This window comes from Ranitomeya variabilis, chromosome 1 (genome assembly GCF_051348905.1).
Source record: "Ranitomeya variabilis isolate aRanVar5 chromosome 1, aRanVar5.hap1, whole genome shotgun sequence".
In the NCBI taxonomy this organism is placed as follows: Eukaryota; Metazoa; Chordata; class Amphibia; order Anura; family Dendrobatidae; genus Ranitomeya; species Ranitomeya variabilis.
The window spans coordinates 1118449475-1118557159 of NC_135232.1; the positions used below are offsets into that span (position 1 = coordinate 1118449475).

Sequence of the window (107685 nt, forward strand, 5' to 3'; positions counted from 1 at the left end):
ACTGGTGCCATGTTACCAGCCATTTTAAATACAGTTTCATTAATATCTACAAGCGAGGGAAAAATCTTATTATTTCACAGACTAAGATATAGCAGTACAAAAAATATATAAGAAAATATATTTTCACCTTGACAATCCCCCCTAAACACTAAGTTTTTTTCCCTTAAAGAAAGATCCTTCGAGACTGTCCATGTGATGGGAAAAGGGGAGGTGGATTTCTTCATCCAGACACCTCAGAAACTCTCCCCTAGCGAGAGGCCTCCAGGCAGCTGAACCCTTCACTAACCTCACATGGAGTTCTCCCACTGTCCCTAAACTAGATCTCTTAGCATCATCTGAGAATGGGGGTTTCTGTCTACTCTCTTGAGGGGGACATACTTAGGGATCTCCCCTGGATCAGTACCATCGTACTCTGGTGGGTCTACTTCTTGATTGAGGAAGGTGCCAGTCGAGATTGCTTTCACTAACTACCTAGGCCTGCCCAGGTGTACTTATACATCTATCATATTGTCATTATTTGTTTGTAAAATGAGAAAGGTTGGTTCTCAGGGTCAGCCAATTGTTTTTGCATAGCTAGCTAGTCAGAGGGCCTCCAGGGATAATACTCCTGTATCTGTCTTACCCTACCTGATGTGGTTGGTTCCCTGGTGGTGGGAGCGACATGACATACTGGTCTACAGCTCCTTCCCAAAAGGATTACTGTCAGCCTACTCCTAAAAGTTAATGTCCCCACTATCCACCAACCACAATCCTGTGTCAGCTTCTTATATCACTGCATGTGATCTTGTCTGGACAGGATTCAGTGTAATTCTCTTAGGTCGGGTTGCAGCACGGGTCATACAAGTGTTAGGGCCGAAATCCTCAACTATACCCTGGAAGGCATCACAGCTATAATTGACAAATCTTTGTTCACTGTAATATATATATTTGATCCATTCAACATTTTTATTAATCTGCACCTGTGGGATTATAGAAGCAATGCCGGCATAAATCTGGTTCTGGGCTTTAAACTGGTCAGGCACCCCCCTTGGCACTCCAATGGCATCAATATATACTAGTGGATCTTCTTCACAACTCATGTGGAGCTGATCGAGACTTCTCCTCTTTCTGGTAGGTTCATCAGGTATCTTTGGTGTACATATATTGTGTATGTTTAATTAGCAAATCAGTATCTAGAGAACTGTTCTCTTTGCAGAAACTTGTCTTGAAGATCCCTACTGGTATACCTGTGGTGTCGTGGGAATTATAGCAGGTGTAATTGTCAGCTAATACGGTTACTTCTCCTGGGACCTTTAGTCTAGGTTCCTTATGAATTAGTGGGACATAATCTGGGCAATCAGTGGACTTCAAACCTTTCAACAAATTCATGACACAGGCAGTGGTGTTGTCATCAGGGAAAAGCAATGCATGTGTGTATAGGTGTGTATTCGCAGCAGCACAAGCAATACATCCTACAGAGATATTCTGGACTCTTACATTATATCTCACCCATTCTAACCATAGGTTTTTCCTTGGGGCTGTTTGTGTTTCTATGGAGAAAACCTCTTGCCAACTGAGACCTGGAATGGGGATCACTTCATTGACTACATTTTGCAAACGCTCACCTGGGCCTAAATTCCCATGGTATCCACTACTAAATACATAATTATAATGCCTTCCCAGTACAAATGTCTGCAGGTCAGCAGATTGGGGGCTTTCAAGATTTAGGAGGAGGGGGTGACAGCTTCTACCCCATTTACAGCCCCTAAGTGGTTGCAGAAGGGCTGTTAGATGCATTCTCTCACGAAGACTCCTACCCATCCCATCCTTGGGAACATGGCTTCACTAGGTTTATATCCCCAATCATCTCCCGTATTCCAGGCAGCATCTGCCCAATAATAACAGTTATTGTTGTCATTTCTGGTAACACATATATAAAACTGGATGATTCCCTCTACCACCCGTCCAGTCTCAAGGCACTTGACTACATCACAGAAATCAAATCGCCAGATATTCACCGGGGCTGTCAGGTTTACCCAGAGAATAGTGGGGCCAGAATTCTTATTTACATTAAGGGCCGAGAAGGTAGGGGCAAAGATGGCCCTCAGTTCCAGGATCAAAAACAACAGCAACATTTCCCTTCAGTCACTACTGTGACTAAACACTGGTTCGGTCTCTTTTACAGTGTGAGGCGTGGATCCAGGTGCTCTTTCCTTCAAATTTTACTGCAGTGGGGGTAACCAGGATCACCGTGTGGAGTCCTTCAAATCTTGTCTGGAGACAATCTCTGCACACAAACTTTTTCACATACACCAGGTCTCCTGGCACAAAGGGATGGTGTCCAGGAACCTTGTCTGGGTCTGGAAGAGAACTGAAGACAGTTAAATGCACTTTGGCAAAGTGTCCATGGTAGGCCTGCACATAGCTAGTCAAGTCCTGGTACTTGAGCTGCAACTGTTGTGGAAAGAAACATTCAAGATTGGGGCTCCTGCCAAACAGAATCTCATACGGTGACAGTCCTGTCTTCCTGTTTGGGGTATATCTTACTGGAAACAAAGCTAGAGGAAGGCATTCTGTCCGTGGTTTACCAGTCTCTGTCATTGCCTTCTGGATTTTAAGCTTAAAAATTCCATTTAGTCTCTCCACTCTTCCACTACTCTGCGGATGGAGTATGCAATGCTTGACTTACCCCCAGTGCTGCCATTACCTCTGACATGATCTCTCCAGTAAAATGGGAACCCTGATCGCTTTCAATGACTTCAGGAATTCCATACCTGCATATGATCTCAGCCATCAGTTTCTTCGCCGTTGTCTTAGCCGTAGCTTTGGCAACTGGGTAGGCTTCTGGCCAACCTGAAAATAAATCAATGCAGACCAACACATACTCATACGTCCCTACCCTGGGTAACTGAATATAATCAATCTGCAGTCTCTGGCATTGGTTAAAGGGCCGGGGAGTGTGCTTGGATGGGGTTTTCACTGTCCTACTCTGATTATGTGTGGCACATATCATGCAGCTCTGTACCTGCCTTTCTGCGCAGGTGGAAAACTCGGGGGCAATCCATTGTTTCTGTAGGGTGTCACACATGGCCGTCTTCGAGTGGTGCACATTCCCGTGCAGAACCTGTGCCATCATTGGGTACAGTACCTGTGGTAGGCAGACCTTTTCACCCCTCCCCCATAGCCCAGTGACGGTATCAGAGCAAGCCCCTATCCTTTGCCACCTATTTTTCTCCTCCTTACTTGCCTGTTCTTGTAACCGGGCTAAGATGTCTTTCAACACAAGTGGAGATGGTGGGGTGTCTAGGTGATGTACTTGAGAGGCTACAGGAGTGCTTGCTGCTTTCTTCGCAGCCTGGTCTGCCAGTGCGTTACCCTTTTGTCCGTCCATCAGTGCCTTTGGTATGTGCCTTTACCTTTATGATGCCTGCTTGGGTGGGAAACTGTAGTGCATTCATAAGTTGCTGGACTGCCTCAGCATGTTTAAAGGGGTGGCCATTTGCTGTCAGGGAAGCCCTGGCTCTCCAGATAGGCCCATAACCGTGTGCAATGCCAAAAGCATACCTGGAATCAGTGTAGATATTTACAGTCTTACCTTCTGCTAGTTTGCTCTGCTTCTTGTGCAGACATATGAGCTGGCATTGACTCTGCCTTGATTACCTCATGTTCTGAGACCACAGCATATCTGGTACAGTAGCGTCCTTGGTCATCTTGGTGACAGGATCCATCTACAAAAAGCTCAAAATCAGCATTAGAATGGGCACACTAGAGACTAGCCGTTTCCTGAGACATCAATTCTAGACATCATATGGTTTGGAAACCTAATCTTGTTCCTCTGGATCCATTCTAGAAAGAAAAAGAGTGTCCTTTTTCATGTCACCTACTCCTCCCCCCTTTGGATCCATAGGAACTAGGAGAAGAGTAGCGGGGTTTAGGACAGTGCACCTTTTCAAAGTCACATTAGTAGGCATGAGAATAGCACACTGAAGTCGCAGCTGTCTGGTCATGGACATGTGGCTAGATTATACTTGGTTAGGGATACTATATACATCGTGTGGGGTATGGACCATCAGTGGGTAATTTGATTGAGTCCATGAGGGTTTTAACAGCTTCAGCATTCTTCACTGGAGTCCCGGCGGTGGTAATAAACCCTCGATTGGCCCATAGGGCTCCTAAATCATGAGCAATACCAAATGCATACTGTGAGTCCGTGTATATATTAGCCCGCCTGTCTTTGGCCAGAACACATGCAGTAGGCAGAGCCTGAAGTTCTGCTTCTTATGCTGACAGTGAGGGAGGGAGTGCAGCTCCGTGCACTACAGTATCTTCCGTAGTAACAGCGTATCTGGTGTGGAATCTGCCAAATCATCAGCATATCTTGAACCGTCTTTCAGGGCATTGTAGAAAGGTTGCATTATACGGGATGCGTCCGGTATCCACTGACAACAATAAGTACATAGTCCAAGAAAACGCTGGAGTTCAGTCTCATCTTTTGGTAAAGGAAGGGAGCTGACGGCTATTTTTCTTTCTTTTGTGAGGTGTCTGGCACCCTGAAGGAGACAGTGACCCAAAAATATCACTTGACCAAGGCAGAACCGAAATTTCGAGGCCGAAACCCGACAGTTCAGATCTGCCAGATACTTGAGAAAACTAACAGTGGCAACAATGGTTTCCTGCTCTGTCCGTTCACACAACAAAAGATCATCCACATACTGAAGCAGCGTGACATAGGGGTGTTCTAACTGCCAGGGTAAAAGACACTCTCCCATATTTTTTGCAAACTGATTGGGACTTCTTTTTTTGGGCCCCCTGTGGCATAACTGTCCGCGTCAATTGTCATCCCTGATAAGTGAATGCAAACAGAAACTGGCAATCTGGGTGTAATGGAATGCTGAAGAAGACATTGGCAAGGTCAATAACTGTGAACCAAGCAGCATCCTGAGATATCTGGGACAAAAGAGTATGTGGATTAGGCACCGGAGTTTCTGGAACAGTAACTGCATTAAATGCCTGTAGATCTTGTACCAGCCGGTACACAGGGGGTTGGCCGGGTGGGGTCTTTTTCTTAACGGGAAACAAGGGCGTGTTACATGGGGAAACACAGGGTACCAGGACACCATTATCGAGTAACGTTTGTATTTGCCCCTTGAGGCACTGCTCCTGATCATGTTTCAAAGGGTACTGATGGACTTTGGGAAAAGGGGCACCAGGTTTGAGAAACACTTTTACTGGTTCTACAGGCATTATTGGGGGAGAATCTGGGTCTATCAGGACCATCATAACTGTGGGAAGGGCATGTAGGATACAGATCTCATTATATTCATCTGCATAGGGGTTATATAACGTAAGGACCATCTGACCATCATCTTGGAATTGTATTCTGGAGCGGAACTGTGATAATAAATCTGCCCCCAGTATATATTGGTGCTTTGGGATTGAGGGGCACAGAGCTTACAGTCGGAAAAAGAGGCTTGATTTCCTGGGGAGGGACCTTATCATCAAGCAGGGAGACCCCCTGTTCCAGATCATCATTTTTAATTGTTTGTCTTTCTGACACATTATTCATCAGAATTCACTTCCTCTGTTGATCCTCAATTTGCTATATATCAACCACTCAACTTGCTTTTACCAATCACTTACAAATTTCCTTCTAAAACTAGACACTAGATTTCACTTTCAAATTCCAGATTATAATATTTCTTTATACTTAAAAACAATGTTGTCGCTTTAAACAAGACACAGATCTACCAGAGAAAATACAGAGAACACCGTTACAGTATGTGCTCTCTCCATTCCAAGGACACAGAGATAAGAGAGATCACAGCATTCCTCTACACAGAGAAAAGAGACAAGCAATAGCGCAGCTACGTGACCCCTCCCATCGGATATTCCAAAGACAAACACAGACACAAAATATAGCAGTTCTTAGACTTAATTAATTTCTACGAAACCTTCATCACACAATTCACATACCAGAACACCTTAGAAAAACCTATAATTGAGAATATTTTCCCCATTTTTGGGCTAACAATATCAGATTCATAATACAACTTCAAAGACTTCTTTTCCTTCCACAAAAACGGATTCTCCTTTAGAGCTAAATATCCTTCTTAGTTGTGCATAATACCGACGGCCTTACGGTTTTATTCCACTGGGTCTCTCTCTGTCCCCCGCTGGGACAACCCAAAAACGCGGTACTCAGTGAAAGGAGGAGGGCGTCTTAGACTTAACCCTCCGGACACCCCTGGAAATACATAAATATATGATTCCTGAGTTACGCATCCTACCCAATCTTCGATCACCTCACCGCGCCTGATTCTAACAGTGATCAGGAATTCAGGATATTTTGACTATAAAGAGAATTACATCACTGGTCAATCCGGGGTGTCCGTCCCTTATGAGGTACGGTTCGAGCACTGGGCTTCCAACGGAACTACACCTCTATATGATTCCACCCAAAAATCATCCCACCTCCGGGGACAAACCTCAGATCCTCTTTGCAGCAACAAACACAGGAAAACCACACCAAACGGTCAGTCTGGACAGTATAACTGCCAACTTACCGTGGTTGTTGTGGGGGATGATCAGTCCCAATTTTCCAGTGCCTGTGTCCGGTCCGAGGGTCCTTTGTCTTGTTGTCCTCCGGGCGGCAGAGGCGTTCCTGCTTGGAGCCCCACGTTGGGCGCCAACTGTTGAGGGAGGATTTAAATTGATCCTTCACGGTTAACCCAGTGATTTCCAAATTAATATACAAGGTGTTGCCGGCAACTGAAAATGACCAGACGGAGACGTGTGTCTCTGTATGGGGGATCGAGCTGATCTCTGGCCCCCGTTTATTTTGTATATGAGTTTTCATTGTCACAGAAATTATACTTCAACCAATCAGCATAAGAACACGCTCACAGTTCTTAACCTATAAGAATGCAGGAAAAAATTAACCCATGAGGATACAGAAAAAATGGAAACTACAGATATAGTCATGTCTTTTTGGCATAGTATATGTTTTTCTAACAGATGCCTCAGTCTTGTATAGTGATACACCCCCGAATCTATTATCTGGCTCGAGACAGAAAACTCAAGGTCTTTATACCAATTATGAAACATAGCCTAGTTGCATACCAGGCTTGTGAACAAAAAGATAAAGTTACTTCATGGCAGCTGTAACCTTTTACCTAATTAAATAACAGAATTTATCTTTAAGCAACAAGAAAATGGAGTCAAAAACACAAAATGGAGAATCTAGCACAAAATGGAGAACCTTTCATAATTTGTTCCTTCACAGGGGCATAGGATGAGGAATGCATCCAGGAGAAAGTAGAGGGACCCGCAGCTTCCTTTGCTTTGAACCAGATTTGTCCCTGTGAAGGTCGCGGTCAGGTGCGTGCGAATCACCGTGAGGTGTTCAGACCACTGGTGGCAGAAAACAAATGTGGAGGTCGCTCCAGGACCTGGACCAGGGACTGTGAGACTTCAGTCAGATTTGAGACCGACTGTAATATGGCAACAGCACACTCCGGAGGGAGGGGAGTGCTCTCATCCCGGGCGTTAGAGGGTTTCTCTGAATGCCACTCTTCTTTTACAGATGGCACAGGCGTCAGGATTATAGGGACAGGAATGGGCCTCCCTGAGATTGGACATAAGTGATAGACTAAGGCTACAGCTGGGGAGAGCTAAGCCCTTGTAAAGAGAGAAATTAACCAGTCTGGGCTGGTCCTACCTGATAACAGAGACGGCGCTGTCACTGCTCAGGCTGCAGTGTACCCCAGATCAAGTGCAGGTTAGTGATGGACGCCTGTTGTGCCCTTTGGAACCGGAAGACGGTGTGACACCACGATTCTTCATACGCTTTTGAATCTTCACACACTTTGCAGGCAGTGATACACTATGTCCCCCCTGCGGGGGGGGGGGGGGCATGTCTCGGGAGAGAGGGATAGAGAAAACACACTCTCTTATTAGGCCAGGAGACGGGGCCTCAGCGTACGGCGTGCCCTAATTAGCCGAGAGTCCAGCTTATTGGCCAGGGACCGGTAAGCGGGCATGGCTACACAGAGTCCGAGAGAAGGCCCAAAGCCGGGGCCTAAATTAACAGAGGACACGAAATTATACGAAGCCTCGGCACCCACAATGACAGGCCAGAAAATGGTATTAACTAAGGTCCTAGTCCAGCATGAAAATTGGCCACGTCTTACGGAATCAGGGAGTAGGGGCCCTTCTTATTGGCTGTGCCTCCGTAGGACTGCATCGGGCAGTGAGAGGAGGCCCCTTGATAGGCTGTGGCTGTGGCCAGGAGAGGAGGGAGTAAACAAAGCACAAGCATGAAGGAAAGATGGCCGCTGTCGTTCAGTGACGCCATATTCTGAGCGGCGTTCTGTCACGGGTAAACAGGCAGGCGGGTAGCTGCCGGGGACAGAGAAAGGGCCATACCTGTAAAAAGTGAGTCCTGAATCCCTCTTCACTGACGAGGATCACATCAGGAGCCCTCAGGGTGGGTGAGGGTCACTGGAAACCGGGATCCTCCTTCCCGCACCGTCTCCGGACAGTACAGAAGATGGCATCAACCCCTTACAAGAAGGGGGGAGGCCACCGCTGGTGACCAGAGTCTTCCTCTCAGCCCTCTCCGAGGAGAGGGGTGAGGAGGGGAAAAGGCAAGGACTGGCCCCCAATAATCACCCTGAAACACCAGTAAAGGTGACAGGGGATAAAGTCCTGCCTGCGGGTCCGAGAGTGGGCGATGTGGGTGACACCACACTGCTCTCTCGGTCGCATAAGTGTGGGAAAACAGGGTGAGACATCACACCCTGTTACACTGAAGCTGAAGAACCTGAAAGACAGAGGAAAAAGATTAATTAAACACAACAGGTGACCTGAAAAGGAAAAGACAGATCTGGGATCAGATCCAGGTCTGCCTCCTACAGACACTGGTCTCTTTTACACTTCTGTCTTTCAGCTCCTGTCACAATCCGTCGATAGACTTGTCTTAGCGATGGATTGTGACGGATGGCCATCCGTTTCATCCGTCGTGCACTGGATCCGGCGTAAAAAAATGGTCCATCGGGCAGAGAAAACGTTCAGAGGAATGTTTTTTCTGCACGTCGGAAAATTGCTCAGCGACGCATCCTGCGCTGCCAGTCACTGGCTACAATAGTAGCCTATGGGCGCAGGATGCGTCGCTGCCTGTGAAAAGCAGGAATCCGGTGACGGGTCCCGTCTTTTCAAACTGAGCATCCTGTCAGGGAAATTCTCTCTCGCTCGCACTCTTTCTCTTTTTACTATTGATGCTGCCTATACAGCATCAATAGTAACAAGATATAATGTTAAAAATAATAAAAAAACCCCAATATTCTCACCTACCGGCGTTCCCGCGCAACGTCACCGATGCTCCCGGCAGCTAGCGTTAGTTCCTAGTAATACATTGCGAAATCTCGTGAGAAGTCGCGGTCTCACGAGACCGCCACTTCTCGCGAGATTTCGCAATGTATTACTAGGAACGCTATCTGCCGGGAGCATCGCTGCGCAGGAACGCCGGTAGGTGACAATACTGCGATTTCTTATTTTTTTAAACCTGCTTTGTGTTGTGTATACACAACAGGTGCACATAGCCTCGACGGGTCCGTCAGAAAGACTGGCCCAGTGCACACGTTTTCCACAATCTGCACAGGATCCATCATTTCAACGTCTTGATGGATCCTGTGCAGATTTGGAAGGCGGAAGTGTGAAAGAAGCCTAAGGTTAAATTGAGGTACTTTGGGCCTGTCGGTGGGTGTATACTGCGGAGGAGGAGTTAACGTTTCCTTATTTGCATAGTGTCAGCCTCCTAGCGACAGCAGAATACACCCATGGTTACCTGTGTCCCCCAATGAAGAGATAAAGAAAAAGGCACCACACTGTAGCAACACAACTTGCAAACATGAAAAATGAATTGCTTTACTGCACTAGAAATATGAAAAATTGAGAAATTAGAGCATAAATTGGCCAATTCATACGTGTCTGGTTTTGGCGCTATAGAGTGCTGCCTTATTTATTTGATTGTATATGAGTTGGCGACTCTAGGTTAGCACCTGTTCACACCTAGTCTGTTTGGATGCGAAGGTCAGTTTTTTTAAAATTTTTATTCATTAGTAGTGATGAGCGAGTATACTCGTTGCTTGGGTTTTCCCGAGCACGCTCGGGTGGTCTTCGAGTATTTGTTAGTGTTCGGAGATGTAGTTTTCATTGCCGCAGCTGAATGATTTACAGCTATTAGCCAGCCTGAGTACATGTGGGGGTTGCCTGGTTCTAGGGAATTCCCCCACATGTATTCAAACAGGCTAGTAGCTGTAAATCATTCAGCTGCGGCAATGAAAACTAAATCTCCGAGCAGTTACAAGTACTCGGAGACCACCCGAGCGTGCTCGGGAAGACGCGAGCAACGAGTATACTCGCTCATCACTATTCATTAGCCTTCTGACTGAGCACTCTGCCTCTTAGCTACAGGCATTTTTAATCAAGGCAGGACCCTACCCCTCCACAGAGATATAGATTTTAGTCTAAGAGGATTCACAGGTTCCCATATGAAGACTTTTTTCTAAGCGAGGATTGGCATTGTTGGGTCCTGGTAAACAAGAAATGCCTTAACGTGGCTGCCAGGTACACAAAAATTGGCCAATTTATGTGCTAAACTTTCTCAATTTTTCATATTTCTAGTGCTGATAAGAGACCACAATAGCCAAAGTTAGTCTATGTGCACAAGACATCTTTAAGACTCCAATGCACCCGTTCAGGTTTTCCCAGGTGTAGCAGCTTCAGGAAAAAGCCGGCAGTCGTTGTCGTGAAGCGGCTTTGCTGGTGGCTTGTTATTTCTGCAACAGCTTTGCCACCGGCATCCTTTTCTCTACTATGGAAACTATAAATAGCAAGTGGGCTATAAGCGGAAGCCGCCCAGAAAGTGAGCTGGTTACTTCTTTTAAACGCTTTGCGGCTTCCGATCCCTGAGGCAGTTAAACACAAAAGACTAAAGAACAAAGCAAAAGACTGAAATGTGAATGAATTGAAGGGAAAGTATCATCAGAAAAAAATATGCGGAACAGCAAGGAGCTGATGAATACTCCGGTGAGACCCTGAACCAAGACTAAGTCTGGAGAATTGCAATGTTCCTTGGGGTTCTTTGTTTTAGGAGTTTTCTAAAAGACATGGGGATCTAAATAGAAGAACCCAGGGCAGTGACAGCATAAGTCTAGGATCACAACAGCATATTTTCTCTCATACAAGAGAATCAGTCCGATTATGCTAATTACACGCTGATCAGAGTTTATCCAATAATTTCCACGGACTCATCGACTTGCATGGCCGAGTGCTATCCGATAATTGGATCCAACTCGCGAATGCTGTGATTTACATTACATTACTGATCCTGAGTTACATCCTGTATTATACCCCAGAGCTGCACTCACTATTCTGCTGGTGCAGTCACTGTGTACATACATTACTGATCCTCAGTTACATCCTGTATTATACTCCAGAGCTGCACTCACTATTCTGCTGGTGCAGTCACTGTGTACATACATTACTGATCCTGAGTTACATCCTGTATTATACCCCAGAGCTGCACTCACTATTCTGCTGGTGCAGTCACTGTGTACATACATCACATTACTGATCCTGAGTTACAGCCTGTATTATACCCCAGAGCTGCACTCACTATTCTGCTGGTGCAGACACTGTGTACATACATTACTGATCCTGAGTTACATCCTGTATTATACCCCAGAGCTGCACTCACTATTCTGCTGGTGCAGTCACTGTGTGCATACATTACATTACTGATCCTGAGTTACATCCTGTATTATACTCCAGAGCTGCACTCACTATTCTGCTGGTGCAGTCACTGTGTACATACATTACATTACTGATTCTGAGTTACATCCTGTATTATACCCCAGAGCTGCACTCACTATTCTGCTGGTGCAGTCACTGTGTACATACATTACTGATCCTGAGTTACATCCTGTATTATACCCGAGAGCTGCACTCACTATTCTGCTGGTGCAGTCACTGTGTACATAAATTACATTACTGATCCTGAGTTACATCCTGTATTATACCTCAGAGCTGCACTCACTATTCTGCTGGTGCAGTCACTGTGAACATACATTACATTACTGATTCTGGAGTATAATACAGGATGTAACTCAGAGATGCACTCACTATTCTGCTGGTTTTGTCACTGTGTACATACATAACTGATCCTGAGTTACATCCTGTATTATACGCCAGAGCTGCACTCACTATTCTGCTGGTGCAGTCACTGTGTACATACATCACATTACCGATCCTGAGTTACATCCTGTATTATACCCCAGAGCTGCACTCACTATTCTGCTGGTGCAGTCACTGTGTACATACATTGCATTACTGATCCTGAGTTACATCCTGTATTATACCCCAGAGCTGCACTCACTATACTGCTGGTGCAGTCACTGTGTACATACATTACTGATCCTGAGTTACATCCTGTATTATACCCCAGAGCTGCACTCACTATTCTGCTGGTGCAGTCACTGTGTACATATATTACATTACTGATCCTGAGTTACATCCTGTATTATACTCCAGAGCTGCACTCGCTATTCTGCTGGTGCAGTCACTGTGTACATACATTACATTACTGATCCTGAGTTACATCCTGTATTATACTCCAGAGCTGCACTCACTATTCTGCTGGTGCAGTCACTGTGTACATATATTACATTACTGATCCTGAGTTACATCCTGTATTATACTCCAGAGCTGCACTCGCTATTCTGCTGGTGCAGTCACTGTGTACATACATTGCATTACTGATCCTGAGTTACATCCTGCATTATACCCCAGAGCTGCACTCACTATTCTGCTGGTGCAGTCACTGTGTACATACATTACATTACTGATCCTGAGTTACATCGTGTATTATACCCTAGAGCTGCACTCACTATACTGCTGGTGCAGTCACTGTGTACATACATTACATTACTGATCCTGAGCTACATCCTGTATTATACCCCAGAGCTGCACTCACTATTCTGCTGGTGCAGTCACTGTGTACATACATTACATTACTGATCCTGAGTTACATCGTGTATTATACCCTAGAGCTGCACTCACTATTCTGCTGGTGCAGTCACTGTGTACATACATTACATTACTGATCCTGAGTTACATCCTGTATTATACTCCAGAGCTGCACTCACTATTCTGCTGGCGCAGTCACTGTGTACATACATTACATTACTGATCCTGAGTTACAACCTGTATTATACCCCAGAGCTGCACTCACTATTCTGCTGGTGCAGTCACTGTGTACATACATCACATTACTGATCCTGAGTTACATCCTGTATTATACTCCAGAGCTGCACTCACTATTCTGCTGGTGCAGTCACTGTGTACATACATTACATTACTGATCCTGAGTTACATCCTGTATTATACTCCAGAGCTGCACTCACTATTCTGCTGGTGCAGTCACTGTGTACATACATTACATTACTGATTCTGAGTTACATCCTGTATTATACCTCAGAGCTGCACTCACTATTCTGCTGGTGCAGTCACTGTGTACATACATTACATTACTGATCCTGAGTTACATCCTGTATTATACTCCAGAGCTGCACTCACTATTCTGCTGGCGCAGTCACTGTGTACATACATTACATTACTGATCCTGAGTTACATCCTGTATTATACCCCAGAGCTGCACTCACTATTCTGCTGGTGCAGTCACTGTGTACATACATCACATTACTGATCCTGAGTTACATCCTGTATTATACTCCAGAGCTGCACTCACTATTCTGCTGGCGCAGTCACTGTGTACATACATTACATTACTGATCCTGAGTTACATCCTGTATTATACCCCAGAGCTGCACTCACTATTCTGCTGGTGCAGTCACTGTGTACATACATCACATTACTGATCCTGAGTTACATCCTGTATTATACTCCAGAGCTGCACTCACTATTCTGCTGGTGCAGTCACTGTGTACATACATTACATTACTGATCCTGAGTTACATCCTGTATTATACCCCAGAGCTGCACTCACTATTCTGCTGGTGCAGTCACTGTGTACATACATTACATTACTGATCCTGAGTTACATCCTGTATTATACCCCAGAGCTGCACTCACTATTCTGCTGGTGCAGTCACTGTGTACATACATTACATTACTGATTCTGAGTTACATCCTGTATTATACCTCAGAGCTGCACTCACTATTCTGCTGGTGCAGTCACTGTGTACATACATTACATTACTGATCCTGAGTTACACCCTGTATTATACTCCAGAGCTGCACTCACTATTCTGCTGGTACAGTCACTTTGTATATATGACAGTAGTTATTGTGGGATACATCCTGTATTGTACGCTTTTATCACCACCTTTTACATAGGAGTGGGTGATTCTGGGGACAAACACTGCAGCACAATTAGCACAATATACTTTATTACAAAGTTATACTCCATTTTACATTTGTAAACATTTACACAGGATGGCGCTTCTCAATTCCAACCTCAACTAAACAGTCTTAATGAGGATGACGCCAGGCAGCTGCTGTAAAGGCCCGGGTTAATGATTGAATCCAGCTGCTGGAGATCCGCCTGGGACCACAGGACGGCTGCGCACACCTAGCCCACCGCTGTATGAGGCGCGGTCTGCTACATCAACCATCTGGCACCGCTTAGTCCTCAAGGTTTATTTCATCGGCTGTTTAAGGTCAAACAATCCGGTGCCTCCTTTTACGACTTTCCCGGTCACCAGACAGGCGGACGGTGACTGGAGATCGTCCTTCGCACCTGGTAAAAGACAACAATCCTTGTATTAGAGGCAGCGACTATATAAAGAGACCATTTCATGTGCGGGGGTCTTACACAGGACTGCCAAATTTACAAGCCCCACCTTCCTCTCTGCACTCAGTTAATGTCAATTCTGCTTTGAAACAAAGACTGAGGAATATAGGACAGACTGGTTGCTAGGGACTTGTTTGGTTGTTAGGCAACACATCCATAGTGACCAGATACAAATGTGACTTGCACTATCATGAGAAGTGGCCCACCATCCTTAGTTTGACTTTCAAGGCCAAAACGGTATGGAACTGAGGGTAACAAGGAGGGGTTTGTAGATTTGGCTGTCCTTTGTAAGACCACCACTCACCATGACATTGCAAGGGACACATTTGCAACTGGTTGCTATGGATGCATTACCTAACAACCACAGTCAGACCTGTTCTGGTTGCTATGGATGTATTCCCTAACAACCACAGTCAGACCTGTTCTGGTTACTATGGATGCATTCCCTAACAACCACAGTCCGACCTGTCCTGGTTGCTATGGAAGTATTACCGAACAACCACAGTCAAACAAGTCCCTAGCAACGAGTCTGTCACAAATTACTCAGTCTTTGTTTCAAGGTAGAATTGGCGTTAAACTGAGGAATTTCATAGAGACTAGTTGCTAGGGACATGTCTAGCTGTGGTTGTTAGGCAATACATCCATAGCAACCAGAAACACGTGAATCTCGTAATACCATAAGCGGTTTTACACAGGACTGCCAAATGCATAAGTCCGTCCTCATTGCCCTCAGTTAAATGCCAATTTGGTCTCAAAACAAAGGCTGAGGACAGCAAGGCTTGTACATCTGGCAGTCCTGTGTAAAACCACCACTCATCATGACATTACAAGAGTCAGGTTTGCATCTGGTTGCTATGGATGCGTTGCCTAACAACCAAACAAGTCCCTACCAACCGGTCTGTTAAGTTCCTCAGTCTTAAACTCATGTCCAACTGTGGTTCTTAGGAAGTTCATCCATAGCAACCAGATATAAAAATGACCGCTTTTGCTGAAATGGCGCCATATTACTTGACATCCCGGGAGGAATTATTAATCAGATTTTTCGCCTCTCTATATAGCCCCCTACGGGGAGGTCTGCCGCTCGGGACCCTCTAGGGAACATCATCTCCCGCTTGTGCAGTGTTGAGTCCATGAAGATGCCGGCTTGAGGTAAAACGTGTAGCCGAATGTGGCTGCCGCCATTACAATCCACTTTCGACCTGTGGTATTGGCCGCCATATTTAAGCCCCTTTTACAGAACATCTCCAGCTGCGAACACAGGGATTCACAGCAGCTGGAGGGCAGCCGCTTGCTGACCAGACCCCGTAACATGTGATGACTCAGGGATATGGGGGGAGGCATTAGGAACGTCATTCAAGGATGAGAGGAAATGGCCGCTTTCCCAAGGAAATACCATCAGGACATCACATTTTTACTCACAGGCGTCTGTGACAGAAGCGACTGGTGGATAAGAAGGGTAAAAAAAACCCAAGCAACCTGGCCAGAAACAGAATGCAGTCAGTCCATGCCGTCTGCCTTTACTAACAAGTGACAGCAGCTGGTGGAGACCCGTAAGGTCACAGAGCGGGGTCACGGAGTGCTGAGGAGCAGAAAAGTCCATAACTGTCCAGATCTCCTCTGGTATAACATCACCACAAATAACACCTTATCCAAGCACGTTCGCTCATCTAGTTAGCAAGAAGGAAAACCCCTTTAAGGGCTTCTCGTAAAACCAGATCTCTACTTCAGTAAAATCTGCATCTGCCCTCCTCCTAGATGATCTGCATCCTTCCCGTGAGAAGTCTTCCCGCGGTGTGACGGCTACGTGGTATTGTCCTACATTCCTGTAAGGCGGAATATCAGAGGACACCATCCATCATTTCAAGTCTCCCCGTCACACCCACGGACCATAAACATTAAATAAATCTGCAAATATGCCACTCGACTACTACAATCCGGTGACTGAGGAAGCTCATCATATTCCACGGAGTTCATTTTATTAGGTGGTAACTTTCCGCTACTTCTCGGAGTCATCATTGGATGGTGGGTCTTGTAGTCCATATCACAAGGACATAATTGGCTCATAAATGAACAGAAGTGATAATAACCAGCACTAAGGATGGAAAATGGGGGTTATCCCCTATAACGTCCGCTTTGTGCCTCTCCTGGAGAACTTACCACTCACGGTAGCATCCTTCAAGAACTTGTAACTGGTTTCAAAGGTCATTTGCTGGAAAGGGGAAGAGCTGGACAGCATCCCGAAACGGTTGAGGGGCCGATAAGTTCCCTCAAAGCACATGTAGTCGGCTACCAGGGAGAGGTGTCGAGGGTCAACTTCAATACCTGTAGAAACCAAGGCGATAGGTATGTAACACAAGAGTGCTGGAGAAGCAGCCCATGGATTTACATACAATTCCTAAGCACCATTTTCTATACAATACTATGAGTATCCATGGTAACAGACTACAAACAAGACTCGTGTAGTCAGATTCTGATTCTTTCCTTTTTTTTTCCTTCTTTTAACTAAAGTTGCAAATTTATGTTTCTAGGAAGAGGACAGATGGAATGTGACAGACTACAAGGGTCTGTTTGTAGTCTGTTACCAGGGAAATACTTAGGTCTGCATCAGAGCTGCACACACAAAACGGTAAGAGTGAAAAATGCCATGGGTACAATTTCATGGTTAATGGGGGCTTAAATTTTCATGAAATTAGGCACAGGGAGATGCTGTCGTACATGATCGGGACATCCAACACCCAACCGATCTCCTCCAATACCTAATATTTGGTGGTACTTACCATACACAGCAAATACATCCTTAATTTCCTTCTGCACCGCCCTCACTGCAGCCTCTATGCCGTACGTGTTGGCCATCGCATGGATATCATTCGTATATAGGCGTCTCAGATTCAGGATCTGTGAAGAGGGGAGCAGTCAGTAGATGGATAATTTTTGGACATGGGATGCTCAGAAAATAAACAGGTCATAGAAGAGTAAGGCTATGTGCACACGGTCAGGATTTTTTGCGTTTTTTTCGTGCTTTTTCGCGCTAAAAACGCATAAAATATGCATACATATGCATCCTATCATTTAGAATGCATTCCGCAATTTTTGTGCACATGATGCTTTTTTTTTTTCTGCGAAAAAAAAGCATCGCGGTAAAAAAAAAAAGCAGCATGTTCATTAATTTTGCGGATTTTTCACGTTTTTCCCGCTATTTAATGCATTGGGAAAAAACGTGAAAAAAAAAAACCGCACAAAAAACGCGTAAAAACCCGCAAAAAAAGCATGCGGATTTCTGGCAGAAATGTCTGGTTTTTGTCAGGAAATTTCTGCAAGAAATCCTGACGTGTGCACATAGCCTGAGTTACAGACAAGTGGTAGAAGGGTTATTTCAATAAGCCTTATTGGGGCATGCGGATGTCATAGATGGGCCAGAGACCCTCCTCTATTAATCCTCCAAAATGGCTCACTGCCCTGGCTATACAGTACCATGATCGTTGGAAGAACTACTCCTTGAATGGATGGGTCAGCACACAGATCCGTCTGTCATCTCAAAGCAGATATATTCAGAAGGGAGGGGTTGTCCTAATGGGAAGACTCCTTAAAAGTGGGTCTGGCTCATAAAAAACCCAACTTGAGCCTCAATAGCCTCAGCGGGTATATGGAGCATTGAGTTGGGGCCAAATTTCTGGAGGCCGATCTGGACGTGTGAAAGCGGCCTCAGTTAGACTGGAAACATCTCCGCCATGCGGCAGAGGACGCCGTCTCGGACGTGTAACTTACATCTGAATATTTAAACATCTCCTGGAGGTTGATGCCCTCCGTGTTCAGCATCTGCTCCTTCTCCCCACTTTGGTTTGTGCTTTCGTTCAGGAGACAGCGAGTTATTCCTTTGGTCTCGTGGATGACAATATTTCTCGCCAGGGATGAGATGAGAGAGGAGACATCGAAGTGAATCTTCATGAGCGGCAGCTTCAATGTGATCTGCAGAGAAGTTGGCATGTTAGAGCACAATGTACAGAGGGAACGACGGTAACGCAGCGTAGCGGGTGACACTCAGGGCAGGAACTAATGTGAGGACTAAACTGGAGAACAAGAAAGCAGCGCCCTCCCGCCAGGAAGAGGGAGAACGGAAAGGTAGGGCACTCCCGCCAGGTGGGGGAGAGCGAGAAAGCAGCGCCCTCCCGGCAGGTAGGGGGAGAAAGGGAAGGCAGCACTCTCCCGCTAGGTAGAGGGAGAACGGGAAGTCAGCGCCCTCCCGCCAGGTAGGGGGAGAACGGGAAGGCAGCGCCCTCCCGCCAGGTAGGGGGAGAACGGGAAGGCAGCGCCCTCCCGCCAGGTAGAGGGAGGAGAAAGCAGCGCCCTCCCGCCAGGTAGGGGGGAGAAAGGGAAGGCAGCGCCCTCCCACAAGGTAGGGGGAGAATGGGAAGACAGCGTCCTCCCACCAGGAAGGGGGAGAACGGGAAGGCAGCACCCTCCAGCCAGGTAGGGGAAAAAAAAAAGGAAAGGCAGCACCCTCCCGCCAGGTAGAAAGTGAAAGCAGAGCCCTCCCGCCAGGAAGAGGGAGAATGGGAAGGCAGCGTCCTCCCACCAGGTAGGGGCAGAATGCGAAGGCAGCGTCCTCCCGCCAGGTAGGGGCAGAATGGGAAGGCAACGTCCTCCTGCCAGGTAGGGGGAGAATGGGAAGGCAGCGCCCTCCCGCCAGGTAGGCGGGGGGGGGGGGGGGGGGGACGGGAAGGCAGCGCCCTCCCGCCAGGTAGAGGGAGAAAGCAGCGCCCTCCCGCCAGGTAGGGGGGTGAACGGGAAGGCAGCGCCCTCTCGCCAGGTAGAGGGAGAAAGGGAAGGCAGCACCTTCCCGCCAGGTAGAGAGAGAAAGCAGCGGCCTCCCGCCAGGTAGAGGGTGAAAGCACAGCCCTCCCGCCAGGTAGGGGGAGAATGGGAAGGAAGCGTCCTCCCGCTAGGTAGGGGCAGAATGCGAAGGCAGCGTCCTCCCACCAGGAAGGGGGAGAACGGGAAGGCAGCGCCCTCCAGCCAGGTGGGGGGAGAACAGGAAGGCAGCGCCCTCCAGCCAGGTGGGAGGAGAACAGGAAGGCAGCGCCCTCCCGCCAGGTAGGGGGAGAACGGGAAGGCAGCGCCCTCCAGCCAGGTGGGAGGAGAACAGGAAGGCAGCTCCCTCCCGCCAGGTAGGGGGAGAACGGGAAGGCAGCGCCCTCCCGCCAGGTAGGGGGAGAACGGGAAGGCAGAACCCTACCTCCAGGTAGGGGGAGAACGGGAAGGCAGCATCCTCCCACTAGGTAGGGGGAGAACAGGAAGGCAGCGCCCTCCCGCCAGGTAGGGGGAGAACGGGAAGGCAGCGCCCTCCCGCCAGGTAGGGGGAGAACGGGAAGGCAGAACCCTACCTCCAGGTAGGGGGAGAACGGGAAGGCAGCATCCTCCCACTAGGTAGGGGGAGAACAGGAAGGCAGCGCCCTCCCGCCAGGTAGGAGCAGAACGGGAAGGCAGCCTCTATAAGAGCCGGATTGACCCTTAATATGTGTCCTTGTACCACATTTACTCTACATTTCTGCTAGGGACCACCTAACCACTTGTGCTTAGATATAGAGCCAATGGTAATCTTGGTTTGCAGTCGCATTAGTAGAGGACGACGGTTCCTGTTGCAGCGAGCTGCCTCCCAAGCACAGACTGGTCTGATGCGATTTATGTGAGCAATGGACCCCGTGGGTGACGGATGCGACACTGAAGCCAGTCAGGAATATACTGGTTTACTGTCACTTACTGCAAACAAGAACAGTCGATAGCTCCTACACCTGAGGACACACAGAAAATGCTCAGTGCACCTTCCTATTTAGTGGATTTGTATTTGTCTAAGCCTACCGCACCACCCCACCCAACCCGCATTCAGCCCCGGTAAAGCCGAAGCTGTCAATCAAGGCAGACGAGAGCAGAGATAAATGCAATACAAGTAGATGAGAAGGTGCGCTGGACTGCGCCGTCCTCCTGTGCATGGCTTGAACTGTCAATTTCGTGCTGACAAATGGTGGGCAACGAATGCTCACCTGACCATCCACAGTCTTAACATGGCCTGCAGACCTGTCCACTAGTGATGAGCGAGCATGCTCGGGTACTAAGAGAGTGATTTCGGCGTGCTCTAATAATATGGTCGAGTCCAGGCGGCTGCATGTCTTGGTGCTGTTCAACAGCTGCAACACTTGCAGGGATTGTCTAACAAATAAGCAACCCCTGCAAGTGTTGCTGCTGTCAAACAGCCTCAAGCCATGCAGCCGCGAAGACTCGAACTTATTATTAGAGCACGCCGAAATCACTCTCTTAGTACCCGAGCATGCTCAGATAACACCTTATCCCAGCACGCTCGCTCATCACTACTGTCCACATGTCATCCCCCAGTACATCACCGGTGTTCGTGTAGGAATGCCCTTACCACGGGAGACACAAAGCTGAAGGACATTTCTTGTTACAGTATCAGATGTAGGATTCCGCTTCTCGTCTTACCACCATACGCACTAAGGCTTTAATTACACATCAGCTTTGTGGGAAAAAAAAAAAAATAAATAAAAAATAAAAAAGAGTAAAACAACCCGGAGTACGGTGAATTGCAGAACTAGACACACCCTGCTGATCTCAGCAGGTTCCTATTCTGCAGCCGGGGTGGGCTACAACATATCACCATTACTGTCTTGTAAAAAAAACGCACGGTGACATCCATTACACGCTCTCTGCCATTTCTACCTCCCATCGATGTTAAGAGAGAGCAGCGGCCGTGCTCAGGGCTCAGGCAACTATTTTGGGTTCAAGAAAAAAAGATTGGTCTTCCAGATAAATGGGGGTCCGAGAGATGTCCATGACCTACAAACATGTTACAGATGTTACTCTGTACCATAGATGTTACTTTGTACCAGAAGTTCCATTTTCTGCCTTTTTGGAACATCCATAGGAAATCTTTCTAGATAAACGGGTCCATGAAATTCCTAGAGAGATGGGGCACTTGCCTAAAGTTCTGTGAAGATGGAGGTACAGGTAAAATGTTTAGATGGTGAGGATTCAAGTACTTAATCCTCCGGTAATGGATTACTAAACCAAAACGGTTGGGTTTGGTTCTGCTCAGCAGATCCTCGTAGACATGATTTTAGAGGTGCACGGACTTACAGAGATCATAAGAGTCCATGCACCTCTCTGCTCGCATCTCAGAGGAGCAAAGTGCTAAGTTGACCCACTGATCAAAACTTCTGACATGTCACTACGACGTCTCAAAAGTTTTCTGACACTAGAGGAACCCCAGCGGCCGCACACACATTATCCCAAGAGCCCGGACACATCTTACCTGACACCATAAGCTTCTTTCCGAGTCATAAGAGTAGTCTTCTACGTTGGCATCGAGGCTCAGGACGCCATTTACCCGGTTCTCCTCCAGCACTTCCTCGGCTAGGTTTTCATCGTTACGTTTCATACTGGCGGAGCTTGAAGGTGGAGGAGGACTGGGATCGTCCTCAATTGCGGGCAGTGAGTTGCCATCATCATCCTCCTCTTCGCCATCTTTCTTTTCCGGAACGTTTTCCTCATCCTGATCATCTTCATTCTCACCAACCTCCTCTTCTCCACTTTCATAATCAACCTAACCAGAGAGATTACAATAAATGTCTCATAAACCACCATGGCTGACGTTACGGACCACTTAACCTGCGCCATTCGGAAGTGTATATTTACCTCCTCTTCTTGCTTTTTTTTCAGCCTTGTGTCTGTGGCATCGGCATCCCCCTCATTGGCTTCTGCATCCACAATGTCTTGTTCTTCAGCCTCAGCTTCTTGCTCCTAAAACATAAAAAACAAACAAACATAAGGACACGTTGTCCGATGTCCAGTCAGGTCACGTAGGATGGACTATAAGTCTCCTCAACGAGGCTGCAGACGCCTATGGGAACTGGGGATTTCATGGCTCATTTCTCATCACTTTTTATGACAACAATTATGGAATTTTTGGGGATTCTTTTCACTCCATCTATTAGTTTATATTTTGCAGATTACTTTCTATAAATTTTTTAAAAATAAATAAATTGTTTTACTTAATAAATTAAAATATATATATATATATATATATATATATATATATATATATATATATATATATATATATATATATATATATATACACACATATACGGTATATATATATATATATATATATATATATATATATATATATATATATATATATATATATATATATATATATATACACACATACACACAGTATATAAATTAATTTAATTTATTAAGTAAAGATATATATACACTCACTGGCCACTTTTTTAGGTACACCTGTCCAACTTCTTGTTAACACTTAATTTCTAATCAGCCAATCACATGGCGGCAACTCAGTGCATTTAGGCATGTAGACATGGTCAAGACAATCTCCTGCAGTTCAAACCGAGCATCAGTATGGGGAAGAAAGGTGATTTGAGTGCCTTTGAACGTGGCATGGTTGTTGGTGCCAGAAGGGCTGGTCTGAGTATTTCAGAAACTGCTGATCTACTGGGATTTTCACGCACAACCATCTCTAGGGTTTACAGAGAATGGTCCGAAAAAGAAAAAAAATCCAGTGAGCGGCAGTTCTGTGGGCGGAAATGCCTTGTTGATGCCAGAGGTCAGAGGAGAATGGGCAGACTGGTTCGAGCTGATAGAAAGGCAACAGTGACTCAAATCGCCACCCGTTACAACCAAGGTAGGCCTAAGAGCATCTCTGAACGCACAGTGCGTCGAACTTTGAGGCAGATGGGCTACAGCAGCAGAAGACCACACCGGGTACCACTCCTTTCAGCTAAGAACAGGAAACTGAGGCTACAATTTGTACAAGCTCATCGAAATTGGACAGTAGAAGATTGGAAAAACGTTGCTTGGTCTGATGAGTCTCGATTTCTGCTGCGACATTCGGATGGTAGGGTCAGAATTTGGCGTAAACAACATGAAAGCATGGATCCATCCTGCCTTGTATGGAGCATCTTTGGGATGTGCAGCCGACAAATCTGCGGCAACTGTGTGATGCCATCATGTCAATATGGACCAAAATCTCTGAGGAATGCTTCCAGCACCTTGTTGAATCTATGCCACGAAGAATTGAGGCAGTTCTGAAGGCAAAAGGGGGTCCAACCCGTTACTAGCATGGTGTACCTAATAAAGTGGCCGGTGAGTGTATATACACAAACACACACACACACAGCATACATTATATATATATATATATATATATATATATATATATATATATATATATATATATATATATATATATACACACACACATATATATACATATATACATACATACACACATATACATATACACACACACATATATATACACATGTACATATTTTTTCATTGCTCAGTTAGCCGCCACTTGGGTGCTGGATAGTGATCGCTCACAACGCAATACTTTTATATTTCAGAATATTAGGCAGCGTAACACCGACGAACATCACATTACATCCCGTCTCTTAACTGGGTAGGAAGTAACCTCTTATGTCAGCAAAGGGTTAAAAAAATAATATGCAGGATATTTGCAGCCACCACTAGAGGGAGCTCACTGCATACACACTGGACTCAATAACAGTGTGCTCCCTCTAGTGGTGGCTGTAAACAGGCGGCATGTTTTAAATCGATGTCTAGGCAGGTTATTTGCAGCTTTGTATTAGAAAATAGATCTGTGACCAATATAATGATATATTAAAAAGTAAACCAGCATCAAGTTTTGGAATTCATAGAAAAAAATGCTAAAATTTGGATATTCATTGTAAAATAACTGTGAGAACAAGCAATTTAGTAAGTACCTGCAATTTAACATCCTAAAATCCTGCTGATTATGAGCTCTTTAGCTCAGATCAGTTATGGCAGAGATGTGGCTCTGTGCCTATATCATCTACAGTGTCTACAGGGAGTCTGTGGTGGTCTGAGACACACCCACTGCTGAGACACACCCACTGCTGAGACACACCCACTGCTGAGACACACCCACTGCTGAGACACACCCACTGCTGAGACACACCCACTGCCTCGTCATTGGTCCAGGCTGCTGATTTCTACCCTCCCGCTTGCAGCTCTGCTTCTTCAGGATGGCCGCTGTACAGAAGCACATGCAAGTACTCGGGAGATGACTGCAGAGATAGGAGGCGACCTATTCAGGAATCGGCACTGTCAGTTCATTATATGATGGCGCTCAATAAAATGAGCGCTAGCCGGATCCCGACTTGGCAGCGAATAATCACAGAGTGAACATGTACTTTGTGTTATGTCAGGGCAGCTTTAGATAAGAGGCTGGAGATAAGCGTGGAGGTTTAGGTAACAGCCGGCCGTCTCTGACCTGCCTCACCAGTATCCAACTAGTACCGTCAATATCAGATCAATAGGAGTCCAGCTCTCGGCAGCCGGCTCCACTGTTTACCAGGCACGGATTCTGACTATCAGTAGCAGCACTTTGCCCCCTTCCCTACACAGCATACAATGCCCGTTGGTGGTACAGGAACTGAGCCTGTCCTACACAGTAGACACCAACGGGAAACTGCCAAAATTAGAGATAACTGATCCCAGCATTATACACCTTTAGACGGAGCGGTCAGCAGTGACTGTGGCATCCCGCCAATGGCAGCAGACTGCGCGGCCACTGTGCGTCGCATCGTGGATGTCCATACAGTTGAAAGCAATGATGCAGGAGAGAAGACATCAGCTCCCTCCTCCATCATTCTGCCTCAGCATCTAAGATTTGACGTCTCAGCACAGTGGACGCAATGACATCACTGCATGGCGGCCGCGGGCACTTCAGACCACACGCTGAGGAGACCGATGTATTTTTTTTAAATCAATGATAACATTATGGGGTGCATTATACTATATGAACTGCAATGGGAGTGCATTATACTATATGGACTGAAAAGGGGTCGCATTATTCTATACGGAGGGCGATGGAGGCGAGTTATACTATATGAAGAGCAATGGAGGAGCATTACATTATAAGCAGCACTAATGGCTGTGCATTATACTATATGGAAGGCAATGGGAGCTCATTATACCATAAGGAGGACTATGGGCTGTACATTATACTTTATGTAATGTAATGGGGGTGTATTATACTATATGGAAGACTATGGGGTGAGCATCATACTATATGGAGGACTATAGGGGGCACATTATACTATATGAAGTGCAATGGGGAGTGTATTATAATATATGGAGGACTATGGGGGCACATTATACTATATGAAGTGCAATGGGGTTGCATTATACTATATGGAGGACTATGGGGGTGGATTATACTATATGTAGGGCAATGAGGGTGCATTATACTATATGGAGGGCAAATGGGGCACATTATACTATATGAAAGACTATGTGGGGGTGCATTATACTGTATGAAGGAACATTATACTATGGGCTATGTGATGGGCCATTATACTATTTGCAGGGATATGTGGGCGCCATTATACCTTTTGCATGGCTATGTCGGGGCCTTTATATTGTTTGCAGGGCTAAATGGAAGTCATTATACTGTCTGCAGGGCTATGTGGAGGTCTATTTAATGGTTTGCAGGGCTTTGGGGGGGGGGGGGGCATTATATTGTCTGGAGAGCTAGTGGGGCCATTATACTGTATGCAAGCAATTATATTGTGTGAAGGTTTGTCTGGGGCCTATTCTATCACACTGTGTGGACAGATGTGTGGGGGCCGTTATGCTGTTTGGAGGTCTAGTGGGACCATCATACAGTGAGTAGTATTGGGGCCATTATATTGTATGGAAGATTGTGTTGGGGCCATTATACTGTATGGAGGGCAGTGTTGGGGTCACAGTTTGGGCTTCACACTGTGTTGAGGGTCATCATACTTTGTCAGGGGGGAAAAGTAGAGTCATCAAGCTGTGTGTGGAGGATTTCACTGTGGGGGTATCAAATGGTGTTTGGGGGGCAATTTTTTTGGTATAATTCTTCATGGGGCAATGAGAGGGGAATCTAGGGGCTTCAATAGGAGGGAAATTACTTGATTTTTTTTGCTTGTTTGTTTTTTGTTTTTTTTTAGGGGGGGATGGCGCCCCAATTAGAACTTCTGCTATGGGGCACCATGATTTCCATGTTCACTGCAAAGTGAATGTCACAAACTGAAACCCATTATCCCCCATCAAAAAAATAAATAATTCAATGATCAATAATAATAATAATAATAATAATAATAATAATAATAAAAGACTTGCTGTTTTTATTAATTCCTCCCCACAAAAAGTTTTAAAAGTGTGTAAACATATTCCATATAAGAGGTAGGATTAGGGGCTGGGAGCTTTTATGTGATACTTTCAGTCATAACCTGATGTGGCCTCAAAAATCTCAAAAATCTACTTTTTTTGTTTTTGTTTACAGCAACATTTCAGTTTACGTTCCCTTAGATGCAGCGTGTAATTGTTGGATACAGCTGCTCTCCGGATAGTGACGGTCACGTAATTTACCTAAGCCTTCCCTGGTCATGTACTGTACTGAGCAGGAGCCGATGGCATCCAGCCCTTGCAGACATGAGATCCTGCGTGTTTTGCGCATGTGTTGAACAGTATAGGGAATAGGGATAGGGAATCAGATAATTTGGCGTTCTTGCTGCCGGTACACACTTCCACGCCGCTGCTCACCTGTGTTACTGCCGTCTCCCCATCTTCATCCATATCTTTCCGAGATGCCTTTCTGCTGGTTACATCCTTATTGGAGGCAAATTTTGAGCTTCTTCTTTTAATGGCCTCTAACATAAATCGGAAGAACCTGCAAATATGGAAGATGAAATTGTCAGATTCGACATGTACTAATGAGGTCACAGATCTCCCCATTACTTGTAGTGCTTATTAACGGACCATCTACCGAGGCAACACGTATGTATATACATAGAGCACACATACATATACATACACAGAGCACACACATATACAGAGCACATACACATGTATATACACAGAGCACATACACATGTATATACACAGAGCATACGTACACACACATATAGAGCACATACACACATGTATATACACAGAGCACATACACAGAGCACACACATGTATATACACAGAGCACATACATACATGTATATAGAGCACATACATACACACACACACACACACACAGAGCACATACACATGTATATACACAGAGCATACGTACACACACATATAGAGCACATACACACATGTATATACACAGAGCACATACATACACACAGAGCACATACACAGAGCACACACATGTATATACACAGAGCACATACATACATGTATATAGAGCACATACATACACACACACACACACACACACAGAGCACATACACATGTATATACAGAGCACATACATGTATATACACAGAGCACATACACACAGAGCACATACAGAGCACATACATACAGAGCACATACACACAGAGCACATACACAGAGCACATACACAGAGCACATACACAGAGCACATACATACACACATAGAGCACATACACACATGTATATACAGCACATACATACATGTATATACAGAGCACATACATACACACATATAGAGCACATACACACGTGTATACACAGAGCACATACATGTATATACAGAGCACATACATACACACATATAGAGCACACATGTATATACAGAGCACATACATACACACATATAGCACATACACACATGTCTATACAGAGCACATACATGTATATACACAGAGCACATACATACACATATATACAGAGCACATACACGTATATACACAGAGCACATACATACACAGAGCACATACACATGTATATACACAGAGCACATACATACATGTATATACAGAGCACATACATACACACATATAGAGCACATACACACACATAGAGCACATACACACACATATAGAGCACATACATGTATATACAGAGCACATACATACACAGAGCACATACACACATGTATATACAGAGCACATACATGTATATACACAGAGCACATACATACACATATATACAGAACACATACACGTATATACAGAGCACATACACAGAGCACATACATACACACATATAGAGCACATACACACATGTATATACACAGAGCACCAAGTATATACACAGAGCACATACATACACACATATAGAGCACATACACACATGTATATACACAGAGCACATACAAGTATATACACAGAGCACATACATACACACATATAGAGCACATACACACATGTATATACACAGAGAACATACATACACATATAAACAGAGCACATACATATACACACATATATACAGAGCACATACACACACACATATATATATATATATATATATACACACAGAGCACATACATACACATATATACACAGAGCACATACATACACGTATATACACAGAGCACATACATATACACACATATATACAGAGTACACACACACACACATATATATATATACACAGAGCACATACATACACATATATACACATATATACACAGAGCACATACATACACGTATATACACAGAGCACATACATATACACACATATATACAGAGCACACACACACACATATATATATATATATACACAGAGCACATACATACACATATATACACAGAGCACATACATACACGTATATACACAGAGCACATACATATACACACATATATACAGAGTACACACACACACACACATATATATATATATATATATATATATATATATATATATACACACAGAGCACATACATACACATATATACACAGAGCACATACATACACGTATATACACAGAGCACATACATATACACACATATATACAGAGCACACACACACACATATATATATATATATATATACACAGAGCACATACATACACATATATACACAGAGCACATACATACACGTATATACACAGAGCACATACATATACACACATATATACAGAGTACACACACACACACATATATATATATATATATATATATATATATATGTGTGTGTGTGTGTGCTCTGTATATATGTGTGTATATGTATGTGCTCTGTGTATATACATGTGCTCTGTGTATATATGTGTATGTATGTGCTCTGTGTATATATATATATATATGTGTGTGTGTGTGTGCTCTGTATATATGTGTGTATATGTATGTGCTCTGTGTATATACGTGTATGTATGTGCTCTGTGTATATATGTGTATGTATGTGCTCTGTATATATATATATATGTGTGTGTGTGTGCTCTGTATATATGTGTGTATATGTATGTGCTCTGTGTATATACGTGTATGTATGTGCTCTGTGTATATATGTGTATGTATGTGCTCTGTGTGTATATATATATATATATATATATATATATATATATATATATATATATATATATATATATATATATATACACACACAGAGCACATACATACACATATATACACAGAGCACATACATACACGTATATACACAGAGCACATACATATACACACATATATACAGAGCACACACACACACACATATATATATATATATACACAGAGCACATACATACACATATATACACAGAGCACATGTATATACACAGAGCACATACATATACACACATATATACAGAGCGCACACACACACACACACACACATATACACAGAGCACATACATACACACATCGTCACATCCACTTAATTCATATACCAGAGTATAGCAAAAAAGCAATGCAATGGCGTTTTTAAAGGGGTTGTTTTGCAGATATAGTTTTGCTATGCCCCCTAGTGGTTGCAGCAGGGACATTAAAAGAATGCTCACATTGCTCCTGTTCTTCCAATGTTTTCTAGCTGCTGCAAAACTGCAACTCCCAGCATGCCCCCAGCTGCACTGCTATGACTTGTAGTTTTGCAGTTATGTGACGTGATACAAAATTTCTGCCTGGGAGAAGGGAAGCTGCTAGGGTCACACGACCCGCCACACAGAAGTCTATGTTCACACAGCATTTGCAATGCCGGTTGGTCAAGGTGACCTTAATGATGTGGGAAATGGGTCCTGTAAGTCCCAGGAAGGTAAAGGTGGAGCCGTCCTCAGACATACGCACTTTCCCTCCATGAAGCGCAGAATTCCTTCGGGTCTCAGGAATTTCTCCTGCCGGTAATGGTCGTATGGGAGGAAATGGAATTTGATCTTGTAGATGTTAAATTTCCGGGATCTGTCTTCAATGCGGAAGGTTTCTTCTACATCCAGCTTGTGCATGACCTAGAATAGGAGAATTATCTGCATGAATGCCGCCACGAAAAAAAAAATGTCTGGCTGAGATCACCGTATCTGACTAGGTTTGCACTACATGGCAGCTTTATACAAGTGGAGAAGAGATTTCTGTATTAAAAGTGCAAGTTCAAAACCCAAATATAATATAGTATTACATTTATAGAATCCCTAACAATATATTAGATACCATGAAATTAAATTTGCAACTTGTTCCTAATTTCAATCTTTTTATACATGGACGTGTTCCTCCCAGTAATCAATGCTGGATGTGATGTCTGTGTGTCCAGGATGCGGCTGTATTAACTAGCTCCCATGTAACAGCACAGCTTCTTTCCTGCAACGATTTCTGCGGGGAACTTTCACATTTCTAGTCACTCCGCTAAAGTTCCAATTGGCTCATAGTTAATAGGGAACTTTCCCTTTGTCTGTGGCCCTATTTAAAGTGTCTATACGTGCTAATAAACCAGAAATCCTGCATACACCATACAAGACTTATCTAAATTCCCAAGAGTTCGCAAAAAGGAGATTTTTGTGTACTCACCGTAAAATCTTTTTCTCCGAGTCATCATTGGGGGACACAGGACGAATGGGGTGTTATGCTGCTGCCACCAGGAGGACACTAAGTTAAACACACACAAAAGATTAACTCCTCCCCTGCAGTATACACCCACAGGCTGGACAATCCAGAGCCAGTTCGGTAACAAAGCAGTAGGAGTAAACCAGTTATCAAACAGAAAACATGTCATAGTCAAAACACAGACTGAAAAGAACAATTGAGCCAACTAGGCTAACAGGGAGGGTGCTGTGTCCCCCAATGATGACTCGGAGAAAAAGATTTTACGGTGAGTACACAAAAATCTCCTTTTCTCCTACGTATCATTGGGGGACACAGGACGAATGGGACGTCCCAAAGCAGTCCCTGGGTGGGTCACCAGAAGTTATAAATGCTGTGCGAGCCTACAACTACAGATGAGACACAGCCGCTTGTAGGATTCGCCTACCGACGGAAGCGTCTGCCGAAGCCTGAAAGTGCACATGGTAGTGTTTCGTGAACGTATGTAGACTGGACCATGTAGCAGCCTTGCAGACTTGTGCTGCCGATGCCTGGTGCCGGATGGCCCAGGACGCGCCGACTGACCGGGTAGAATGAGCCTTGATCCCCGGAGGTGCAGCGTGACCCTTGACACGGTAGGACTCTTGGATGGCGGAACGAATCCACTTGGCAATGGAGGCCTTGGAAGCGGGTAGTCCCTTCCGTGGCCCCTCCGGAAGAACAAACAAGGCATCTGATCTACGGAAAGACGCAGTCCTGGAGACATAACGTCTGAGACCCCTCACTAAGTCCAGAGTGTGGAGCGCCCTTTCCGTGGGGTGGGAAGGCGCAGGGCACAGTGAGGGAAGAACAATTTCCTCATTAAGATGGAAGGAGGAAACGACCTTCGGAAGAAAAGTCGGACATGTCCGCAGAACTACCTTATCCTGGTGGAACACGAGGAAAGGAGGTCGGCACGACAGAGCTGCCAGCTCAGAGACACGTCGAATAGACGTGACAGCCACGAGGAAGACAATCTTCCAAGACAAGAACAGTAAAGACACCTCGTGCAAGGGCTCAAAAGGTGGCTCTTGAAGAGCACAGAGAACTAGGTTCAGGTCCCATGGTTCCAAAGGCATCTTGTAAGGCGGAACCATATGAGAAACCCCCTGGATAAAAGTCCTGACCTGCAATCTGTTTGCGATCCTTCTCTGAAAAAGGACCGAGAGAGCAGAAATTTGGCCCTTAAGAGAGCTGAGTGCAAGACCCAAGTCTACGCCTGATTGGAGGAATTCCAAAATGTGAAGAATAGAAAAACGGAGGGGGGGAACGCCTCCGATCCCTGCACCAGGCGAAGTATGCCTTCCAAGCGCGGTGGTAGATGCGCATAGAAGAAGACTTGCGTGCACGGAGCATGGTAGATATCACCGTCTGAGACAACCCCTTCTGCCTCAGAACCCAGGACTCAACGGCCACGCCGTTAAACACAGGGCCTCTGAGTTCGGGTGGTAAATGGGCCCTTGAGACAGGAGGTCTGCGCGATTCGGCAGCCTCCAAGGTACGTCTGAGACCAGTTGAACCATCTCGGCATACCATGTCCTGCGTGGCCAATCCGGAGCGATGAGGATCACTGGAATCCGTTCTGCCCTGATCTTCCTGATAACCTTCCCTAGAAGGGGAATTGGGGGAAAGATGTATGGGAGACTGAAGCCCTGCCATGAGAGGACGAGAGCGTCGGCTCCGAAGGCTGAGGGGTCGTGAGACCTGGCCATGAAGACGGGAACCTGACAATTGAGGCGGGATGCCATTAGATCCACGTCCGGGGTCCCCCAACGAGAGCAGATCTGGTGAAAGACTGCGGGATGAAGAGACCACTCTCCGGGATCGAGGCTGTGGCGACTTAGAAAGTCCGCTTCCCAGTTTTCCACGCCTGGTATGAAAACTGCTGAGAGAATGGAATGATGTGCCTCGGCCCAACGGAGAATTAGCGTCACCTCGACCATGGCCGCCCTGCTGCGAGTGCCCCCTTGGCGGTTGACGTAGGCTACTGCAGTAGCGTTGTCGGACTGGACTCTTACCGCACGTCCGGAGAGGAACTGCTGAAAATGATGGAGGGCTAGTCTGATTGCCCGAATCTCTAAAATATTGATGGGTAGCTGGGACTCCTGCAGCGACCAGCGACCCTGGGTCGAGTGGCGCTGGAACACTGCACCCCAGCCGAAGAGACTGGCGTCCGTTGTGACAACCAGCCAGTGCACCGGAAGGAAAGACTTCCCCCGAGTCAGGGAGGACCTCTCGGTCCACCACCTGAGGGATTGTCTGATTTGGCGAGAGAGAAGGAGACGGCGGTCGAGCGAGGCGGGATTCCTGTCCCATACTGCCAGAATGGCGTGTTGTAAGGGCCGGAGGTGAAAAACCGCAAAGGGCACTGCCTCCATTGCCGCCACCATCCTGCCAAGTACCCTCATGGAGAAGCGTAGGGAGTGAGAGCGAGGTTGAGCAAGCTTCCGGACTTCTCTCTGTAGAGTAGATACCTTTTCCGGAGGCAAGAGTACTAGACCCTGAGAGGAGTCTAAGATCATGCCCAGGTAGGGTATGGTTTGGGCCGGGACTGGGGAAGATTTTTTGAAATTGAGTTTCCAGCCCAGGCGTGAAAGAGTATTTATAGTGACATCTACCGCCTCTGAACAGGACCGGAAAGAGGGACCCTTTATAAGAATGTCGTCCAGGTAGGGCAACACCACTATGCCTCGAGCATGGAGAATGGCCACGGCAGCCGCCATGACCTTGGTGAACACCCGAGGAGCGGTGGCCAGCCCGAACGGTAGGGCGACAAACTGAAAATGGTGGCCCTGGACCGCGAAGCGGAGAAAGCGCTGATGAGACGGCAGAATGGGAATGTGCAGGTAAGCGTCTTGAACATCTAGAGATGCAAGAAACTCGCCCTCTTCCAGAGAGGCAATTACCGAGCGGAGGGACTCCATTCGGAATTGACGCACACGGACGTACCTGTTGAGGAGTTTGAGGTCCAATATCGGACGTACGGAGCCGTCCTTCTTTGGTACAATGAAAAGATTGGAATAAAAACCTTGGTACCTTTCGTCCTGAGGTACCGGGATGATGACCCCGTCGTCCCATAGCGATTTTATGGCCTGGAAATACTGACGGACCCTTGCTCTGGGAGGAGGGGACTGAAAGAAACGAGATGGGGGAAGAGAGACAAACTCTATCTTGTAACCGACGGATACCAGATCGCGGACCCATCGGTCGGGAACTACCGAGAGCCACGCGTCCCGAAAGAAGAGTAGGCGGCCGCCAACTCTGTCGGTGTCCTTTGGCGTCTGCCAAGAGTCATTGAGGAGGAGACCTGTTAGATCTGGACCCCCTGGACCCCTGTTGTCTGGGTCTGCCTCTCCAAGAGGGAGAAGGTTTGTAAGATGGCTGGGAGGTTCTGTCCTTGCGCTGACCTCTCCCGACGCCAGGTGGCGCGGAGGAAGGATTGGACCAGTTGGAACCGAAACGGAAATATCGGCCTCGGCCCTGTTGGTTGCGAAAGGGACGAAAGGTCCGTTGCTGGGGAAGGAATTTGCTCTTTCCCCCTGTGGAGTCTGCGATCATTTTATCTAGTTTGTCCCCAAACAGACGTTCACCCTGGTATGGAAGGGACGTGAGAGATTTTTTGGATCCTGAGTCCGCTTTCCAGTCCCTGAGCCAAAGGGATCTGCGGACCGTGACAGCATTGGCCGCTGCCTGTGAGGCACAGTTGGCCGCGTCTAAGGATGCGGAAACTACAAAGTCCCCCGCTCTGGCAATCTGAGTGGCCAGGTGAGAAACCTCAGGGGGTAAGTCGGCATGAAGTGCAGTAGAGGCTAAAGACTCGGCCCAATGGGTCATGGCTTTTGCAACCCATGTGGCGGCAAAAGAAGGAAAGAGAGAAGCCGAGGAAGCTTCAAAAGCCGAGCGAGCCATCTGATCAATTTGTCTATCCGTGGGATGCTTGATGGACGCGCCCTCGGAGGAAGATAGAACCGCCTTTGTGGCTAGCCGCGACACTGGCGGGTCCACGGAGGGTGACTGAGACCACTCCTTAGCAAGGTCCTGAGCAAACGGATACTTCAATTGCATAGCCTTCTGACCTGAGAAGCGTTTATCCGGACGGACTCTATGGAGATCGACAATGTCCTTGAATTGAGGATGCGTGGGAAAAAACCTATGAGCCTTTGTAGTCCGCCCAAATGACACGGGATGAGCCGCCTTAGACGGGGCTTCCTCCTCTAACTGTAGAGTCTGACTTACAGAGTCTATGAGAGAATCAAGGGTCTCTTGGTCATGACGGTACTCTGGGGAACAGGACACGCTGGAAGCGTCGTCCAGAAAAGATTCCCTGCTATGATCTGGGGATGAGTGACGAGAGACTTCGCTCTCTGAACCAGAAGGCTGATCACGGACCGGAGATGTTACCCTGGACTTCTTTCTATATGAGTGAGGGCTTCTGGAAACGGAACGACCTCTGGGCCGTGAGGGGTTCTTAGACCGCGTTACATCATCCCTGGAAGTACCCTGGGTAAGGGACGGCTCACGGAGGGACTGTATCGTCCTTTCCAAGGATGCCACAGATCGAGCAAGGGAGGACGCCCATGCGGGGGTACTAGGCTCAGTACATTCCGGGTCAGAGGCCGGATTATCCTGTGCCGCGGGCATTTCACAGGCAGAGCACAGCGGGGTGGTGTGACCTCGGGGCAGAGAAATCTTGCAGGAGGTGCACACAGCAAAAATAACAGAGTGGGTCTTTCCAGTCCGTTTTTGCCTAGACTGTGACATATTTGCTGTGGAGTGAGCGTACTGGCAGGGGGGAGAGGCAATCCTATTGGGTGCGTCTCACCTAGGATCCGCGGTGGCTTGGCAGGGAGATCCTGAAGCTTTCCTCCTGTCCTGAGCGCTGCGGTGCTGCAGAGCCGCCAGCGCACTTCCTGGTCCAAGATGGCCGCCGAGAAGTGAGAAGGGCGCTTCTCGGGAGCGAGAAGCGCCCAGGGAGGGGGCGTGTCGTGGGCGGGCGGCGGCATGCTTGTAGGCGGGCGCTGTAGTCCGACCCAGGCCTGGGAGCCGCCGAGCCCTCTCAGAAATAAACGCTGCCCAGCGGCTATAGAGCCGCACGCTGTCCCGCGGCTGCAGAGCCACCCGCTGCCCCGCGGCTGCAGAACCGCACGTTGCCCCGCGGCTGCAGAGCCGCACGCTGCCCCGCGGCTGCAGAACCGCACATTGTCCCGCGGCTGCAGGGCCGCATTTAGAAGAGAGTAAGGGGGGGCCCCCTGCTGCCAGCTGGTCGGTCCCCGCACTTACCTTGTGCGATGGGACCGATGCTCCATCCACCTTCATCGTGATAGGGAGAGGGTGGAGAGCTACTGCCGCCATGTATCAGCCACTATATTCAGTGGTGGTGCAGTGGGCGGCTGCGCGGACGCCCTGTCAATTTGTCCGGCTGTGCCCTGGCTCCAGGAGACTTAGGTGGATGATTAGTCCCCATGGTCGCCTGAGAAGGATGGAAGGAGATCGGGACGCTAGGGAACCGTCGCCACACTGAAAGGTGAGCCAGGGCTGGCATCCATCGTTGCGGGAAAGGATACAGGAGGAACGCTCCGTGTACTTGCCCGTTGTTGGTGCGGGAGAGATCAGAGCTAAAAAATTTGCCTGTCGCTCCCTTCTTTCCATTAAATCAAAAACAAAAAATTGGTGGGGTCCTGAGGACCCAAGTGCCTCCTGAGACACTAAGTAAGAACTGGCTCTGGATTGTCCAGCCTGTGGGTGTATACTGCAGGGGAGGAGTTAATCTTTTGTGTGTGTTTAACTTAGTGTCCTCCTGGTGGCAGCAGCATAACACCCCATTCGTCCTGTGTCCCCCAATGATACGTAGGAGAAACAAATCTTATTAATTTGGAGCTCGAAAGGCATAGAAGAGTGTGTTTTTCGCTCACAGATTTTGGTGCCGAAAGCAGAGACCAGACACGCATTATAAGATCCGGATCTCAAGTGAGAATAGGCCTTCCAGTAAAAGAGAATTCTAAAGCTGCAACATAAGACATCCTGGGGTATCACCGTTTATATTTAAAGACACATCACAGGAAATTCAAATACAGCCCTTGTCCAGCACAAAGTGAAACATGAAATACAATAGTGCGGATTCCCCAACTTGGCTTAGAGTTCAACTCCTTAGTCCTTTTCCAAAACCACACAATCCCGGATGTCTGCAACCTTCATACTCCGAACCATGTGTCAGATGAAACAGGTCCCATTTTACACTGTGAACCACACCCAGGGGTGGTGATTTGAAAAGCAACCGTCCCGCCCTAACTGTTCAGCTGGTCCCAATTAGAGCTGGTCTTATCATGGCCGATTAATCCTTCTTAGTATTATGCGTACTAGAGCATTAACACAGGCTTATATCACAGAGGACATGCACCTCTGTGATACATATCTCCCAGCCACTGTGTCCGGTAACCACCTTACAATAGATACAGAAACCCAATGGAAAGACAGCAAAAAGAAGAGTGTTCAGATAATGTGAAGGCAAGAATGCAATAATAGATTGTAAGAGAATGTTGAAAATGCTGAGAGTCTCCCCCCAGGGGGGTTAGGTCTGTATTGTTCATTGGAGCAAGCATGGTTAAGACAAAGGTCGAAGCGGAGTAGTGAAAGAATGTTGACTGAAGAAGTAATTAGTGAGGGGCAGTGTGGAAAAACCACTAGTGTTGTGTGAATGTTTTCACAATGGACTGGATGGACTTAATCAGTCAGAACCAGTAGTACCTATTCCCGATAATGGACCAGGACTGTGGACATGTATTGTATGTGGAGTACAGAATACAGGATGGAGAGATAATTGTGTAAATTGTGAGGTACCCAGATCTGAGCCCAATGTTCCGATTGAACCTATAATGCATATAGTGCCATGAGGAGACTACACTCCACATTCTTCACATTTGTCTCAGAAGAAGGTAGTCTTCTAGGAACCAGCCCGTCACAATGCACCAATCATTTCAAATGAAAGGAAGGTCACAATTCAGAAGCTCAAATTAACCCAAAACATGGTCTACAGCAGAGACCTGTGGCTTATTATTCAGTCAGATTGGACCCCGTCTTTAGGGGTGCACCCTCTTGTGTCAGACATTTCTGAGGTTTAAGCTTCAAAAAGGCCTCACAAATGGTTCTTTATAAAGTTAAAATTTACATGATATTTATGGTGTTTTCAGTCCAACCTAGGCACATTACAATGTGCCCTTCTCATTCCCTCTTGTCAGTGGATTAAAAAAGGGAGGAGAGATGAGAAACGTGTCCTATTTTTACAGATTTTGAGATTTTTGTAGATGGATCCAGATACTAAGATGCCGGTCGATCCTACACTGGATATGCTGTGGTTATAACAACATGAGGTAAAAAAAAGCCTAACCAATACCTTCTAACCTGTCGGTACCGATGAAGGCACTCACTGAGGCATGTAGAGCAGCAAAGAGTAAGATGGCCAAACGTGTAGACCGTAGATCTTGACTGATAGCACATGAGAAACCGATAAAAACTGCAGATTTTAAGAGCCCTGGTGGAGGCTCTCCTGTTACTGAATAAGCTTGGTGTGGTGAAGATAAAGCTCAAACCTGAGCAGACACTGACGAAGCCAGAGGAAATGGTCATCCAGACACATCCGCCAGTGAAGCAGTGAAGAGGCCTAGAGTCAAGAGTCTAGTACCAATGTAGACCATGACCTCAGGGACACCGGTCACTCAAGAGATTCTTGAAACTTTACAGAAGCAGGAGTGGGAGACGCAGGGAGCCCAGACGACTGAGATAGGTCTTTGGAACATGGGTGGTAAGTATTGACTCTCTATTCAGGGATGGCCCAGATAATTCATGGACTTATGCATGTCAAAAATATTTGTGTGTGATTTGGTGGACATGGTATGGGTGGCGTCAGGGTATATTAACAAGGTGGCCAGAAACACCCAAGTCTTGTTTGACGTATGAACAACACAACATAGGAAAAACTGTAAAGACCCTGCAGAAACGCACCCCTCATAAGCTCTACCATTACAGAGATTGCAGACTGACTATATACAGCTACCTCGAGTAGGGGTATATGACTTCGTGCTCATTTATGTTGATCTCTTTCTCGGTTGGCCTGAGGCATATTTGGTGCAGAAAACTACAAAGTTACAGCTCAAAAACTTATGAGGGAGGTGGTATGTAGATATGGGGTCCTGGAAATGATTGAAAGTGATATGCATTCACATTTTACAGGAGTGGTCATGAAGAAGATTTTGTGTCTCTGGGAATTATCAGGCTTTCTACACCCATAACCATCCACAAAGTATTTGGAAGGTGGAAAGGCTGAGTGGGATTTTTAAAGTTAAAAATACAGAAGGAAAAGAAGGTAACCAGCAAGTCAGGGACTGAATGCTTGCTTTTAGTTCTTCTCTCAATAAGTCTACGTTCACATTAGCGTTCGGCGCCACAGCGTCGGGCGCCGCATGCGTCATGCGCCCTTATATTTAACATGGGGGCGCATGGACATGCGTTGTGCTGCATTTTGCAACGCATGGCCGCAAGCGTTGGGCGCAGAGAACGCAACAAGTTGCATTTTTTTTGCGTCCAACTTTCGGCCAAAAAGGACGCATGCGTCGCAAAACGCCGCGTTTTAGCGTGCGTTTTGTTGCGGTTTTGTTTGCGTTGTGCGTTGCGTCGCCGACGCTGCGGCGCACAATGCAAATGTGAACGTAGCCTAAGGTAGATATCCAAGAAGTATCGTTTCTCCTTGCGGAGATTGACATGCTAAGCATGCCGAGATGAGGAGACTTAAAGCAGCAATGCTCCTCTGGGAAATATGCTAATTATGCAACAGGTCTCCATCTGAGATACTTTTTGGTTAAGCACCTAGAACAGGATTAGACTTTCCACAGTCACCATGACAGCCTGGCCAACGAGGCAAAAGCTGTACATAACGTACTAAACAGCGTGCATAAATAGGTGTGTTCTTCTATTCCAGACTCAATCTTGTAACCCCTATGTCATAGTGATCAAGTAACACTGATGGGAGGGGAAGTTTCGCACTTTCATTCACACCCCTAAAGTTCCTATTGGCTCATAGTTCAGAGGGAACTTTTCCTTTATCTGTGACCCCATTTAAAGTGCCTACAAGTGCTAACAAGCCTGAAGTCCTGAGTACACCATACAAGGCTGTGCTGTATTGATTTCCAGAGCACTCGTAAACGAAATCTTATTAAATTTGGAGTTCAAAAGACACAGTATGATGCATCAGCAAAAAAGGCAAATACAGTTCTAGGATGTATTTAGAGAAGCATAGAGTCTAGTTCATGTAAAGTAATTATCCCCCTCTACTCCTCCTTGGTCAGGCCTCATCTGGAATACCGGGTCCAGTTCTGGACACCACATTTTAAAAAAAGACATTGAAAAACTGGAGCATGTTCAGAGAAGAGCGACCAGGATGGTGAGCGGACTGCAAAGTATGTCCTACGAGGAACGGTTAAACGATCTGGGAATGTTTAGATACAAAAAAGTAGGTTAAGAGGAGACTTAATAGCTGATCCCACGTTTACCAGCTCCTTTGTTGGGGGGGATTGTGTTGCCAAGAGACTATGGCTCCCGTTCCGTAGGTTGCCAAACTCACCCTAGACCAAAGGGAATTAAATACCATCTCTCCCAGACCACCAAGGAAGAGGACATTAGCTTAGCCTTTCAAACACTAATTTTGTTGACAACCTTCCACCACAGTCCATAAACATTCGGACCTTGATTTCATCGCTTTCTTAAAAGCTGGTGGAGCTTGTAAAGATGTCATTTCCACTTTACAGATCACAGTAATTGCTGCTCATATGCTTATATGACATCGGAGCTAAAGGCAAAATCTCTCTTACGATCTTTATGGTTTTCCCAAAGTGGCCATAAAAATGTTTGCTGTATAATATTTGAACAAGGGAAAAACAAAAAAAAAAAAAAAGAACTCGCCACCGAAACAGTCCTAATTAGTCTGCATCTTTTTTATTTTATATCTTCCTTCCATCGTCGATTTATTGTCCAAAAAATATGGAACTTGCACTGTGGAACAGTGATATATTTGCCCTCATCTCATATGACGCCTCTATCAACTCGTTATCTGTTTATTGCTCGCAATACTCAGAAATCACAGTTTTTATTAGAGATCTGATTTCCTAAGGAAAACTGGGTGAGAGGGCGAGAAGAGAGCAGAACACATTTCAGGTGGTATTGGAGGACAAGCATATTGATCCCTGAGCGCGATGTACTCCAATAATCTATTTTTGCAGTTGAGGATGTGGAATACATTGAACAGTATTCAAAACGACAACTCATCTCGCAAAAATCGAGCCCTCGACAAAAAAAAATGTTATGGTTCTTTGAAGAAGGGGAGGAAAAAACAAAAGTGCAAAATTTAAAAATGGGGAGGGCTTAAAAGTGGCAGTCACTTTTGACATGAAAAAAACTTTTTTTTTACAATTTTTTACATATCCTTAGTTGTTGAATTTAGTTAAGTTTTAGTCTGCATACTTCATTCATTCCAGCCTGATCCACGTTTCTTGTGGGAGTGTCTCTCCCTGTAAAATAGGCTTGATCTAATGTCTGCATGTATCCAGGGTTATGCTGTTTTCATGCATCAGCACAGCTTCTATCCTGTACTGATTTTTTCTCAATGTGCTTCACTCCTTTTCTGTAGCCTATTTTCTCTGTCCACCCCGAGACTGCACATGCTTTCTCCTTTTGAAAAAAAAAAAAACAGCAGAGATCTGCTGCTCTCTCTAACTTCCAGAGCTGGAAGGTGGGAGAAGAAAAGGATTAGTAATATTTAATTATTCGCTAAATAAAGCATTTACAGACTCTCTGCAGCTGCAAAAACAGGATTTTTGGTTGCTTACCGTAAAATCTGTTTCTCGGAGCCTTCGTTGGGGGACACAGGAACCATGGGGTGTATGCTGCTGCCACTAGGAGGCTGACGCTATGCAAATAAAAAAGTTAGCTCCTCCTCTGCAGTATACATCCTACCGACAGGAAGTAGGATATTCAGTTAGTGAGAAAGCAGTAGGAGAAGCAACGTGTAAAAGAGAAAGAATAATAATATAATAATATTAATTTTTATTTATAAAGCGCCAACAAATTCCGCAGCGCTTTACAGTTTAACAGTTTCAAACACTCAAAGAGTGTTCAAAGAACTCGAACGTTAACAGTATAACACAATAAACAGAGCTGTTCAACTTGGGAGGGTGCTGTGTCCCCCAATGAAGGCTCCGAGAAACAGATTTTACGGTAAGCAACTAAAAATCCTGTTTTCTCTATCGCCTCTCATTGGGGGACATAGGAACCATGGGACGTCCAAAAGCAGTCCCTGGGGTGGGAAAAACAGACTTCCATCAGGTCAAAGGACTCACCACTGCCGCCTGCAGGATCCTTCTGCCTAGGCTGGCATCCGCCGAAGCGTAGGTATGAACCTTGTAAAATTTGGCGAACATGTGGATGGAAGACCAGGTTGCCGCTTTGCAGAGCTGTAGGGCGGAAGCCCTGTGGTGCACCGCCCAGGAGGTGCAGACTGCCCAGGTCGAGTGAGCCTTTATCCCCAGAGGGGGCACTCTGTTCTTGACCCGGTAAGCTTCCAAAACTGCCGTTCTGATCCAGCGAGCAATAGTCGCCTTGGAAGCCGGCAGGCCTCTGTGCGTGCCATCAGGAATGACGAAAAGAGAATCCGTCGTCCGGAAAGCGGACGTTCTATCCAGGTAGATCCTCACTGCCCTGATGAGGTCCAGCTTGGTCAACGATCGCTCCAGAGGATGAGTCGGAGCTGGGCAAAAGGAGGGTAGAACAATGCCCTCGTTGAGGTGGAAGGTGGAAACCACCTTAGTAAGGAAGGAAGGCGGAGGCCTGAGAACCACCTTGTCCTGGTGGATGACCAAGAAAGGAGGTTGGCAAGAGAGGGCCTCCAACTCGGAAACGCGGCGGATAGAAGTGATGGCCACAAGAAAGGCCACCTTCCAAGATAGAAGTGACAGGGGAACCTCCCTGAGAGGCTCAAAGGGGGAAACCCTCAGAACGTCGAGTACCAGATTTATATCCCATGAGTCCACAGGGGCCCGGAACGGAGGGACAGCATGGGCCGCTCCTTGATGGAAGGTCTTAACCTGTGGCCGAGAAGATACAATCTTCTGAAAAAGAATGGAGAGCGCAGAAACCTGGCCCTTCAGGGAACTAAGAGCAAGGCCCGAATCCAGTCCTGCCGGAAGGAAAGCCAAAATGGAAGGCAAGGAAAGGGACCTAGGTAAAACGCAGTTGGACTCGCACCAACGGAAAAAAGCCTTCCAGGTACGATAGTAAATCCTGGAAGGCTAAGGCTTCCTAGCCTGGATCATGGTGTGAATCACCCGGTCCGAAAGGCTGGACGCTCTTAGAACTGCGGTTTCAACAGCCACGCCATTAAACTGAGCGACCGAGAATTCGGGTGGCAAATAGTACCCTGAGAGAGCAGGTCGGGCCTGTCTGGAAGGCGCCAAGGGGCGTCCGTGAGAAGATTGACGATCTCCGCAAGCCAAGCTCTCCTGGGCCAGTCCGGGGCAATCAGAATTACCGGCACCCCTTCCGCTTTCAACTTTTTCAACAGCTTGGGAAGTAAGGGCAGGAGTGGGAATAGATAGGGCAGCACGAACTGCAACCAATGAATGGCCAGAGCGTCGACGCCCCCTGCGAGGGGGTTGCGAGACCTGGAGACGAACCGAGGAACCTTCCTGTTCCTTCGGGACGCCGTGAGGTCCACGTCCGGAGTCCCCCATCGAAGACAAATCTGATGGAAAACCTCTGGATGCAAGGGCCATTCCCCTGCCGCGAGACCCTCGTGGCTGAGGAAGCCGGCAGCCCAATTGTCCACGCCTGGGATATGCACCGCGGATATCACCGGAACCGTTGCCTCTGCCCAGAGGAGGATCTTGGATACCTCGGCCAAGGCGCTCCGAGTCCCCCCTTGAAGGTTGACATATGCCACCGCCGTGACATTGTCCGCTGGATTCGGATAGGAAGACCCCTGAGAATCCTTTCCCAGTGACGAAGGGAGAGAAGGATGGCCCGAATCTCGAGGACGTTGATCGGTAGAGAAGACTCCTGCGCTGACCAACGACCCCGAACAGTCAGGTGGCGAAACACCGCACCCCAGCCGAGCAGGCTGGCGTCCATCATCACCACCCTCCAGTGAACTGGAAGGAAGGACCTGCCCTGGGGGATGAGAGGTGACGTCAGTCACCAGTTGAGGGACCGCTTGACCCGGGAAGAGAGTCGGATGGGACGATCCAGAGAGAAGACAGACCTGTCCCACTGTGACGGAATGGCCTGCTGAAGAGGTCGAGAGTGAAATTGGGCGAAGGGCATCACTTCCAATGTTGCTACCATCCTCCCCAGAACCTTCATGGCCGATCGAAAGGAGAGAAGCCGAGTACCCTGGAGCAAGCGTACGTCCCGACGAAGGATGGATCTCTAATCTTCGGGGAGGAAGACTTTGGTCTGACGAGTGTCGAAGAGCATGCCCAGAAAGACGAGGCGCTGGGAGGGAACAAGACAGGATTTCTTCCTGTTGACAAGCCACCTGAAACGGGCTAGAGTGTCGAGGACGATGGACGGGCTCTCGTGAGCCTGAGAAAAGGGGACGGAGCCTTGATGAGGATGTCGTCGAGTTACGGAAAAGTACCATTCCCCTGACTCACAAAATGGCTATCAGCGCCGCCGTGATCTTTGTGAAAACCCTGGGAGCGGTTGCAAGACCAACTGGGGAATGCTCCTGATGTACCTCAAAGCGCAGGAATCTGTGATGTCCTGGAAATATAGGGACATGAAATTAGGCGTCCAGAACGTCTATGGAGTACAGAAATTCCTATGCCTCCATGGAAGTGATTACTGAACGAAGGGATTCCATTCCGAAAGTTGCAGACGAAGCCTTTTATTTAGTAACTTGAGAACCGGGATTGGTTCGAGTAGAAGCCTGTGAATCCTTCTCTTTCTGGAACGGGAACGATTACCTCCACGCTGAGGAGCGAGGCGATGGCTGCAAGGAAACCCGGAACCAAAGTCGGGTCTTTTGGAGGGCGAGATTCGAAGAAACGATCCCAGGGCTGAGAAGCGAAATCGATTTTGTATCCCGAGGATATCGCTTCCCTGACCCATGCATCCTCCATCGCCATAAGCCAAACGTCTTTGAAGAAAGGAAGGCAACCGCCTAGCTTGGAGACGCGCCGGGATTTCAGTGAGAATCATGCCGAGGTACATCTTCCAGGTCTAGACCTGGTGGATCTTCCTTGGGAATAGCAGGAGAGCCAGGAAGAAGTGGACCTAAAGGAAAACTTCTTCCTATCTTGGCGCGCTTGCGACCTCTGCTGTAGAGGAAGAGGTCGGCAAGGTTTGGATTGGGGGAGAAGGGAACTTGTCCCCCCCACGGTCGTGTCCTTAATAATTCGGACCGGTCTGGAACCAAAAGACGTGATCCCTGAAAGGGCAAGGTGGTAAGTCCCTTCTTAGAAAACAGGTCGGCTTGCCAGGCCTTAAGCCAAACTGTCCGGCAGATGGCCACGACATTGCTGGATGCCTGAGCTGCACGAGACGCGGCATCCAGGGAGGCAGAGACCAAATACTCACTCGCATGAGAAATCTGGTTGGTAAGCTCCACTAGCTGTTCTGGTTGGGCCCAGCCAAAGTGCCTTGACGGAGTTGCTTTGCTGATTTGGCCACAGACTTTGAAACCCATGAGGAGGCAAAAGCCGGGCAAAGAGTGGACGCAGCCACTTTGAAGGCTGACTTCGCAAAGGATTCTAAATGTCTACCATTAGATTCCTTCGAAGATGCTGCACCAGGAAAAGGGCCGAACTGTGTAGTCTGGAGACTGGCGGGCCCACGGAGGGAGAAGCTGTCCAGTTGGCGGTGCTCCGGGGAAAAAAGGATATAACACGCCGAGGCGCTGTCCTCTTTGAAAGCGTCTGGCTATACTCTCTCTTTATTTGGCCATCAGCTCCTCGAACACAGAATGAGGGGCGAAAACTTTGGAAGGTGGTTTGGACCGTCTAAACGAAACCGCCTGATCTGCGGGTTCCGTAGCGGAGTCTTTGATGCCACAGGTCTGGTTAACTGCAGCAATGAGGTTCTGAACCATATCCCTCATGCTAGCGATTTGGTTAGAATCCAGCTTCAACACATCTTCCGAAGGTGCATCCGAGAACGCTTCGCCTGACTCGGGGGAGGAAGACCGGGAAAAAACCCTCAGACCGGCGTTCCTGTCTAGATCCTTTGCGGCCAATCTTGGTAGACTCAGACAGAGCCTCCTGTAACCCGCTGTCCACAGCGGAAGACGTCAGGGGCAACCTATTAAGCACAGACTCTAGGGTCTGAGACACTTGGGTGAGATCGCAGGGATTGGGACAGAGAGGAGACCCACCCTGGGATAGGGAACTCACTCTCTCGGACAGCAGGGGTGTCCAGGGCGGTGGGTACCGCGGAGCTGTTGCAGTCCTGACAGAGGGAGGGAAATCTGCATATGTAGGGTGAACATACAAAGTGACGGACCAAAATAGCAGAAGAAGCAGGAGGACGGGAGGGTTCTCCCTTAGAATTAGACATGGTGCCAGAGGGTTAGGGGACGGAGGCAGAGGGAAGTGTCAGTCTGCTGTACAGAGATACTCACAGCAGATATCCTGTAGCTTCCAGGCTGTAGAGGAGCAGGTCCTGCAGACAGATGCACCGCTGGATGTGACGACCCATGGCGACGCCAGAGGAACCATAAAAGACATGCTGGATGCTGCACCAGGAAAAGAAGGGCAAAAGGCCCACTATTAAAACCGGAAGAGGAGCGGGGCCGACAGCGCAAGCCTGGGGCAGGAAGATGGTGCCGGCTGTAGAGCGGTGGCTGGGAAGAAGTGGGCGGAGACAAGCAGACACACCAGGGTAACCAATATGGCGCCAGTTGCGGGCACTGCTATGGGGGGCGGAGCTAGGCGCCCTGCAGGAAGAAGGTACGGGCGGGAGAAAGCCCGCACGAAGGAGAACAAATGGGGGGGCGGAGTTACCGCGCCGAAGTAGGCCCGAGAAGCCGGGGCCTAAATTGGAACCCGGTGGCCGTCGCGCCGGAGTAGGCCCGAGAAGCCGGGGCCTAGGTTAGACGCCGGCAACTGCCTGAATGAGAGGAGGAGGTGAATAAGCCATCGCCGCAGCGAACATCTCGCCTGTGCCACTGAAAAAGGTAGCCCCTCAAATAGCGTCGGAGCCTGCGTCAAGACTGGGGGGGGGGGGGGGTGTTAAGGGGGCCTGAGCAGGGCTAAAAGTGCTGCTGAAAGCCCTGGTATTTCCCCTAGGAAAAGGCCCCCCACCTCGCTAAAGGGAATCCCTAACTTAAAGGTCCTGAAGGAAATAGATGGGGCACCTTCTAAATACTCAACTTCTTCATCTGTATATCTTCTTCCGGAAAAAAACCTGAGGAAAAGGAGAAATATACCTCATTATTCCGGATGCAAATAGACATCCTGAACTTGCTGGTGGACGTCCTCGTCTCCTGCAACCGACAGGCTCTGGTGGGCGAGTGGGTGGGGGACGGAGCTAGGACCGGACTTCTAAGCACGCTTGTGTGCTAGGATCATGGTCCTGCTGGGGGATCTATGAGGATACGGGGCGGCAGTACACGCCGTACTCATAGTCCGCATTGTGGGACTACAGGTGCGACTGTTCACCCTGTATCCCTCCAGAAAACCTGAAAGAAAACGAAACACATTGAGGTAGATAAGGGTCTAATGAAAGACCCGTGTCCACCTCCTACTGACACTAAGCTAAACTGAATATGCTACTTCCTGTTACACTGCAGAGGAGGAGATAACTTTTTTATTTGTATAGTGTCAGCCTCCTAGTGGCAGCAGCATACACCCATGGTTCCTGTGTCCCCCAATGAGAGGCGATAGAGAAATGGCAGACAAATTGTAATGAAAACAGTAAAGCAGCTTAGAAAATTATTTAAAAAAAACCCAGATCTTTGTGAATGTGAACATAGCTTTTAAAATACTTTTAAGAGCAAATCCAGCTTTTACTTCTAACAGATAGTGGTGGCACTAGGTCCAGATTCCTTTAAGTGCGCTCCTCCATTCATTCATTCATTCATTCATTCATTCATTCATATGGATCACAGGAGCAATAAATGCTTCCTTCCCTCTAACAGGAGATGGAATTACTGCAATCAGGAAAATAATAAGCATGTGAGATAATGATCACAAAACAAATAAGTAGAAGCGCCAGGACGATGACGACACCATAACGCCGCCATATTAAAGGGGCAGGACCACTAATGCCATTCACATCTGGGACACAAGTATAAAAAAAATGCGCTTGAATGGGTATAAATCATTATGGAGTAAAAATGACCCGACATTATAATTTTCCAGGTCAGTTTGTTTATGGCGATACCAATCTTATATGTTTATTTTAACGCCTTCCAGCAGCGACCAATTTCCGTTTTTTTTTCCTTTTTCATTTTTTCCTCCCTTTTTTTTTTTTTTTATTTCAGTGGTGAAAAACATTCAAAAATTTGATAAAATTGATTGCGTCTCCATTTTCCGAGGCCCGTAACATTTTCAGTCGATAGAGCTGTGTGAAGACATTTTTTTTTGCGGGGAGAGATGACGTTTTTATTGACCCCATTTTAGGATGGATGTAACGTTTTGATTGCTTGTTACAGTATTTTTTGCGGTATTACAGCGACCAAAAAAACAGCAATTTTGGCGTTTTTGAATTTTTTTCTTTTATGGAGTTTACTGATCGGGTGAATTATTTTTATATCTTGATAGATCGGACTTTTCTCGATGAGAGATTCCACAGATGTGTATTTTTTGTACGTTTTTTTTTTTACTATCTTTACTTTTAAGTTTGAAAAAGTGGGCAGAAATAACCCGCTTACCTCTGCCACACACACGCGGGTCAGCTGCTTCTTCAGTTTTCTCACTTTCCGCATAGCTTTCTTAGTGGGGAGGACGGGCACGCTCATCATGGGAGTTTTAATATTGGAGCTCGCAGTCAGCAAAATTTCCCTAAGTCTGAAAAATTTAAAAATAAAATACACGTGCTTAAAGGAATAGTTTTCCAATTAGGTCCTAGGCGCTTCAAGGGTTAGTTCACACATAGCTTTTATTTATCCAAATGAAAAATGCAGACATTTAGTATATTATGCATATTTTTGATGTGTACTTTTTCTTTATTCCATTTATCTGAATTGGTAAAAAAAACTTTTTTTAAAGGAAAAAAAAAAAAAAAAAAACACCACGGCTGAAGACGCAAAGAAGAAAAAAAAAAAAAAAAAGTGTACCATGTGAACGAGAACACTTGTTACAATGCACAGCGTGTAATACTACATTTCCCCTGTAGTGGCCACTGCATGGGAAATGAGCAACCGAGTTGGTTGTGTTGCCTTACATCACCAAGCACAATGTCACATGTCGGATGGAGTGATGTAAAGCACACGATCACTGGATTCTGGAGCAGTGGACACGTGTTCAGTTCCCATGACTGTACCTAGTGCACAAAGTCCATACAGTCGGGGTTAAGGGAGTGTGGTGTTGAAGAACATGAGTGACCACACAGAGCCCCGGATCCAACACCTATAATGGAGATTGTGGCCCCGGCCTCTCCCCAACATCTGGGTGTGACCTAAAAAATGCTCAAAATTTCCCACAGACACCTGTTATGTCTGAAGAGGGGGCCAACTCCATAATAAAGACTATAGATGTAGAATAGGAGGTCCGAAAGGCTCCTGGAGGGGGAATGTAGAGGGGGAACATACTTATGCAAATAAATATGGTGTCATCTCACCAAGGGGCAACAACTAGAGATTAAGTAGATTCTCAGGAGGAGCAGCGACAGCTTACCTGGGTATACCTAGGGTGACGTTCATCTCTCCTCTGCCGGCAAAGTGGAAGGTGTTCAGGGTCATCTGGGTGGAAGGTTCTCCGATGCTCTGAGCTGCAAGAAGGCCGACGGCATCCCCGGGCTCACACAGGGCTCTCTGCCACTTTAGCTGCAGCAAAGTCCTCAAACTGTATAAAAATAAATTCCAATCATTTGTACAATAATACCTAAATCGGAAGACCACCTAAGACATTACGGGGGAAAAAAAGAGCAAAAAAAAAATCAAAAACGAGCAAGCTGTAGATACTCTTTTTTTTTTTTTTTTTTTGCCCCCACAAATAGTGATAAGTATCCGTTTCAAACATTTTAAAGTTCATTTTTTCCACATTTATATTTTAAAATTTGTTCCACTTTCTGTATTATTAATTTTATATACGAACACTTTAGTTTCTTTCTTTTGATGAGGAACAGCGGTTTGGGTTTTTATTTTTTGTACCAGCTTTTCATTTATTTTTTTTACTTTATTTATTATACACATTGTGCCCCCCACCCCCATAAGGTCATAAAAAGACCTTTGAGGGTTATTTCAACATTTAAAATACAGTTTGGTTATCAGATTTCCCCTGTGACTGCGGCTGGTTTATTAGCCCCAGTCACAGTGGAAATTCAATCCTCCTGGTTAAAAAGCAGAGCTGCCTGGGTCTCCTAAGATTGCTGGGTTCAGAGAAGGAAGCAATGTCAGTGCTGAACAATTGCTGTGTATACAACAATCCAGAGGCCTGTTTATTACGGTCTCTGGCGAGCTAGGCTGTGTGATGACCAGATGCGTGCTCTCACAGCTGTATGATCGTGTGCCGCAGCTCTACTATGCATGACCATTTCAGCAAGTAGAACACAGACTTTTAAAGGCTACAGCACATAAGGAAAATTAGGACTTTTTTTTTTTTTACTTAAACAGATGCACTTGGGTGCTAAAAATAATTTCTATAATTGGGGTTGATTAAAAAAATTAGCATCGTTTGTCTCACAAGCGTTTGTGTCACACTGGTATTGGCGGCTGCGGAATGAGTCATCTGAGAATCCATCAGTGAGCTTGTTCTGACAGTCTGACTGGAGAGCCTGTAACTCTTATCTCTCTTTTTCGGACCTGCTCTAGCTGTTTTATGACCACAGAGCACATCAAAGTTGAATGTGTAGAAAAATCAAAAGCCTCTAAGAGCCAAACGATGAAGAATGGGAGCAAAAATGAGTAATAAATGCATTTAAGTAACAAAATATTTAAAAAAAAATCCGGAAAGTGGGAGAACCCTTTTACGTATCACACAGCATCCATTGTTGCAGGAACATGGCAGGTCCTCCAAGGCTAACTCTTTGTAGCTCCTCTAGCTAATACTTGTTCACAATGGAAAAGAAAAACGTAATTGAAGTGGCTGAAATTAGAAAGGGGGATATTCTGGAGGCTGTGATGGCAGCACTAGTGGGGACACACGTGGGCTTTTATCCACAAAGTCAAGGACCATCGGACCAGGACGGCTTTTGGTGCTGCAAACTTTGCAATTACCTCTCAGACGACACCTTGGACTCTTCGTGGCTGGAGCTCTGCACGTCCCGATCCCAAGTGTACTCGTTGACTTGGTCTAGAAATTTTTCAGACACGGATCCAAAATACAGATCTGGACGAAGGACTGAGAGGCAGGGGTCCGGCAGGTGAGAAGACCGCTTTATGTACTTCTTTCTCCCCTTTGGGTCCAGGGCATACCAACTCTGTAACAGCTGGGAAAATATGATCATTATTTCTAGGCAAGTCCAAGTCATAATGCCGGGGTACTGACGCCTCCATTCACTTCCCCATAGCATATCGGGGTCTCACCTGAGTAACAGCCTCTTCTCTTCCGTATTCTTCACACCCCCCAGGACAGAGCTCTTTAAAAGCCGCCATCTTCTTTTGGGAGTACAATATGAAGGCATTCAACCTCTGGGAAGGAGCGGGGCGCTTCAATCTCCACTGATATATGAAACCACTGTAACGATTTGCTTGTTCTGAATCCATTCTACATAAGACTTCATCCAAGTGTTTGGATTTTTTAATCACCTATTAGAGGAAGATAAATCATTGGAGTAAAGAAAATTACCAGGGAGGTAAAAAGAATGAATCAGAACACTGCAATATACCAACCAGCCACCAGGACGGGAACTTGGGGTGGTCCGGGGTCACATTATGGAAACATTATGAAAAATTACATCCTGTATTATACCCCAGAGCTGCACTCACTATTCTGCTGGTGCAGTCACTGTGTACATACATTACATTACTGATCCTGAGTTACATCCTGTATTATACCCCAGAGCTGCAATCACTATTCTGCTGGTGCAGTCACTGTGTACATACATTACATTACTGATCCTGAGTTACATCCTGTATTATACCCCAGAGCTGCAATCACTATTCTGCTGGTGCAGTCACTGTGTACATACATTACATTACTGATCCTGAGTTACATCCTGTATTATACTCCAGATCTGCACTCACTATTCTGCTGGTGCAGTCATTGTGTATATACATTAAATTACTGATCCTGAGTTACATCCTGTATTATACCCCAGAGCTGCACTCACTATTCTGCTGGTGCAGTCACTGTGTACATACATTACATTACTGATCCTGAGTTACATCCTGTATTATACCCCAGAGCTGCACTCCCTATTCTGCTGGTGCAGTCACTGTGTACATACATTACATTACTGATCCTGAGTTACATCCTGTATTATACCCCAGAGCTGCACTCACTATTCTGCTGGTGCAGTCACTGTGTACATACATTACATTACTGATCCTGAGTTACCTCCTGTATTATACTCCAGAGCTGCACTCACTATTCTGCTGGTGCAGTCACTGTGTACATACATTACATTACTGATCCTGAGTTACATCCTGTATTATACCCCAGAGCTGCACTCACTATTCTGCTGGTGCAGTCACTGTGTACATACATTACATTACTGATCCTGAGTTAGATCCTGTATTATTCCCCAGAGCTGCACTCACTATTCTGCTGGTGCAGTCACTGTGTACATACATTACATTACTGATCCTGAGTTAGATCCTGTATTATTCTCCAGAGCTGCACTCACTATTCTGCTGGTGCAGTCACTGTGTACATACATTACATTACTGACCCTGAGTTACATCCTGTATTATACCCCAGAGCAGCACTCACTATTCTGCTGGTGCAGTCACTGTGTACATACATTACATTACTGATCCTGAGTTACCTCCTGTATTATACGGTACCCCAGAGCTGCACTCACTATTCTGCTGGTGCAGTCACTGTGTACATACATTACATTACTGATCCTGAGTTACATCCTGTATTATACTCCAGAGCTGCACTCACTATTCTGCTGGTGCAGTCACTGTGTACATACATTACATTACTGATCCTGAGTTACATCCTGTATTATACTCCAGAGCTGCACTCACTATTCTGCTGGTGCAGTCACTGTGTACATACATTACATTACTGACCCTGAGTTACATCCTGTATTATACCCCAGAGCTGCACTCACTATTCTGCTGGTGCAGTCCCTGTGTACATACATTACATTACTGATCCTGAGTTACATCCTGTATTATACTTTAGAGCTGCACTCATTTCACTGATTGCACTCAATTAAAAGTCATTAGCCTACTTGCTGATGGTTTCCAGTTAGCGATCATTCCACTACTTTTAATTTTGCACTGTGGCGATTTGCGTCTAAACCTGCTACCATTAATAAAGCAATATGTGAATGCATCAAGGATCTGGCTCTTCATCTAAAGTACCTTACTGTCAACTAATAAGAGTGACCACCGGTGTATGGCGCAGCGCTCCCTATCACTAAGTATGTACAGGCGATTTATAGTTACTCTGAGCCATCCCTTTATGAGCATCGGCCCCTCATAACGGATCATTGATTCACTGATTCCAAAGGTTGCGGTTCTCAAAAACGTCATGCTCTGGTTACAAACATCATAAATTCCAGGTGTAAAGATTATGTTATGATGTTGTCATGTCAGCTCACAACCTGATTCACTGGAGACCATATGGCATCGTACATACCGCACATCCTGCTTTCTCAATCAGACGTCCATAGCAACAGACAGATAACAGAAAGGTAATTTCTGGCCTCAGCTCAGATGTCTCCTCTTATCTCAGGATGGACTTTCATAAATTGTATGCAAGCTCACAATGTGCAGGTCTGAGCACACAAGTATGGGATTCTCATTAAGATACGGGAAAAACCCCCAAAAAATGAAAAAAGTCAAGAAAATAAAAACTATAATACTGCCCCTATGTACAAGAATATAACTACTATAATACTGCTCCTATATACAAGAATATAACTACTATAATACTGCCCCCTATGTACAATAATATAACTACTATGATACTGCCCCTATGTACAAGAATATAACTATTATAATACTGCTCCTATGTACAAGAATATAACTACTATAATACTGCCCCTATGTACAAGAATATAACTACTATAATACTGCCCCTATGTACAAGAATATAACTACTATAATACTGCCCCTATGTACAAGAATATAACTACTATAATACTGCTCCTATGTACAAGAATATAACTACTATAATACTGCCCCGTGTACAAGAATATAACTACTATAATACTGCCCCTATGTACAAGAATATAACTACTATAATACTGCCCCTATATACAAGAATATAACTACTATAATACTGCCCCTATGTACAAGAATATAACTACTATAATACTGCCCCTATATACAAGAATATAACTACTATAATACTGCTCCTGTGTACAAGAATATATCTACTATAATACTGCCCCTATGTACAAGAATATATCTACTATAATACTGCCCCTATGTACAAGAATATAACTACTATAATACTGCTCCTATGTACAAGAATATTACTACTATAATACTGCTCCTATGTACAAGAATATAACTACTATAATACTGCTCCTATGTACAAGAATATTACTACTATAATACTGCTCCTATATACAAGAATATAACTACTATAATACTGCCCCTATGTACAAGAATATAACTACTATAATACTGCCCCTATGTACAAGAATATATCTACTATAATACTGCCCCTATGTACAAGAATATAACTACTATAATACTGCCCCTATGTACAAGAATATAACTACTATAATACTGCCCCTATGTACAAGAATATAACTACTATAATACTGCTCCTATGTACAAGAATAAATATATTATAATATTTCCTCTATGTACAATAAAAAGTATTCCCCGCGCTTCCTACCTCACATTCTGCAATTTCACAGTTTTTTGGAGGGTTTTCATTAGTTCATATGGAGAACTTGCCTACAACTGTGAACATTTTGTTTTTCTTTTTATCATGAAGCAAACAACAAATAGGACAAGATAACTGAAAACTTCAGTGTGCATAACTATTCACCTCCCTAAAGTCAGTACTTTGTAGAGCCTCCTTTTGCAGCAATTACAGCTTTGGATAAGGGTACCGTCACACAGTGCAATTTTGATCGCTACGACGGTACGATTCGTGACGTTCTAGCGATATCGTTACGATATCGCAGTGTCTGACACGCAGCAGCGATCAGGGATCCTGCTGAGAATCGTACGTCGTAGCAGATCGTTTGGAACTTTCTTTCGTCGCTGATCACCCGCTGACATCGCTGGATCGTTGTGTGTGACAGCAATCCAGCGATGTGTTCGCTTGTAACCAGGGTAAACATCGGGTAACTAAGTGCAGGGCCGCTCTTAGTAACCCGATGTTTACCGTGGTTACCAGCGTAAAAGTAAAAAAAACAAACAGTACATACTCACATTCCGGTGTCTGTCCTCCGGCGTCTCAGCTTCTCTGCACTGTGAGCGCCGGCCAGCCAGAAAGCGAGCACAGCGGTGACGTCACCGCTCTGCTTTCCGGCCGCTGTGCTTACACAGTGCAGAGAAGCTGAGACGCCGGGGGACAGACACCGGAATGTAAGTATGTACTGTTTGTTTTTTTTACTTTTACGCTGGTAACCACGGTAAACATCGGGTTACTAAGCGCGGCCCTGCACTTAGTAACCCGATGTTTACCCTGGTTACCCGGGGACTTCGGCATCGCTCCAGCGCTGTGATTGCAACGTGTGACCGCAGTCTACGACGCTGGAGCGATAATCATACGACGCTGCGACGTCACGGATCGTGCCGTCGTAGCGATCAAAATGGCACTGTGTGACAGTACCCTAAGTCTTTACGAGCTTTACACATCTTGTCACTGGGATTTTTGCGCATTCCTCAAGGCTAAGCTCCTCCAGCTCCTTCAAGTTAGATGGTTTCCTCTGGTGAACAGCAATCTTCAAGTCTGACCACAGGTTCTCAGTAGGATTAAGATCCGGGCTGTGACTAGGTCCCTCTAAAACATTTACACGTTTCCCCTTAAACCACTGGGGTGTTGCTTTAGTAGTGTGCTTTGGGTCATGGTCTTGTTGGAAGGTGAACCTCCGTCCCAGTCTAAAATCACCGTCAGACCGAAACAGGCTTTACTGAAGAATTTCCCTGTATTTCGCACCGTCCATTCTCTGTTAGACAATCCCTGCATGTGTTGCTGCTGTCGAACAGCCGTGGGGACTCAAACGTATTATTCGAGTCTGCCGAAGACACACGGTTAAGTACACGAGCATGCTGGGAGAACACCTTATCCCAGCACATTCTCTAATCACTAATATTGATCTCTGTTGCAGGACACATTCGTCTTTGACAGACATATATGGGCTCTCTAGAGTAGTGCACAGACTAAAACACAACATTGGATCTGCAGCCTTCCTCATAGTGTCTGGGGATCCTTCCCTCCTAATATCCTGAGGGTGAGCAAGGCGAGTATTGGGGTTGGGTTAGGAGGCGCCCAGCAGCACGTCCCAGCTCTGATCTTGTGCCGGTTCTACCCCCCTCCTGTGACCCACCGGCAGAGTAAGGAGTTAGTCCCGGATTCTGCACCCTCCTTCTGGTCTTGGGCGTCCTGGCATACTGCTCCAGGCGTGCTCCCTGCTCCATGTTTGTGATCACTGTGGCAGGACCATCTTGGCTTGAGGTCCTTGTCTGGGCCACATCTTGTTTCAGCTTCCTGTCCTGCCTGGTCATGCTGGACTCTGATCCCCTCCAGGTACGGACACACAGTGGTCTCTCTCTCGTCAGTTTACGCCAGTCAGGAGCTCTAAATCCTCCGGTAAGAAGGATAAATTACAGGACATCGATGGAGTTGTTTACGGTGCGTCCTGCTATATGCCCAGCCAGGCCAAGCCGCCCGCTGACTATGATTGATGCCCTCCATGCCCGGGCTCAAAGGTTTGAAGGGCAGCCCTCTCTTGGGGAGGGATCATCCCTTACTTGTTTGGAGATCTCCGCATCGGCCTTCGTGGAGTCTGGAGATCTCCTCCTCGGCATTTGTGGAGTTTGGAGATCTCCTCCTCGGCCTTTGTGGAGTCTCGAGATCTCCTCCTCGGCCTTTGTGGAGTCTCGAGATCTCCTCCTCGGCCTTTGTGGAGTCTCAAGATCTCCTCCTCGGCCTTTGTGGAGTCTCGAGATCTCCTCCTCGGCCTTTGTGGAGTCTCGAGATCTCCTCCTCGGCCTTTGTGGAGTCTCGAGATCTCCTCCTCAGCCTTTGTGGAGTCTCGAGATCTCCTCCTCGGCCTTTGTGGAGTCTCGAGATCTCCTCCTCGGCCTTTGTGGAGTCTCGAGATCTCCTCCTCGGCCTTTGTGGAGTCTCGAGATCTCCTCCTCAGCCTTTGTGGAGTCTCGAGATCTCCTCCTCGGCCTTCGTGGAATCTGGAGATCTCCTCCTCGGCCTTCGTGGAATCTGGAGATCTCCTCCTCGGCCTTCGTGGAATCTGGAGATCTCCTCCTCGGTCTTCATGGTGTCTGGAAATCTCGTCCTCTTTCCTCATGGTGTTTGGTTGGTGGTGACTTGTTAATGGTTTTGGTTAGTGGTGCCTCTTGTTAATGGTTTTGGTTAGTGGTGCCTCTTGTTAATGGTTTTGGTTAGTGGTGCCTCTTGTTAATGGTGTTGCAGCCTCAGTGTCCTTTCAGAAAAGATGTGTATACTGACAGACATGGGACACTTAGATTGCACACAGGCGGACGTCCTGTCACTAAGCATATGACTTATGAAGGTAACTGCTTGCACCAGAAATTGTTAGGGGCAAAATGGGTGAATACATCTGCACATGCCAATTTTTTGTTATTTGATGCCATATATCTACTTTATGCCTATATTTCTCACTTCACCAACTTGAGACTATTTAGCGCTGATGCATCACACAATAATCTGATTACAAAAGTATTTAAAAACAGGTTGTAATGTAACAAAAAATAGGTAAAAAGCCAAGGGGGTGAACACTTTTGCAAGCCACTGTATACCGGGGAGAGAAATCATCACTGTTCCGATTCCCACACTGCTACATCCTCCCAGAAGAACGCATAAAAAAAGAAAATAAAATGCAATAATTACAGATGTTATAATCCACATCAGGACAAACCTCATAGTTCTCTGCAATGAACGGAAACTGCTTCGGCTGCAAAAACTGCGTCTTGGGAACGTCCAGTCCGTCCTCACCGTACAGGAACTGCACCACGCTGCCATCGCTGTCCCGCACCGTCAGGTCATACTGGACCACCAGCCCCTCAAGATGCTTAATGACGCACCTGGAAGAAAGGGAGAATCAATGAATTCATAATACATATATTATTTACACATATATGCATACACACACACACACTATATATATATATATATATATATATATATATATATATATATATATATATATATATATATATATATATATATATATATATATATATATATATATATATATATATAATTTAAAAAATAGCAGTAACCTTTGAAGATAACCGGAACGACTCGTCTTCACGGCAGTGTCCACCAGACCTTCTCTCCCAGCCATACAGTGAAAGTAGAACTCCTAAGGGCCACCCAACAAAAAAGAAATTATTAAAAACAATCTTTTTTTTGTGTGTGTTTGTTTTTACTCTATAAAGTACATTAGACAGAATCTAGGGGGGATGGGGAGAATACACGCCACTCCAACCTTGTTCTTTAGGTTTTGACTTTACTGTATGTGTGGTAACAGGATTCTCCAGATCAGGACGATCCCACACATATCGGACTTGTAGAGGTTTTATTATTATTATTATTATTTTAGTAACTTAAAAAAGAAATGAAGATTGTAAAAACAGAAAAAAAAATAGTCAACTTTTTTTTTATTTTACGTCATTGGAGTTGCGTGATGTCTTTAGAGGGCCAAGATGGCGGCGGAGAGGGGGCTCTATACACTTGCACCATGAGATAACATCCTATGTCGGGGCGGGATTAAAAGGGATTCTCCCATTAAATGTATTTATCACCCAGACAGAAGTGATAAATGTCAGACGCCCCACAAGTATGAGAATGGGGAGAAGGGGTTTCCTGTGTGGAGTGTGTGCATAGCCTATAAGTCTCCTTACACTGTCACTCTCCACAAGGAGAAACGCTACCCCTTAGATCCCTGTGCTGGCTGTACCGCTACCGACCACGGCCTCACACAGGGGTCTTTATTGAGATTATGGGGGTCCCAGTAGTCAGACCTAAAGCAAAGATGTATTCATCACTGATAAATAAATGTATTTACCAGAACAACCCATGTAAAGAGATCGCATGAGATTTTCAGAGACAACAAAACCCCTCCACAAGTATAAGAATGGGGGAGAAGGGGTTTCCAAAGTCTCCTGTGTGGAGTGTGTGCATGGCCTATAGGTCTCCTTACACGGTAACTCTCCACAAGGGGTAACGTGATCCCTGTACTTGCATGATCATTGCTCCGTTCACATCTATGGAACTGACGGTTCCTCTACCGACCACCACCACTTTCACACAAAGGATTTTGGGATCCCCTTTTTAAAAATAAAATCAGCGCTCGTCATCACTAACGAGTGTCCTTTATCTCAACAGGAAATATATAATTATAATGTGAGAACTCCAGAGGCTCCTAAAAAAAATGTATGCCATCCACTGGGGTTTATTGGGGCCACTGGTGGAAGCGGTTGTGGGGCCGACACTTCAGCTACAAAACAGAAGAACGTATCGATCGTATATTGAGCGGTTGTGGTCTCTTGCCCCATTAACAACAGGAAGGCCTAATGGATTATTAGCAATACAAGCCAAGATTGGTAAATAAAAGTTAATAAAATAAAAAAAAATGGATGAATAATAAAAGTAAATTAAAAAAAAGATATAAATTAATAATACAAGGTTGTCCATTGCTAACCCTTATGGACCTAGCTGTGGCTTTACAGGATCGAGTCCAGTCCAGCACTGCCAGGAGACAAGTCGCTGTTTCCCCCCCCCCCCCCCCCCCACTTTTTTTTTTTTTCTCCTCGCCTTTCAAAAGCCATAACTTTTATTTTTCTGTCCACACAGCCTGCACAAGTTGTTCTTTTGAATGACACCATTCATGTTACACATAGTGTACTGGAAAACAGGAAAAAATTCCAAGTGGGGAAAAATTGTAAAAAAAATAAAATAAAATGTAATTGACAGTTTTTTGGGCATTGTTTTTACAGTTTACATTTTGTGGTAGAATTGACCTCGAAATATAATTCTGCTCATCATTACAATAACGGCAATACCAAACATGTCCAGTCTTTTTTATTATTATTATAGTGGTGACAAAAAAAAACCCCAGAAGTTTGCAAAACCACGTGTATTTTGTTATGTTTTATTATCTTTATTTTTACTGTATTTTGCTTTTATTACCTTCATGTTTAGTGTTTTTTGTTATTCTTATCTTTATTTTCACTGTATTTTGCTATTTTTATTACCATCATTTTTACTGTATTTTGTTATTTTTCTTAGCTTTATATTTAGTGTATTTTGCTATTTTTATTAGCATTATTTTTACTGTATTTTTAATAGTTTTATTTTTACTGTATTATTTTTAATAGCTTTACTTTTACTGTATTTTGCTATTTTGTATTAGCTTTATTTTTATTGTATTTTGCTATTTTTTATCTTTTTACTGTATTTAGCTATTTTTATTAGCTTTATTTTTACTGTATTTTGCTATTTTTTATCTTTATTTTTACTGTATTTTGCTATTTTTATGAGCTTTATTATTACTGTATTTTGCCATTTTGTATTATCTTTATTTTTACTGTATTTTGCTGTTTTGTATTAGCTTTATTTTTAGTGTATTTTGCTATTTTTTTCATCAGCTTTATTTTTAGCATAATGTTATTTATTATCTTTATTTTTTATGAGGAAAACGGGAAGTGAACTTATGTTGGTTTTTTTAAACGTCTCGAAAGGGTTAAAGAAGTTTTTTTTTAAGTTGGTGAAACCCTTTCAGATCCCTTGTTCAGATGACTTGAAGGTAACCAGTTACCATGATGAAGCCCTTTCGATGGTGCACGTGTGAGCTGGAGATTGCATTAGGTCACAGATCACTAAAAGCTGAACACGCGGCACATGTATAGGTACAAGGAGGCAGATACCGGAGGTTTGATGCCAGTCAGAAAACGGCCGGTCACAAAGCCACCAGACCGTGGGGCAAAGTCGTACGCTTGGAAACAGGGCAGAGATTTTCCAGAAGGCATCAGTGGTGGCCGCCGACCTTCTAATTCAATCTGTCCAAGAAGGCAGGAGATCTGTGAAATAAGAAATACACCATTATCAGATCGTCAGCACGGCTGCCGGATACAGGACCACTTATCAAACGCGAGAGCCTTGGCCCAGTAGTCACAAAGCTGTGTCTATATCGCTAAGGGGGTCCCCTGGAGGTGCAGTGTGGAGGGGGCACATACTTATCTTCATACAGCCTATAACAATACGTACCATAACGAGAACAGAAGAGATGAACCAAGTGATGACCGTTACCTGCATGGTGTTCACAGTAGACCCTTTAGCTCCAGACTGGACCATCATCTGCAAATTGTTTTCTGGAAAATGTCGGTGGAGACCGAGCGGCATGCAGACCTGGAATGGGGTCAAGGCAGAAGACATTAGACCCAAGTGCGGCCACCCGTGCACCATTACCGGTGAAGACACCGTACACTGTCTTCAGTCCTCACCTGATTTATCTCATTGCTCAGCTGATTAACTTCCTCCTTAAACTTCAAGTCCACCATGTTGAAGTCCCTCTGGTCTTTACTTAGGTGAGCGTCCTCCCATCTCCCCTTGGCCTCTTCATCTGACGCCAAGTCAGGGAGGTTAAAAGCTGCCCGAACAGCCTAAAAGTGAGAAAACGGACCCTGGTCAGCCACACAATCCTACTACTCGTCTACCAAGAACAGCGCCTTTTTTTTTTTCCAGGAGACTCAGATCCTGGGGATCAATGACGGAAACAAAGATTTTGCATAGGACTGAATAAAAGGGACTTCTGATAACGTATTGATGGAAATCAGCAGCGACACGATGGCTGTGTGTTCCCAATAGATCTACAAAATGCTCAGTCACTTTGTACAGCGTGTGACTTCAACAGAGAGTGGAGCACGGGAGGGCATCTCGCTCGCCCGGGCGCGGGAGGGTACATCTCTCATCTAAAGTCGCCCGGAGCGCGGGAGGGTACGTCGCTTGTCCAAAGTCTCCCAGAGGGAGGGAGGGTACGTCGCTCGTCCAAAGTCACCTGGAGCGCGGGAGGGTACGTCGCTCGTCCAAAGTTGCCCGGAGTGAGGGTGGGGTATGTCGCTCGTGCAAAGTTGCCCGGTGTGAGGGAGGGTATGCCGCTCGTCCAAAGTCGCCCGGAGCACGGGAGAGTATCGCTTCTCGGAAGCCGTCTGGAGCATGGGAGAGTATCGCTTCTCGGAAGCCGTCTGGAGCACGGGAGGGTATCGCTCCTCGGAATCCATTTGGAGCCTGGGATCGCTCCTCTGAAGTCATCTGGATAGGTATATACATATATAAGTTTCCTGTGCAGAATGGCTGGCACTGTATGGAGTCACAGACATGTCAATAAATCCTTGGTTTCAGTGGGGTCTCATTTATTTCTTAGGTGTGCCCGTTTCTGGACAACCAATGTAGCTAAAGTTAAATGAGCCACAGGTTTCCAAAATTTCTTAGTGATGCAGTGATATTTCTGTTTTCTGCTTAACGAGAATGACGTACAATTTTCCTGCACTCTTGATGCAATGGGAGACATTGATAGCTAATAAAAAGAGAGACAATATCCGTTTTATTGCCCGCTGATCGGACACCGACAGCAAATCCTTGCCACGTCACCAATGCTTATCCCGATTCCGGATGACAATACGACAGGTGCACAATATCTGCGAATCATGGCGGCGTCCTCACCACCAAATGTGGAAGAGACCTCATCAAAGATGTCCTAATGGCGTACCTTTCCTCCACAGAGTGAGGACTTTTCCACAATCTTCTGCCTGGCCGTATCCGCATACGGTCGAACCAGAATATCCTCCACCCCTGTAAGACGGCACAGTTACCATGTATGCAGGTGAAGGAAAATTTTGGAAAGAAAGAAAAGAAAAGTTAATCGAAAACTCACCCATAGTGAACCCCCGGTAGAGCTGCAGGTACGCCGTGAAGAGTCGGGCAAGACATGTAAGCAATTTCCCGCTGGTCTCGCCACCGTAGAGCTCGTAGCAGCAGTGGACGAGGCCGAACGAGGAGCTGCCATAATGGGCTTTATCCAGGACCCCGCAGAGCAGCTCTCCGTCTCTTATGATGACCTGGTAGATCAGAGATGAACAGGAATCAGTCACCAGTCCCACCCTGATATAAAGTCACTACTGGACACATTCTCCGCTTCTTCAATTCTCGTTAATGAAGAATCAATTAATTGGGTCGTTTTAAAAAGAAAAAGTACCAGAAATCGATAATTACCCACCTGCGACTCGCACATAGAATCCGAGGAAAACCCAGGGATGGGCCGGGACGTTTCCTTCACCCACGCTTTCCCACCTATCTTTGCTTTTCCCGTCAGGTTGAGAGGTATGTGGTGGTCTGGAATTACGTTGATTAGTAACGTAGAGACCACCTGTGACCGAGAACAAGTAGAAAATATTAATATTTACATACAGTATCGTGCAAAAGTTTTAGGCAAGTGTAGGAAAAAATGCCGCAAAGTAAAAAGCTTTAAAAAAAGTGTTAATGGTTTATTTTTGTCAATTAAAAATGGAGGTTGTTCCAAACATCTTGGAGAACTACCCATAGATCTTCTGTGGATGTCACTTGTGTAAATCCTTCATATAATCCCAGACAGACAGGATGATATGAGATCAGGGCTCTGCGGGGGCCGGATCATCACTTCCAGGATTCCTTGTTCTTAATCGTATTGGCTGGATTTTTGGGGACATCATTCTGCTGCAGATTTGGGACTCTTAGTAACTGCCTGTATTTCTCAGCATTGAGGACACCTTTAATTCGGACCAAAACGACTACTGACCAGACTTCTCCAAACAGTAGATGGATGTATCTGGGTCTCACTTCTTTGTGCCACTTCTGAGCTGATGGCACTGCTGGACATCTTCCAATTTCAAACAGCAGTAATCAGGATGTGTCTATTAAGTCTCCTTGTCCTACCACTGCGTTGAACGTCTTCATCGTTCCCCATTTTTGGGGCTTCATCATAAAAGCACATATGAAACCCCAGGATGCTTTGAAATCTTTGCCTGGGAGACACCTTGGTGATGCAGTAGAACTACCTTGTGTCTTGTTGCCGTGCATGGTTTATGACCTATAACATGACACTTTCTTCTACAACCTCACCTTCGTAGCAGAGTTTGGCTGTTATTCACCCAGTTTTAAGCTTCCTACACAACTGTTCCTGTTTTAGTTAATAACTTAATCTATATAGAGGAGAATGATGATCATTATGGTATAATTGGGTAGTTGTACACCTTACTATAATCCTACACAAACCCTGACTCTGTACAAGTGTAACTAGAAGAAGGCAAAGGGCGGTCACAGGCGTTTTTGGAGAATTGAAAGGATTCTCCAACTCACTTATAGTTGAGTTTTTGGGGAATAATCGGCCACCAGGCAGCTCTGCCGATGAGCTATCTTGAGGTTTACCATCTATATCCTAATTTGCCTTATACATCACCTACATCTGATAAATGTTAAAGGGGTTGTCCAGGACTATATCATTTCATTTTTACCATGAGCCAAAAACTAACAGGTAGGTAGTCGTTAACGGAGGAAACTACCCCCCTGTTCTTGTCTGCTCCTTTCAGCGATTCAGCTGCTCCACGTCAACAGAGCCGCTCCCGTCAACAGAGCAGAGAGGAAGAGAAGCCACTGCTCTGTCGATACGACGTCAGAATCGCAGGCAGGAGCGGTCTGTGACCACTTTGTATCGGCAGAGATCGGCGTCGGACACAACACACCGGTAGGCAGTAACTACCTGCCTGTAAAATATATATAAATATATCCCTAGATAACCCATTTAATGACTTCGATATCACTGTAAATGAAAATTAAACCTCGTTCTACCTGTTTTCCGGTCCATAGTCGGCACGGTTTCATGATTGCAGGTGGAAGAGTTTTTACCCGGCCCTTCTTATCGGTCAGACCTCGATATACCAGCTCCATGTACTGATCTCTGGTAAAGCAGCAGCCGCGGATGGTCATGCTGGCTCCGGACACCATATAATCCTGGATGAGGCCGGCTAGGGGTGTGCCGTCCTGATGGAAACATACACACACGGTAAGAACATATTTCTGCACAGAGACGGTAGATGCGGCACTGCCGGCGCAGTAATAGATTTGTTTTCTCGTTCAGCTCCACATGGATTCGGTCACCCCCAAAATGCTTATTAAAACGACCTATACAGCGATATCAGGAACTTTGCCCCCTATAAAAGTCATCCTAGCACTCAACCTGTTAGTTCTACATTGCCCAAGAAATTTCGGTACACCCTTGGTGTGGTCAAGAGTTCAGAGCGCCATTACAACCCCCTCAATTAGCATCTCGGGGACTTACTCTCCTTCGGATTGACAGTGATAGATTCTCAGTGCTGTCTACAATCATCCTGCATGTGCACACAAACAATGCCTGACCGCACAGCTTCAGTGTCGGCATGCACACCGTGAGCTTCATAAAGGAGTCTGTGGGAGGGGGACAGTATCTGCCAATATTGTGCAGCCTCACTCAGGCAGGGTCTAGTGCGGATGTGAAGACACGTGGGCCTCATTAAGGCAGGGTTTAGTACGGATGTGAAGACACGTGGGCCTCATTCAGGCAGGGTTTAGTGTGGATGTGAAGACATGTGGGCCGAGTTCAGGCAGGGTTTACTGCGGATGTGAAGACACGTGGGCCTCATTCAGGCAGGGTTTAGTGCGGATGTGAAGACACGTGGGCCTCATTCAGGCAGGGTTTAGTGCGGATGTGAAGACACGTGGGCCTCATTCAGGCAGGGTTTAGTGCGGATGTGAAGATACGTGGGCCGAGTTCAGGCAGGGTTTAGTGTGGATGTGAAGACACGTGGGCCTCATTCAGGCAGGGTTTAGTAGGGATGTGAAGACACGTGGGCCTCATTCAGGCAGGGTTTAGTGCGGATGTGAAGACACGTGGGCCTCATTCAGGCAGGGTTTAGTGCGGATGTGAAGACACGTCGGCTTCATTCAGGCAGGGTTTATTGCGGATGTGAAAACAAATCGGGCTCATTCAGGCAGGGTTTAGTGTGGATGTGAAGACACGTGGGCCCCATTCAGTCAGGGTTTAGTGCGGATGTGAAGACACGTGGGCCTCATTCAGGCAGGGTTTAGTGCGGATGTGAAGACACGTGGGCCTCATTCAGGCAGGGTTTAGTGCGGATGTGAAGACACGTGGGCCTCATTCAGGCAGGGTTTAGTGCGGATGTGAAGACATGTGGGCCTCATTCAGGCAGGGTTTAGTGCGGATGTGAAGACACGTGGGCCTCATTCAGGCAGGGTTTAGTGCGGATGTGAAGACACGTGGGCCGAGTTCAGGCAGGTTTTAGTAGGGATGTGAAGACACGTGGGCCGAGTTCAGGCAGGGTTTAGTGCGGATGTGAAGACACGTGGGCCTCATTCAAGCAGGGTTTAGTGCAGATGTGAAGACACGTGGGCTTCATTCAGGCAGGGTTTAGTGCGGATGTGAAGACACGTGGGGCTCATTCAGGCAGGGTTTAGTGCGGATGTGAAGACACATGGGCCGAGTTCAGGCAGCGCCCATTCTGGGCACATGAGCTAACAGTCTCCAAAATGCTAAAGGAGGGTGCACCAAACACTTGGCCACTACAAAAGTAATTTTCTCCGGCACTGCACCAGAAAAATGTAGAGTGCTGGAACGATTATTATAGGGTCCAAGTCCCCTGTACGGATCGTTTGTTATGCATTTCGGGGGTGACAGCCTCCCCATAACCTGCCCTGTAGGGCAGTGCTCCTAGCGGCACCTGCCGCTCGCCCATTACCCCTCACCTTGGGCACCAAGTACTGCTCATCGGTACACGCTATGGTGTAAGCCTCGGCCCGGCCCAGTTCATTTTGGGGAAAATGAGCGTTCATTTCGTCTCCATCAAAGTCGGCATTGTAGGCCTTGCAGTTGGCGTAGTGCAGCCGCAGCACCTTCTCTCCGGGAAGGATCCGGGCCTTGTGAGCTTGGATGGACGGTCTGTGCAGCGTGGGCTGCCGGTTCAGGAGAAGGACGTCGCCGTTTTTAACGTGACGATAAACCTGAGATACCAAGAAAGAAGAAAACAGCGTTCATCAAAGCGCCGTGGTGGTCGCTCTCCTGCCCTGGAAATCAGTGTGGAGGTAACGGGCGCCGCATAGTGGATAGGAGAGGAGCGGCGGTCCCCGAGAAAGGCCGTCACACAGAGGTATTCTGCCTCCATTCACTGTTTACATACAGCCACCATCGGAGCTGGTGGGGGTGTCAGACCCTTTACTGATCTGATATTGATGATCTAACCGAAGGTCAGCAATAACACAAGTCTGGAAAACCCCTCTAAATCCTTACACACCTAGACCACCAGGGATCCTCCTATAAACTCCTGCACTTTCATAGACCACCAAGAATCATCTCAAACTCTTTCACAAAGATAGACCGCCAGGAATCTACTCAGACTACTTCACCACCCTAGACCACCAGGAATCTTCTCACAGTCCTTCACCACCCTAGACCACCAGGAATCTTCTTATAGACTCCTTCACTAACTTAGACCATCAGGAGTCATCCCAAACTTCTTCACTACTATAGACCTGACCAAAAATCACTTACTAGTAACAGAGGCTTGGAAGTATCACTGCCTGTGAGGAGAGATGAAGCAGGAGACCTCCTGTCTACGAAACTCGCAAATCGTACTGTAAAATGGGGCTGGGTTTGGACGAGTACGATATTTCGGTGGTAACTTACGATTTTTGCAGACAGCTTTTGTGACCCGGTGGACGGAGTGAGCAGCTGCTTGGCGACAGCCTCCCGCTGCGAGAGATCACCAGCGCTCAATATTGTGCGAGATCCGTCTTCAGCAACCACAATGGAGGCGCCGGGGTGGACGGAGGGTCCATTTATAACCGCCTGCCTCAGCTCCTGCACGTTCCACGCGGTGACGGGCTGGGGGTACGTCAACTTGGTGGCAAACACCTAAAAGAAGAGGATCCATTATATACGGCACACACTGCACTGCTGTATACTGATCACTGAGAATTGTGTATATAGGAGGCTGCAGAGCGCCCCCCGGAGGTGGCTGCAGGAGGCCGAGATCTGCTCCAAGAACCCCACGCAGAGGACCAGGAGCTCTGTGTCATATATCCAGGAGCGGTCATTACTGAGAGGCTCACAGACTGGAGAGAAGTGTGGCCCTAAGGAGAAAGACTACAGATGCCCACATAAAAAGGAAGCGGTCACCTGCGGCACATTCACATACACACCATAGGGATGCCAATCTCATTAGTACCGATGTACATGTCCGGGCAAATCACAGATCGAGCTGCATAGTCCACACGCTTTCCCATCATGTGTTTCCTGAAGAGACCTTCCTTCTTCTCTAGTAGCTGGAATACAAGTACAGAGTGTGTTTTATTATACCCCAGAGCTGCACTCACTATTCTGCTGGTGCAGTCACTGTGTACATACATTACATTACTGATCCTGATTTACATCCTGTATTATACCCCAGAGCTGCACTCACTATTATGCTGGTGCAGTCACTGTGTACATACATTACATTACTGATCCTGAGTTACGTCCTGTATTATACCCCAGAGCTGCACTCACTATTCTGCTGGTGCAGTCACTGTGTACATACATTACTGATCCTAAGTTACATCCTGTATTATACTCCAGAGCTGCACTCACTATTATGCTGGTGCAGTCACTGTGTACATACATTACATTACTGATCCTGAGTTACGTCCTGTATTATACCCCAGAGCTGCACTCACTATTCTGCTGGTGCAGTCACTGTGTACATACATTACATTACTGATCCTGAGTTACATCCTGTATTATACTCCAGAGCTGCACTCACTATTCTGCTGGTGCAATCAATGTGTACATACATTACATTACTGATCCTGAGTTACATCCTGTATTATACCCCAGAGCTGCACTCACTATTCTGCTGGTGCAGTCACTGTGTACATACATTACATTACTGATCCTGATTTACATCCTGTATTATACCCCAGAGCTGCACTCACTATTATGCTGGTGCAGTCACTGTGTACATACATTACATTACTGATCCTGAGTTACGTCCTGTATTATACCCCAGAGCTGCACTCACTATTCTGCTGGTGCAGTCACTGTGTACATACATTACATTACTGATCCTAAGTTACATCCTGTATTATACTCCAGAGCTGCACTCACTATTATGCTGGTGCAGTCACTGTGTACATACATTACATTACTGATCCTGAGTTACGTCCTGTATTATACCCCAGAGCTGCACTCACTATTCTGCTGGTGCAGTCACTGTGTACATACATTACATTACTGATCCTGAGTTACATCCTGTATTATACTCCAGAGCTGCACTCACTATTCTGCTGGTGCAATCAATGTGTACATACATTACATTACTGATCCTGAGTTACATCCTTTATTATACCCCAGAGCTGCACTCACTATTCTGCTGGTGCAGTCACTGTGTACATACATTACATTACTGATCCTGATTTACATCCTGTATTATACCCCAGAGCTGCACTCACTATTATGCTGGTGCAGTCACTGTGTACATACATTACATTACTGATCCTGAGTTACGTCCTGTATTATACCCCAGAGCTGCACTCACTATTCTGCTGGTGCAGTCACTGTGTACATACATTACATTACTGATCCTAAGTTACATCCTGTATTATACTCCAGAGCTGCACTCACTATTATGCTGGTGCAGTCACTGTGTACATACATTACTGATCCTAAGTTACATCCTGTATTATACTCCAGAGCTGCACTCACTATTCTGCTGGTGCAATCACTGTGTACATACATTACATTACTGATCCTGAGTTACATCCTGTATTATACTCCAGAGCTGCACTCACTATTATGCTGGTGCAGTCACTGTGTACATACATTACTGATCCTAAGTTACATCCTGTATTATACTCCAGAGCTGCACTCACTATTCTGCTGGTGCAATCACTGTGTACATACATTACATTACTGATCCTGAGTTACATCCTGTATTATACTCCAGAGCTGCACTCACTATTCTGCTGGTGCAATCAATGTGTACATACATTACATTACTGATCCTGAGTTACATCCTGTATTATACCCCAGAGCTGCACTCACTATTCTGCTGGTGCAGTCACTGTGTACATACATTACATTACTGATCCTGAGTTACATCCTGTATTATACTCCAGAGCTGCACTCACTATTCTGCTGGTGCAGTCACTGTGTACATACATTACATTACTGATCCTGAGTTACATCCTGTATTATACTCCAGAGCTGCACTCACTATTCTGCTGGTTCAGTCACTGTGTACATACATTACATTACTGATCCCGAGTTACATCCTGTATTATACCCCAGAGCTGCACTCACTATTCTGCTGGTGCAGTCACTGTGTACATACATTACATTACTGATCCTGAGTTACATCCTGTATTATACTCCAGAGCTGCACTCACTATTCTGCTGGTGCAATCACTGTGTACATACATTACATTACTGATCCTGAGTTACATCCTGTATTATACCCCAGAGCTGCACTCACTATTCTGCTGGTGCAGTCACTGTGTACATACATTACATTACTGATCCTGAGTTACATCCTGTATTATACTCCAGCGCTGCACTCACTATTCTGCTGGTGCAGTCACTGTGTACATACATTACATTACTGATCCTGAGTTACATCCTGTATTATACCCCAGAGCTGCACTCACTATTCTGCTGGTGCAGTCACTGTGTACATACTTAACATTACTGATCCTGATTTACATCCTGTATTATACCCCAGAGCTGCACTCACTATTCTGCTGGTGCAGTCACTGTGTACATACATTACATTACTGATCCTAAGTTACATCCTGTATTATACTCCAGAGCTGCACTCACTATTATGCTGGTGCAGTCACTGTGTACATACATTACATTACTGATCCTGAGTTACATCCTGTATTATACCCCAGAGCTGCACTCACTATTCTGCTGGTGCAATCACTGTGTACATACATTACATTACTGATCCTGAGTTACATCCTGTATTATACTCCAGAGCTGCACTCACTATTCTGCTGGTGCAGTCACTGTGTACATACATTACATTACTGATACTGAGTTACATCCTGTATTATACTCCAGAGCTGCACTCCCTATTCTGCTGGTGCAGTCACTGTGTACATACATTACTGATCCTGAGTTACATCCTATATTATACCCCAGAGCTGCACTCACTATTCTGCTTGTGCAGTCACTGTGTACATACATTACTGATCCTGAGTTATCTCCTGTATTATACTCCAGAGCTGCACTCACTATTCTGCTGGTGCAGTCACTGTGTACATACATTACAGTACTGATCCTGAGTTACATCCTGTATTATACTCCAGAGCTGCACTCACTATTCTGCTGGTGCAGTCACTGTGTACATACATTACTGATCCTGAGTTACATCCTGTATTATACCCCAGAGCTGCACTCACTATTCTGCTGGTGCAGTCACTGTGTACATACATTACATTACTGATCCTAAGTTACATCCTGTATTATACTCCAGAGCTGCACTCACTATTATGCTGGTGCAGTCACTGTGTACATACATTACATTACTGATCCTGAGTTACATCCTGTATTATACCCCAGAGCTGCACTCACTATTCTGCTGGTGCAATCACTGTGTACATACATTACATTACTGATCCTGAGTTACATCCTGTATTATACTCCAGAGCTGCACTCACTATTCTGCTGGTGCAGTCACTGTGTACATACATTACATTACTGATACTGAGTTACATCCTGTATTATACTCCAGAGCTGCACTCCCTATTCTGCTGGTGCAGTCACTGTGTACATACATTACTGATCCTGAGTTACATCCTATATTATACCCCAGAGCTGCACTCACTATTCTGCTTGTGCAGTCACTGTGTACATACATTACTGATCCTGAGTTATCTCCTGTATTATACTCCAGAGCTGCACTCACTATTCTGCTGGTGCAGTCACTGTGTACATACATTACAGTACTGATCCTGAGTTACATCCTGTATTATACTCCAGAGCTGCACTCACTATTCTGCTGGTGCAGTCACTGTGTACATACATTACTGATCCTGAGTTACATCCTGTATTATACCCCAGAGCTGCACTCACTATTCTGCTGGTGCAGTCACTGTGTACATACATTACATTACTGATCCTAAGTTACATCCTGTATTATACTCCAGCGCTGCACTCCCTATTCTGCTGGTGCAGTCACTGTGTACATACATTACATTACTGATACTGAGTTACATCCTGTATTATACTCCAGAGCTGCACTCCCTATTCTGCTGGTGCAGTCACTGTGTACATACATTACATTACTGATCCTGAGTTACATCCTGTATTATACTCCAGAGCTGCACTCCCTATTCTGCTGGTGCAGTCACTGTGTACATACATTACAGTACTGATCCTGAGTTACATCCTGTATTATACTCCAGAGCTGCACTCACTATTCTGCTGGTGCAGTCACTGTGTACATACATTACTGATCCTGAGTTACATCCTGTATTATACCCCAGAGCTGCACTCACTATTCTGCTGGTGCAGTCACTGTGTACATACATTACATTACTGATCCTGAGTTACATCCTGTATTATACCCCAGAGCTGCACTCACTATTCTGCTGGTGCAGTCACTGTGTACATTACATTACTGATCCTAAGTTACATCCTGTATTATACTCCAGCGCTGCACTCCCTATTCTGCTGGTGCAGTCACTGTGTACATACATTACATTACTGATACTGAGTTACATCCTGTATTATACTCCAGAGCTGCACTCCCTATTCTGCTGGTGCAGTCACTGTGTACATACATTACATTACTGATCCTAAGTTACATCCTGTATTATACTCCAGCGCTGCACTCCCTATTCTGCTGGTGCAGTCACTGTGTACATACATTACATTACTGATCCTGAGTTACATCCTGTATTATACCCCAGAGCTGCACTCACTATTCTGCTGGTGCAGTCACTGTGTACATACATTACATTACTGATCCTGAGTTACATCCTGTATTATACCCCAGAGCTGCACTCACTATTCTGCTGGTGCAGTCACTGTGTACATACATTACATTACGGATACTGAGTTACATCCTGTATTATACTCCAGAGCTGCACTCCCTATTCTGCTGGTGCAGTCACTGTGTACATACATTACTGATCCTGAGTTACATCCTATATTATACCCCAGAGCTGCACTCACTATTCTGCTTGTGCAGTCACTGTGTACATACATTACATTACTGATCCTGAGTTATCTCCTGTATTATACTCCAGAGCTGCACTCACTATTCTGCTGGTGCAGTCACTGTGTACATACATTACAGTACTGATCCTGAGTTACATCCTGTATTATACTCCAGAGCTGCACTCACTATTCTGCTGGTGCAGTCACTGTGTACATACATTACTGATCCTGAGTTACATCCTGTATTATACCCCAGAGCTGCACTCACTATTCTGCTGGTGCAGTCACTGTGTACATACATTACAGTACTGATCCTGAGTTACATCCTGTATTATACTCCAGCGCTGCACTCACTATTCTGCTGGTGCAGTCACTGTGTACATACATTACATTACTGATCCTGAGTTACATCCTGTATTATACCCCAGAGCTGCACTCACTATTCTGCTGGTGCAGTCACTGTGTACATACATTACTGATCCTGAGTTACATCCTGTATTATACTCCAGAGCTGCACTCACTATTATGCTGGTGCAGTCACTGTGTACATACATTACATTACTGATCCTGATTTACATCCTGTATTATACTCCAGAGCTGCACTCACTATTATGCTGGTGCAGTCACTGTGTACATACATTACATTACTGATCCTGAGTTACATCCTATATTATACCCCAGAGCTGCACTCACTATTCTGCTTGTGCAGTCACTGTGTACATACATTACATTACTGATCCTGAGTTATCTCCTGTATTATACTCCAGAGCTGCACTCACTATTCTGCTGGTGCAGTCACTGTGTACATACATTACATTACTGATCCTGAGTTACGTCCTGTATTATACCCCAGAGCTGCACTCACTATTCTGCTGGTGCAGTCACTGTGTACATACATTACATTACTGATCCTGAGTTACATCCTGTATTATACCCCAGAGCTGCACTCACTATTCTGCTGGTGCAGTCACTGTGTACATACATTACATTACTGATCCCGAGTTACCTCCTGTATTATACCCCAGAGCTGCACTCACTAGTCTGCTGGTGCAGTCACTGTGTACATACATTACATTACTGATCCTGAGTTACATCCTGTATTATACCCCAGAGCTGCACTCACTATTCTGCTGGTGCAGTCACTGTGTACATACATTACATTACTGATCCGGAGTTACATCCTGTATTATACTCCAGAGCTGCACTCACTATTCTGCTGGTGCAGTCACTATGTACATACGTTACATTACTGATCCTGAGTTACATCCTGTATTATAGCCCAGAGCTGCGCTCACTATTCTGCTGGTGCAGTCACTGTGTACATACGTTACATTACTGATCCTGAGTTACATCCTGTATTATAGCCCAGAGCTGCGCTCACTATTCTGCTGGTGGAGGATCAGCAGGGCGGTCCCCACGTACCTGACGAATGCCGGGATACTTGTCCGTCATCAGTCTGTCCATCTCGCTGTCAAACACGATGTTCACGTGACTCTGCAGCCGGGTCCAGGAGTTGTAGAGTTTATCTGTGAGGCTTTGGCCGAGCAACAAGGGCAAGAACGATCGATCGATGGTTTCTGCCGGCTCGGGGTCGTCCTGAGAAAAATATCCCTTAGGTAAATATTTCGCCTTCTGGATCCCCCCTAATACTACTCCCATGAGTGCAGGATGGAAAATCTGATTAGTTCTGCAACAATGGAAGAGGAAGGCGGCGCCTCACTCCGTGTGCATGAAGACGGCGCTCTGCAGGACATATGGCACTGTCACTGACCCTCCATGTAACCACCAACTGCACAGAGCCATGATTCCTCCACAATATCCCCGCCATGCTTTACAACGCGCAGTAAATGGATCAGTAACTCAAAGGCTCCCTCTGCTGGTGATTCGTGAAATGACAGGGTCTCCGAAAAAAAATACTTATCATACTAATAAATGTTAACATGACTTATTAGATGTAAAAAAAAAATACCTGATTATACTAATCTACATGACCTGTTAATTTTAATTTTCATTTTATTTACTTCCAAGAACTATATAATAATTGTTTTTTTTTATAATTTCAGAACTTTGTATAAAATATATATATACACACAGCTGGTGTTATTTTCTGGACGTAGCTGGACTGGAGCACATGATGATGAGCGTATTACACCTCTCCTTCCACAAAGTAACAAAACCCTCCTGTACAACAGAGAACCAATCATGACGCAAAAAAAAAAATCCAGCCTGAAGGCGCCATCTGCTGTTCACATGAAATATGACAAGACTTGTTGAGCGAAAGGTTTTGGCGCCATCTAGTGTTGGCACAGATTATTACCATTACATTTAATCGGACATTTTCACACTTTGTCAATTTTTCAGATTATATATTAAGTAAAACACTTTATTTAAAAGATAATGTTATGTTATCCCCGAAAAATCGCCCCAGAGTGTCGTCGGCTAGGTGTCTGTCCTTTATCTAGTATAGTTATCAGTCTTGAGATGCCAAAAAAGTTTACAGGAAAACAGAAAAAGTTGCTAAACTCCCAAAAATAAAGTTAATGTTATGTATATAGGGGAAGGCTCATCACTCCCTACCTCGGTCCTGGTGCCCTGCTGGGCGATCTTCTGCTCCTCCGCCATCACTGCCAGTAACTTCTGTATGAGGGTGACATCCTTTAGGACAGCCTGCAGATTAACCGTCTGCCCGTTGGTGTACATCTGATCCGCCAAGCGATTGACAGGGCGGAAACTGCGCCAAGAAGAGAACGGAACACTCAGAGGAGAAGCAGAACGTTCCGACCACCGGAGGGCCGGCGGATGGAGCCGACACCTCCCCTCCATGTGACCTACCGAGCAGGAGGGACCACCACCAGGTCAAGGAAGAACACGTCTGGAGAGAACTCCTTGCCGATGGCCATGCCGGAAAACAGGCACCGCAGGAAGAAACCTGGAGACGTAGAATAAAGGACAGTCACAAGGCAGAATTAAAGGGACGACGTCCATCTAATTCCTTCACCCCCGGCGCCATTTTCCATCCCCCTTCTTCCTGTAGACATAACCTTTTAAAATTTTCCATATAGCCATGTGACGGCTTGGTTTTTTTGCAGGATAAATTGTACTTTTGAAAGACACCATTCATTTTACCATATATTGTCCTGGAAAAACAACAAGTGCATTGAAATTGCAAAAAAAAAGTGGAATTACACAATGTTTTTTGCTTTTTTTTTTATCTATCATGTTCACTATATGGTAAAACTGATCAGGCAATATGATTCCCCAGGTCGGCACGAGTGTGCAGATACCAAACATGTCTAGGTTTTTATTTAAGTGGTGGAAATAAATTAAAAAATTTGTAAAAAAAAATACATTAAATTAACTTTTTGTCATCATTTCCTGAGACCTGTAATGTTATTTTTTGGGATCTGGGGCTGGGTGAGGGCTTATTTTTTGCGCCCTGAGCTGACGTTTTTAAAGGATACCATTCGAGGGTAGATACGCGATCTTGATCAACCGTTTTTGCATTTTATTGCAAAGTTGAGGCGGCCAAAAAAAACAACATAATTTTGACATTTCGATTATTTTTCTCATTACACCGTTTACCGATCGGATTAATTTATTTCATATTTTCATAGATCGGGCGATTCTGAACGCGGCGATACCAAATATGTGGGGTTTTTAAATTATTTTATTTTCATTGGGGAGAAATTTGAATTGTGTTTTTTTCATGTTTTTAATTTTTTTTTTTCTGCACAATTTCATTTATGTGTAGGTCCCCTTAGGGGACTGGAAGCTGCGATCATGTGACACATGCAGACACATGAGATCACATGTGTAGACGGCACGTTATATCTGCCACCGAGTAAACAAAGGGCGACTGCAGATTTATTACGTTACTTTCCATTTTATTACATTTAGGACGGATTCTTTAACTCCTGGACAACCCCTTTAAATCCTTATTACATTTAGGACGGATTCTTTAACTCCTGGACAACTCCTTTAAATCCACCCGAAAATTAAGGAGTGATTAAATACGACAGCAGTGGCCAATCACTGACTGCCGTCACCCACGGTAACACCCCCGAGGTACAAATATAAGCATGGCGCTACCTTCATTTTCCCATAGAGCCTCTACGTGCTCCTTTGTAGTGCTGGGAGTCAGGAAGCCGCGTTCAGTGATCTCTGAGGTCTCCTCAACTGGAAAAAGAAAAAAAAGAAATTAGAAATACAAGAAACGTTGCTGCAATCCCCATGTACATAGGACTGGAATCTAACCGCTTAGACGCCGCATTCAGCATTGTCTGTAGCATCTAAGGGAGTTAGAATATTGTGATGGCCGTTGCACACGGCACAGACACAGCTCTTCCCAGCCACCTTTCAAAAAAAAATTGTCAAATTTAAAGGGGCACTTCTCTAAATTTTGATTAACCCAAAAGATATATAACGTATGTAGAGGGGGACACTCACTTCCCGGGACCCCCGTACTCTTAGCCGGGTTCTTCTTGCCTCCTTTAGAGTTCATCAGGACGGTCAGCTTGCTGTTGTGTTCTTTCCGGACGGCGGAGGACGGCGCACTAAGGAAAACAAAACAAACAAAACATCAAAAGTTAGAAGAGTTATTAAAAGTTTGCCACTTTGGTCAAAGTTTGAGCGCCCGTCCGACCCCTAAGAGGCCTCCGAGTCAGTTTTCCCAGCCAGCAGAGTAGTTTAGACACAAAACCAAAAAAGTACTATTTTAGAATAATAAAATGACTCAAAAAATTACTCAGTTCCCTGGTGGTCTAGGGAAGCGTGTGGGAATGAGGACTTAATTTCCTGATGGTCAAAATGGTCAATTCCAACTTCACTGGTCTTCAAAAGCAGTTGATTAATTTTATTTTTATTTTTTTAATACCAGTCATAATGATGGAAGGTGAATTCCTATGTCCCTGGGGGTCTAGTGTAGTGAGAAAATGATGATACGGTGTAGAGTAGGACGTAATGTCAGCTTACTTGGTAATTTATAACAGCAAGGGGGGAGGTTAAGCAAGTGGGGGGCACGCAAGCGTCCCAGAAGGAAAGCGTCACGAAGATAAGCGTCGTGATACAGCAGTTATTTCATGGCACAGAACTAACATCCATCTTCTCTCTTCACACAGGTATTCACTCCCTCTGCTTGCTGTCCTCTGCATTTCATTAAAGTGGTGCTACTTCCTACCTCTGATAGCTGTATCATCTGCTGCAATAGACTCTAATGTCTGGACTATGAATGTCGAACCATCCTTAAGGGGGCACGCAAGTGGGGGGCACGCAAGCGTCCCAGAAGGAAAGCGTCACGAAGATAAGCGTCGTGAAACCGCAGTTATTTCATGGCAGTTAGCCAGGGCAGGAGTCAGGTAACCCACACTCTGCTCTCCCTTCTCACCATGTGCTATATTCCTATCCTCCTATGCTCCCTTGCAATCCGCATTCACCGCCCAATCCCCCCTCCACCACGACTCATACACATCAGCCCCTCACTGCTTTCCTCTCCCATGTACAGCTCCCATGCACTTCTCACCTTCCTGAAAAACCTCAGCCCATCTTGCCCAAACACACTGCACAAAAAAACTTCAAACGCTTCAAAAAACTATTTGCTTTTTATCTTGTTACTCCTACTGATTTCAGGGGACATATCCCCCAATCCCGGTCCCCCATCCCCCAACCGCTACCCTATCTCATATCAAAACCATACTAACCTTATTAATATTACTTGCACTCCCTCACCTCTCCCTTTCAATTGTGCCCTTTGGAATCCACGGTCTGTATGTAACAAGCTCCCTTTCCTGCACAACTACTTTCTGAACAACTCTCTCAATCTGTTGGCCCTCACTGAAACCTGGATCCAGGACTCTGACACTGTCTCCCCTGCTGCCATTTCCCATGGTGGCTTACAATTCTCCCATTCCCCGAGACCCACAAACAGACCTGGTGGTGGAGTCGGCATACTCTTGTCCCCCCAATGCACGTTCCAGGTTATACCCCCAGTTCCATCACTCTCATTCCCTTCTTCTGAGGTCCACACCATCAGGCTCTTCCGTCCCCTCTCCCTCAGAGTAGCGTCATATACCGGCCCCCAGGCTTACCTACCCACTTCATTGACCATTTCTCAGCCTGGCTGCCGCACTTCATGTCCTCAGAACTACCAACCCTTATCCTGGAAGATTTCAACATCCGCATAAACAGCCCCACTTCTACATCTGCATCCCAGCTTCTATCGCTAACCACTTCCCTAGGCCTCTCACAGCTCTCAACCTCTGAAACACACAAAGACGGTAACACCCTGGACCTGGTCTTTGCCCGGCTCTGTTCAATCTCCAACCTAGATAACTCACCACTTCCCCTCTCTGACCACAACATTCTATCCTTCACATTCACAATTCCTCGCCCACCCCAGCACTCTCCTACCTACAACACATTCAGAAATCTACATGCCATTAACCCTCATACACTTTCAGACTCCTTACACTCATCATTGTCCCCAATCTATCTCTTCTTTTTCATGTCCTGATCTGGCTGTACATCACTACAACGACATTCTTAGAAGCACCCTGGACCAAGTAGCTCCCCTCACCCTCAGAACCTCCAAACACAGAGTGAAACAGCCCTGGCTCACATCACAAACCCGATTTCTCCAGCGATGCTCTAGGAGTGCTGAACGCTTATGGAGGAAAACTCGCACCCCAGAAGACTTCATACACTTCAAATTTATGTTAAGAACCTATAACTCAGCCCTTCACCTCGCCAAACAGACCTACTTTACCACCCTGATCTCCTCACTAGCCAACAACCCCAAGAAACGTTAACACCTTTCACTCCCTCCTCAGGCCAAAAGCACAAGCCCCTATCACAGACATTTGTGCTGATGACCTGGCCTCCCACTTTATAGAGAAAATAGACAATATCCGTCAGGAAATCCGCTCCCAGACACCAAGTGCAATGACTCCCATTCCTCCCTGCATCTCCCCTGGCTCACTCTCCACATTCGATCCCATCACAGAAGAAGAAGTCTCCAAGCTCCTCTCCTCTTCTCGTCCGACTACATGCACCACCGACCCCATTCCCTCACACCTCCTCCAGTCTCTCTCTCCAGTCGTCACAACTCACCTAACTACAATCTTTAATCTCTCCCTCTCCTCTGGCATTTTCCCCTCCTCCTTCAAACACTATCAGGAGATTTTTGTGTACTCACTGTAAAATCTTTTTCTCCGAGCCACTCATTGGGGGACACAGGACCATGGGTGTTATGCTGCTGCCACTAGGAGGACACTAAGTAAACAGAAATATTAACTCCTCCTCTGCAGTATACACCCCTTCACTGGCTACAATTTCCCAGTTCGGTAGTAAAGCAGTAGGAGCATGAACAATGACAACCTATGTCAAAAACGAAGAAGTAACAACAACAAGCCAAACAGGCTAACAGGGTGGGTGCTGTGTCCCCCAATGAGTGGCTCGGAGAAAAAGATTTTACGGTGAGTACACAAAAATCTCCTTTTCTCCTACGCCTCATTGGGGGACACAGGACCATGGGACGTACCAAAGCAGTCCCTGGGTGGGTAGCAATATGCTAATACCCCATGTACCACTGACTTACGGCTAAGGAACTGCCGCTTGCAGAATGCGCCTGCCAAGGGCGGCGTCTGCAGAAGAGAGAGAATGAATGTGGTAATGTTTGGTGAAAGTGTGCAAACTGGACCATGTCGCAGCCTTGCAGACCTGCTGTGCTGACGCCTGGTGCCGAATGGCCCACGAGGCGCCCACCGACCGAGTAGAATGGGCCTTGATCCCAGCCGGGATAGGCACACCCCGGACACGATAGGATTCTTGAATGGCTGACCGAATCCACTTAGCTAGAGTAGCTTTGGAAGCGGGAGAACCCTTCCTGGACCCTTCTGGAAGTACAAACAGGACATCCGACGTGCGGAAGGGAGCCGTCCTTGAGACGTACCGACGAAGAGCCCTCACCACATCAAGAGTGTGCAGAGCCTTTTCAATGCGATGGACTGGAGCCGGACAGAACGAAGGCAAAACAATCTCCTCATTGAGGTGGAAAGGAGAAACGACCTTGGGAAGAAAAACGGGAGAGGTTCTCAACACTGCCTTGTCCGGATGAAAAATTAGAAACGGAGGGCGGCAGGAAAGTGCCGCTAGCTCCGAGACCCGTCTGATGGACGTAATAGCCACTAGGAAAACTACCTTCCAAGAAAGGAAGGTCAGGGAAACGTCCGATAGCGGTTCGAAGGGAGTCTCTTGAAGAGCTCCTAGAACCAAATTAAGATCCCACGGATCCAAAGGCATTTTGTAGGGAGGCGCCACACGGGAAACTCCCTGGAAAAAAGTCCTGACCGGCAATCTATTGGCGATTTTTCGCTGGAAGAGTACTGACAATGCCGAAACCTGACCTTTTAGAGAACTAAGAGCAAGTCCCGAGTCCAGGCCAGATTGGAGAAACTCCAATATGGCAGGGACAGAAAATACTAGGGGAGATCGCCCCTGTGTGTCACACCATGAGAAGAAAATTCGCCAGGTACGGTGATAACTGCGCATGGATACGGGTTTCCTAGCCCTGATCATGGTGGAAGACACCTTGGGGGTGAAACCCGCTTGGCCTAGAATCCAGGATTCAACGGCCAGGCCGTCAAAGACAGGGCCCCTGAGTTCTGGTGGTAAATTGGGCCCTGTGAAAGGAGATCCACGCGATCTGGAAGACGCCAGGGGGCGTCGGCGACCAGCTGAACCAGTTCCGCATACCATGCCCGACGCGGCCAATCCGGCGCGACGAGGATCACTGGTACCCCCCCTCTGCTCTGATCTTCTTGATGACCCTCGGCAGCAGGGGAAGAGGGGGAAAAATGTACGGGAGGCGGAATTGGCGCCAAGGCAAGACCAGGGCGTCCACTCCGAGGGCCCGTGGGTCGAGGGACCGCGCAAAGAATTGTGGAACCTTGTTGTTCATTCTGGATGCCATGAGATCCACATCCGGGGTCCCCCAGCGATGGCAAATCTGCTGGAAAACCTCCGGGTGAAGGGACCACTCGCCGGAAGCGAGACCCTGGCGGCTGAGGAAGTCCGCCGCCCAATTCTCCACACCTGGAATGTGGATCGCTGAGATGGACGAATGGTTGGACTCGGCCCAACGAAGAATGTGGGACACCTCGAGCATAGCCGTCTTGCTGCGGGTTCCCCCTTGGCGGTTGATGTACGCCACGCCCGTGGCGTTGTCGGACTGGATTCTGGCTGGGTGACCAGCCAGAAGATGGTGAAACTGGAACAATGCTAGCCTGATAGCTCGTATTTCCAGGAGATTGATGGGAAGACGGGACTCTCGAGTGGACCACCGTCCTTGAGCTGTGTGATGGTTGAAAACCGCCCCCCCAGCCTAGGAGGCTGGCATCGGTGGTCACCACCAGCTACTGCACCGGGAGAAAAGACCTTCCTAGGGATAGGGAGGACTTCAGCGTCCACCACCTGAGGGTCTTCCTGACCCGTGGGGACAGGAGGAATCGGCTGTCGAGGGAGAACGGATTGCCGTCCCATGCCGAGAGCAGCGCAAGTTTTTAGGGGACGGAGATGAAATTGCGCGAATGGAACCGCTTCCATGGCAGCTACCATCTGCCCGAGAACGCGCATGATGAATCGAATGGAGTGGGAGACTGGGCGGGAAAGGCCCTGAGCTCCCCGCTGCAAGGCCAAGGCCTTGTCTAGAGGGAGGATGACCAGACCGCGAAAAGTGTCCAGTGTCATCCCAAGAAAAGAGATCCGTTGTGCCGGAACTGGAGAGGATTTTTGGAAGTTTATCTTCCAACCCAGGCGAGAGAGAGTATCCACCGTGAGAGCGACGGACTCCTCGCAGGCTAGGTAAGAAGAACCTTTTATCAGCAGGTCGTCCAGGTACGGCAGTACCACAACTCCCCTGGAATGAAGAATGGCCATGGCAGCCGCCATGACCTTCGTAAAGACTCTGGGAGCGGTGGCGAGACCGAAGGGCAAGGCCACAAATTGGAAGTGTTCTCCGCGAAATGCGAAGCGGAGGAACTGTTGGTGCGAAGGAAAGATTGGTATGTGCAGGTAAGCATCCTTGATGTCTATGGACGCCAGGAATTCTCCTTTTTCCATAGACGCGACCACAGAACGGAGAGATTCCATTCTGAAGTGTCGGATTTTGACGAATTTGTTTAGGAGTTTGAGGTCTAGGATCGGGTGTAGTGATCCGTCCTTTTTGGGGACCACGAATAGATTCGAATAGAAACCCTTGAATCTTTGTTCTAGGGGGACCGGAATGATGACTCCGTCCCTTTGTAGAGCCCGTATTGCCTGGAGGAACGCTGTGGCCTTTGACTTTTGCGGGCAAGACTGGAAGAAACGCATGGGTGGAGGGGAGGAAAATTCTATTTTGTATCCGGTGGACACCAGTTCCCTGACCCATCCGTCGGAAACGACTGAGAGCCAGGCTTGACGGAACAAGAGCAGGCGTCCGCCTACTTTGTTGGTGCCCTCCGGATGATGCAAGGAGTCATTGGGAGGATCTATGGTATGTGGATCCCTTAGACCCGTGTGGTCTCGGTCTGGGTTTCCAGTTACGGTTTGGTCTGTAAGAGACCTGGGCGCCTCGGCCACCGCGCGAACCGCGTCCTGATGCGGAGGCAGAGGATGTAGAAGACCAGTTGGCATTTTGACGAAAAGGCCGAAATGGAGGTTGCTGTTGGTACCGAAAAGGCCGGGTAGGCTTTTGCTGGGGGATAAATTTACTTTTTCCCCTGGTGGCATCCGAGATCATCTGGTCTAATTTTTCTCCAAATAACCGACCAGCCTGGTAAGGCAGGGCTGTCAAAGAACGCTTTCTGGAGATAAGTCACTAACTTGGATGGTCGAGGAAAGTGTCTTGGTCCAAGAGACCATAGCCTTAGCCACCCAAGAGGCGGCGAAGGAAGGGAAGAGAGAGGCTCCTGTGGCCTCAAAGACGGAGCGAGCCAGATAGTCAATCTGGCGGTCAGAGGGGTTCTTAACGGAGGAACCGTCAGAGAGAGACAGGATGGTTTTTGACGCGAGCTGTGACACAGCCGGGTCCACTGAAGGGGACTTGTCATGTTCCCAATGGCAGGGAATTAAACACATAACACGGGCAAAAACAGGACGAGCTCTAGGGTGATGGAACCTGAGCTGACCGCGATCCTGAACCTCAACACTCAACTAACAGCAGCCGGGGAACGTTCCTGGGGGGACTCTAGACGTCTCGCGCCAGCCGGAGATCTAGCTACCCCTATCAGAAGAATCACAGACCTATCTTGCCTCCAGAGAAATATTCCCACAGAAATAGCAGCCCCCCACATATAATGACGGTGAAATGAGAGGAAGGCACAAACGTAGTTATGAAAACAGATTCAGCAAAATGAGGCCCGCTTAAGCTAGATAGCAGAGGATACAAAAGGTGCACTGCGCGGTCAGCTTAAAACCCTTCAAAATACCATCCTGAAATTACTTGAACTCATGTGCCAACTCATGGTACATGAGTGGTAATTTCAGCCCACTAGAGCAACCAGCAGCAGAGAATTACATATCTGCAAGCTGGACTAAAAACATGAAAGCAAACATGAAACAGGGAAATCCAGACTTAGCTTGTCTTGAAGGCCTAGGAGCAGGTAGCAAAGGTAACAGAGACACACTGATACATTGATAGCCGGCAAGGGAATGACAGGAAAGCCAGGTTAAATAGGAAACACCCAGGCTCTGATGGACAGGTGGAAACCAGAGACCGCAACCCACCAAAGTCACCCAGTACCAGTTGTAACCACCAGAGGGAGCCCAAAAACAGAATCCACAACAGGGACTGCAGCCAGTCCTTGATCAGTTCCCGAGAAAAAGGATATTTGGCCTCGATGGACTTTTGCCCTATGAAGCGTTTATCTGGACGGTCCCTATGTTTTTGTACAATCTCCTTAAACTCAGGGTGAGTGACAAAAACCTTTTGAACACGTTTAGTCTTTTTGAAAGACACCGCGTGTTCGGGTGCGGATATGGAGTCCTCAGTCACCTTCAGGGTCTGGTTGACTGCCTCGATGAGAGAGTCGAGAGACTCTTGGGAGGGAGAGGATTCCTGAAAGTAGGAATTGTCAGACTCATATTCAGAGTCGTTTGGGTTTGGGGAAGGGGACCGGGAAGCAGAGCTTGCAGGCGCTGAAGGACCCGCCGACCTATGGTCAGGGGACGAAACGTGAACCCGTTTTCTAGAACCCCGGGTAGAAAGTGACAGGGTACGCCCCCTGCTGGAGGATGGATCGTCAGAATCCTCCGCGGTCTGACTTGGAGGGGGGCCCCGGAGGGAGTCAATTGCCCTAACCAGGGAAGCCACGGACCGTGACAGAGTAGCTGCCCACTCCGGGCGACTAGGCTCTACAGGATCGGCGGCTGCGGCCTCGGCGGCGATATCGGCGGCGGCGGGAGGTGGCTGCACAGAGGCTGTGACACAATCCGCACACAGCGGGCTGCTGTAAGCTCGGGGCAGCGCCGTATTGCAAGTGGCACAAACAGTGAAAAACACTGTGTGCTTCTTGTTACCCTTTTTGGTCTCCTTGGATTGAGACATAGTGTCTTTTAGGGACGGAGTGGGGTAGTATGCAGGGAAAGGGTTAAGCTTTCTTGAAGCAGCTTACCCACGATCCTGTGTCTGTGTCCCCGGGGAGGAATGAGCCGTGGCGGTTCTTGAGCAGCAGGTGGATGCGTGGGCCACCTTGCAGAGAGGAAGAAATATGGCCCCCGAGAACTGCAGGGCGCCTCTCGTTCCAGACGAGAAGCGCCGAAAAGGGGGGCGGGGTTTTTGCGGCCGTGGGAGGTACCTGCCCACTGAGGCCTACTCGGGCCGAAAAGCCGGGGACTAAATTTCCGGCCTGCCCGGCGATGTGCGGCGGTGAGGCCGCAAAGGGTGTCGCTGACAGCGCAGGTCCCCAACCCCGCCTCTCCCCAGGGACTCCCGCAGGTAACGCCGGCGCCCCCCTGAGCTTCGGGGGGCAGGAGGGATGTACTTACAGTGCCCTCCGGTAGCCGGTCCCCCTGACAGCTGTGCGCTGCACTTCCTCCCTTCTTCAAGATCCTCTTCAGCTTATCACCTTCTGAACTGTTGCAGGGCAATGGAATAACCCTGTGCAACGCCATAGTGGGCCTTGTCTTGGGGCCCCCGGAGAGGTACATCAGAGCGGACTCTGTGTGCTCGCCGCAGCAGGGGGGAAGGGAGATCGGGACCAAGTGGGAACCGTCGCCCCGGTAAAATTGGCGTGCTCCAGCGTCGCAGGAGAGGGACGGGGAGGTATACTCGCCGTGCTCGCCTGTTGCTGGTTCGGGGGAGAGCGGGTCCTATAAAAAAGGGATCCGTCGCCCCCTTCACTCCGTTAAATAAAAAATAAAAATTTACAGAAAATTAAAAATTAAAATAAAAATTAAAATAAGAAAATTGGGGTCTACAAATAGACCCAAGTGCCTCCTACAGACACTAAGCAAGAACTGGGAAATTGTAGCCAGTGAAGGGGTGTATACTGCAGAGGAGGAGTTAATCTTTCTGTTTACTTAGTGTCCTCCTAGTGGCAGCAGCATAACACCCATGGTCCTGTGTCCCCCAATGAGGCGTAGGAGAAAAACCCACCCTTGACCCATCATGCACAAACAACTACAGACCGGTCTCCAATCTCCCCTTCATCTCAAAACTCCAGGAGCGCCTAGTCTACTCCCGCCTTACCCGTTACCTCTCCACTCATTCCCTCCTAGACCCTTCACAGTCCGGTTTCCGCCCATTACATTCGACAGAAACTGCACTCATCAAGGTGACCAATGACCTTCTGACAGCAAAATGTAACGGTGACCACTCTCTGGTCATTCTCCTCGATCTTTCTGCAGCTTTCGACACTGTTGACCACCCTCTCCTACTCTCTAGGCTCCAGTCACTAGGCATTAAGGACACTGCTCTCTCCTGGTTCTCCTCCTATCTTTCTGACCGCTCCTTCAGTGTTCTGTTCTCTGGTTCCACTTCATCTCCTCTTCCTCTCACTGTCGGGGTACCTCAGGGCTCAGTCCTTGGCCCCCTTCTCTTCTCCCTCTACACAGCCCCAATTGGACAGACCATCAGCAGATTTGGCTTTCAGTACCATCTTTACGCTGATGACACACAACTATACACGTCATCCCCTGACCTTACCCCCGCTGTACTACAGAACACCACTGTTTGTCCGCAGTCTCCAACATCATGTCCGCTCTCTATCTGAAACTCAACCTCTCCAAAACTGAACTTCTTCTGCTCCCGCCTTCTACTAACCTCCCTAAATCTGACATTTCCCTCTCCGTGGGTGGCACCATAATAACACCCCGGCAGCAGGCACGCTGTCTGGGTGTAATGTTTGACTCTGATATCTCCTTCACCTCCCACATACAATCTCTTGCCCGCTCGTGCCGCTTACACTAAAGAACATCTCTAGAATCCGCCCTTTTCTCACCATGGAGACAACAAAAACTCTCACTGTCGCCCTAATCCACTCCCGCCTGGACTACTGCAACTCTCTATTAATTGGCCTCCCCCTCACTCAACTCTCCCCTCTCCAGTCCATCCTTAATGCAGCAGCCAGGGTCGTCCATCTGGCTAATCGTTACTCGGACGTGTCCGCTCTTCGCCAGTCATTACACTGGCTGCCCATTCATTACAGGATACAATTCAAAGTACTTGTTCTCACCCACAAAGCTCTCCACAGTGCGGCACCCCTTACATCTCCTCCCTCATTTCTGTCTATCGGCCTAACCGACCACTGCGCTCTGCAAATGACTTCCGACTAACCTCTGCACTAATCCGTACCTCCCACTCCCGACTCCAAGACTTCTCCCATGCTGCGCCAATCCTCTGGAATGCTCTACCCCAAGACATTAGGACCATCCACAACTTGCATAGTTTTAGGCGCTCGCTCAAAACACATTTGTTCAGAGCGGCCTATCGCGTTCCCTAATCAAACTCATTTTATGTTTTTGTGCGTGTGTAACCCATTCACTATCTCCATCTATCCCCCACCCCCTGAAGATGGCTGGACCATCATTGTAAATACATCATTGTAAATACACACCTGTACTTTGTATCTCCCCCACCTCATTGTAGATTGTAAGCTCTCACGAGCAGGGTCGTCTTATTTTGTCTTATTTTTGCTTTATTACTGTATTGTTAACGTTGTTACCTATGACTGTTGTGTTTGAAACTGTTAAACTGTAAAGCGCTGCGGAATGTGTTGGCGCTATATAAATAAATATTATTATTATTATTAGATATGCACCTCGTCTAATGCAGTAATGACGGCCTCCTTGGTGGTCTAGGGGAATGTGAAGGGTCTGGGGTAGTATAAGAGGGTAAGTACCGGCTTAGTTGGTGTTCTTGGGGAGGTAATGAAGGGGTTTAGTGTCAACTTCCCTGGTGGACTAGAGGAGTGCAGTGATTGCTGGTCTAGAGTAGAGGTGAGGGGGTGAATGTCGACCACCAGGAATGTTATGTCAGCTCCCCAAGAATAGTGCAACTTCCTCTGTGATCTATAGGACTCCAAGAATTAATGCTGATTATCTGGAGAAGCTGATGCCCGTTCCCTGGTGGTCTAGAGCAGTGAAGCTTTTCTGATAGTCAAGGGATATCTCAACATTTGTGTCTCCTTCCTTGGTAATTACAGTTTGCACACCTGATTATCTATGGCAGTGTATATGCTTATGTCTGCTTCCCTGGTGGTCTAGGGTAATGAAGGGATTCAATACCAACTTCCCTATTGGGGCAAAGTAGTAGAGGGAATGATGCAGATTTATAATCTTATCTAGATTAGTGCTGGTGGGGTGAAGGTCTGATGCCTGAAGAATTGTTCTACCAACGTCCCTGGTGGTCTAGGGTAATGAAGGGGGTCAATGCTAACTTCCCTGGTGGTTTGAAGTAGTAGAATCATTAACTCTGATCTAGATTAGTGGTGAGGGGCGAAGGCCTGAAGAATTGTTATAACAACGTCCCTGGTGGTCTAGGGCGGTGCAGTTTTTAATGTTGGCTTCCTTAGTGCTGTATAGTCATGAGGGGGTTAATATCTGCCCCGATTATCCAAAACTGTACAGGAGCGAATAACAGCCTCCCTGGTGGTCTAGAGCAGTGGAGGGGTGTTAGTCTAGGGTAATTTGATGATTCTTGCCTCCTTCCTTGGTGGGGTAACGCCTCCTTCCCTTGTAGACCAGAGCACTGGGGGAGGTTTATTGCCTGTAGTCCTGGTGGGCTAGAGGATGCCTCCGTGAGGGGTTAATACTCCATGTCCAGTTTTTTTTTTATCACCCCAGTCTAAAAACACATAAATGGATCCCGGCACAGTCTCCTCCATTACTCACTGGCAACTCGGACATTTCTTCGCCCCCATTTCCGTCCTCCAGAAGTTCAGGAGAAGATTGTTCCTGGTCACACAAATATTCTTCACCTGAGAAGAAGTCACAGATGGAAAATCACTAACCACCGACTCTCCGACCACCTGTAGTTAAAGGGGTTGTCCACTTTTTTTTTTTTTTTTTATTACATTCATGTATTTGGGGCTAAAAAAAAATGCCATTGGGTTTTATTAGATATTTTGCATCGTTTGGCTTTTATCGGCTCATTATTTCCCAGCACATTGGTCTGTGGTCAAACATCAGCTGAGAAGAGCTCAGAATAAGACAGATAAGAGAGTAACAGGGGGAAACCTCCCATCGGACCGAGCTCACTGATGGAGTCTCCGTTATTTAAGGAATAAATAAATGTCTCCCTGCAGACACTGACCCGGGACACGTCCTGCCTCTTGGGGTGGGCTTTAAGCACTTTCTTGGTGTAGGTTTCTAATTCTTCTTGAACCTCCGTGCCGCTGGCCGTGGCGCAACCTTCTAGGAACTGGAGACAGAAGAGAAGGAAACGGTCGGATCTACGAAACGTCGTCTTACATGGAGTCCGACGGCAATCAGGGTAATGTGGGCAGCGTGACTCACCCGGCTCAGAACGGCCTCCAGCTCGTAGACCTCCTGCACGGCCCCCCGCTCCAGCAGCCGCAGCTGGTTGTGCAGCAGATGGACGGCGGATCGCGGACACGTCAGCAGGCGGCAGTGGAAGCAGGAGCCCTTCACCAGCGCGTACAACTTCTACCACGAGGAAGAGAAGGAAAAAAATTATAAATAAATTGGTTTCCTGTGTCCCCCCAATGAAGCGAGCGGGAAATGTTGGTGGTCTCCATTTTCTGATACATGTAACTTATGGGGATTTTTTCCATTTCGCCACATTTCAAATGTCGGGGACCAGTGACTACAATACCCACATCAAACAGCAGGGGATTGTACACGGTCAGCGGCAGCTCAATATGGCCCAGATGTCCGGGGCAGCTGGAGAAGTCCTGGGCACAGGTGTCGCACACTTCTCTGCTGTCCGCTGGGCCCAAGGACAGGTCGTACAGGCCGTTCACCATGGGATTGCCCGCAGGGTCCACATACTGGGGGTTGGTGACGGCTTTCACACTCAGCTGCCTAGAAAAGAAATAGACACCGGTCACAGTATGGAACGAAGAGCAAAAAAACTAAATGCTGATTACTGATCCCTGCAAAGCGGAGTCTGATACCAGTACTACAATATAGCAAGATGGCCGAGCCAGACAACCCGCTGTCACCACCCGCAAATACCGCAGGAGCGCGGAGAGTCACATCCCTACATCACATATCCATTACAGCAGAATAGTGAGTGCAGCTCTGGGGTATAATACAGGATGTAACTCAGGATCAGTAATGTAATGTATGTACACAGTGACTGCACCAGCAGAATAGTGAGTGCAGCTCTGGAGTATAATACAGGATGTAACTCAGGATCAGTAATGTAATGTATGTACACAGTGACTGCACCAGCAGAATAGTGAGTGCAGCTCTGGGGAATAATACAGGATCTAACTCAGGATCAGTAATGTAACGTATATACACAGTGACTGCACCAGCAGAATAGTGAGTGCAGCTCTGGGGAATAATACAGGATCTAACTCAGGATCAGTAATGTATGTACACAGTGACTGCACCAGCAGAATAGTGAGCGCAGCTCTGGGGTATAATACAGGCTGTAACTCAGGATCAGTAATGTAATGTATGTACACAGTGACTGCACCAGCAGAATAGTGAGTGCAGCTCTGGGGAATAATACAGGATGTAACTCAGGATCAGTAATGTGATGTATGTACACAGTGACTGCACCAGCAGAATAGTGAGTGCAGCTCTGAAGTATAATACAGGATGTAACTCAGGATCAGTAATGTAATGTACACAGTGACTGCACCAGCAGAATAGTGAGTGCAGCTCTGGAGTATAATACAGGATGTAACTCAGGATCAGTAATGTAATGTATGTACACAGTGACTGCACCAGCAGAATAGTGAGTGCAGCTCTGGGGTATAATACAGGATGTAACTCAGGATCAGTAATGTAATGTACACAGTGACTGCACCAGCAGAATAGTGAGTGCAGCTCTGGAGTATAATACAGGATGTAACTCAGGATCAGTAATGTAATGTATGTACACAGTGACTGCAAAAGCAGAATAGTGAGTGCAGCTCTGGGGTATAATACAGGATGTAACTCAGGATCAGTAATGTAATGTATGTACACAGTGACTGCAAAAGCAGAATAGTGAGTGCAGCTCTGGGGTATAATACAGGATGTAACTCAGGATCAGTAATGTAATGTATGTACACAGTGACTGCACCAGCAGAATAGTGAGTGCAGCTCTGGGGTATAATACAGGATGTAACTCAGGATCAGCAATGTAATATATGTACACAGTGACTGCACCAGCAGAATAGTGAGTGCAGCTCTGGGGTATAATACAGGAGGTAACTCAGGATCAGTAATGTAATGTATGTACACAGTGACTGCACCAGCAGAATAGTGAGTGCAGCTCTGGGGTATAATACAGGATGTAACTCAGGATCAGTAATGTAATGTATGTACACAGTGACTGCACCAGCAGAATAGTGAGTGCAGCTCTGGGGTATAATACAGGAGGTAACTCAGGATCAGTAATGTAATGTATGTACACAGTGACTGCACCAGCAGAATAGTGAGTGCAGCTCTGGGGTATAATACAGGATGTAACTCAGGATCAGTAATGTATGTACACAGTGACTGCACCAGCAGAATAGTGAGTGCAGCTCTGGGGTATAATACAGGATGTAACTCAGGATCAGTAATGTAATGTATGTACACAGTGACTGCACCAGCAGAATAGTGAGTGCAGCTCTGGGGTATAATACAGGAGGTAACTCAGGATCAGTAATGTAATGTATGTACACAGTGACTGCACCAGCAGAATAGTGAGTGCAGCTCTGGGGTATAATACAGAAGGTAACTCAGGATCAGTAATGTAATGTACGTACACAGTGACTGCACCAGCAGAATAGTGAGTGCAGCTCTGGAGTATAATACAGGATGTAACTCAGGATCAGTAATGTAATGTATGTACACAGTGACTGCACCAGCAGAATAGTGAGTGCAGCTCTGGGGTATAATACAGGATGTAACTCAGGATCAGTAATGTAATGTAATGTATGTACACAGTGACTGCACCAGCAGAATAGTGAGTGCAGCTCTGGGGTATAATACAGGAGGTAACTCAGGATCAGTAATGTAATGTATGTACACAGTGACTGCACCAGCAGAATAGTGAGTGCAGCTCTAGGGTATAATACAGGATGTAATTCAGGATCAGTAATGTAATGTACGTACACAGTGACTGCACCAGCAGAATAGTGAGTGCAGCTCTGGGGTATAGTACAGGAGGTAACTCAGGATCAGTAATGTAATGTATGTACACAGTGACTGCACCAGCAGAATAGTGAGTGCAGCTCTGGGGTATAATACAGGATGTAACTCAGGATCAGTAATGTAATGTATGTACACAGTGACTGCACCAGCAGAATAGTGAGTGCAGCTCTGGAGTATAATACAGGATGTAACTCAGGATCAGTAATGTAATGTATGTACACAGTGACTGCACCAGCAGAATAGTGAGTGCAGCTCTAGGGTATAATACAGGATGTAATTCAGGATCAGTAATGTAATGTACGTACACAGTGACTGCACCAGCAGAATAGTGAGTGCAGCTCTGGGGTATAGTACAGGAGGTAACTCAGGATCAGTAATGTAATGTATGTACACAGTGACTGCACCAGCAGAATAGTGAGTGCAGCTCTGGAGTATAATACAGGAGATAACTCAGGATCAGTAATGTAATGTATGTACACAGTGACTGCACCAGCAGAATAGTGAGTGCAGCTCTGGGGTATAATACAGGAGGTAACTCAGGATCAGTAATGTAATGTATGTACACAGTGACTGCACCAGCAGAATAGTGAGTGCTGCTCTGGGGTATAATACAGGATGTAACTCAGGATCAGTAATGTAATGTATGTACACAGTGACTGCACCAGCAGAATAGTGAGTGCAGCTCTGGAGTATAATACAGGATGTAACTCAGGATCAGTAATGTATGTACACAGTGACTGCACCAGCAGAATAGTGAGTGCAGCTCTGGGGTATAATACAGGATGTAACTCAGGATCAGCAATGTAATATATGTACACAGTGACTGCACCAGCAGAATAGTGAGTGCAGCTCTGGGGTATAATACAGGAGGTAACTCAGGATCAGTAATGTAATGTATGTACACAGTGACTGCACCAGCAGAATAGTGAGTGCAGCTCTGGGGTATAATACAGGATGTAACTCAGGATCAGTAATGTAATGTATGTACACAGTGACTGCACCAGCAGAATAGTGAGTGCAGCTCTGGGGTATAATACAGGAGGTAACTCAGGATCAGTAATGTAATGTATGTACACAGTGACTGCACCAGCAGAATAGTGAGTGCAGCTCTGGGGTATAATACAGGATGTAACTCAGGATCAGTAATGTATGTACACAGTGACTGCACCAGCAGAATAGTGAGTGCAGCTCTGGGGTATAATACAGGATGTAACTCAGGATCAGTAATGTAATGTATGTACACAGTGACTGCACCAGCAGAATAGTGAGTGCAGCTCTGGGGTATAATACAGGAGGTAACTCAGGATCAGTAATGTAATGTATGTACACAGTGACTGCACCAGCAGAATAGTGAGTGCAGCTCTGGGGTATAATACAGAAGGTAACTCAGGATCAGTAATGTAATGTACGTACACAGTGACTGCACCAGCAGAATAGTGAGTGCAGCTCTGGAGTATAATACAGGATGTAACTCAGGATCAGTAATGTAATGTATGTACACAGTGACTGCACCAGCAGAATAGTGAGTGCAGCTCTGGGGTATAATACAGGATGTAATTCAGGATCAGTAATGTAATGTATGTACACAGTGACTGCAAAAGCAGAATAGTGAGTGCAGCTCTGGGGTATAATACAGGATGTAACTCAGGATCAGTAATGTAATGTATGTACACAGTGACTGCACCAGCAGAATAGTGAGTGCAGCTCTGGGGTATAATACAGGATGTAACTCAGGATCAGTAATGTAATGTAATGTATGTACACAGTGACTGCACCAGCAGAATAGTGAGTGCAGCTCTGGGGTATAATACAGGAGGTAACTCAGGATCAGTAATGTAATGTATGTACACAGTGACTGCACCAGCAGAATAGTGAGTGCAGCTCTAGGGTATAATACAGGATGTAATTCAGGATCAGTAATGTAATGTACGTACACAGTGACTGCACCAGCAGAATAGTGAGTGCAGCTCTGGGGTATAGTACAGGAGGTAACTCAGGATCAGTAATGTAATGTATGTACACAGTGACTGCACCAGCAGAATAGTGAGTGCAGCTCTGGGGTATAATACAGGATGTAACTCAGGATCAGTAATGTAATGTATGTACACAGTGACTGCACCAGCAGAATAGTGAGTGCAGCTCTGGAGTATAATACAGGATGTAACTCAGGATCAGTAATGTAATGTATGTACACAGTGACTGCACCAGCAGAATAGTGAGTGCAGCTCTAGGGTATAATACAGGATGTAATTCAGGATCAGTAATGTAATGTACGTACACAGTGACTGCACCAGCAGAATAGTGAGTGCAGCTCTGGGGTATAGTACAGGAGGTAACTCAGGATCAGTAATGTAATGTATGTACACAGTGACTGCACCAGCAGAATAGTGAGTGCAGCTCTGGAGTATAATACAGGAGATAACTCAGGATCAGTAATGTAATGTATGTACACAGTGACTGCACCAGCAGAATAGTGAGTGCAGCTCTGGGGTATAATACAGGAGGTAACTCAGGATCAGTAATGTAATGTATGTACACAGTGACTGCACCAGCAGAATAGTGAGTGCTGCTCTGGGGTATAATACAGGATGTAACTCAGGATCAGTAATGTAATGTATGTACACAGTGACTGCACCAGCAGAATAGTGAGTGCAGCTCTGGAGTATAATACAGGATGTAACTCAGGATCAGTAATGTATGTACACAGTGACTGCACCAGCAGAATAGTGAGTGCAGCTCTGGGGTATAATACAGGATGTAACTCAGGATCAGTAATGTAATGTATGTACACAGTGACTGCACCAGCAGAATAGTGAGTGCAGCTCTGGGGTATAATACAGGATGTAACTCAGGATCAGTAATGTATGTACACAGTGACTGCACCAGCAGAATAGTGAGTGCAGCTCTGGGGTATAATACAGGATGTAACTCAGGATCAGTAATGTAATGTATGTACACAGTGACTGCACCAGCAGAATAGTGAGTGCAGCTCTGGAGTATAATACAGGAGGTAACTCAGGATCAGTAATGTAATGTATGTACACAGTGACTGCACCAGCAGAATAGTGAGTGCAGCTCTGGGGTATAATACAGGATGTAACTCAGGATCAGTAATGTATGTACACAGTGACTGCACCAGCAGAATAGTGAGTGCAGCTCTGGGGTATAATACAGGATGTAACTCAGGATCAGTAATGTAATGTATGTACACAGTGACTGCACCAGCAGAATAGTGAGTGCAGCTCTGGGGTATAATACAGGATGTAACTCAGGATCAGTAATGTATGTACACAGTGAGACTAGTGAGTGCAGCTCTGGGGTATAACGCCGCCGCCTTGCCCCGTGTAATCACAGATAATATCGCGTCACCTGATCTCCTCCGAGGAGTAAACACCGAAGCCGATGTCCTGCAGGCGCCGCCATGGCACGTCCCTGGAGAACAGCATGCTGCGGAGTGCGAGCTCTGCGGCCACCAGTCTGTGCCACACGTGTAGGACCCGGAAGTGGAATATTCCACTATGCAAGCAGGACGGGGGTGGAGATCGGGACGGGAGCGGCGGAACATCAGTGGCTCCCGCTGTGACCCGTGTGACTGCGGTGTATTATCTGCCCATAACCTCGTGTTCTGTAATAGGGAGACGTCGGGACAGAGGATGTGGACCGCTATAACGTAAGAGCGGCTCCCCCTCTCTTGTTGGTACAGTCCGGTCGCGGACCCTGACAACATGGCGCTGTCCTGTGGGCCTCTGCGGGCTGCCTGTGCCAGGACCAGACCACTGCTCAGGTAGAGGGGAGGACTGTGTGGGGAGCAGCACAGTGGGGGAACAGTCACTGGGGTGTACGGACGACACCATCCCCTCTGTGGAGGGCGAGACATGGGTGCCCATCACCTCTACTAGAGGGCACAGTCTGTGTCACCCAGCAATATGGCGGTGCCAGGCTTCCTGAGACTTATTGTTCTCCATCATGTCCACCTTTTATTAGGCTGTATAATCTGTGTTTTCTGGGACTTGTAGTGCTTCCGTATCTGGCGCTTGACTCAGAACCATCTGGGAATAGTGGGAGATTTCAGCTCTGAAGCCTACAGCATGGTGAATGCAGCTGTCTGTTAATGCCCTTGGGGGAATCATCAAGATCCTCTGCTGGCTGCTCCTGTGTAATCACCGACCGATGACGTCCCACTGTGAGCATCCTGCGTGGCCTGTACGTGCTCCCATGGCTGCAGCGTCTCCGGACTTGTCTCCACGTCTGGGACGCCATTGGTCGGTGATTACACAGCAGCTGCCAGCAGCGGATCTTGATGATTTGCCGGAGTGCGTTCATTGTCAGAACCCTTCTCAGACGACCATTACTAACCTCACTGATGGCTGCGGAGCCTGTAGGTGCCGGGATTTCTGCCCGCGGCTTATGCTCCAGATGTTGGTAGTATGTCACTTGTAGTGGGGTCTCTGACAATCCCACCCTGCTGCTAGTGATGGAGGTTTTCGGATTTCTCCCAGCAGCTTGCTGACTGTTTCTATGTCGCTCAGTGAGAAAACCTCGTTATTTTACATTTCTTTTTCCTTTTATCATTTTTCTTTTACTCTCTTTATTTCCCCCTTTGCAGACAATGGCCCAGAAGCTTCGCCCGGCCTGGAGCTGGCCCCGCAGGTACGTGTGATGGCGGATTTGTTGGCAGTGCCATCATCTGTTGCCAGTAAAGTGGAGACTGACAACCAATATGGCCGTCACTAGTCCTTCTTGTCAGCCACGTGTATATTTGTCCTCCTTCTTTGTCATCAGCTCTCCTGAGGCCGCTGGTAAATCCGTGTGTGTCCAATAACGTACTGCGCCTGTCTGCCTTCTGCTCCCCTGTCGCCACATGCACACAGGGCCTGGCAGCGCATAGACCAGCCCGGGGCAGCGCCATTCTCGGCAGGTCAGTGACCACGTCTCTGGGGTCGGTGTGTATGGTCTATAGAGGATGTCGGAATAACTGTATAATCCTTTTTGAAGGTTTAGCCACAATCTATGCCCACCTAACCTGATTGACAGCTCCTCAGTGTCCCTCCTCCCTGCTGCTGATCTTCCACCCAATAAGCCTGACTGATGGCTCCTCAGTGTCCCTCCTCCCTGCTGCTGATCTTCCACCCAATAAGCCTGACTGATGGCTCCTCAGTGTCCCTGCTGCTGATCTTCCACCCAATAAGCCTGACTGATGGCTCCTCAGTGTCCCTCCTCCCTGCTGCTGATCTTCCACCCAATAAGCCTGACTGATGGCTCCTCAGTGTCCCTCCTCCCTGCTGCTGATCTTCCACCCAATAAGCCTCACTGGTGGCTCCTCAGTGTCCCTCCTCCCTGCTGCTGATCTTCCACCCAATAAGCCTCACTGGTGGCTCCTCAGTGTCCCTCCTCCCTGCTGCTGATCTTCCACCCAATAAGCCTCACTGGTGGCTCCTCAGTGTCCCTCCTCCCTGCTGCTGATCTTCCACCCAATAAGCCTCACTGGTGGCTCCTCAGTGTCCCTCTTCCCTGCTGCTGATCTTCCACCCAATAAGCCTCACTGGTGGCTCCTCAGTGTCCCTCCTCCCTGCTGCTGATCTTCCACCCAATAAGCCTCACTGGTGGCTCCTCAGTGTCCCTCCTCCCTGCTGCTGATCTTCCACCCAATAAGCCTCACTGGTGGCTCCTCAGTGTCCCTCCTCCCTGCTGCTGATCTTCCACCCAATAAGCCTCACTGGTGGCTCCTCAGTGTCCCTCTTCCCTGCTGCTGATCTTCCACCCAATAAGCCTCACTGGTGGCTCCTCAGTGTCCCTCCTCCCTGCTGCTGATCTTCCACCCAATAAGCCTCACTGGTGGCTCCTCAGTGTCCCTCCTCCCTGCTGCTGATCTTCCACCCAATAAGCCTCACTGGTGGCTCCTCAGTGTCCCTCCTCCCTGCTGCTGATCTTCCACCCAATAAGCCTCACTGGTGGCTCCTCAGTGTCCCTCTTCCCTGCTGCTGATCTTCCACCCAATAAGCCTCACTGGTGGCTCCTCAGTGTCCCTCCTCCCTGCTGCTGATCTTCCACCCAATAAGCCTCACTGGTGGCTCCTCAGTGTCCCTCCTCCCTGCCGCTAAATCTCCAAGTACCTCACTAACATGCCGGACACATTACGCTGTAATAATTATAGTTTATTGCGTTTTATCAGTTATTTTTTATAATGAAAGCATAGCCCCTGCCTCTCTCTCCTCAGTGTAACCCCTTTGCTTCCGAGCCTCCTTCTTCACCCTTCAAGGACGGTCACTTACTTCAGCCTCCGGAGGGGGAAGCGAAAGTCTGTGCCATCTGTCACCAAACGCTTTATGCGTCTGCACTGTGGACTGTGGATACGGAGAAAGGTATTTTTCCAGAAAAACATGACACCTACTTATTTAGTGCGCCCAATATAGTTATTTTTATGTTCTTTACCAAGAAAGCGGTGCTCACATTAATGTCTGAGCACGCGTCTTTGGGCTTAGTAGAGATCATAAACCTATTATTTTGGGCACAGTAAATATAAAGACTGTCTCACATGTAATCCCCTCCCCAACTGGGCACTTTTCAGTTTTGGGGTTTTTTGTTTTTATTTTATTTTTTTCCCTCCCTCCCCTGCTTTTAAAAGCTATACATTTGTATTTGTTCATTCCCATTGGCCGTTTGAGGACTTATTTTATGCAGGACGAGATCTAGTTGTTAAATGGTGTCGTTATGTTAACATACAATGTGCTGAAACACGGGGTGGGGGGCAGATTCCAAGTGCGGTGAAACTTTTTTTTTAATTTTCAAGAAATAAATTCAAAATATAAAATGGCTTAAAAATTAGGCCCCCAACCGTAAAATATGTTGAAGCTCTTGAATCACATGTGCAGGGAAGGTGGGGGGGGGGGGGGGGTAAATGAAAAAAAAATAAAGTTTTTGCATTTATACATAACCAATAAAGTAAAGAAATAACAAATGGGATATAAAATCATAAAAACATTGTTATGCAGTAAAACATACAAACAGGGTCTACATTGTTGGGCTAACCCCTTAATGTTTTGACTGTGATTCCAATGTCTAGAGTAGCAAAAAACAAAATATATATTTAATTTCATAAGTGGAGCGACTGTCCAGATTATCCAGCATTGTATGCCATCATTAGTGTCCGGCCCTTATTACTGATTTGCATGTAAGAAGCCGACTTCATGCTTACATCTAATATTTACAGGCTGGTTATAAGAAGAAGTTGTGGAAGAAGTCGGCCTCCAGGAAGAAGCGTCTCCGAGAAATCGTATTCTGTAACAAGACGCAGAGCAAACTGCTGGACAAGATGACCACGTCGTTCTGGAAGAGGAGGAACTGGTACGTCAACGACCCCTACCAGAAGTACCAGGACCGCACCAACCTGAAAGTGTAGACCTGGACCTTGCTAACTGTAATAAAGTATATATGTATGAGCCGGGTGTCGTGTGTTAATTCATAATTTGGGGTATTCGGCGCCTTCCATAAAACAGTGCCATACCTGTTCACCATGCTTTCTGTTGCTTTGATTGGACTCCAGTAAACGTTGCAATGAAGGAGCCATGATGCTACCTTTATGGTATCCAGGATTGATGATGATATCTGAGATCAGTGAGTGCACAGTGTGCGGGGTTGTGGTGTACTGATCCATACACTGTACTTCTGGCAGCCTTAAAACCTAATAATGGTTCAGTTCGACCACATATGATGTCAACGCTTACGTCCTAGTTAATCAAACAATTATTCAACAAACTAAGCCTGGCTCCTTGTAGCACATCGTGCACTAAGAAAAATGATAGCTTGGTCCATGTCAAAGTAACCTTTGTGTGGCTGAGAGGCTCGGTGCACCCATGGCGTGGCCGAGGGGCTCTGTTCTCCCATGGCATGGCCGAGGGGTTCGGTTCTCCCATGGCGTTGCCGAGGGGCTCAGTTCTCCCATGGCGAGGCCTAGAGGCTCGGTGCACACATGCTGTGGCCGAGAGGCTCGGTGCACCCTTGGTGTGGCCAAGAGGCTCGGTGCACCCTTGGTGTGGCCAAGAGGCTTGGTGCACCCTTGGTGTGGCCAAGAGGCTCGGTGCACCTTCCCGCCCCCCTGTTTATTTGTGTATCTGCCCACGTCTTCCTTGATTGACAGTCTGTCCATTATTGTCTCACGATTACGCTGATAGTGCACGAGCCTGCGCAGAATAAAACCAAAAGACTGGAGAAAGGGGTTTCAGCGCCTGCACTTTCATGTGCAAGATTTCAATGGAGATATGTGGTCAGATATAAAAATAAGTGATGGAATTAGGCCTTATCATAGGAATACCTTTAACTATCACTAGGGTGTGCCTTAACATACTGATTAGTGAGGGTCCGACCTTTGAGACCCCCTCATTGACAATAGAAGGACTTGGACAATCACGTTTCATGGTCTGATTACAAATGCCTACTAGGCTTTGTGGTGATAAGAGACTCTCTTGTGGTCTGTAATCAGACATTGAAACCTGGATGTGTGACACCGACCACAACAGATCACAAATGGACTGTTTGGTGGCACATACAGACGTGGTCAAAAGTGTTGTCACCTTTTGAAATTGTTCCAGAAAATGAAGAATTTCTCCCAGAAAATTATTGCGATAATTCATGTTTTTTTATACACGTGTTGGACATAATGTCACACAAACATCAAAAATGGGCCGGACAAAATTGTTGTCACCTTTGCAAAATGTGGGTAAACAACTTTGTTTCAACCATGTGATACTTGTTCAAACTCACATGTGGCAAGTAACAGGTGTGGGCAATATGAAAATCACACCTGAATCCAGATAAAGGGGAAGAAGTTGATTCAATATGTGCATTGTGTGTCTGTGTGTGCCACACTGAGTGGAGAACAGAAAGACGAGAAGAGAACTGTCTGAGGACTTGAGAACCAAAATCGTTGAACAACGTTTACAATCTCAAGTTTACAAGTCCATCTCCAGAGATCTTGTCCACGGTGTGCAAGACAATCAAGAAGATTACAACTCATGGTACTGTAGCTAATCTCCCTGGACGTGGACAGCAGAGAAAAATTGAAAGGATGCAACGCAGGGTAGTCCGGATGGTGGATAAGCAGCCCCAAACAAGGTCCACTGAAATTCAAACTGTACTGCAGGCTCAGGGTGAATCAATGTCAGCACAAACTATCAACATTTGAATGAAATGAAACGTTATGGCAGGAGACTCAGGAGTATCCCACTGCTGACAGACATAACAAATCTAAACTGCAGTTTGCCAAAATGTATGTGAGTAACCCAAAATCCTGGAAAAAAATTTTGACGACAGATCATACCAAGATAGAGCTTTTTGGTAAACCATATCATTCTACTGTTTACCAAAAATGAAATGAGGCCTACAAAGAATAGAACACAGTACCTACAGTCAAATATGGTGGAGGTTCAAAGATGTTTTAGGGTTGTTTTGCTGCCACTGGCACTGGGGTGCCTTAACTGTGTGCAATGCATCATGAAATCTGAAGTGTAAAACAATGTAGTGCCCAATATCAGAAAGCTGGGTTTGCATCCTAGGTCATGGGTCTTCCAGCAGGGCAATGATCCCAAACTTACTTCAAGAAGCTCCCAGAAATGAATGCAAACCAAGCTCTGGAGAGTTATGAAGTGGCAGCAATGGGTCTGGATCTAAATCCCATTGATAAACTGTGCAGAGATCTTTAAAATTGCTGTTGGGAGAAGGCGCCTTCAAATATGAGAGACCCTCGCTCTCCCTCCATCTCACTCTCTCCATCTCGCTCTCTGTCTCCATCTCGCTATCTGTCTCCATCTCGCGCTCCCTCTCTCCATCTCATGCTCTCCCTCCATCTTGCTCTCTCCATCTCGATCTCCCTCCCCATCTCGTTCTCTCCATCTCACGCTCTCTCTCTCTCTCCATCTTGCTCGCTTTCCATCTCGCTCTGTCCATCTCGCTTGCTCTCTCTCCATCTCACTTGCTCTCTCTCCATCTCGCTTGCTCTCTCTCCATCTCGCTCTCCATCGCGCTCTCTATCCATTTCGCTCGCGCTCTCTCTCCATCTCGTGTTCTCTCTTTTCTTTTTTTTTCACATAGGAACAAAAAACAGCTTATTCAGAGTTTTCCAGCAGGTTTTGATGTGGATTTTGCAGGCAGAATCTGCTATAAATTTACGTAAAACATGTCAGTAGACTTCAATGTGGAGTTTGAGAAAAAAAATGTATGTAAAATAACAATTGCATTTTTTTCTGCGCCATAAAAAAGGCTTAGAAAAAGCTGTGTCCAATCTGCTCTTAAAATAAAAATAAAAACATTAAAATGAAATTAAAAACGCCTAAAAAAAGCAACAAAAACATTTTGCACAAAGCAGATAGATTGCTGGATGTTGACGCTCGGAGGCGAGGCCGTGTTCACACAACGCTATGCTGATTTTTTTTTCCTTTTGTAATAATATAATAATAATTTTTATTTATATAGCGTCAACATATTCCGCAGCGCTTTACAAATTATAGAGGGGACTTGTTCAGACAATAGACATTACAGCATAACAGAAATCACAGTTCAAAACAGATACCAGGAGGAATGAGGGCCCTGCTCGCAAGCTTACAAAGGGTAAATTTCCACTGCCGAGAGACAAATCGGTCCGTAATCTGGACCGAAAAAACGGATGTAACGTATGCGATTGTCATGCGAGTGTCATGCGAGTGCAATGCGATTTTTAATCGCATCATCCGTATGACATCAGTATGACATCCGTATTGCTGTCCGATTTTTACGCACCAGTGTCCTTTGAAAAGCCGGCAATTCAGCGCCGTGTACAGTAAAATCACACTGACAGGTTAGAATAGAGTAGATATATGCACATAGAATGTGTATATATACATATATACATGTCAGTGAGACACCTATATATGTATATTTATATTTAATGCAGCGCTAGATAGCATAAAAGCCTCTAATTCAATTGCCGGCTTTTTCCTTCTCCTTCACAAACCCGACAGGATATGACACATGGTTTACATACAGTAAACCGGCATAAGAAAATAGAGAAAGAACCACTCCAAAAAAGTGCACACCACTGTATAACTATATATAAAAGGCAAAACTTTAATTGATACAAAATATAAAAACACTTAAAAAATGCATGTATGCAACAACATCCCCAGTGATCCTGCCACACAAAATATACGAAATATAATATATATACAAAAACTGTACCACAGACTGTATATAATGATGATAAAGAAAGGACCTTGAAAATAAATAATACCAGGTAAATATTATGCCCGGTACAATATGCACCAATGAGATAAAACGGCCGTAATGAACATGACAATATATATACGCTCCCTAAAGTATATAACCCAAAAGAAGTCCAAAATGGTAGTGGACTATCAATGATCACAGGTTAGCAACACACAGAGGGTCAAAGAGGGATCCGTATTATATCAAAGGCCATAAGGCACAAGTAACAAAGAATAAAGAGATAAATAACTGTGCCAAGGTAAACTCATGCCGCCTGAAATAGGCCAGAGTAAGCGGAGCCAATATATAACGCAGCCGAGATGAAAAACGCTGCCACCGGGGAAAACAAGGTCAGGCAGAGATCAGCGTGGGGAGAAGCCCAACGCGTATCGCCGTTGCAAGGACGGCTTCGTCAGGGGAAGGTATGGATAAACCGATCAATTACCGTTTTAAATACCAAGGGTGTGATCAGCTGCACGGACGTGATGCGCCGAGGACCGGAAGCGGAAGTGACGCGGCATGAGGGCATGTAACCATACAGGCAGACGTCTCTGCCAATAGTACATAATGCACATGCGCTGAAAGATTTCTACGGAGTGCATTCTGTATCAATAAGGGAGAGGAAGGTGCCATACATACAAAGGGGAGAATGTAAAGTATACAGATAACAGTGTGGATACACTGCGGAATGATCCAGAGGGCAATACTAAACAGTGATGACAATAACGAGGACATACACATAAGGTAAATTAGTAAGGAAGTGAGACACATAAGGAAAGGAATGGTTACAATATAGAACTGGACCATGCCAGTGTATCAAAAAGTGTGTATAAACACACAAATCTGTAGAAAGAAGATGAGTTAAATAAACATAGAATGAAACCAAATAATCGTGGTATGATAATACTTTATTACCTATTGCAAATGTACAGACTGCCATATTAGGAAATTTTGTAAAAAAAAAAAAAAAAAAAAAAAGCAACCCATATGTAAGAGCAACACCAATAATTGTGGCATAGAGGATCACTGAGTCTGTAATACAAAAAGTAAGGGACAAAGTACAAGAGTAACACGAAAAACCACAGAAACAAAAACATGTACTAAACATGTATACAACATTGGGTTACATTCCCAATCCCCAATGAAATGCAATGGACCATGTAGGTGACAAGATACTGTAATTCCTCCAGGTCAGAGTCAAAGATAGCTAAGTCTGGGAATGGAAGCATATGTAGTATTGATAGAAGAATCCATCATAATGGAGATCAGTCCAAAATCTTTAATGGTGTCAAAGATTGTCCAACATGTATCTTGTGTAGTAAAACAGGAATAATCCATATCCAATAGTGCCGATGGAAGGCCGTAAATCCAGTAGTTCTCACCAAGTATACACAACTGAAGAAAACCATCTCATATCCCCTTTTTTTTGCATATTCCACACTACTAATGTTAGTAGTGTGTATGTGCAAAATTTCAGCGCTGTAGCTGCTAAAATAAAGGGTTAAATGGCGGAAAAAATTGGCGTGGGCTCCCGCGCAATTTTCTCCGCCAGAATGGTAAAGCCAGTGACTGAGGGCAGATATTAATAGCCTAGAGAGGGTCCATGGTTATTGGCCCCCCCGTGGCTACAAACATCTGCCCCCAGCCACCCCAGAAAAGGCACATCTGGAAGATGCGCCTATTCTGGCACTTGGCCACTCTCTTCCCACTCCCTGTAGCGGTGGGATATGGGGTAATGAAGGGTTAATGCTGTTGAGGGAGGATTTAAAGTGATCCTTCACGGTTAACCCAGTGATTTCCAAATTAATATATAAAGTGTTGCCGGCAACTGAAAATGACCAGACGGAGACGTGTGTCTCTGTATGGGGGATCGAGCAGATCTCTGGCCCCCATTTATTCTGCATGACTTTATCACAGTCATAGAAATTACACTTCAACCAATCAGCATAAGAACACGCTCACGGTTCTTAGCCTATAAGAATACAGGAACAATCTGTGCGTCAAAGTTTTGTAGAACAATACACCCTCAGTCTCATGTTCTACCGAGGTTGCAACAATCAAGGTCTCATCAAAATCTCATAACAGCTGTAACCTTTAGCCTACTAACAAAATTTATATCAAAACAACAAAATGGAGTCGAAAGCACAAAATGGAGATTCTTTCTTAATTTCTTCCTTCACATTCCCCCCTAGATAAATTT

The 107685-nt window shown here is 46.2% G+C and overlaps 2 protein-coding genes across 2 annotated transcripts; one reads left to right on the forward strand and one right to left on the reverse strand.

The window, feature by feature from the left end:
- Window positions 1-14432: 14432 nt before the first annotated feature.
- Window positions 14433-97771, reverse strand: POLR1A (RNA polymerase I subunit A). The gene is made up of 34 exons (XM_077280229.1): window positions 97620-97771; window positions 91772-91976; window positions 91449-91598; window positions 91246-91353; window positions 90825-90910; window positions 78906-79012; window positions 78549-78635; window positions 77292-77388; window positions 77037-77190; window positions 75882-76055; window positions 69458-69580; window positions 68943-69170; window positions 68006-68260; window positions 66056-66247; window positions 64449-64598; window positions 64107-64290; window positions 63942-64024; window positions 62677-62835; window positions 62483-62581; window positions 62101-62253; window positions 59452-59534; window positions 59088-59253; window positions 52408-52629; window positions 52099-52310; window positions 50558-50725; window positions 49594-49729; window positions 30921-31078; window positions 27506-27632; window positions 22556-22660; window positions 22173-22463; window positions 18617-18817; window positions 17629-17746; window positions 17009-17173; window positions 14433-14797 (listed from the first exon to the last, which is right to left on the reverse strand). Exons 1-34 carry the CDS (start codon window positions 97694-97696, stop codon window positions 14697-14699), a joined length of 5124 nt encoding a protein of 1707 aa, XP_077136344.1. The 5' UTR covers window positions 97697-97771; the 3' UTR covers window positions 14433-14696.
- Window positions 97772-97845: 74 nt separating this feature from the next.
- Window positions 97846-101689, forward strand: MRPL35 (mitochondrial ribosomal protein L35). Its single transcript, XM_077280230.1, has 5 exons — window positions 97846-98034; window positions 98857-98900; window positions 99033-99168; window positions 100468-100612; window positions 101461-101689. The coding sequence occupies exons 1-5, from the start codon at window positions 97976-97978 to the stop codon at window positions 101647-101649; spliced, it is 573 nt and encodes a 190-aa protein (XP_077136345.1). The 5' UTR covers window positions 97846-97975; the 3' UTR covers window positions 101650-101689.
- The last annotated feature ends 5996 nt before the right edge of the window (window positions 101690-107685 follow it).

Coding starts and splice junctions, on each gene's coding strand:
- POLR1A (XM_077280229.1), bottom strand. CDS start 97,696: ATGCTGTTCTCCAGGGACGTGCCATGGCGGCGCCTGCAGGACATCGGC. Junction 91,977..97,619: donor TACTCCTCGGAGGAGATCAG/GTGACGCGATAT, acceptor TTTCTTTTCTAG/GCAGCTGAGTGTGAAAGCCG. Junction 22,464..22,555: donor AAAAAAAGCAAGAAGAGGAG/GTAAATATACAC, acceptor CTCTCTGGTTAG/GTTGATTATGAAAGTGGAGA.
- MRPL35 (XM_077280230.1), top strand. CDS start 97,976: ATGGCGCTGTCCTGTGGGCCTCTGCGGGCTGCCTGTGCCAGGACCAGA. Junction 98,901..99,032: donor GCCTGGAGCTGGCCCCGCAG/GTACGTGTGATG, acceptor CTTTGTCATCAG/CTCTCCTGAGGCCGCTGGTA. Junction 100,613..101,460: donor GACTGTGGATACGGAGAAAG/GTATTTTTCCAG, acceptor TAATATTTACAG/GCTGGTTATAAGAAGAAGTT.